The sequence below is a fragment of the Microtus oregoni genome, unplaced genomic scaffold (assembly GCF_018167655.1).
Source record: "Microtus oregoni isolate MIOR12 unplaced genomic scaffold, Mior012 000006F_ref0000085, whole genome shotgun sequence".
NCBI lineage: Eukaryota > Metazoa > Chordata > Mammalia > Rodentia > Cricetidae > Microtus > Microtus oregoni.
The window spans coordinates 55865991-55972824 of NW_024543065.1; the positions used below are offsets into that span (position 1 = coordinate 55865991).

General features: G+C 43.6%; 3 protein-coding genes, 1 long non-coding RNA gene and 1 pseudogene across 13 annotated transcripts; 3 read left to right on the forward strand and 2 right to left on the reverse strand.

Annotated features, from left to right (window-relative positions):
• Positions 1-666: 666 nt before the first annotated feature.
• On the forward strand, positions 667-17681 carry LOC121449302 (zinc finger protein 60-like). 3 transcript variants are annotated; one of them, XM_041653611.1, is made up of 6 exons: positions 667-735; positions 3597-3647; positions 4943-5069; positions 7641-7739; positions 13216-14802; positions 15226-17681. In XM_041653611.1, exons 2-6 carry the CDS (start codon positions 3615-3617, stop codon positions 15834-15836), a joined length of 2457 nt encoding a protein of 818 aa, XP_041509545.1. In that variant the 5' UTR covers positions 667-735; positions 3597-3614; the 3' UTR covers positions 15837-17681. The 3 variants fall into 3 exon arrangements, with proteins under 3 accessions (XP_041509545.1, XP_041509542.1, XP_041509544.1); XM_041653608.1 differs by having other exon boundaries at positions 13216-17681; XM_041653610.1 differs by lacking the exon at positions 3597-3647 and having other exon boundaries at positions 675-735; positions 13216-17681.
• A 5861-nt stretch (positions 17682-23542) lies between these two features.
• LOC121449955 lies at positions 23543-49596 on the reverse strand (annotated as a pseudogene).
• Positions 49597-49643: 47 nt separating this feature from the next.
• LOC121450224 (zinc finger protein 60-like) lies at positions 49644-67369 on the forward strand. Of its 5 annotated transcripts, none has more exons than XM_041655070.1 (6): positions 49783-50257; positions 51501-51601; positions 53632-53682; positions 55034-55160; positions 56960-57058; positions 64026-67369. In XM_041655070.1, the coding sequence occupies exons 3-6, from the start codon at positions 53650-53652 to the stop codon at positions 66104-66106; spliced, it is 2340 nt and encodes a 779-aa protein (XP_041511004.1). In that variant the 5' UTR covers positions 49783-50257; positions 51501-51601; positions 53632-53649; the 3' UTR covers positions 66107-67369. The 5 variants fall into 5 exon arrangements, with proteins under 5 accessions (XP_041511006.1, XP_041511004.1, XP_041511007.1 ...); XM_041655071.1 differs by lacking the exon at positions 51501-51601 and adding an exon at positions 53038-53282 and having other exon boundaries at positions 50232-50257; XM_041655072.1 differs by lacking the exons at positions 49783-50257; positions 51501-51601 and adding an exon at positions 49644-49705.
• A 23242-nt stretch (positions 67370-90611) lies between these two features.
• On the reverse strand, positions 90612-100347 carry Psmc4 (proteasome 26S subunit, ATPase 4). Its single transcript, XM_041653686.1, has 10 exons — positions 100207-100347; positions 99327-99425; positions 99016-99202; positions 97380-97636; positions 97197-97290; positions 91821-91988; positions 91662-91738; positions 91352-91520; positions 91121-91176; positions 90612-90830 (listed from the first exon to the last, which is right to left on the reverse strand). Exons 1-10 carry the CDS (start codon positions 100240-100242, stop codon positions 90717-90719), a joined length of 1257 nt encoding a protein of 418 aa, XP_041509620.1. The 5' UTR covers positions 100243-100347; the 3' UTR covers positions 90612-90716.
• Positions 100348-100499: 152 nt separating this feature from the next.
• Positions 100500-103441, forward strand: LOC121449987. Of its 4 annotated transcripts, none has more exons than XR_005974545.1 (4): positions 100500-100762; positions 101238-101367; positions 101670-101751; positions 103111-103441. It is a non-coding gene; the product is annotated as an uncharacterized LOC121449987 (long non-coding RNA). The 4 variants fall into 4 exon arrangements; XR_005974544.1 differs by lacking the exon at positions 103111-103441 and adding an exon at positions 102004-102913; XR_005974546.1 differs by lacking the exon at positions 103111-103441 and adding an exon at positions 102007-102913.
• Positions 103442-106834: the final 3393 nt, after the last annotated feature.

Sequence of the window (106834 nt, forward strand, 5' to 3'; positions counted from 1 at the left end):
CTTGTTATCAAGTCTCACCTGACACTCTATACTTAGGTTTAGATAATTTATAATACATTTATATGAACTGTTATTACTAGGATCGTCCGTTATCTTGACATTAGTTTCCTATCCCATTCTTAATAAAAAAAAAAAGATTTAAATATACGAAACAACAAAAGTGATTTTGAAATTTCAACTGAACCCTGGAAGCGTCCAAACAGAAATCTCTGATGTAGCCCTGCTCTTTCTCTTCACGTTTAAAGCCAACCAATTCTCTAGTTCAGTCTTTTGAGATTTATCATAGACCCTCCCATCGCACAGCGAGGTGGAATCCTTCTGCAGCAGTTCTCAGGCAAAGCGTACTCAAAGCAGTTATGGCTCGATCTGATTTTATTCCAGTTCTGCACTTTAATCTTACGCTCGCCTGTAGACTCCACACAGAGAAGACAAGTTACCGCGGAACCCGGAAGTACGTTTCGATCGCGCGAGGAAGCCTCCCCTTTAAGCGCGCACCCCGTGGGAACTCCCACAAACCACTGGGCTCAGCTCCCTGAAGGCCCGAGTTGCATACTGGGATTTCTCCTACCCGCGGAGCGCTAGGCTTCCTGGAGTTCTGGACTTCGGGACTCTATTTCCCAGGGGCTGCAGCGCTGGACTAAAATATCAACTTCCGGCGTTCTGCAGGCACTACCGTGGACGGTCAGAGCTCTCTGGTGGGAGTAAGAAATTGCTGGTTGGCGTAATCCTCCACGAGTAAGGCGGGAGCCACTGGGCTGGGTGCTTGCGGGGCGCGCGGGCGGGGTGGTGTCTGTGCATGTGTCTGCGTTTACGCGTGTGTGTGTGTGTCCGTGTCCGTGTGCGTGTGTGTACACTTTGAGCATTGTCTGCATCACTCTGCCAGTCGGATCTGCTCCTGCTTTCGCTCACGGCCACGGCGGCTGAAGCAGAGTACCAGGCTGCGGTGATGAGAGGTCAGGGACGGAGTCTGAAGGGGAGCTGCGTCCAGACTTGAGCGCGGGCGCGCATTTGAGCCCGGAGGCGCCTCCCGGGGTCTCCTAGGAGCGCAGCTACTTGTTGAGTCCGTAACTTTCTCAGCGCTCCAGCCGCCGTGAGTGTCGTGGGAGGTGAAGGACAGTGCTCTCTAGGATGTGTCACTAGGATGTGCAGTGTGGGATCTCGTGCTTGCTCAGGCTCCCCGCGTTGGCCGGAGTTCACAAGGAGGGCCTGGAGAAGAGTGCGGGCTTTATCGCTACACATCTGAGATTCAAGAGTGAGTTTGCGCTCTCTCCCTCTTTGAGAAGCGAGGTTTTAGTTTTAGAATACAGAGTTATCAATAAGTGAGGTAAGAATATGTAAATTGATGCCTCCACCATTGTGCCCCTTATGATGTCCCCTCCCTTTCTACTCAATAGTCACACGATCGTTTCAGAGACCCTTGACGTCTTCTCTACAATCACTCCCTTTCTCCAAGATGTTACAGGTGGGAACCTCGGAGGTTTGTGTTCGGGCTTTTAAACTGTGATTTACTATATCGATTTGCTCACACATCGGTTGGCCTTGTTTTCAAAGCAGGGGACGAATGAAGGTGGGAGGCAATTTCTGCTCCCTCCTGAGGATTTCAGGAATGGCCTGTTTGAGAGCTAGTAATTGTCAGGGTGGCTGTGTGGAAATGGGTAACACTGGCCAGGTACAGATGTGCAGTGCTGTGGTTGAACGTGGGGATGTGGCTCTGTGGTATCTGGGTTGGAGTCTGGGTACTGCCTTTCTCTGGGTCTCTGGGCTTGTCATGTGCCTCCGAATGACAGCTGTAAAGCCTGTTGGTGCAGTACCAGCCGCAGAGTAAGGACCTAACGTTGTTGCTTTGTGTGGTCATTTTTGGGTTCTTTCTCTTCGGTTTTATGTAGGACAAGAGGGTGTTAGAAATAATGTGATCCCTGGCTGTGTTTTTAAGAAAATGACTCGAGAAAAGGGAAAGGTAGGGTTTATGGTATGCATCTTAATGTCAGCACTTCAGAGACAGAAGCTGTGTTCATGGTCAGCTCAGTCCACTTAGCAGGTTCCAGATAGCTGGGCAAAACAGGGTGACCATCTCAAAACAACAAAATGAAAACGAATGAACTAAAGTAGAACAGATTTTCTTTAACATGGAGAAGAAATTTCTCGTATTGTGTACAGCGTGGTCATTTGGAGTCTTCGTGTCCTTGGGGATGACTAAATCTGCCTGTCATATTTTTGTAGTGAGCACACTCAACGTCTACTCTCTGAGTTTTTCAAAACCACTAATCATAGCCTCTGTGCTGCTTGAGGTATCTGGAACTTGTGTTGTGTCGCTGAAATGTGTGTATAGTCCTTGGTCAGCATCTTCCCGACTCCCTTACGGGTCTGCATCTCCCACTCTCAACCACGGTGTTGCACATCCAGTCTCAGCCGCTCACACCCCGTTACCCACCATCGTACCTGGTCCTGTGAGATAACGGTTTCAGGTTCTGCATGAGTGAGATGTTTGTCTTTTGGTGTAAGGATTATTTTATTTAAAATTATGTGTGGGCGGTTTTGAGTACAGAACCATAGGTAGATGATCTTCAGCACTGGAGTTACAGGCATCGGGAGCTGTCTGGGAACTGAACTCCTGACCTCTGGAAAAGCCATCCCAGCTCTCAGCCGCTGAGCCTTCTCTCCAGCCCCAGCATTTTCTTTCTGTCTTTAGCTCATTTCTCTCATTTTCCTCCATGCTCACCATATTGTAGTAGATGGTTGGATATCTTTCCACTATGCCTGTGAACCTCAATCTTGATTTGCTTTGTCTCCTCATCTCTTGGTGGGGTTGCGTATCACAGCTGTGTAAGCTCTGCTGGAATAAATGCGGGACTGTAAGTGTCACTTAAAGATACTGGTTTTATTTCCTTTGTATCTCTACTCAGAAGTGGGATTCATGGGTTAAATGACAGTTTTGTTTGTAATTGTTGAGAGTCTACAGTATTGCTATCTGCAGTGACTGTGTTAATCTACATTATCTCCACTAATGCCCCTTCCCATTTTCATATGATCTTTTCTTTCTGATAATGGACACTTTAAAAATATATCATATATTTTTATACTTATTAGTGTTTTGCCTAGGAGAACGTATCAAATCCCCTGCAATTGTAGTTAGAGATGGGAACTGAAGCTGCAGACGCTCCTGGCCCTCCAGCCTTGCTGTGCCTCACTCAGCCCTGAGTTTCCAAAGGACGTACAGTTTGGTGCTGTCAGCCTGTCAGCCCTGAAGGTGGGGTTCCAGTAGGAAGACCTGCTCACAGTAGGAGGAGGGACCCGTCTAGGGCTAGCTGGAGCTCAGGATGGAGGATGGGATCCCTTCTGCCGACATCTTCTGGAAGAACGTCAAGGCACACGGGCTTATGCTCCGCACGTCCACGTTGAGCCCTTGCGCAGTGGTTGTCGGGGTTAGGACAGAATCAGCTTTGTGTAGACTCCTGTCTGCTTCTGATTTGTGTGTGGGAGGCCATGAGCCGTGGGAGAGGAGTGTGAGTGGGGATGCTTGGGAAGGAAATCATGGTGTCATAGTCAGTGTGGACATTAAGTGACAGTCCAGTTAAAGGCTTTCTTTCTGTCCCCAGGGAAGATCCTGAAGAAGAATGGCCAGCTCTGGGTCTCAGGACGTGGTCTGTGTAAGTTGACATTCTCTCTCTACACAGGCGGCTTCCAGGTTAGATGACTCTTTGCTGTCTTTCTCTTGTGAAGCTTCCCAAGGACCCGAAATCCTCCAGCCCCGTCCGCCCCTTACAGTGAGGGTTGGAAGGTCAGAGCACTTCCTGTCTGGCCTGTTTCCGGCTGCTTCTGCAGTTTTCTCTGAGTGCATTCCTGCACACCTGCCCTCTCCTGCCTGTGGTCAGGGAGGACTGTGGTTGCAGAGGGGCCACAGTCCCACAGGGAATCAGGGTCCTTGGGGGTTTTAGACCGTTGAGGTGATGGTCTCCTTTGACTGTACTGGGGATCCTGATTGACATCTTTGGTGTTTTCAGGCTGATGACATAGGGTTTGAGAGTGAATGGCCTCGGTGCATGTGTGTGACGAGATGACCTGCTTGAGGTTCTTTAAGAGAGAGTTCAGGGATGAGAGGGAAGGTCATCCAGGCTGTGTTTGGGAGGGGACTGTAGTCTTCAGAGTTCAGGGAGACCTGAGACACATTTGCCATCTTGAAAGTTCTTGTTTTTGTTTTTACGAAAAACCCCTTAAACTAATATGCCAGTAATATGCACTCCTACATAGTTTATGAAATCTTACATAGTTTATAAAAATCATGCTGATGACCAAATGAAATCCTTATGCTATCTCCTGATGCCACAACAAACCCAGGGACTCACACTGGTTCTTAGGTCTTTTACACTGAGCCTGGTGACAGTTCTCTTTTGTGCTGTAACTGGAAGGCTGCGGATGGAATGGAAGCGCACCTCTATTGGATGTGTAGGGGGATGGAATGGAAGCGCACCTCTATTGGATGTGTAGGGGGGATGGAATGGAAGCACACCTCTATTGGATGTGTAGGGGGATGGAATGAAAGCACACCTCTATTGGATGTGTAGGGGGGATGGAATGGAAGCGCACCTCTATTGGATGTGTAGGGGGGATGGAATGGAAGCGCACCTCTATTGGATGTGTAGGGGGTATGGAATGGAAGTGCACCTCTATTTGATGTGTAGGGGGATGGAATGGAAGCACACCTCTATTGGATGTGTAGGGGGATGGAATGGAAGCGCACCTCTATTGGATGTGTAGGGGGTATGGAATGGAAGTGCACCTCTATTGGATGTGTAGGCCACACTCCTCCTTTCCTGGGGGAGCTCGTGCAGTCAGGTGCCTTGAGCATCTCCATGTGGCTCCTCCCACCTTTGAGTCCTTTCCCTTCTCTTTTTTCATCTTGAATGCTTCCCCAGTTTGACTCTACTTGTGTTTGTGGTTTCAGGGGTCAGTGACATTTAGGGATGTGGCTGTTGTCTTCTCTCAGGAAGAGTGGGCCTGCCTGGATGCTGCTCAGAGGATCTTATACAGGGACATGATGTTGGAGACCTACAGAAACCTCCTCACAGTGGGTAAGGTGTCCTCTAAACTGTTGGCTTTCCTCCCTCTGAATGAGAAGACAAGGCCATCTTTCCTGTGGTAGCTGAAGCTGGGCCTGGTGGCCCATGCCTGTCATTCCTTCACTCAGAAGGCTGAGGCAAAGATGATTGCTGTGAGTTCAAGGTCACCCTCAGATCCATAGTGAATTCCAGTATAGCCTAGTCTACAAGCCTAGTTTCAAATAAAATAAAACAAAGAAACAAACAAAATGAAATAAACAAGGAGATAAATCAATATATAGAATTAGTGGCTAGTGAGATAGCTTGTTGATTAAGGGAGCTGAATCCTCTTTCTGAGGACCCAGGTTCAATTTCCAGCTCCACAGTGTGGCTCACAGCCTTCTGTAACACCAGTTCCAGGGACCTGATGCCATCTGGCCTCCATGGTCATCGTGCATGCATGTGATGCTCAGACTCACATGCACATAAAAGAAATTGAAGTCAATATATTTTTAAAGAGGGAGCTGAGCTCCTCCTTCTTCCCAAAGGAATATTGTGAGATTTGTTGGGTTGAAAATAGGAGTTTCCTGAAGCACCTGCCTTTTATCCACACCTTGGAGATCCCCTCTGAGTGGTCTGGGTTCAATGAGAGACTCTGTCTCAAAAACCAAAGTGGGGAGCAATCAAAGAAGACACCTCACACTGCTCTCTGGCCTATACACAGACCCATGCATGCAAGCCTACCTACACTTGTGTACACACCCTCATAAAAACATACATACACCGTGCATGCATGCATGCAGAAATACAAGCGTCTTTATGATCTACTTACTAATGAATCAATGAAATCGATTCAGAACGGAAGTGTACACAGTCTGTTTCCTTCTCTGAACACTTCCTTTACCTGCTTTAGTTTTAGGATGTGGTGTTTGTCTTTTTCCTTGAGCAAATCTGTAAGAATAGGGTGTAAATGGGAAAGAAGGCAGCTTAGATAATTATGGTGACTATTTTTATGGCCGGGCCTGTGGCTCTAGTACAGCACTACCTAGCATACTCAGGACCATGGTTCCCTCCCCAGCATTAGTAAATCAATAAATAAAATGTAAAAAATATTTTGTGTTACTATGTGTCAGGCAACATTGAAATATTTTAATATAGTATTTAATCTTAGTTGTAACTCTATCCAATACATATCAACTCAATCTAAACAATTTTCATTCTCATTCTTTTTTTTTTTTTGAGGCCATGTCTCATGTAGCTCAGGGTGGTTTGGATTGGCTATGAAACTATGGTGTGGGAAGTCCTTTTGTATATGTGTTGCTTTTATTAGTTAGTGAATAAAGAAGCTGCTTTTGGCCAATGGCTTAACCGGAAAAAAAGTGTATGTATGTATGTGTATATATATATATATATATATATATATATATATATAGAGAGAGAGAGAGAGAGAGAGAGAGAGAGAGAGAGAGGGAGTGAGTGTGTGTAGGTGTTGTGAAGGAGACAATGTGTAGCTGTCAGAGGGGAAAGATGTGAGGTGCTAGGTGGAACCTTGCCGGTAGGCCACAAACCTCATGACAAAATATAAAATAAAGGAAATGGGTTAATTCTAGATGTAAGAGCTAGCTAGCAATATGCTTAAGGTGTTAGCCAAAGAGTATTGCAAATAATATAGTTTCTGTGTCATTATTTCGGGAGTCTGGGTGGTCAGGAAATGAACAAGCAGCTTCTGCTAACAAATTGGCGCCTAATGTGGGACCCTTGCCAGTAGGCCACAAACTTTGTGGTAAGAATATAAAATAATGGAAATGGGTTAATTCTAGATGTAAGAGCTAGCTAGCAATATGCTTAAGCTATTGGCCAAACAGTATTGCAAATAATATAGTTTCTGTGTGATTATTTCTGGAGTCTGGATGGCTGGGAAGTAAACAAGCCGCTTCCGCCAACAAAACTAAGGCTGGCTTTGAACGTCTCCTTTACCTTCTTCCATTCCTCCAGTCTTGTGGTTTCAAGTCTGAGCCACCATGCCCAGGTTTTAGATGGGAACATTGCACATAGAATCTTATGGGACTTGCCTAAACAGATGGCACTGTTAATGAGCTGCAGAGATGGGGTTTACCCTAGACGGTGTAGCCTAAGGGTTCATGTTCTCACCCACTATGTATACTTTCTTAAGTACAAGCTCCTGCCTGCATTCAAATGAGATTAAAATCCTTTTCTGAAACAGCTGGTTCCTCCCCCAGGTCTCCTTCTCTGAAGTCTTTCCTCAGCATTAGTTGGGCTCTTTATTCTGTTTTTCCCAGACAAGGGTCCTGCTCTGCAGCACTGACTGGCCTGCTCATTCCCCCAGCTGCTGGGCTCACAGGATGATCCACCATGTGAACCCGTATAGAACTTTATAATAAATACATCTGCATCTTTAAAAATCTATACTGGCAGCTCATTGTGCCACACACCCTTCATCTCAGCATTTAGGAGGCAGAGGCAGGCAGATGAATAAGTTCAAAGCCAGCCTTGTCTACATATTGAGTTCCAGGACATCGTGGGATAGAGACCAATTCTCAAAAAAAGAAAGTCTCCACATATGTCATTTTTCCTTTCTTTAAGTGGGAAGTTCCATTTCCAAACCCGATCTGATCACCTTATTGGAGCAGGAGAGAGAGCCCTGGATGGCTGGGAAGGAAGAAGCAGACAGGCCTAGCCCAGGTGAGTAAGAGGAAGGCAGGGCTGCAGCATTGCCATCTCGTCGTGTGGTCGGAGAGGTCCCCACGCCTGACCCGGGTTGACACACTCCCTTCAGAGTGCCAGGGCCTGTGGAAGAATGTGCCTGAGACCTGGGAAGGAAGTCAAGGTCATAGCAAAAGCTGCCACAGGGGCTGCTAGTTCATGAGTCTAAGTTGTTCTCCCCTCTTCCATCATACTGGAGCAGTTACCCTCTTTGTGTCATTTTAAATGTATTTTATTATTGGTTGTGTGTGTGCAGGTACCCAAAGGGGCCATAAGAGAGCGTCAGATCCCCTGGGGCTAGAGTTTCAGGTGGCTGCTGGTACTCAACCCAGGTCCTCTGGAATTACAATGTTCCTAACCTCTGATCCTTTGAGAAGACAGTTTGAATACCCTTGCAAACAGTAGCCCAGTGATACATAGTATATATTTTCAGTTGTCTATCTTCACAGTCCCTCTAAAGACAGTGTGATGGTGTAGCCTGTGCTTCTCACTGCTGGCAAGTCAACTCCAGGTACATGAGGGACCCTGACTCAGGGAGAGTACATGGCCAAGCGAATGAAACAACATACGAGCACACACACAGCCGCCCACCTTGCTCGGTATGGGGTGTTGCCTGTGTCCAGCTCCAGTGGGGTTCAGGTCCCAAAGAGGAGGTGTGGAGTCAGCGAGGGAAGGATACTGACCCGGTAAGGGTGGGTCAGGGTGGCTGCCTGTTTATTAAAAATAGGCAGCACCTGATATACTCTGTAAGTGCATTGTAGTTTAACCATAAGCAATATTGAAAGGAGACTTAACTCTGGGATAAACGCGGTCATCAATGTCACTATGGCGTTTTTCTTGAAGCAAAAACCAATAAATTTAGCAAGAATCTAAATGCCTCTTGTCCTCTAAGGTTCAGTAACCCCGCCAGGTGCCCCCCTACACTTTCTGCTGCACTGACTGAGCCTTTGTGGCCAGGAAGTGTCAGAAGTCCTGAGAGATAAACTCGTAAGAGTAGCTAGCATTCTTCAAGGGCATGGCATGGTGTTTGTACCACATAGTACAACAAGCCCGGGGCTGTTTCCAAATTGCCTTCCTTTGTGCCTTAGTCTTATGGTGTGGGCCTGTTCCCCTCATAAGCTCACTTTCCATTATACCATAACATTCTGATACCTACAGTGTATGTTCCTATATATGGCAGAGGGGGATCAAGCCAGTCTAACTTCTCAACAGAATCTATTCCCCGTAGTGTTGGGGACCAAGCCCTGGCTGTTGACAGGTTTCAGAGAGGACATAAGGAATAGGCAACAGGGAAGGAGTGAGGCAGGCCATGGTGGTGGCGAGAATCTTGCAGCCTGACTGACTAGCAATCACAGTTGCTTCTTGATTTATACAGAATTCAATAAGCAGGGAAAGGTTCATGTTGTTCCACAGCATAGATCATATCATTTCTGTTTCTGGACATGTATTAAACTTTTTTCTTGCACATCTGGGATCATAAGGGTAGTCATTTCTGATGAACCGTGATAGAACAGAGTTATTTCACAATCATTTTCTCTCAGGTTTAGTCATCCTTGATAAACAGAGTTACTTTTTATAAGCATTTTTACTCATCAACCCCATACCCCAATTTTTAAGAATCTAGAGGATACGACAGCCTTTTCTCAGGCTGGTAGCTCTGTGGCTTCAAGGATGTTAGACAGAAAGAAAATCTCCAAGCCAGCCCGGGCAGTTGGCCTATCCCGGGCAGTGTATTATTAACTCTTAATGGTCAGGGTGCCCAAGAAAGTTCCTCAGGCCAGAGCTGCTGCAGTTTTTATTCAGTTTCTGGCATAATACAATGTTTGCATTTTATATCTTTATAGAATTTGTTTATATATCTAATCTTCTTTTGTTCCTTGGTCACATGACATCACAGTGCCTCTGCATGAGCTAATTTTCTCAGAAAGGGGGGTCCTGACACCTCACTCTTTTATCATCTTTCTACCTTATTCTTTGCTCATCAATATAAGTCCCTGTGTCAGGCAGAGGAACTCCAGCTAACCTAACTTTGTTGCTGTAGATGCCACATACATAATCACCTGAGTGTATAGTGGGAAGAGACTTCTGATCTGCGGCCACCAGCCACCGAGTCTTGCTGACCTTCCTTTGTTCTGATCATCTTGTTGCTGGGCAAGTGTAGGTGCAGATGTTTTAAGAATGTTTCAGAGCCTCATAAAGAGAGTTCTGACTTCTTGTATGCATCACAACCTCCAAGGCCCAAGGAAGACCTTCAAGTAGATAAGGATATCTTCCTAAAATTGGGAGGGGTAGTATGTTCAGGAATTTCATGGGGAAGCTTAGAAGCAGTATTCTGGGGAAAGGCATAAATGATTCCTAAGAAAATTTCCATCAATCCACTGTCCCTAAGTTGTGCAGAATAAATCCTCCACAAGCATGCAACATGTGGAGATCAGAACCATTGTGTGGCTCCGCTTTGCTGGATCTCTGTCAGACAGCTGTGCTGGCTTCATGACTCTTCTATTCCCATCAGATATGGCGGCTCCACCGTGGAGCATCCCATATCTTCCCATTTACCCATAAGCCCCTCATTGTGGGCACTGTCCTGTACTTACTAACTGAGCTTTTGCCCTAAGGGGCCTCAGGCTCTGGGTTTCTCCAGATAGTTTCTCATCCTTGGGACTAGGTATGCCCAGTCAGTAAATCTTTCACTTCTCCATTTCTATTCCTGGTATAATTGGGGGGGCACAATGGGGATTCCTGTGTGGGGAGTAAGCAGAGTTATGCTGTTTAGTTACACGTTGCTGAGATTCTTCCAAATTATTATTATTGTTATTATTATTATTTTGGTTTTTTGAGAGACAAGGCTTTTCTGTATAGCTTTGGAGCCAATCCTGGAACTTGTTTTGTAGACTAAGGTGGCCTCGAACTCAGAGAGATCTGCCTGTGCCTGCCTCTGCCTCCCTCGGCAACGTGAGTGGTCACTTGTTTTATTGCTCTTAGCCATTCTGATGGGTGTAAGATATTTGCCATTTGTATCCACCTTCTTTTCTGAATGTGTTTAGCAGCTGTAGGAGTTCTCCTGTGGAATCTTCAGAGTCACTTGTATCATCTGCAAACAAGATATTTTGACCTTTCTGATTTGCATCCCATTTGCTGGGTTGGCTGGCAGAAAGAGTAGGGGCAGAGCCAGACCTCCGGACTCTCCCTGGGGCTAAACAGGCTGTTGAGTGTCCTGACTCAGCGCTCCCTCTGGGCACTGGGGAGAAACACACCCACTGAGTCAGGAGTCTGTCAAAGCAGGAACTCCTTTAATGGTATCAAGCAAGGACTTATATAGGGTTGTGATGGGGGTGGGGAAGCCTGGGATGGCCCAAGGCAGATCAAGAAACAAGGACCAATAATATTCTTCTATGCTAGAGGTGGCTGGGTGGTGGCGGGTCTAGGTCAGGTAGCCAGAGACAGGTCTCCAAACTCTAGCTAGGCTCAGGAAGTTACACTAGGCCTCATGCCATCTCAAGTTAGGCTCAGGAAATTGCACTGGGCCTCACACCTGGCCCTCATGATGCTCAACATCTTTGATCTCTTTCAGTTGTCTTACTGCTCCACGTAAAACATCAAGTACTTTATTGTCCAGGTGTGGAGAATGTAGACAACCTTGTCTTTTTTTGGATTTTAGTGTAATTGCTTTGAATTTCTCTATATTTAAGTTGGTGATGGTTATGGGCCTGCTGTACACTGTCTTTTTTTATGTTGAGTTATGTCCCTTGTTTTCCCCCTAATCCCTCCAGGGTTCTTATCATGAAATCGTGTTGAATGTTGTCAAAGGCCTTTTCTGTATCTAATGAGATGATCCTGTGGCCTTTGTCTTTCAGTCTGTTTATATGGTGGATTACATTTGTCAAACCCTCCCCGCATATCTGGATGAAGCCTAATTGTTCCTGATGGATGATCTTTTTTAGTGTTCTTGAATTCAGTTTGAAATTATTTTACTGAGAATTTTTGCATCTATGTTCATCTGGGAAATTGAGTTGTAATTTTCTTTGTGGATATTTATGTGGTTTGGGTATCAGGATGCCTAAGGTCTTGAAGGAAGAATTGGGTAATGTTCCTTCTGTTTCAATTTTGGACAATAATTTGAGGAGTATTGACCTTAACTCTTCTTTGAAAGTCTGGTAAATTTTTACACTAAAACCATCTAGCCCTATACAGTTTTTTGTTTGTTTGTTTGGGAGACTAATGTTACTGATTCTATTCTTATTCTGTTCTTATCTGATTTTCATTTAACTTTCATAAGTTGTATGTATCCTAAAAATTACCCATTTCTTTTAGATTTTTCCAAGTTGGCAGAGTTTAGGCTTTTATGTCCTAATGATTCTCTGGATTTCCTAGGTGTGGTTGTTATGGTTTTTTTATCTCTAATTTTGTTAATTTGGATCTTCTGTCTGACTTTTAGTTAATTTGGCTAAGGGTTTGTCAATCTTACTGATTTTCGCAAAGAACCAGCTTCTTGTTTCATTGTTTTGTTTTGTATTTCTTTCTTTTGTTCCTATTTTATTTATTTCAGCTGCAAGTTTAATTATTTCTTTCTGTTTACTCTTTGTGGGTGTAATTTCATGTTTTTGTTCTAGAGCTTTTAGTTGTGCTATTAAGTTGTTTGAGAGAGATCTCTCCCAGTTGTTCTATGTATGTAAACAGTGCTATGAATGTGCCTCATAGAACTGGCTTCATTGTGTTCCTTAAGTTTGGGTCTATTGGAGATCAAGGCAGGAATGAAGAGGAGACCACAGCAGGTGGTAGGGATAAGCTATGGGATGGATTAGAGGAGAGAAAAGATAGGTAAAGATCTGCAGGGAAAGACCTGTTTCCCTGCCTGGAGATCCTTAGTCTTCTTAAAATTTTTAATGAATTCTCTTCCCCACTTTCTTTCTGTTGGTATGCTTTGGTTTTATAGCTTGTTTTTATTTTTCACAGACAGATCTTACCATCTAGACAATGATGGCCTGAAACTCAAGCCGCTGTTACTACTGGATCCTTTTTGCTTGGGTTACAGTTGTACCACCACCAGCAGCACAGACTTTTACGTCCTTTATAAGAAGTCCCAGCCAGGCCAGTTTTCTTAAAGCATGGCACATATTATATATTTGTGTGGTATACTCTTTTTTTCATGATTTGTTTCAAAAACCTTTACCAAAAGGTGTTTATTTTAAGTAGTATGGAAAGAAGGACATAAGACTATTTCAGATTGTTATAATTTCATTAAACAGATACTTCTTCCCATTTACAATCTGTTCTGCTATAAAGAGTATTGTCTCATATAAGCCTTATTATTGCTGCTGTACTTGCTCCTTTTCAGTTTCTCTGAAACTTCAGAGTCTGACTTAGAGCCTGTCTGTTCATTTAAAATTTTATGTTACAGGAAAATGTGTTTTTGTTATAGAAAAATAATGTATTTTCACTTCTCCTTTTCTTTCAGATTTGGAGTCATGTAATGAAGCTGAAAATACATCTCCAGAAAATCATATTTATAATAGAAATTTATTCAAACAGAGTATACAACAATTAAGTAAAGCTTTTGACTTCAAGGCCTCCAGTTTCAGTAATGGCCCCAATTATAGTACATTCAAGGAACTACAGAGTTATCAAGGACATGTTGATCAAAAGATTAGTAACAAAGAAAATCTGCCTACTTACACCTGTCAGACTCTTGTTCCCAATATAGAAAAAGCCTATGAATGTAAAGAGTGTTGTGAATACCTTGATTGTAGTTCAACTCTTATTCAGCATCAGACTATTCACACTGGAGAGAAACCCTGTGAATGTAAGGAGTGTGGGAAAACCTTCAGACTCCACCAACAACTTACAAGACCTCAGAAGTCTCACAGTGGTGAGAGACCTTTTGAATGTGAGGAATGTGGAAAGGATTGTCAACTTCTCAGCCTGCTTAAGTACCATAAAACCATTCATACAGGTACAAAACCATTTGAATGTGAGGAATGTGGGAAGTCCTTCAAGCGTGTCTCCAGCCTTGTTGAACATAGAATTATTCATGCTGGTGTGAAGCCATATGAATGTAAAGAGTGTGGGAAAGCCTTTAACCGTCGCTCAAACCTCATGCAACATCAGAAAATTCACTCTGGTGAGAGACCCTTTCAGTGTAAGGAGTGTGGAAAAGCCTTCACTGTTTTGGCACAGCTCACTCGGCACCAGAACATTCATACTGGAGAGAAATCATTTGAATGTCAGCAGTGTGGCAAGATATTCAGAACTGGTTCATACCTTGTGCAACACCAGAGTATTCATACTGGTGAGAAACCCTTTGAGTGTAATGTCTGTGGGAAGGCTTTTAGGCTTCAGGTATACCTCTCTGAGCATCAGAAAACTCACACTGATGAGAAACCTTTCAATTGCAAGCTGTGTGGGTCAGCCTTCAGACGTAAGAACCAACTTAGTGAGCATCAGAGAACTCATACTAATGTGAGACCCTATCAGTGCAAGGAATGTGGCAAATTCTTTCGTCAACGTTCAAATTTGATTGACCATCAGAGTATTCACACTGGAAAGAAACCCTTCAAGTGTAAAGAATGCGGGAAGGTCTTTAGACTTAATATACTTCTCATTCGTCATCAGAGATCTCACAGTGGTGAGAGACCTTTTGAGTGTAAAGAATGTGGAAAGGCTTTTCATCTTCCCAGCCAGCTTAATAACCATAAAATTGTTCATACAAGCAAAAAACCCTTTGAATGCAATGCATGCGGGAAGTCCTTCAAACGTGTTTCCACCCTTGTTCAGCATAGAATTATTCATGCTGATGTGAAGCCATATGAATGTAATGAATGCGGGAAAGCCTTTAATCGTAGCTCAAACCTCACACAACATCGGAAAATTCACTCTGGTGAGAGACCCTTTCAGTGTAACGAGTGTGGAAAAGCCTTCACTGTTCTGGCACAGCTCACTCGGCACCAGAACCTTCATACTGGAGAGAAATCATTTGAATGTCAGCAGTGTGGCAAGATATTTAGTTGTGGCTCATTCCTTTTGCGTCACCAGAGTGTTCATACCGGTGAGAAACCCTTTGAGTGTAATGTCTGTGGGAAGGCTTTTAGGCTTCAGGTATACCTCTCTGAGCATCAGAAAACTCACACTGATGAGAAACCTTTCAAGTGCAAGCTGTGTGGGTCAGCCTTCAGACGTAAGAACCAGCTTAGTGAGCATCATAGAATCCATACTGATGAGAGACCCTATCAGTGCAAGGAGTGTGGGAAACACTTCCGTCGACGTTCAAATTTTACTGAGCATCAGAGTATTCACACTGGAAAGAAACCCTTTGAGTGTAAGGAATGTGGGAAAGTCTTTAGACTTAATATACATCTCATTCGACATCAAAGATTTCATAGTGGTGAGAGACCTTTTGAGTGTAAGGAGTGTGGAAAGGCTTTTCATCTTCCCAGCCAGCTTAATTACCACAAAAACATTCTTCATACAGGTCAAAAAATATTTGAATGTGAGGAATGTGGGAAGTCTTTCAAGCGAGTCTCCAGCCTTGTTGAACATAGAATTATTCATGCTGGTGTGAAGCCATATGAATGTAAAGAGTGTGGGAAAGCCTTTAATCGTCGTTCAAACCTCATGCAGCATCAGAAAATTCACTCTGGTGAGAAACCCTTTCAGTGTAAGGAGTGTGGAAAAGCCTTCACTGTTTTGGCACAGCTCACTCGGCACCGAAGTATTCATACTGGAGAGAAATCATTTGAATGTCAGCAGTGTGGGTCAGCCTTCAGACTTCAGTCCCAACTTCATCAACATCAGAGAATTCATACCAACATGAAACTCTTTCAGTGCAAGGAGTGTGGGAAGGACTTTATTCGTAGTACAGGCCTTAGAATTCACCAGAGAATCCACACTGGTGAGAAGCCCTTTCAGTGTAAGGAATGTGGGGAAGCCTTTCAGTATCGGTACCAATTTCTTGGACATTTTAGAATTCATACTAACAAGAATCCTTATGAATGTAAAGAATGTGAGAAGTACTTTACTTGTGGTAGAGACCTTGAAGTACATCAAAGAAGTCATACTAGTGAGAAATTTTACCAATGTTAGGAATGTGGGAAGGCCTTTCGTTGAAAATCAAGCTTGGTTTGGCATACTAAAATTCATATTGGTAAGAAACCTTATGTATGTAAGGAATGTGGAAAAGCCTTTAGTGATAATTCTAATGTAGAAGTATATCAGAGAATTCACACTGGTGAGAAACCATGTGAATCTAAGAAAGGTTGGGAGATGTTTAGATTTAGTTCAGCCTTCACTGCACAGTGGAGCAGTCATACAGGCATGAACACTGTCATTGTAAGAATGCAAAGACTTTCAATTCGAGCTGAGGCCTTGTTGTAACATAAGGGAATCCATGCTGGAGTGAAACCCTGCAAATACAAGGAATGTGAGAACATTTATAGAATTCGCTCAGCTCTGAAACGTCATCAGAGCCCTTATAGTTCTGCAACCCTATAAATGTGAAGGATGTGGGAAAGCCTTTATTGTAAATCATGAGCTTACACATCAGAAAATCCATCATTGTTAGGAGTCCTATGCATGTAAGGAGGGTGGACAAGACTTTGTATGGAAATTTTACTGAACGTCAGAGAATTCATTGGCAAGACTGTGGCTGGAAAGAATGTGGGAAGAACTTTAATCTACCCTAGGATTTGGTCAACATCAGAGTATTCCAAGAAACCCTTAGGGAATCAGAATGTGGGAAGTCTGTTGTTTAGAGATGAAACTCTATTGAGAATATCTTTGAATGTCAGAAATAAAGGATAACCATCATGTTCCTGAGTTACTCATCTCATTCTATAAACTTAATTTGTCAAACACTATTCACCCAGGTCAGTCAGCTTAGGGAGAGCAGTTATTCAAACTTGGTTTATCTGAGGCACCTTCCTTGTCACGATTAATGCTCTGTCTCCTGTCATATTAACATAAACATACTGAATGTTTGCTTTCTTATTGCAGAGTTTGTGAATGGCCAGCCCAGTACCAGTCAAAGTAGTGGGAACAGGGTTATAATAAGTAATATGATTTTTCAGAGTATTTGGTCAATGCCTGTGTTCTGTAAAATAGGTTTTACATTTTTCTCCCTTGGCATTACTGTAGCTGATATGACAGACCGTTTGTACTTTAGATGGTTTAGAAAACCTCATGCATTCATTTTCTATTAGATTTTAAACAACTTCATTCTGTATACATGTAATGCATAAAAAGGAATATGAAAGGATTTGAGTTGCAAATCCATTCCTTAAGAATTTGTGTGGAGATGTTAAAAACACAGCTATTGATAATAAGTACTTTCTAAAGGGCTTAAACACATAAGAATTTCAAAAGGTAAAAGCCCCATCATTTATGTCCTCCTCCCACACAGTAAGATAAACTTTACATTTGTGACAGGGCAAAAAAGTCCACAGGATCGTCCATCTCTTATTCTTACTGAGGCTTGTCATGTTTGGGTAGAATTTGATTGTCTTGATGGAGAATCTCATGAAAAATTACACAACTCTATTCAGAGAATCTGAGGTCAAATTACCCCTGATAATTTGCCTGGCTTAACTTAAAGGGCCCATATGTGCAAAACTTCCCCTCCAGCTACTGCTTATCTTGGCTACTTTTAAACTACCTGCTTGGGCAAAATCTCCCTCTGCATTGTTGAGCAATATTACAGGATGTGGGATTCAATCTAAATGCTTAGAGCTACACTTAGGTCCTGAATACCCGAATGTAATCTCAGCTGGCTAGAATAAATCCTTTTAGTTAATATAAACTGTCAGAGTGGTCTTCTCTGGTGGGCTCCCTCTAACACATTAACAAAAATAGCTAAATAGAAACCATTTATAAAAATACATGTGTGAGCCAGGCAGTGATAGTGCACATCTTTAATCCTAGCACTTGGCAGGTAGAGGCAGGTGGATCTCTATGAGGCTAACCTGGTCTACAGAATGAGTTCCAGGATGGCCAGGGCTACACAGAGGGACCCTGTCTCAACTGCCCCCCCCTTAAAAAAGTATGAATATTTTAATACTTATGGAAAAGTTGGAATATTCAACACCATTCTGGATCATCATCTAGATTTAAAATTGTTATCAATTTCTCATGTTGATGCTATTTTCCATATATATATATGTATGCATGTATATTCCATATATATATATATATAATGGTATACCCCAAATACATACATATATATATCATAATTATTCTTAAGGAAATGATCCAGAATTTTATGATGTTCATGATGGGAGCCGAGAATGCAGGCCATTTCCCACGTTTGTCTGATGGTTGGAGTAGCTGTGAGACTTAACTGGTGCATCTGGTACCTTCTGACACAGGAGATGGTTGCGTAGCACCTTTGATAGTAAAGAAAACCCGGTGCCATCCTGAAAGTAGTTTGGATATGCCAATGTCTGTCGTTCTGCTCCTTCTATTGTAATTATGAGGTCACCTGGGGAAGAGGTGTTTCAGCCTACATGACAAGATGGATATAAACAAGACGTGACATAAGTCTCCCAGCAAAACAGGATGCAAATGAAGCTTTTCAAAAAAAGCTGTTTGAAAAATAAACATAGGTGATTTCAGGATTTGAATGATCACTAGAAACTCCGTCTCAAAACTGTCATGTGAATTGTGTCTTTAATATTCCCACGCCTCTACACTCGTAAGAAATGACTTGTGTTGGGGCTGGACCCTGACACATGGCACCACAGTGTGGAACTGACAGGTGAACCCCAAAATGCACAGAAGTGACCAGACATATGGAGGAGAACGTGAGGAGCCTGCAAAAATTGCACCACAGGTGAATAATAAGCACTCAGAAATAAGTACTAGAATTTAAAAAGCAAAGAGAGTAAGAAAATAAAAATCGGGAGTAAAAATGTATATAGTTATAAATACGGAACAAGGTGATAGTATTCAGTTATCGGTACAGTTGCTTGGCTGAATCTTGATAGCTAGAGGAGCTAACGTGGAGCGGAAACAAAGCAGAGTTGTATAGTTTGTAAATAGCGTATTCCCATCCCGGAGCTGGCCATGTCCACAACTCTGTCTTCACTGTCTTTGGGCCACTCCAGGACTCAGGGAAGGCAACGTGAAGTCCCACCATCTCCTACAAGTGGCAGTGCTTTAAAAAAATCACCTAGGTAGGAGGCAAATAAAGTTTAGAGAACTAATTTTAGCTCCCGCAGCACTCAGAGCAGGTCAATGGAAATGCAGAGAGACTAATTTCACCCATGAGCCAAGGAGCATGTATATAGATAATTCTAGAGCTTTTACAGAGAAGAGGGTTCAGGAATTCTCCTAATTTTATGATTACAAGTTAAAATAAAAAGAAAAGGATAGTAAGCATCAGCACAGCTCCATCTGCCAGGGTGCTACAGGAAGTCTCACAGCTAGCGGTTTCCCGCCTACTGGGGTGTGGCCTCATACAACACGTGCTGATGCAGAGTCTGTGTCTGCCCTCTTTTCCAGCCTCTCTTCCGGTTGTGGATTTCAGTTTCTGATCTCCGTTCCAGCAGGGGATTCTGATTTGTAAGTTAACCCTAAATAAATAACCATCTATTTCTCAATTCTGAGCTAGTGTGGGATTTCTTTTAAGTGTCCTTTATTTGGCGCCCACGTGGATTCGGACTCCATGCCTACCAGGTGGACAGCCTAACGGCCTAGCTGTTCCCCGGCCCAGACAGTCTCCCAACCCTGTCCACTTGGCTTGCTTTTACCTAAGGAGTTTTGGGTAGAATCCCTGCCACAATGGAGTTTACTGCATGTGACAACTTGGAAATTTCCCAAGTGCGTGCACAACTGCTGCATTCCCTGGGACGGTTCCTTTCCGAGGTGACTTGTACAGCTTCCCGTTTCTGCTTCCTGCCTGTGAGTTCTGGGTTTCTTGCACCATATATGGAATTGCTTTTGATTTGTCAAGCCAAGCATATTTCTCAGTATTTAGCCAGTACCAAGGTGGAAACTAAAGCAGCCCAGGACCAATCCTGTCGCCACCGGTTGCATTGCTTCTAGTCGCAACTCTGCAACCATGACGTCTCTGGACAATAAAGATTGCAGTTTACCAGATCACATAACAGGTAATTAATAAATCAATATGGCAGACTTCATTAATATTACAACTTTTAGTAACTTTTTTATTTTTAAATATTTATTTATTATGTATACAATATTCTGTCTGTGTGTATGCCTGCAGGCCAAAAGAGGGCACCAGACCCCATTACAGATGGTTGTGAGCCACCATGTGGTTGCCGGGAATCGAACTCAGGACCTTTAGAAGAGTAGGCAATGCTCTTAACCTCTGAGCCATCTCTCCAGCCCCCTTTTAGTAACTTTTTTTGCTGATAATATGGGTCATATTATACGAGGCTTATATGGCTATGGTGATAATTCAATTTATTGGGTATTGGGTTTCAGTTTTCTTCTCCATATTCTATCATTAAGAAAGAATATAACACTTTTAGGAATGATACAATCTTTATAGACTAATAATGAACAGCTTGTTGACAGGATTAATACCATCATAAATCAAAAGTTGCCTGAAAAAATTAATACTATTAAAAAGGATAGCATTAATTTTATGGACAAAATTGAATCCATATCCAAGGGTACTAAGAAATTATCTGAGAGAATTCATACTATTGAATTTGATGATCAAAATTTGTTAAAAAGTTATGATAAGTGAGCAGAAAGACTGCCTCTCCAGGATGGCAATCTGCATGCTATTCAAGTAATGTCCAAGGATGAGATGTTATCTTTAAAGGAGAAGCTTTCGACCTTGGAATCACATGTGCAGAATGAGGACCAAAGGCTAGGTGCCTCAGTGAAATTACCAGAAATATATACAGGCCAGGAGATTCAGGCTTTACAAAAGACAATAATAAAAAGATTTGAATTAATTGAGTAAATTATTGTAGCTGATGAACAGGGAAAGAAGGCATCACCAGTAACTGTCAGACATTACTTACCCAAGGTTTTAGCTTCCTACCCTGTAATCTACTCTGACAAAACATCAAGTTCTAAAGGCCCAAAAGGATCCAAAGAAGGTAGATGGATACCTATAGGAATGAATGATCTAATAAGCAAGCTATTGTAACTTACGGTTTGCATTCTGCATTTGTTAAGGAGATGATAAAAACATGGACTTATAGCATCAAAGCAACACCACACGATTTCTTTTCGTTAGTTTCAGCAGTCCTGGATGATGGACCTCAATTAATGTTTAAAATTTATTTTGGAGAAGAAGCCAAAATTTCAAAACAATAGGGAAAAGCAAAATGCCTAGAGACTTCCCAAGATCAAATTTTTGGTGAAGGCCTTTATGCTGACCCACAGATTCAAGCTTTTTGCGATGAAAAAATCTTGTCCCTATGCCACAAAGCAGCCTTAAATGCTTGGGACAGGATTCACGAAAATGGAAAGAGAATTGAATCATATACCAGGGTTAAACAGGAGCATGAGGATTAAAAAGTTAGGTTGGAGGAACAGAGATAAGAAGGAATCACAGAAACACAGGATAGTAATGGGATGGCAACTCAGCGAATACTGAATGCTTAATTCCAAATTCTGACTTCAGAGTTCACCCCGTATTTAATTTTCCATACACTTTTATATCCCAATACAAAAGGGGGGAAGAAGGAAAAAGACTGCTTTAACATGATTCAAAGAACAACCAGAACAGTTACTTGTCCCAATACTTGAGACATCAAGCAACTATACCCTGAGTTAAGCATTCTGTTGTTTGGGCAGTGAACCCACCCTAGACCAAGAATCCTGAAGGCAGCTACTCCCTAGGTCAAACCAGCTATTTCAAAAGAAGGAGCAGAAGTCTGCTTGAATTCTCTGGCCTTTGATCAGGGTTTAGTGGATCTATCTCCATGGGTCATCTTAGTGTTCAAAACACCAGGTAACCACACCCTAGGTCAGGGTGGGCAGCCACACTTGCTGTCAACAACTTTGAGTGAGCAAAATAAACTCAAAATCTCTGACCTTCCGACAAGGTGAAACAGGCTCACATTTTTGGGCCTCCATATATAGGGGGAAATCCTTTTTTCTTGATTAATTATTTCTCCTTTTTTCTTTGAGAAATTTCCTTTTATTTCCTTTCCTTCCCTCTTCTCTATGGGGATGATTTTCTTACTTTCCCTTTTCTCTACTGGAAAGTTTTCTTTTTCCTTTTTTATTCTTTGTCTTAGGAGCTCTTGTATTTTTATCTTATTGTAAGAGTATGGTCTCAGAAAAGCTCTGATGGAAGGGCAAGAAGTCAACACTTAATGTTTCGTCAAACATGGTTAGAGAATTTTTAAGTCTTACCCTGCAACTGCCCTTGGATCAGTCCATTTAAAAGCAAATGTAAATTCACTCTCTACTACCTTATCTCTTCTATGATGATGATCAGTGTGGTTGGTCTTACATTGAGGTCTTTGATCCATCTAGATTTGAGGGTTTTTTTTTATCCTTTTAATACTTTAATTTTAGATTCCCTACTTTAATTATTTTGTATACATGATCATTTTTGCAAGTTGCTTCAATTTTTTTTGTAAAATGAGAAATTTAACATACCAATGATGCTCCCCAGACCCCGATACAATAATCCAGGTCCCATGGGCCGCACGCCACACTCACCCGCTCACTGGTTGGCTAGACGTCTATTGGGCACTTGTTCCGGACTAGGTGCGGTGCGAGGTGCTGAGTACAACTGCGGAAAGGTTTCTCGCGGAGCTCACAGTCTAGTGGTAAGTTACTGAGTAAACTGAGGCACAGAGAGGTAAATGACTTTCCCACTGAGGTAGAAGTGGTCAGGTGCTTGGGAAGGCGGGATGAGAGCTGGAGCGGGGGTAGGGTACAATGAACGCATGGGAGAGAAGCCCCTCTAACAGAGGAGTGAGGCTGCACACACAAACACTATAAAATCTGCTCACAGAAAGTGTGATAATGTTTTCCCTTTCATCAGGACCAGGTTCACACTGGAATGAACTGATCCATTGTCAGAGGGCATTCCTATATGTGCCCCCAACACCTCAAGGCATGTCACTATTCTCCTGGGACATAGTGACTCTCCGCAGGCAGCTTAAAATCGAGAAGTATCTGACTCCCATTGTAGTACTGGGAACTGTATTAAAATACTTTAAGTAAGTGAACCCAGATGTACAGTGTATCTGTGAAACTCCTACATATAAAACTTTAGAAAACACCCACCCCTATCCAGAGGGTTCTAACAAGTTATCAATACTGAAGTAGAGATCTGCCTGTCATTTTTCCCTATATACATTATTTTGGTTGTTCTAGGTTAGAGGTATCATCAGACATATTTCATAAACAATCTCAACATGATACAGATATGTACAAAGGCGCCACATTTGGCCCTGTGTGTGCACCTCACCAGTGCACGACACCTAAGGCCGAATGTGAGCCAGGGTAAGGCAATCTCAGATGCTGACAACGTCCATCAGGGAAGGGCAGAGTTCTCAACCTGTCAGTTGTCCATCCTTGTGACATTCTTTGTGATAAAATGATTTCAGGAGGCAGAGGTCCATCTCAGTGACAAAAGACAGTGAAGAGTTATCAAAACCTAATTTTGAACGTGAAAACTATCCTGGAACCTAAGCAGGAAGTTACTCAAGAACACTACTGGTCTTCAACGCTGCTGAGAATCTAGAATGAGAGAACCAGAGCACTCTGGGAAGACTTGCTGCTGAGGATCAAACCAGCAGGAGGTCCGTGCAGGAGGCCCAGACACCCCATCACTGTGCACTGCTATCGGTTGCTCACTTTGAGCGGCTTTCACTGAGGGGGCTTTCTTCTTTCTCTGGGCTTTCTGGATGTTTGCTTTTAGATGGAGAGGCCCCTGCTCTATTGGTTGTTTACCACTTGAGTGGTTCTGTTCTACTTATGTACCATGTTAGAGTCTTCTCTGGGAGCCAGAACATCCAGTCTGGTTTCCTCTGGAGCCTTCACTGCAATGACAGTCTGTTCATGGAGCGCTTGGATGCTGTGGCTATCCTGATAGGTTATATACGCGAGTCTTTTGTTTTCTTTGCCATCGGTTAATTCCAACAGCCACTGAGCACAGTCTTTAACCAACTCCTCCAAGGCGTCTTCCATGGCTGCCAGGTCCGAGAGCTCGGCCTGGAGCTTCTTCTGCTGGGGTACAGCCCCGAAGTTCTTCAGGTCAGATCCACCGAATGTGGTTCTTATACTTCTTGTCCACCAGCTCGATTCTATCCAGGATGTTGGTGATGTCAAACAGCACCCGCCGTTTTCGAACTCCCAGTTTTGTGGCAACCTTCTTTAAGTCAAGAATGCTGGGGGGAGGGAAGCAGGTTGCAGATTTAACAAGATCCACGAACTTGCAGGTTAAATACACCAGTGACACATCAAAACAGGGCCTCTTCACTTTCAGAGCCTTTCTCGTGGACACATAGGAGAATTATAATATTCTTATGAGAAACCTTTGAGCCACTAAGTAAGATTCTTAAAGGGAGCAGTGATCCAAATTCCAGTAGACAGCTTACAGAAGCTGCCAGACAGGTACTCAAGCAGGTAGAGTATCCTATATAGAAACAGCATATACATTATATTAATTAATTAATTATATTAAATAGCATCTCAACTTTGGTGAGCATATATATTACTTACAAAACTTACTCCTACAGCAGTTTTATGGAAAAATGGTCTGCTTTTTTTTTTTTACTGCACCTTCCCATTGTGCCAGTTAAGATATTAAATTCTTATTCTGAAGCAGAAGAGCAGGATAGAATCTAGGAGATGATTTAGCAGAGAACTGACTATGATCAATGTTTCTTATACTGAGCAATAGATTAATTGATAATTTTAAAGTAGCGATTCTTGGACAATTGCATTTGCTCAACTTAAAGGCAGAGTAATAATCTTTTCCCAGCTAATTGTTGCTGCAGTCTACACGATATTCATTTATTTTTACTAATGTTATACCAAAAGATCCCTTAAAGGATGTTATGCTAAATTCCACAGAAGGCTCTTCCAATGGGTGGGCTGCATATCTTATTGTTAATGGTAAAGGGTAATTGTGGGGCATGCCCATGGCTTCTTGAAAACAACTTAAAAGGATAAAAGTTGCAGACAGATCTGGCATGACGGCACCAAGGCAACCTTTGCTAGGCAAGGTGAAAAAGCCCCGACCCTCCATTAGTTGGGGCTCAAGGATGTGTTTGTGCATTCTTCACAGAAAGAAAATAAAGCTGGGTGAGATGACTGTATGTACAGAAAAGGAGTGGCAGTCACGATGACATCGTAGCTGATGACTCCCCCATGGAGGAGTCAGAGTGAGAGGCTGTGGTCCTGCCTTCCCTGCCCCCACGGAGAGGAGTGCCTGAACTGTGGGACGCTGGGCTGCCTCCAGACACTCAGAATCCACGGTGACCACAGCTTACTTGCTGAATTCTGTTTGCTTTGGGGCTGGACTAGAAACACAGACTGAACATTAACTGCTTTAATCTTTGGGACATAGGACTCATTTTGATTAAAATATTAGATGTAAGAAGTAAGACCTAAGCTTTCCCCTCAGGGAAAGAAAGACTCAGTAAGGAATGACTGAAGCCCTCTTCACATACAAGTGGGGCAGCCTGGGGGTTTAACTGCTGCTCAGAGGCTGGGACTGGTATTTAACAACAGCAATGTCATTGGACTTTCACCCATCAGAAAAAACCTCTCTTGTCTTTTGATTAGAATGGGTTTAAGAGAATTGTGATTGTCAAATTGTGGGTTTATTGCTAATTCCCATTCTAGGATTATGGTATTGAGCTGGTGATGTTTGTAACTGCTTATAAGATGTTGAGAAAAGTTTGATATGTCCTGTAAATGTTTGGATTTAATGCATTTTTTAAGAATTTTAAATGAAAAGAAAGGATGAAAGGGCTGGGATTATCCATTTACATGGTCATGGTCCCAAACACATACACTCCTGAGTTTGATTCTTCCAGAGAAACAAGTGTACACTCTTGGAACTACAATACACATTCTTCAGCCTCCCCATGGTAGTGGAAAGTGAATTTACATTTGCTTTTAAATGGACTGATTCAAGGGTGGTTGCAGGGTAACTTACCTGGACCAAGTTACCCCAAGACTTAAGAATTCTCTAACCATGTTTGATGAAACATTAAGTGTTGACTTCTTGCCCTTCCATCAGAGCTTTTCTGGGACCATACTCTTATAATATATAGAATGGCCTTCTCCTAGAATCTAAAACTAAAACAGATTAGAAATGGGCCACTGGGGGGCAATGCAAGAGCTACAGAACTTAGGCCTCGCAGCATCGGCTAAGAAAGCCTAACTCTGTATATCAGAGGATACCTGACGGAGGGAGGCAAAAGTAGCCCGTCTCAGAGTAGGATTGCTGCCATCCTTCAGATCCCACACTAAGACTAAGAGTCATGTTTGAGAGTTCCCAGATGAGCTAGGTACTTCTGGCGCAGGATTCCAGAGCTCGTGAAAATAGCAAGGCTTTTATCCACGTGGACTGAACCCAAACAAAAGGCGTTTGGGGCTTTAAATCCAGCTCTCAATCTGGCTCTAGCCCTAGCACTACTGGACATCTCAAAGCCTTTTCATCTGTTTGTCTATAGAACAAACTATCAAAGGGGTTTATCCCCAAAGGTGGGGCCATGGAAAAGCCAATGACAACCTGTCCAAATAATTGGCTCCTGTAGGCCCAGGATGAGCCACTGTCAGAGCTGTGGAAGGAACTGCTAGTCCAGAGAAGAGAGGCAAATGTGTTATCTGGGTCAGGATACACACAGCACATCAAGCTGTGGAGGCCCTCCTCTGAGGAACACCGGAATGCTGGGCTGTCTAATGCCTCCATAACCTAGTACCAGACCCTACCGCTGGATCCCCCGGTGTTCAGTGTGAGAAACCCACAGCCGTCATTGCTGAGACCTTCTCGCCTACTGAAGACTTGCAGGTGCTTATCTGTGACTATCTGAGATGACATCCCCCGGGAAGATTTCCACGCAATGCTCTACACGGATGGAAACAGCTTCATTACAGATGAAACCAGGTATGTGGGGCCTTCAGTAGTTACTTTAACTGAAATGATTGGGGACCAAGCCTTAGGGCCAGGGACCTCAGCCCAGAGAGCAGAACTGATTGATCTGACCCAGGCCCTCAGATGGGAAAAAGAAAAGTCCACCGACACATAGACAGTTGCTGTACCCTTACTACCATCCATACCCATGATATTACCTAACAGAAAGAGGGCTTCTCAGTGTTGGGAAGAAGGTAATTAAAACCAAAGAGAGAACCTTGACCCTCTTAGAGGCTATTTGGCTTTACCTGTGAGTTGCTATCCTCTACTGCCTAGGACATCAACCAAAAAAAAAAAAATCTGGTCTATAGGAAATAGAAAATCTGGGTACTCAGACTCTGCCATAGGAAGGGACCCTTGAGATATACTTACTATATCCTGACTAAACTACCCCTCTTCTTGGTCCCCCAAACATTGGGCCCTAACAAATATTTCCAACCCATACCAAAACCCTGACTGACTTAACCCTCTAAAGAAACTACCTCACTTAACAAACATGGAAGCCACTATCCTTCCTCCCACTGTCCAGGAAGCTGAGGGATCCCCATCCCTATTTTCTACTCTTGACAGGGTCTGCCACTTAAGATAATCATTCCCAGAAATCAGCCAGGATTGCTCTTATGCTTAGATCCTCCTACCCCATACTCATAGTTATAGGAACTAACCAGACTGTCAGCCCATTGACTGAAAAAACTCACTGTGACTGGACAGCCCGAATTAATGTTAGAGGACTTGCGAGGGGCTGGAACTTGTATAATATCCAAAAGCTTTAATGTAGGCACTTCCCCTTATTCTGATGCCTGCTGATCTCCCTTGTGGGTTAACTCCTCTGGACAACAACAATCTTACTGAGCTCTTGAGACGACTTGGTGGGCAAGTACTAGTAGTTTGACTAAATGTGCCTCTTCTGATGCTTTCCAAACTGAAAAGTTCCTTGTATGTATCTTATACTGCTCCATGTATAACTACAGAAGAAGATAAGATGCATTTTAATACGGGATCCTGGACCACAAAGAAGAAAAGAGTGGCAGTTTTCATCCCTCTCCTGGTAAGAGCTGGCACAGCTGGTTTAACAGTCATAGGCACATCAGCCCTTTTCATGGAAGATTAAAACTTTTAGAAACTAAACAGACAGGTTGGTCAGGACCTAGAGGTATTAAAATTTTCCATTTCTGAATTTAAAACAACAGGTTCCATGGCAGAAGTTGCCTTACAAAATCAGAGGTTTAAACTTACTTCTAATAAAAGAAGGGAGGCTGTGCCTGGCTTTAGGAGAAACATGCTGTTTATTTCTTTTTTTTTTTTTCTGGTTTTTCGAGACAGGGTTTCTCTGTGGCTTTGGAGCCTGTCCTGGAACTAGCTCTGTAGACCAGGCTGGTCTCGAACTCTCAGAGATCCGCCTGCCTCTGCCTCCCGAGTGCTGGGATTAAAGGCGTGTGCCACCATCGCCCGGCAAACATGCTGTTTCTATACAATCAAGAGTAATTAAAAGAAATCTTGCCATGTATTTAGTTTGAATCACTATTGCTGTGACAAAATAACGTGACCATAAAGCAAGCTTCGGAGGAGAGGGCTCATCTGACTTAAAGTTTCACATTGCTGCTCATCATCAAAGGAAGTCAGAACAGGAACTCAGAGCAGAAGCATGGAGGCGGGAGTTGATGCAGAGGCCCTGGAGGGTATTGTTTTCTGGTGTGCTCACATGGGCTGTGCAACCTGCTTTCTTGTAGAACCCAGGACCACCCACCCAGGGATTGAACTAACCACAGTGGGCTATACCCTCCCCCATCAATAACTAATTAAGAAAATGTCTTATGCCGGGCAGTGGTGGTGCATGCTTTTAATCCCAGCACTTGGGAGGCAGAGGCAGGTGGATCTCTGTGAGTTTGAGGCCAGCCTGGTCTACAAGAGCTAGTTCCAGGACAGGCTCCAAAGCTACAGAAAAACCCTGTCTCGAAAAACCAAAAAAAAAAAAAAAAAAAAAAAAGAAAGAAAGAAAGAAAATGTCTTACAGTCAGATCTTATGGAAGCAGAACACCATGATAAAAAAAGAACCAACCAAACAAGGAAATAATTCAGATTCTTGGTACCAGTTTTTGGCTCCTGGCTAACTTCTCTGCTACCAACACTGGCTGTATTTCTCATTCAGATTAGATTAACAGTGGGTTCTTCATATTAAAATGTGTGGCCAATTGTGTAAAACAAAGGATTAATTCAGTCACATAATGGTTCTTATAACCAACTCTACCCCCTCAGAGCAGGATGAGTCCACAGTTTGACTTACTCACTAAGACCAGGAACTTGACCCCAGACCTTAGCTGTTCCGAAGACCTGATCACAGATGACTCATAGTAGAAGTACCATTTTGGCAATAAAACTCAGCACATAGACGGTACAACCTGCTGAACAAAAATAAAGAATGTATCAAGGGCCATAGTTCTGGGAAAGTCTCCAAGTGCCATTTGTCCTCTGTAGTTATGGTTCTGGCTAACCGTTCTTGCTAACTGAAGTCTGTCAGCCTAGGGCCTGCCTGGTTTTGGTCCTTGAAACCTCACCCTGAGAAGGGCTCTGGGCTAAGATGGGATCTCAAACACCCAGTGTAGAAGGAGCTGCCGGCTGGCGTTCCTGCCACCCGGCTCCTGGCCACCTGGCTAGCTTATGCCCCAAAATAACAGCACACAAACTGTATTCATATAAACACTGCTTGGCCCATTTCTATTAATGTGTGTAGCACCACGAGGTGCGCTTACCAGGAAGATTCTAGCCTATGTCCATCCTGGGTAGGAGCTTCATCGCGTCTGCCCTGAAGAGGGGAGCGGCCTGGCATCTCTCTCACTTCCTCTTCCTCCCAGCATTCTGTTCTGTTTACTCCACCCACCTATGTTCTAACCTATCAGACAAAGCAGTTTCTTTATTAACCAATCACTTTCCTCCATCAACCCAGTATGGTGGGTTGAATAGGAACGGCTCCCATAGACTCATATGCTTAAATGCTTGGTCTGTATGGAGTGGCACTATTAGGAGGCATGGCCTTGTAGGGAGAAGTGTGTCAATGTGGGGGCAGACTTTGGGGTCTCCTATTCTCCAGCCATGCCCAATGTCGCTTTCAATCTCCTTCTGTTGCCTGTGGATCCAGATGTAGTCTCTTACCTCCTCCAGCACCATGTCTGCCTGCGCACCACCATATCCTGCCATGATGATAATGGACTGAACTTCTGAACTGTAAGCCAGCCCCAATGAAATACTTGCCTTTATAAGAGTTGCTGTGGTCATGGCATCTCTTCACAGCAACAGAAACCCTAAGATACCCAGTGCAATCACCAGCCAGCTAATAAAGATTGTCTATTCACTTGAACTTGCTTCTGCGTAGTCTTCCCTGGTGGACACCCTACAACATTTCCTGTGTTGCTAATGGTGCTTCTCCATTAGCACACATGATCTATCAAATCCTAGTTTTTCTGGATGTGTGACTGTCGTTTCTTTATTCCTTGTTGCCCCAGGTAGTCAATCCTACTGTGCGGGTTGTGGCAGTTAAAATGTTCAAACTCCTTGTCAGATGACAGGGTGATGGGCATCTTTCTTTTCCCATGCTCCCTTAATGATCTTTCTTTCCTGCCTCCATTTCATTTTGCTGTGAAGAACAGAGAAATCCATACTAAATAAACCAAACACAGTTGAGAGAGTGTCTACCTTCGTTTTATCTCCTTCATTGGATAATACAGATGTTCCTCAACTTACAAAGAGGTCACTTCCTGATAAATTCTTGATAAGATAAAAACACCATAAATCAGGGATGCATTTACTCCACCTAACCAACTGTCTTAGTCATTGTTCCATTGCTGTGAGGAGACCATGACCAAGGCAACTCCCACAGAAGAAAGCATTTAATTGGGGACTTGCTTACAGTGTCAGAGGGTGATTCCAGCATCGTCATGGTGGGGAGCATGGCGGCAAGCAGGCAGGTGCTGGAGCAGTAGCTGAGAGCTATATATCCTGACCTGTAAGCAGAGAGAGAGAGAGAGAGAGAGAGAGAGAGAGAGAGAGAGAGAGAGCGCCTAGGTCTGACATGAGGCTTTGAAATGTCAAAGTCCACTCCCAGTGCTACGCTGCCTTCAACAAGGCCATCTCCCCCAATCTTTCTCATCTTTTCAAGAGTTCTACTTTCTGGTGACCAACCATCAAATATATGAGCCTATGTGGGCCACAGTTATTCAAATACTACACCTTAAAAAACACCATCCCCAGCCATACAGTGCTAGAGTACTATTGTGATATTCTGTGTGATAGTGTGGCTTCCTAGTATTTAGTGCTCACTGCCTCTGCACAAACAAGAATTGCACACAACCCTAAGCTACATTTGTTATACTATGTTTCTGTGTGGGGTTACGTGAACATGAGTGCAGGTACATGCAGAGACCAGAAGAGGGCACCAAATTCCTTAGATCTGCAGTTCCTGGTAGTTGTAAGCGTCCCAATATGGATGCTGGTAAACATTTTATAAATTTTAAATGTCCTATAGTCCTATAAATTCCAATATTTTTAAATCCCTTCTTTTAAAAACATATAGTTTTTAAATTTAGATTTTCTGTAAAACTCCCAAATCTCCTTTTAAAGTAGTTTAAAATTGGCTGCATTTGGTGGTACAGGCCGTTAATCCCAGCACTTGGGAGTCAGAGGCAGGTGGATCTTGAGTTTGAGGTCAGCATGGTCTACAAAGCAAGTTCCAGGACAGCTAGAGTATAGGGCCATATATTATAAGGTCCATATTTCTACTTCATATGGCAGTCAGAATTTCAGGCCAGGTTGAACCTGTCACACAGGAGGTGGTCACCTAGCCTTTCACACTCATGCCATCCTAAACAAAGGGTCTGGATATGCTAATGTTGTTCTGCTCCTTCTTTGTAATTTGGAGGACATCTGGAAAAGATGCTAATTCGGCCTCTGTAACAGAACTGCCTTACAGAGCAGAAAGATAGGAAGAAATGACAGAGAGGGCATAGAAAGATGTGACCATAATAAAGTCATTCACCTGGTTACCCAGGAAACAGAATGCTAATGAATTTCCCCCTCAGTTTACGTTTTGGTATAAAAGCTGTTTGGAGAATAAATGTGGGAAATTTTCAGGATGTGAACTCAGGACTTCAGGAAGGATCCCTGAAAAGCTCCCTCCCGATAAAGCCATGTGAGTTGTGTCTTTATTCCCACGCCTCCCTGCTGGTCCTGAGAGATAATTTATGGTCCAGGCTGGCACTGGACCCCAACACTGGGGCTACACAGAGAAAACCCATTTTGATAAACCAAAGGAAAAAAATAAAAAGCTCAACCGTAAGCTTCTGCAATATCAAACATCAAGTTCCTTTTTTTTTTTTTAAGTACCACCTCTTTTTCTTCAAGAAGGAAGAAACAGGGCACAACTCTAAAAGGCCAGTCCAGACCCCAACAGTGTCAATACCTCAGTGCTCAATAGCTGGGATTTAGTCCTAATCCTCTGGGCTAGCCCAAGTAGCTCAGGTCATCTCTCCGGCACCACCCTTGATGGCAACCTGTCTTCTATGTCCCAGCCAGCTCGATTGCATTGTGACTGGGGTTTCTGGTGACTGCCACCCATTGTAACTGGACTCTCTTAGGCACTCTAGCCCTGCCACATTGTGCCAAATCTCAACTGTTCTCCATGACCCCTCATGCTTAAAAAACAACATCACCTGGGTGACTATTAAAATGTTCAGCTTCCAGCATGCATTTTGTATATGAACTCATGGGGGTACAGCTTTAATAGTTTATTAAGCAATAGTCAGGTGGTGGTGGCGCACGCCTTTAATCCCAGCCCTTGGAAGGCAAAGGCAGGCGGATCTCTGTGAGTTCGAGGCCAGCCTGGTCTACAAGAGCTAGTTCTAGGATAGCCTCCAAAACTACAGAGAAACCCTGTCTCAAAAAACAATGCCAAAAACAATAGTTTATTAAACAAGCATTGTTTTAAAATCCTTTCTTTCATAACCTTGTTTTTAAGACTTTGTTTTCAGGACAGTAATTTTCATACAAAAATCTTCCCTAATCACAAATGCCTGGGAAACCTGTTGTCACATCCTTGCTTGGTTTATACCATGTGGTCACCTGTAATCAAGATGGTGATGAAGTCATATGCTATTCACTCTCTCCGGCCTTAGCAAAGACACCTGCCAGCCATGTGGCTGCCTTTATCCTGATGGAGGACAGAAGTTAAGATGGCAGCAAGCCACATGTTGCTAGCATCCCAAGATGGTGTCCCATCACATGGTTCCTTTAAGATTATTTATGTATAGATTTTAACTATCAACCCTCTGTGTTAGGAGTTTTAAGCCAACTTTTCTTTCACTGATTACAGATTTTTAACCATACCCAAGATTTATATATATTTATAAATCTTGAGGTACAGAAAGTTTACTTACAAATCTTGAGTTTATATCTTAGCAAAAGTCTTAGGTAATAAATGAAACCAATAATCTTTTTGACTGTTTTACTTTGCTCTCTCTTCTCTGCCATAGTCAGGTAGATCACCTGACCCAGGACATGGAAGAAACTTAAATAAGGATACCTGAGTCTAGAGAAGGGAAAGCCATAACCCAACTCTAGAGCCAGATTTTCAATCAAGTAAAACAGCATAAAACAATTTTAATGTTATCTACACCCAAAAGACATTTGACTCTCTCCTAAGCTGAATCCAGTGACCAGAAAACTAGGAGATGAATTCTGAGGGCCAGCCATTAAAATAGTCATGACAAGTGGCACTAGCAGTGGTGGCTGGCAGCTGGCAGTGAGATAGCAAAAACAAAACAATAAATACGGAACACAGAAAGCTCATACACTCAGAGGAGACCAGTCAAGAACAAAATTCAGTGGTACCATGGTACCATCATTCATAGTCATACTCACCTGAGCCTGACTCATTCTAGTCTGGGCTCCCATGTTTGCAAAAAACCCTTACACACACACACACACACACACACACACACACACACACACACCACAGACAGACAAAACTTTTAAACAGCTTAACCAGGTGGGTGGGTGATGTCTCAATTCTTGCCCTGGAGAGGAGAGTATCTGGGGACCCATCGAGCCCCTTCCAACAGAACAGAACCAGACTGTGAGTCACCGGGTGGCCTCAGCTGCTGCTGCTGTCCCCGGCACTGCACTTTACTCCAATAGTCTGTAAGACCCACAGCAGCCTCCGAGCCTGGAACAGCTGGAGGACTGTGCCTTCTGAGTCACCCTCAGCCCCAGAGATCTGGAGTAAAGGTCCAGCTTTAGAATGTGGTAGAGAATCTCACTGGGAGCCTCCAGAAAAATCTTAAACCTAAAAATTGTGAGAAAATCCAAATCCACAATTGTCCAACTGAAGTAAGTTTTATTAAATACTGGCCAGGAAGATGGACATTGGCCAGATCCATACCTGGGATTCCCAGAGAAATGGCAAGGAGTTATATCATTCAGCCGCCTATAAAGGTCAAACCCAGAGACTATGTATTTTCCGACTTCCTTCAATCGGGGACAAATGGACGCATGTCCTGCCGTCCTTTCTGCCTACATATGTCTCCCCTATATGTGAGCAAGCACATTCTCTGCAGCTGGGGCAATCAGCCTTGTTTATTAAAGCGAAAGCATGTGATTTGTTATTTGAGCAACAACCCCCAGCATTCCAGAAAGTTATCTCTCCTCATGTAAGTGGGGCTTCCAGGCTAACTTTAACCCTTACAAGTGATTCCTCCTAACCATATACTTTGGACTCCTCTCCTCCCATGGATCTGTGCAGTGGAAAGAACCCAGGGCCTTGTTCATGCCAAGGCCCCAGCCCTCTCTGGGGTGCAGGAGATTCTAGGCAGAGACCCTACCACTGAGACACCTATATGTCTCCCTAAAGAACCCTAGATAGGTGTTTTATCACTGAACCACATCTCCATCTAAACAGGTGCTCTATCGATGAGTCCCACTGAAACCCCTCACTGGGGGATTCTAGGAAGAGGCTCTATCACTGACCCAGACCCAGTCCTCTCTAGAAGATTCTGGGCTACTGTTCCAAAGTTGAGCCCTGCCCCCAACCACAGTGTGACATTTCAACACATATGCACAGCACACCAGGAGTAAATCATGCTAATCGGCAGCCCTCCCCTCAGACAGAAGTTTCTTTCACTCTGTGGAGGCAGGGAGGAAGGGATGCAGAGCCCCTTCCCCGGCTTTGCCAGCAGTGCCACCCAACATTAGGACTTTTGCTGGGCGCAGGTGACAAGATAAATGGGATGTCAGGGAAATCCATACCTGCTTTCCTTCCTTCGCACCCCTTTTTCTTTTGAGACAGGGTCTCACTTTGTAGCCCTGGTTGGTCTTGAACTCGAGATCTGCCTAGGATTAAAGGCATACACCACACCACCACACCTGTCTCCCAGCTTTAGAAACAGTTATTCTTAAATTATGTGTATGTGCTGAGACAATGGGGATGTTCTATCGGGAACTCACCAAGGCCACCTGGCCTGGGTCTGAAAAAGCATGGGATAAATCCGGACTAGCTGAACATAGCGGACAATGAGGACTACTGAGAACTCAAGAACAATGGCAGTTGGTTTTTGATCCTACTGCACGTACTGGCTTTGTGGGAGCCTAGGCAGTTTGGATGCTCACCTTACTAGACCTGGATAGAGGTGGGCGGTCCTTGGACTTCCCACAGGTCAGGGAACCCTGATTGCTCTTCGAGCAGATGAGGGAGGGGGACTTGATCGGGGGAGGGGGAGGGAAATGGGAGGCGGTGGCGGAGAGGAGGCAGAAATTCTTAATAAATAAATAAATTAAAAAAAATTATGTGTATGTGTGTTGATTTGTGTGTGTCTGCATATGAGTGTGAATGTACAGATTCTAGAAGATAGCACTGTATCTCCTGGAGGCAAAGTGACAGGAATTCAATATAAGTGCTAGGAACTTCACTGGGGTCGTCTGTAAGAGCAGTGCCCACTCTTACATGCTGAACATCTTCCCATCCCAACTTTCTTCTCTCTCTCTCTCTCTCTCTCTCTCTCTCTCTCTCTCTCTCTCTCCTTTTAAGACAGGCCTCACTGTTGTTTTACTCTTGGATAAGTGTGGAGGCCCAAAAATGTGTGCCTATTCCACCTTGTCTGAAGGTCAGAGTTTCAGCTTGCTCAAAGTTGTTGACAACAGCTGTGGCCACACAGCTTGACTTAGGGTGTGGTTGTTTGATCTTTTTGACATTAAGATGGCCCATACAGGTAGATCCACTCCACCCTGACCAAAGGTCAGGAAATTCAAGCATACTTCTGCTCCTGTTGGACTCTAGTGTCCAAACACCGAGAAGGAGTCGCCCTCAGAGACCATCTCACACACCACAGCCGATGCAAAAGCATGAGGATTTCAAGGGAACACTAAGGTGGAGTGTCTTTGGAATAAGTGGTTTATTAGAAGGGTTACTAATGCCATAGATAGACCAGTGTGGCGGCAGAGGCTATAGGAGAGAGAGCTCTTCTTCTTCTTCTTCTTCTTCTTCTTCTTCTTCTTCTTCTTCTTCTTCTTCCTCCTCCTCCTCCTCCTCCTCCTCCTCCTCCTCCTCCTCTTCCTCTTCCTCCTCCTCCTCCTTCTCCTCTCCCTCCTTCCCTCCTCCTTCTTGGTTTTTTGACCCAGGTTTTCTATGTATAGCCTGGCTACCCTGAAACTTACTTTGTAGACCAGGCTTATATTGAACTTAGAGACTCACCTGCCTCTGTCTGTGGTTCTGTGATTAAAAGCATGTGCCATAAAAGAGCCTTATATAGAATCTGTTATGTGATTATTAGTGTTAACTTTAATAAAAAAAATTAATGAAAATGATCAAGCCAGGTGTTTTAGGGTTTCTATTGCTATTAAGAGACACCATGACTATAGCAACTCTTACAAAGGAAAACATTTAATTGGGTCTGGATTACAGTTTCAGAGGTTTAGTCCATTATCATCATGGCAGGAAGCATGGTGGTGTGTATATCTTGATCCACAGGCAGCAGATGAGACTTGTGCCCTACACTGGGCATAACTTGAGCACATGGGATCTCAAAGCCCACTTCCACAGTAGCACACTTCTTCCAATAAGGCTACCTACTCCAATAAGGTCACACTTCCTAACAGTGCACTCCCTAGGAGTCAAGCATTCAAGCACATGAGTCTATAGGAACCATACCTATTCCAACACTCACACTGAGCAAGTAAAAGTACAAGATGCACAGACTGAAGAGAAAAGTTCTGAGTGCCAGGAAGTAGAATGGAGCTAAATCCTATGTTTAAGGAGATAAACAAATCAAAGAAGAGCTGGTGTTAAATGTAATAAAGGAAGTGGTGACCTTAGGGCAAAATAAGCTTCCAACTTATAAAAAAGAGCTAAAGAAAAGCTTAGAACCTGGTGTTGTGGTGCACATCTTTAATCCCAATACTCAGGAGGCATGGGTTGGTGGATCTCTAAATTGAAGGCAAGCATGGCCTACAGATTGAGCTTCAGGATAACCAAGCTTAGGCAGTGAATGAAACCACTGAAAACACAAAGTTGGTGAAGATATAATTGGAAGAGGGGTCCATGTTCCAGCACCAGCAAGCAGCAGAACTTGGCAGTTTCAGCCATGTGGTTCTCCTAGAGTCAATGATAGAAGAAAGAAGTTATGGAATCTCCCTCCACACCTAAGGAAAGCCCCTGAAGACATCTTTGTGGCAGGAGTATCTCTTCATGGAGGCCAAGAGAGGCCATTGTGTGAAGCCGTGAAGGTGAAGCCTGGATTGCCTTGGAGAGCCCAAGATGTTGGAGATGCTAGAGCCATGGGATACCTACCAAGGACAGTTGCCAACAGGGAGTGGGACCAGCTCAAGATAAAGAAGTGTGTTGCCTTCAATAAAGCTGAAAGAGCTGGATATTTGAGGAGGCTTGACAGCAGACATGGATATGCAGTTTGGAGTTTGCCCATCCAGTTCTGAGTTCTGGTCTTGTTTCAGACCAGTAGTTCCTCACTATCTTCCCTTTCCTCCATTTTGGAACACACACACACACACACACACACACACACACACACATCCCATACCATTATATGTTGGTTGTGTGATCTGCTTTTTCATTTTTGTTTTACAGGGGATTACAGGAGGTAAGTCAGAAGAGACTTTGAACTTTGAAATTTTAAACAAGGTTGAGAGTGTTATAGACCTTGGGGCTTTTGAAGTTGGAATGCATGCATTTCTGCACTATGTTGTGGTTACAAGCCCTCAGGGGCCAGGGAAGTTTGAATATGAATGGGCCCCAAAAAACTCATATGGTGCTTTGCCCATAGGGAGTGATACTATTAGGAGGCATAGCCTTGTTGAAGTAGGCCTGGCCTTCTTGGAGGAAGTGTGTCACTGTGTAAGCAGGTTTGATGTTTTTTGAGCTCAAGTCTTATCAGTGCGACAGTTCTCCTTCTGCTGACTATGGATCAAGATGTAGAACTCTCAGCTCCTTCTCCAGCACCATGCCTGCCTGTATGTCACTATGTCCCGCCATAATAATGGAAACTGAAACTGTAATCCAGTTAAACAATTAAACACTTTCCTTTATAAGAGTTGCTGTGATCATGGTGTCTCTTCACAGCAATAGAAACCCTAAGACACTGTGTATGACTTTAAGCCTCTACCTCCTGAGCATTGGAGTCACAAACATGCTGAACACAGCTCAACTTACCTCTGTTTCAGGAAGCTGGGCCTGGGTTTATTGGACTCATCCCTCGGTGGAATGATGAGCCCTTGGATATAGCTGTGGCTTCCCTAACTTTGTCTCTCTCGGGACCTGTGGTCATTGTGTGATTTCTGCCCTCAGTGACAAGGTCTGCCAGAAAAGTCTCCTGACAACTTTTTCTCAGCATCCTAATTGTCCAAGTTAACTGAGTGTCCAGAGCCTGTCCTGGATGGTGCCAGAAGTGACTGAAGGAAAGTTGTCCTGTACTCCCTGCAGGGTTAGGGCACAGGACCCCGACCCTTCAAGTGGGAGGGACTTGGGGTTATATCTGTGCCTTTGCAACAACAGAATCTTGCAGAATCTCGTAGCAGAACAGAGAAGCTGCCATATTGAGAACCGGAAGGCATGCTCTCACGGTAAGAGGACTCCAGGATCAGCAGCGTCCTGGGGAATTTAAACTCCCCATCTCAGGAGCAACAAAACGTACAGTGGCTAAAATGGTTGTAATCTCAGCACTCGAAGGCAGAGGCAGGCGGATCTCTGTGAGTTCAAGGCCAGTGAGTTCCAGGACAGGCTCCAAAAACTACAGAGAAACCCTGTCTCGATAAAAAAACAAAAAAAGTAAAATGCTTGTCAAAAGAAAAAGCAGCAACTGCACACTTTTTAAAGATAAAAATACAAGAGCTCCTAAGACAAAGAATAAAAAAGGAAAAAGAAAACTTCCCAGTAGAGAAAAGGGAAAGTAAGAAAACCTTCCCCATAGAGAAGAGGGAAGGAAAGGAAATAAAAGGAAATTTCTCAAAGAAAAAAGGAAAAATAATTAATCAAGAAGGATTTTCCCCTATATATGGAGGCCCAAAAATACGAGCCTGTTTCACCTTGTCGGAAGGTCAGAGATTTTGAGTTTATTTTGCTCACTCAAAGTTGTTGACAGCAAGTGTGGCTGCCCACCCTGACCTAGGGTGTGGTTACCTGGTGTTTTGAACACTAAGATGACCCATGGAGATAGATCCACTAAACCCTGATCAAAGGCCAGAGAATTCAAGCAGACTTCTGCTCCTTCTTTTGAAATAGCTGGTTTGACCTAGGGAGTAGCTGCCTTCAGGATTCTTGGTCTAGGGTGGGTTCACTGCCCAAACAACAGAATGCTTAACTCAGGGTATAGTTGCTTGATGTCTCAAGTACTGGGACAAGTAACTGTTCTGGTTGTTCTTTATACTATGTTAAAGCAGTCTTTTCCCTTTTTCCCCATTTTGTATTGGGATATAAAAGTGTATGGAAAATTAAATACGGGGTGAACTCTGAAGTCAGAATTTGGAATTAAGCATTCAGTATTCGCTGAGTTGCCATCCCATTACTATCCTGTGTTTCTGTGATTCCTTCTTATCTCTGTTCCTCCAACCTAACTTTTTTAATCTTCAGGCTCCTACCCTGGAACATATGAACCCTTTGTGGCTAGGATCATGGCAAAAGTCACCCCAAAAAGGTGGTTCCCAATACTGGTAATAAAGGGGAAAATATTGATTCAAGGTCTAAAGATTAGAAGGCCCTGTAAAAACAAAAGATAAAGAAAAGAAAAAGAGCCTCTTCCCAGCAGACATAGAGGAAGAAAAAAAAAAGTCTCTTTCCAATATAAGAAATGGAGACTAGCCGGGTGGTGGTGGCACACACCTTTAATCCCAGCACTCGGGAGGCAGAGGCAAGCCGATCTCTGTGAGTTCGAGACCAGCCTGGTCTACAAGAGCTAGTTCCAGGACAGGCTCCAAAACCACAGAGAAACCCTGTCTCAAAAAACCAAAAAAAAAAAAAAAAAAAAAAAGAAAGAAGGAAATGGAGACTAGTTAAAAATCAGAGCTCTCTCTCTCTCTCCCTCTCCCTCTCCCTCCCTCCCTCCCTCCCTCCCTCCTTCTCCCTCCCTCCTCCTCCTCCTCCTCCTCCTCCTCCTCCTCCTTCTTCTTCTTCTTCTTCTTCTCTCTCTCTCTCTCTCTCTCTCTCTCTCTCTCTCCAAGCTGTGGCATCTGAATTACAAAGAAACAACAGGTGTGTGTCTCTGTTGCAGCCTGAGTGAGGCCCCCAAGCCCAGAACTTAGAATTTTGTTGTTTGCTTAACTTAGTTAAAAGTTTGTTGTTATTGTTTTTTCCCTCAGAGTGGGAATAACTCAATATTAAAGGTCCCTTCATGGGAAATGTTTTTATTTTTCCCTAATAATGGGAATAATTCACTATCAATTGTCCCCTCATGGGAGGAAAGAAGAATTTATAACAAACCCAGCTTCTGTTAAAAACAACTGGGGTCAGGGCATAAAATACAAAGTCAATTGCCGTCTAAATTTTCAAAGATATTAGTAATTCATTGTATAAAGGATGTTCTCTTGATTGTCTAATGCTTAAATGAATGTTTAATTTCCATAGTAAAAGAACAAAATTCATTATTTTAACTATATTATTGGGTATGATCTTGTCTGTTTATCATTACTGAAAATTTGGCTCTGCTCTTTAAATTGCTTTCTAAAAATTCATGGCTAAATCCTATAAAGATGTAACACCTAAAACACTGGGTTATTTGATAATATGGCTACTAAGTTAAAACCTCATAGAAGTGATCTTTCATTGATAATGAGGTTACTGTTGGACTCTAGTGTCCAAACACCGAGAAGGAGTCACCCTCAGAGACCATCTCACACACCACAGCTGATGTAAAAGCATGAGGATTTTATTAATTCTGTCATGACAGGGTCCCCCAGCATTCGGGAAGCCGAGGGACCTCAAATAGCTGGTACAGTCAACTTTTAAAGGGGCCACAGAAGCAAGGGAGGTTGTTCTTTGACTATTCTGATTGGCTTATTCGAAAGGGCTATTACCAATAATTGACTGGAGAGCTGTTGCCAGATCAGATGAGGTAAGAGGTCATTTTGACCCCATTTCCCAGGGGACCGAACCAAAACATACGCATATGGGTAACTGTTCAGGAACTGAGTATGTGCGAGTGTAGCTGTTAGGTCCTTGGTTCCCAGGGGAGGAGGGGAAGCACTATGGCACAGAGGCTGAGAGGATTCAGAATTGTCAAAAATGGCTTCAGGATTGTCTTAAAGTCTTACAGTTACAAACTTGTTTCTCCACTAATAAAATGCAGGTAAATTGTGTGATCCACACTGTTAATAAATGGCAAGTTGCATTAACAGGTTACATGGGATCTTTAAAAATGGATCCTCTTTTTAAGATTTTATAAAAATGTTCCATGAGTATTGCCTAAGGTTACCTCTTAAAATCCTATAGAGATTGTTTTGATACTTTTTATATGGCTTATGTGAAAAAGATTATGCAGATAAAAGCAGGAGGCAGAGGCAGGTGGATCTCTGTGAGTTCGAGGCCAGCCTGGTCTACAGAGTGAGTTCCAGGACAGACTCCAAAGCTACAGAGAAACCCTGTCTCGAAAAACCCAAAAACAAAATAAATAAAGGTAAAACAGTTCCAATTATAGGATAAAATGTTTTTAAAAATACTGGGAAAAATGTGTTTTGGCAAACTATTATTAATTATGAGAGGCCAAAGCTAAAATTACAAGTAAATGGCTTTGAGATTCAGGCCTACTAACAGCTAAAGCTGATGCATCTGTAATTTTTCAAAAACCCCCAAATCCCAATTGGCCTTTACAAGAGGTCTCCACTCAGCTTTTAGACATCATCTCAGGTAAAACAAAATGTGAACTGGACTAAATGTATAGGATATAAAGGACGGAAAGGGTGTTAAAGCCCGTGTGGGTAAACAGTGGCCCTTAACTAAGGAAAAATTGTAGGCACTTAGAAAACTAATAAAAGAACAGTTAGAAGCTAAGTACAGCGAGGAAACTACTAGTCCTTGGAATTCTCCTTATTTGTAATAAAAAAAGGATCTAAAAAATAGAAAATATTCACTGATCTAAGAGCTATTAATAAGAAATTCAGGGGCTGGAGAGATGGCTCAGCGGTTAAGAGCACTGACTGCTCTTCCAGAGGACCTGGGTTCGATTCCCAGCACCCACATGGCAGCTCACAACTGTCTGAAAATGCAGTTCCATGAGATCTGACACCTTCACACCAACAAACATAATAAAGTTAAGTAAATAAATAAAAAAAAGTTTAAAAAAAAGAAATTCAACCTATGGAATCTCTTCAGCCTGGAATCCCTTTACAAGAACAGGATGGAGAAAAATATACCTTTACAGGGCCTAATTATAATAATCCCAGTCTGTGAAGACATCAATGAAAGTACTTCCTTAAAAAATTGCTAAATAGCCCAGCTTTGTGTCAATATTTCAACCACTGGAAGTGGTAATGTAAACAATTTCCTCAGGCTCTTATCTACCATTAGAGGATGAGATTCTGTTGGCTGCTTCTGATACAGTTACCTTGGAAAGAATGTCTAATGTAGTACAGAAAAATTTACACTGTTGGGGATTACCAATCTCTCCTGAAAAAAAAAAACAGAAAGAGGAGATTCTCTTAACTGTTTGGGATTTAAAATAAATAAACAGAAATTCAGCTACAAAAGATACAGATTAAAAAAAAAAATCTGATTGTACCCTAAAGGAGATTCTTGTTAAATGGAAGAGGGATATCAGGACCCGAAGATAGAATACATACCGCTTTCCTAACTTGTAACCCTAATGGGGCAGGGACAGCAGCTGCTAAAGCCATGGGGTCTAGAAAACAACTGCTGAGTTAGGTCAGCCCTGTAAATCCAGGGAAAGTGTCAAGTTAGGGCTTCTGTTTCCACGAGAGATAAAAAATTGTGGATCCCATCAAAACTGATTAAAATTCAGCACAGCTGGGCAGTGGTGGCACACGCCTTTAATCCCAGCACTTGGGAGGCAGAGGCAGGTGGGTCAAGGTGGGTTCCAGGCCAGCTGAGTCTACAGAGCAATTTCCAGGACTGGCTCCATAGCTACTGAAAAATCTTGCCTGGGGGGGAAAAATCCAGCCCAGCAAGAGGAATTTCTCAGGAGCTTCAGCTACTGAGATGCCTCTGGGAAACCCTTTGAGCAGGACAGTGACTCCCACCACCTGGGGACAGCTTAAGAATTTAGGTGTGGGGGGGGGGGGGCAAATGACTCAAACTTGAGTTCTGTTCCTTGTTGTACCTGTTTGTGGTAATAACACAGGGCAAGGCTGGCAATTTGGATACCAGTGAGGTTGTCGAAGCCATGGCAAGACTCTCCTGTGATGACCCTGGTGCAGAAGCTCTCTGAGAGCAAAAAAAAAAAAAAAAAAAACAACAACAAAACAACCCACATGGAATGTTTGTGCTGGTTGCTGCAGTTATTTTGGGAATCATAGCATTGAGGGCTACAACAGCAACAGTTGGAGTGGAACTTTGGAAAGGTTTTGCACCCCAATAAACCTCTCCGCCAGCACAATAATCCGAATCAGAACAAATCAAACCAAATTAGAAAAAAAAAAAAAACCCATGTTTAATGGATACTAGTGCTCCCAGTGGCCTTCCAGGCCCTCAGAGAAGGAAGACCAGGAAATCACGTTTGTTCTCTGAGGGCAGTTTAAATACCCTGTGGCAGTGGTCTTGAGCATCTTCAGGGAGGGGGTCACCGTCTGGCAGGCTTTCTCAGAGATGGAGTCCGGACTGAGGCAACTCCCAGCGGAGGGGGCTTGGGATGGAACCTTCCACCCAAACATTCCAGACTCTTTGGGTATAGAGGTGCCAGGGGTTGGGCTGAAACCTTAATCCAAACAGGCTTCATAAAAATAGTCAAACCGCTGAATTCCTTAGAGACTGGCATAAACATTCAACAGAACTTTGGACTAAACAAAAAAATTGATAATGAGATAGTAAATAAATTAGCTGAGTTAAGGCAAGCTGTTATATTGTTAGGATATCAGTTAAAATTTTTGAAGGAGCAGATAAAATTAAAATGTGATTAAATTGTTTCTTCTTATTGTATTGCACCCTTGAGATTTAATGAAAGCAAGTATGATTGGAATAAGGTTAAGATACTTTTGATGAGTAACCCTAATTCTTCTCAATTGGTCTATGATTTTAAAAAAATATTATCGAGACTTTTACAAAAATGTTACCTGATGTGACAGGAATGGATATTATGAAAAATCTTGCAGATACCATAGCATCAGTCAATCCTAAGAGTCATTTTAATTGAACTCCTATTGAAGCACGTATTGCTCTTCTTCTATCAATAATAGCCTTATTTGTTTTAGAATGTGTTTTGGCCTACTTATGTAAGATTGTAAAACAGATGGATGAAAGAAAAAAGCTGTATATACTGTGAGGCTCCATAACCTTCAAAATAATTAAATTTTGTATAAGGGAATGGGAAATCTGTGGCATAATGTCTGGCCGGCCTGGTGCCAGAGAGATAGCAAGCAACCCCCGTCATCCATAAAGCCCCACTGGGCCATACCTGGCCTAGTTCTGGAGTCAGCACACAGCCCTAATCCACTGTTCGTGTTACAGATACCTTTTGTTGCCCTGTGTGAACCTTGTCTGAGAGTTTCCCATGGATACAAAGCCTAATCAAAACTTAGTTTAGAGGAAACCGGAAAACCATGGTACCTCATCGGGCATTGCATTTCCAGAAACTTCATTCAGGTTGTTTTAATTATATGGAAATCTGCTGGATAAGTGTAAATATAGCAAAAAGTAAAGATGCCAACAGGGAAAGTGCTTCAGTTCACTGACTGAGCCCCCGACAGATGCAGAGGTTAAGTTTATTCTCAAGTGTCTCTGATTCTTCATTTCACGGGCCAGTGTGAACCCACACACCCAGGCAGAGGGTCTAGTGTCTAGAAGAAAAGTTCTGGATGCCTACAGTTCAAACGACTCCTTCCTTTTAAAGTTTGAAGCGAGGCATGATGGCTTTTGCCTCTAATTCCAGAATATGAGAGACTGAGGCAGGAGAATGGCCTGGGTTACATGTAATGAGTTCCAGGCTAGCCTGGGAACTGAAAGCAAAATAAAGAAATAAAAACCCAAGGTGGAAGGGAGTGGAAGGACTTCTCAATACATGGCCATGACTGCCTTAGAGCAGGAGGGAAGAGTGTCTGAAGAGAGAGGTCATCTTTGTGTGAGGAGAGCTGACGATATTCACACACAGAGACAAGGCACTGAGAGCTGAGACGGGGGATCTGCTGGGCAGAACCACAGCAGGAACTCAAGTGATTGTGGATAGTGAAATATTTATGGCAGACACTAATCTACCTGGTTATGTATTTAGCTCCCCCAAGCTGCACACAGCAGCTGTAGAGAAAAGGGGAGGCGATTATCTAATTTTTCCATGAGGGACATGGGATGGCACTAAGCAAAGAACTGTGAGCACAGGAAAGCTGAACCAGACCAACCGAAATGACCCCGTGGAGAGAAAGGAAGATTGATGTGCACTGGCATGACAGGAAACTCAGAGTTCATAAATGACCCTGAATCCAGTGGAAGAACAAAACAGGAAGCTTTGCAGAAACAGCTGTGTCGTGATGGGGACTCCACCTGCAGACTGTGCTTCAGGAATCAGCTGTGGGGTGTCTGATGACAGATGTGGAGTAGAAATATATAAAGTATTAGTTTCCCCCAAAAATGTACAAGAAAATGAAGCTTTCCACAGAAGTGTCCCCAGGTAGTGGGCATCTTTGGCATAGGTGTGTTTACAAGAAAGAGCTCCCACAGGGCGTTGGTGGTGCACACCTGTAATCCCAGCACTTGGGAGTGGAGACAGGTGGATCTCTGTGAGTTCAAAGCCAGACTGGTAAATAGAGTAAGTTCCAGGGAAGCCAGAGCTACACAGAGAAAAAGGAAGAAAAAAGAAAAGAAAAGAGAGGGGAAGAGAAAGAGAGATAGAAAGGAAAAATGGAAGGAAGGAAGGAAGGAAAGAAGGAAGGAAGGAAGGAAGGAAGGGAGGAAAGACTCCTTTCAAGGCCCCCTGATTCCATTAAAGCTTAACTGTCTACATTGTGATTCTGACAGTGTTCACAGTTGGTATACTGTCCAAATTGACTATGTACTGTTGCTTTTCTGGTTTTGTTCTATCAATGATTGTGACTGAAAACACTTGAATATGATCATGGATGTGTCTGTCATTCCTTATTACTATAGCAGGCATATATAACCCACTTCATATTTTGAAGCTGTGCTATTAGGAGTGAAGAACCAAAGTTCCTCCATTTTGCCCTCCACCTCCATCTTGTGTCTTGTGTAAGCTATTTCCTGTAAAACATTCCAGTCCTCAGAAATGGCTAGGGGCAAATGTAACAGGATAGCCGTCTGAAAAGTACAGATAACCACAGAACGTCCCCACCTGAAGGTCAGCCGACAAGAAAACTTGACAAGCAGCAGGCAAGGTTCAAAAATAAAATTTGCGAAAAGCCCCTAGACACAAGCCAATTAGGACTGAACCTGTCACCCCAACCCTGCTAATGTCACTTTTCTGGTTTTTGCCTTTAAATAGTGCCCTCTAGAAAGGCAGGGTGCCTCCTCTCGCTGCTCTGCTGATGAGGTCCCTGCCTGCTTGAATACGTGCACACAATAAATCTTGCTTTTGCATTTTGGTGAGTCAGTCTCCTTGGTGGTCTTTTGGGGTCTCCACAGACTGGGCATAGCAAGGAGTATACTCTGAGTTTGTTTTAGTTTTTAGAGCTCTGAATGAAAAAAAAAGAGAAAGAAATATGATTTGTCCTAGGTATGATGGAAATGAAAGTTTATTGTAGCTATGAGGGAGAACATAGCTTGTGTCGGAGACAGGGACATCTAGAGAGACCAGAAAGGTCATAAAACAAAGCCGTGTCAGGAGAGGGGGAGAGGAAGGGAGAAGAAAGAGACGGAAAGCAGGTGTAGCAACCAGGGGGCCCAAAGGTATGAAAGCAAGCAACAAAATGGCTAGCTTATACAGGCAAGAGCAGACCAGCCCCTGGGCTGGAGAAGTTTAGGGTAGAGGGCAGGGTATGCCAGCCAGGAGGGTCCTGAAACAGGTAGGGACTTGACGGAGCCCAAAGATGTGGGTTTGTTCCACATTGACCAAAACTCAGAGAGTTCAGGTCTATTCTTCCTCTCAAGGTTATTGACAGATTTGTCCCTGGGTGTGGCTACTTAATGCTTTGGGTATTTGAGAAGATGATCATTTGGTTTGGAAAAAAAGTCTTTTGTCCTTCCCCTCCTCTTTGGATTGGAGTATATAAAGCTTAAGAAGTAAAACTTATGGACGGATTCAGTATTCACTGAGTTGCCCTCCTGGCTCTATTCCTTGTCTCGATTTTTTTTTCTCTCTTTTTTTTTCTGCCTAACAGTTCTAATCCAATGCCCCTACCTTGAAGGAACCTATGAGGCTGTACCCCTTGTTGGTTCCCGGCTGCTCAACCTCGAAATAATCACACAGAAACTGTATTAATTAAATCACCGCTTGGCCCATTAGCTCTAGCTTCTTATTGGCTAACTCTTACATATTAATTTAACCCATTTCTATTAATCTGTGTATTGCTACCTGGCTGTGGTTTATTGGCTAAAGTTCCAACGTCTGTCTCCGGTCGGGCTACATGGCTTCTCTCCTGGCTCCTCCTCCTTTCTCCCAGCATTCAGTCTAGTTTTCCCCTCCTACCTAACTTCTGCCCTGCCATAGGTCCAAAACAGTTTCTTTATTCATTAAAGGTAATCACAGCACACAGAGGGGACTCCCACATCAGATCCTGACAGGGACTGAAGGATGCAGGGAGAATCTGAAGTCCAGCATCCACTTTGATATGCTATGCTACACAGGCACCTCAGCCCCTTGTCCCACTTTGAAACCTAGAAGGTTTCACTACACAGTCCTAGGTGGACTTCATCTTACAGACATCTGCCTGGCTTTGCCTCCCCATTGCTGGGATAAAAGGCGTGCTTTACCACACCCAACCAAGTTAATTTTCCTGTGATGAATCACCCTCTTTATTATCACTGGCAATGTTCTTGTCCCCCATCTGCCTCGGCTTTAAAATCGACTTAAGTCTTCTTTTGACTATTGTGAGGATGGTCACTTTAATCTGCTAGATTACTTCCTTTTAACATGTTTTCTGTAGTTAACACATGGTTGGGTCTGCTTGTTAACAAATCTCACCTGACACTTCAGGTGTTTCTATCACTCACAATACATTTAATGCGGTTGATTATTATTAGTCTTACTAGGATCGTCTATTCTTTTGACATCTGTTTCCATCAAACCCTGGGGTGAAAATGAAGTTTTGTGTAAATATAAGCAACAACAAAAGTGATTTTGAACATTCAGTAGTGTCATGCTACAATGGAAGTGTGTTTTTCTTACAAACGCTAAACGCACTTTTTTGTTTCGAATACATTACATGGTAATCATTCAGGCTTCTACATTGGGTATATAACTAATGGGTCGTTCTGGCGATTCAACTCGAGGTGGTCCTCAGTCACATCTTTCTACCTAGAAAACAGGGTCACTGAACCTGGAATGGTCCAGCATCTAAGGGCTCTCTGAAATCTCTGATGTAACCTGCCCTGCCTCTTCACGTTTAAAACCAACCAATCCTGTAGTTCAGTGTTTTCAAATTTATCAGCTAGGTGGAATCCTTCTGCAGTGGGTCTCAGGCAAAGTGTACTCAAAACAGTTATGTACCGATCTGATCTTATTCCAATTGTGTACTTTATAAACTTGGGCTCAGCCGGGCAGTGGTGACTCACACAGTTAACCCCAGCAATCAGGAGGCAGAGGCAGGCAAATCTACGTGACTTCGATGCCAGCCTAGTCTACAAAGGAAGTTCCAGGACAGCCAGGGCTACACAGAGAAATCCTGTCTCGGAAAAAACAAACAAAAAAACCCAACAACAACAACAAAAACCCCTTAGGCTCGTCTGTACATTCCACAGGAGGGAAAATATATTACACTTAGAACTCGGAAGTACCATTGGAACACACCGAGGAGCCTATGCTTTAGGCTCACATCCCTTTGAAAATTTCCTCCAACCACTGGGAGCGGCTCCCAGATGGGTGGTCTAGGTTGTGCGCCGGGATTTCTCAGAAGCGCCTCCCCGGGGAACTGCACGCAAGGACTCCATTTCCCAGGAGCCATCGCGCCGGAAGTAACCGTCGGCTTCCGGTTTCCTGGCGCCGCTACCGGGGAAGGTCGGAGCCTATTCTAGTTGGAGGAAGAAGTTGGCGTAGGCGTTGTTCTCCACTGAGTAAGGCGGGAGCCAGCGGGCTGGGTGTGAGCGGTGGTGTGGGGTGGGTGGATGGTGATGTGTGCGAGTGTGTAGGGATGGCGGTGTGTGTACGTGTGTGCTGTGGTGCGTGCGTGTGTGCCTGTGTGTGCATTTACACACCTCGAGCTCTCCGATTGTCCATGTCACTGTGCCAGTCGGATCTGCTCCTGCTTTCTCTCACGGCCACGGCGGCTGAAGCAGAGGACCAGGCTGCGGTGATGAGAGGTCAGGGACGGAGTCTGAATGGGAGCTGCCCCTGAGGTCCAGACTTGAGCGCGGGCGCGCATTTGAGCCCGGAGGCGCCTCCCGGGGTCGCCTAGGAGCGCAGCTACTTGTTGAGTCCGTAACTTTCTCAGCGCTCCAGCCGCCGTGAGTGTCGTGGGAGGTGAAGGACAGTGCTCTCTAGGATGTGTCACTAGGATGTGCAGTGTGGGATCTCGTGCTTGCTCAGGCTCCCCGCGTTGGCCGGTGTTCACAAGGAGGGCCTGGAGAAGAGTGCGGGCTTTATCGCTACACATCTGAGATTCAAGAGTGAGTTTACGCTCTCTCCCTCTTTGAGAAACGAGGTTTTAGTTTTAGAATATAGAATTGTCAGTAAGTGAGGTAGGAATAGGTATATTGATGCCTCCACCATTGTGCCCCTTACATTGCCCCCTCCCTTTCCACTTAATAGTCACATGATCGTTTCAGAGACCCTTGACATCTCTCTACAATCACTCCCTTTCTCCAAGATGTTATAACCTCCGGAGGTTTGCGTTTGGGCTTCCAAACTCCGATTTGGTAAATAGGATACTATTTCGAGGAGAACACACATCAGGTGGTCTTTTATCCTTAAAGGCCTTGTTTTCAAAGCAGGGGAAGAATGGAGGTGATAGCTGATTTCTGTTCACTCCTGAGAGTTTCCGTAATGGGAAAGGGATAGCACTTAAAGTTTGCATCTTTGAGAGGTAATGCTTTTCAGGGTGTCCGTGTATGGAGACCGGTAACATTGGCCAGCTCCAGGTGCGCAGTGCTGTGCTTGAACGTGGGGATGTGGCTCTGTGGTATCTCGGTTGGGAGTTTGATTATGTCCCCTTCTGGTTCTCTAGGCATGAACTTTATAGAATGGCATTTGTAAAGCCTGTTAGTGCAGTGCCAGCCCTATGATAAGGGCCTGATGTATTTTGTTGTTGCTTTGCGTGGTCATTTTCAGTTCTTTCTCTTCAGTTTTTTTATAGTACAGAGGCATGCTATAAATAACGCAATTACTGGCTGTATTTTAAAGAAAGTTACTTAATTACAACAACAAAAGAGCTAGGCTTTACAGTGCCCGCTCTAATCTCACCGCTGGGAGGCAGAAATAGGAGGATTCCTGTGTGTTCATGTTCAGCTTAGTCTCTATAGCAAGGTCCAGGCTAGCTGGGTTCCACAGTTGAGACCCTGTCTCAAAAACAACAAGGAAATGAAAATGTGCTAATGTAGAGCAGAGATTTTTATTTTTTAGATGAAAGGGTGATTGTTTCCCATAATTTGTAGACTTCTTTTTCTTGTGAGGTGTGGCTGCCCTCACATGCCTTTGGCCAGAAGACACCTCTGGCATACCCGAGGGCCTTGGGTTACTGTGGATAACATGGATACACAGTAAAGGACTGGGGTCATGAGGGCATGAGATGCTTTCCTTTAGAGAGACAGAGAGAATAGATTAGGGACCTTGGTATGAGGAAATACTTTACCTGAAAAACAACTCTGTCTAAGGGTCAGTAAATATGCCTTTGTATGGCTTTTTGGGTCTTAGGTCATCAGAGACTGGACCTTCCTGATGACACACAAGCCTTAAAATTTCATCTCGGAGTGATCTTTCTTCGACTGGTCTATGCAACACAGAACACCCGACAGGTAGTTACTTTTGTTCAGAATTCTGCGGGTGGGGTTATGTGCACACGAGTGCTGGTGCCGCAGAGACCAGATGGTTAGGATCTACAGGAGCTGGAGTTACAGGCATCGGGAGCTGTCGGGAAACTGAACTCCTGACCTCTGGAAAAGCCATCCCAGCTCTCAGCCGCTGAGCCTTCTCTCCAGCCCCAGCATTTTCTTTTTGTCTTTAGCTCATTTCTCTCGTTTTCCTCCATGCTCACCATATTGTAGTAGATGGTTGGATATCTTTCCACTGCATCTGTGAACCTCAATCTCGATTTGCTTTGTCCACTCATCTCTTGGTGGGGTTGCAAATCATAGCTGTGTAAGCGCTGCTGGAATAAATGCGGACTGTAAGTGTCTCTTGGAGATACTGATTGTATTTCCCTTGTGTCTCTGCTGAGCAGTGGGATTGCTGGATCGTGCCCCAGTTCTAGTTGTAATTGTTTGAGAACTTGCCAAATTGTGTTCCACGATGACTATTGATGTGCATTCCCTCCAGTAATGTGCTTTCTCCTGCACTTTCTCCACATAATATTTCTTTCAGAAAATGGACACTTTTTAAATGTTTATCAATTACATACGTACATAATACATATATATATAATATATACACATATATTACAATTATAATTGTTTTGGCTGCATGTCTGTGTGTGCACCATGTATATGCCTGGTGCCTCAGGAAGCCAAAAGAGGGTGTTGAATCCCCTGAAACTGGAGTGAGAGATAGTTGTGAGCCACCATGTGGGTGCTGGGAACCAAAGCCCACCCTCTCCTAGAGCAAAGCATACTCTAGCCCTGGGCTGTCTTTCCAGCTGTCTGATCATGGGCACTCCTAATAGCCATGAGGAGGCCTCTCTTTGGGACTTTAACCGTATCTCACTGTGCTTATTTTTCATGTACCTCTTATCAGCCATACTGTTGTTCCATGTGAAGAAATGTGTGTTTCTGTGGTCGCCTGTTTCTGAGTGTGTGTCTGTGTCAGGGAATTGTCTGCATTCCTTTGCTGTGCAGTTTAGGTATTAACTGTGTCAGAGGTGTGCTTTGCAAATACTCTCTCCCGTTCTCTAGATTATACCCTACTCTCGATGGTTTCCTCTGCTGTCTGAAGGTTTTAGTTTGATGTAAATCCCATTTGTCGGTTTTCCTTCTGTCGCTTGTTTTAGAGTAACACCCCAAATGTCCAGTGTTGTGGATGATTTCCTGTATAGTTTTTCAAGTAGTGTCAGTTTCGGTTATTAAATTTTAATCTGTTTTGATAATTATATCAGCATGGTGAAGTTGAGAAACCCACTTCTAGAAGTAAAAGTCTTAGGACACCTGAGATAAATTTAAAATTATTTCTGCAAAATAGCCCATAATATGGAAAGAGTGAATCAAATCATACTCACCTATCATGACAGCATGTTTTTCAGCTAATTATCTTCGTCAGGATTCATGGTTATTGGTACAACATAAGCCATGACCATAGAGAGTGAAGGTTCTCAGGAAAGTGCTCCATGGTGTAGGATTCCATTTACTAAAAGTGGGTCCAGACTGCTGAACACTGCCTGAGGATTGCACTGCAGACCTCCTGGCCCTCCAGCCTTGCTGTGCCTCACTCAGCCCTGAGTTTCCAAAGGACGTACAGTTTGGTGCTGTCAGCCTGTCAGCCCTGAAGGTGGGGTTCCAGTAGGAAGACCTGCTCACAGTAGGAGGAGGGACCCGTCTAGGGCTAGCTGGAGCTCAGGATGGAGGATGGGATCCCTTCTGCCGACATCTTCTGGAAGAACGTCAAGGCACACGGGCTTATGCTCCGCACGTCCACGTTGAGCCCTTGCGCAGTGGTTGTCGGGGTTAGGACAGAATCGGCTTTGTGTAGACTCCTGTCTGCTTCTGATTTGTGTGTGGGAGGCCATGAGCCGTGGGGCAGGAGTGTGAGTGGGGATGCTTGGGAAGGAAATCACAGTGTCATAGTCAGTGTGGACATTAAGTGACAGTCCAGTGAAAGGCTTTCTTTCTGTCCCCAGGGAGGATCCTGAAGAAGAATGGCCAGCTCTGGGTCTCAGGACGTGGTCTGTGTAAGTTGACATTCTCTCTCTACACAGGCGGCTTCCAGGTTAGATGACTCTTTGCTGTCTTTCTCTTGTGAAGCTTCCCAAGGACCCGAAATCCTCCAGCCGCGTCCGCCCCTTACAGTGAGGGTTGGAAGGTCAGAGCACTTCCTGTCTGGCCTGTTTCCGGCTGCTTCTGCAGTTTTCTCTGAGTGCATTCCTGCACACCTGCCCTCTCCTGCCTGTGGTCAGGGAGGACTGTGGTTGCAGAGGGGCCACAGTCCCACAGGGAACCAGGGTCTTTGGGGTTTTAGACCGTTGAGGTGATGGTCTCCTTTGAGTGCACTGGGGATCCTGATTGACATCTTTGGTGTTTTCAGGCTGATGACACAGGGTTTGAGAGTGAATGGCCTCGGTGCATGTGTGTGACGAGATGACCTGCTTGAGGGACTTTAAGAGAGAGTTCAGGGATGAGAGGGAAGGTCATCCAGGCTGTGATTGGGACGGGACTGTAGTCTCTAGCATTCAGGAAGCCTGAGACATCTGCACTATCTTGGTAGAATGTAGTTTTTTGATTTTAAGGGAAAAACCCCTTAAACCTAATATGCCAGTAATATGGACTCTTATGTAGTTTATAAAAATCATGCTGATGACAAAATGAAATCAATATGCTATCTCCTGATGCCACAACAAACCCAGGGACTCACACTGGTTCTTAGGTCTTTTACACTGAGCCTGGTGACAGTTCTCTTTTGTGTTGTAACTGGAAGGTGCGGATGGAATGGAAGCGCACCTCTATTGGATGTGTGGGGGGATGGAATGGAAGCGCACCTCTATTGGATGTGTAGGGGGATGGAATGGAAGCGCACCTCTATTGGATGTGTGGGGGGATGGAATGGAAGCGCACCTCTATTGGATGTGTAGGGGGATGGAATGGAAGCGCACCTCTATTGGATGTGTAGGGGGGATGGAATGGAAGTGCACCTCTATTGGGTGTGTAGGGGGATGGAATGGAAGTGCACCTCTATTGGATGTGTAGGGGGATGGAATGGAAGCGCACCTCTATTGGATGTGTAGGGGGATGGAATGGAAGCGCACCTCTATTGGATGTGTAGGGGGATGGAATGGAAGCACACCTCTATTGGATGTGTAGGGGGATGGAATAGAAGCGCACCTCTATTGGATGTGTAGGGGGGATGGAATGGAAGCGCACCTCTATTGGATGTGTAGGCCACACTCCTCCTTTCCTGGGGGAGCTTGTGCAGTCAGGTGCCTTGAGCATCTCCATGTGGCTCCTCCCACCTTTGAGTCCTTTCCCTTCTCTTTTTTCATCTTGAATGCTTCCCCAGTTTGACTCTACTTGTGTTTGTGGTTTCAGGGGTCAGTGACATTTAGGGATGTGGCTGTTGTCTTCTCTCAGGAGGAGTGGGCCTGCCTGGATGCTGCTCAGAGGATCTTATACAGGGACATGATGTTGGAGACCTACAGAAACCTCCTCACAGTGGGTAAGGTGTCCTCTAAACTGTTGGCTTTCCTCCCTCTGAATGAGAAGACAGGGCCATCTTTCCTGTGCTAGCTGAAGCTGGGCCTGGTGGCCCATGCCTGTCATTCCTTCACTCAGAAGCCCGAGACAGGAAGATGGCTGTGAGTTCAGGTTCACCCTCAGATACATATTGAGTTTCAGGGTAGCCTTTTCTACAGGATGAGGCCAGGTTTCAAACCAAACAGAGCAAATAAGGAAATAAATCAATAAATGAAATTAAGGACTACAGAGATTTTTGTTTACGAGAACTGACTGCTCTTGCAGGGGACCCAGCCCAACAAGGTAGCTCTCAGCCCTCTGTAACTCCAGCTGCAGGGATTCTGAAGGCCTCTTCTGGCCTCCGTCTCCATCATGCATGCATATGGTGCTCAGCCATGCATGTGGGCAGACACATGGGCCTAAAATAAAATTAATTTTAATCAATAGAATTTTAAAGAAGAAGCTGAGTTCCTCCTTCTTAAAGGAGTAAAGTGGGATTTCCTTGGTTTAAAAACCCCTGCCTTCGGTCCACACCTTAGATATTCTCTCAATGAGCTCTGGGTTCACAGAGACCCTCTCTCTAAAAACAAAGTGGGGAGCAGTCAAAGTAAACCTGCTCTCTGGCCTGTGCACACACCCATGCTTGCATGCCTACACACTCTTGTACACACACCCTCTTAAGGGCATACATACACTGCACATGTGTGCATACAGAATCAAATACAAGAGCTGTTATAATTTACTTCCTAATGAGTCAGTAGAAACAATTCAGAGCAGAAGTGGACACATTCTATTTCCCTTAGTGAATACTTCCTTTTCCTGCTTTGTGGTGGAAGTTTCAAACTCTGAATTTTTCATTTTTGTCTATTAAATCTGTTACAATGAGGTGTTAATGTGAATGAAGCCATAATTAACGATAATGATAACAGTGTTCTTGCCTGGGGATGTTGCACTTGTCCAGCATGCTCAAGGTCCTAGTTCCGTCCCCAGCATTACTACGTAATAAATGGAAATGAAGAAAAATGATGTTTAATGTCAGTCACACAGCATTCAAGGTATTGACTATACTATTTCATCTTAGCATCACCCCTATCCAATAGATGGCACCAATTCAATCTAAGTTATTATTATTGCTATTGTTGTTGTTATTAACTGCTTTTTTGTAGCTCAGAGTGGCTTTGGACCTGTCATGAAGCCAACCGTGAGCTTCTCATCTGCCTGCTTCCACTCCTCAGGTGTTGTGATTACATGTGTGCCACCCTTTCCTGTTTTCAGATGGGAAAATTGTACATAGCTTCTTATGGGACTTGCCTAAACTAATGGCCCATTATTCCTGAGCTGCAGAGATGGGGTTTACACTGGACAGTGTAGCCTTAGTGTTCATGTTCTTACCCACTATGTATACTCTCTCCTTATGTGAAAAGACCCTGACTGCATTTAACCCCCCCCCCCCCTTTTTTTTTTCTGAAACAAGGGTCTTGCTAGGCAGCCCAGACTGGCCTGGCTCATTCCCCAGCTGCTTGGCTTACAGGCATGATCCACTATACTGAACTATAGAGACCTTTTTTAATAAATAAGTCTGTATTTTTAAAAATCTGCATAGGCAACTCATGGTGGCACCTGTCTTTAATCCCAGCACTTGGGTGGCAGAGGCAGGCAGATCAAGAAAGTTGCCGGACAGCCTGGTCTACAGATTGTGTTCCGGGACATCCTGGGGATAACAAGAGAGACTGAGTCAAAAAAAGAAAGTCTCCACATGTTTCATTTTTCCTTTCTTTTAAGTGGGAAGTTCCATTTCCAAACCCGATCTGATCACCTTATTGGAGCAGGAGAGAGAGCCCTGGATGGCTGTGACGGAAGAAGCAGACAGGCCCAGCCCAGGTGAGTAAGAGGAAGGCAGGGCTGCAGCATTGCCATCTCAGCGTGTGGTCGGAGAGGTCCCCACGCCTGACCCAGGGTTGACACACTTCCTTCAGAGCGCCAGGGCCTGTGGAAGAACGTGCCTGAGACCTGGGAAGGAAGTCAAGGTCATAGCTAAAGCTGCCACAGGGGCTGCTAGTTCATGAGTCACTAAGTTGTTTTCCCCTCTTCCGTCGTACTGAAGCAGTTACCCTCTTTCTATCATTTTAAATGTATTTTATTATTGGTTGTGTGTGTGCGGGTGTGTGCAGGTACCCAAAGGGGCCATAAGAGAGCGTCAGATCCCCTGGGGCTGGAGTTACATACAGGTGGCTGATATAACTGCTCTCAAACCCAGGTCCTCTGGAAGAGCAGTCAGTCTCTTAACTGCTGATCCAACTATGGACATGTGGAACACCAGTGAAAGCCGTAACATGGTGATGCATTGTAGCATGAAGAATAAAAACCCAGAGACAGAAGTTTGGGGTTCATCCTGAAAAGCAGAAAAGCAGAGCAGCCAAGCCACTAGAGAAGTCTTACTTCTGCCAAGGCTGGGCGACTCTAAACTAAGCAGACTAAGCCTCTCTCTTCTTGCATTTTATATTCTGTCTAGCGCTGGGATTAAAGGCGTGTGGCTCCCTAGTACTGGGATTAAAGGTGAGGCACCACCTGGATCTATTTCTGCATTGATCTTGTGTAGTCTAGGGTGGCCTGGAATTCATAGGGAACCATCTGCCTCCATCTCCCAAATCCTGGGATTAAAGGTGTGTGTCATCATTGCCTGACTCCTAGTGGCTGCACCTTTGCCTCTGGTCTTCAGGCAAGACTTATTTATCAGAATACAAATAATGTACCACTATAAGGCATAGCACATATTTTAATTGTATATCTTCATAGTGACTCTGATCAGGGTGTGATGGTGTAGCCTATGCTCTCAACTACAGCACTGGGGAAGTTGAAAAGGCAGATCCTTTGTCTTGCTAACACTCAACCTAGTTTACCTGTCAAGCTCCAGACCAATGAGAGACCCTGATTCAAAAAGAGTACTTGGACAAGCCAGGGAAACAACATGTGAGTGTGTACACAACACAGCCTTCTACATAGCTTGGCATGGGACTGTGGTGGCTCTTCCTGGTTGTCACTTGACCACATCTGGAACTAACTAAAACTCAAGCAGCTGGGTACACCTCTGAGAGACTTTTCTTAGTTAAGTCATTTGTAGTGGGTAGACCCATCTATTTCTGAGGTGGGACAATCCATCTTAAATCTTGCCCCATCATTTGGTGACATGCTGTAAAAAGGATGCGGAAGAAGGAATCTGTTGCCTTTTGTCTGCTTTCCCTCACTCTGATGGCAAGTCCATTCCTTCACTGGCACGGGGGCCTACTTCTTTTTTTTTTTTTTTTTGGTTGGCCTACTTCTTTAGAATCTAGCCTGTACCGAAAACCAGCTGAGACATCCAGCCTCATGGAGTAAACAAGCACTGGGTTCTTGGACTTTGTATTGCTAGACAGCCATTGTTGGACTAGCTGGATCACAGCCTGTAAGCCACTCTCATAAATCTCACATATATAAAATGAACAGTTCTGTTCATCTAGAGAACCCTGTCTAATATAAGGCGCACACACACACACACACACACACACACACACACACACGTAATACCAGGGTTTGGGAGGTGGAAGCAGGAAGATCAGAACTTCATGGTTATCCTCAGCTAGTACTGAGTTTGAAGCCAACCTAGGCTACTTTGAGACCATCTCAAAACATAGAGGAGCCAGAGAGATGGTGCAGTGATTAAGAGTACTTGCTACTCTTACAGAAGACCACGTTTTGTTTCCAATACCCAACATTCACATGGAGACTTGCAAATGCCTGTAACTCCAATTCCAAAGGATCTGATGTTCTTTTTTGACTTCATTGGGTACCAGGCATGCAAATTGTATACATACATACATACATACATACATACATGCCCGTATAATGAGAGCCTTTGGGGTCCAGCCGCGTGACCCTCTTAGGATTCAGAAGGGTGTAACAGCAAGTGAAGGGTCGTAGAATATCTGAGGGTAAAATAATTCTCTCACTGTGTGCTTTTCCGAATCTTCTCTTTATTCTGCCACTCTGCAAAGTTTTCAGTTAATAGACATCACACACAATCAGCAATTCTCTGGCAATAGCAAGGTTACAAGGCTTGACTTTCTTAGGTCATAAAACAGATAAGGGCTGATCGATGCTAATAACTGTCAGCTTCCTCTATGGCTCAGGGGAAGCGTGGCTTATAAAAAGCCCTGGCAACTCTAAGAGGGGAAAAGGTCAATTAAGAAGTGAGCTTTAAATTCTAAGAAGGAAAAAAGAGATGTCACAGATGCCGTGGCACAGATGTGGGTTCACATGGGTTCATTGAAAGAAAACTCAGAAACTTGATAATGAACTTAGTTTCTATTGCTGTGAAGAGACATTATGGCCACAGCAACTCATAAAGGAAAATATTTAAGTGAGTTGGTGGCTCACAGGTTCCGAGGTTCAGTCCATTATCATAATGGGACATCGCCGCTGGGCGAATGGCAGCATGCAGGCAGACATATGAACTTAGAGGTAAAGGAGAATTCTACATCTTGCAGGCAACAGGAAGTGAGCTGAGACACGGGGTGTGTCTTGAGCATAAATGAGACCTCACAGCCCACTCACACAGTGACATACTTCCTCCAACAAGGCCATACCCACTTCAACAAAGTCATACCTCCAAATAGTGCTACTCCCATTGGGTAACAACTACTTTGACACTACCACAAGTGGGTTATTGATTATTGTGAGTTGATTTAGTATCCACCTTTTTTGCTGAATATGTTTGTCAGCTGTAGGAGTTTCCTAGTGGAGTCTTGAGGGTCACTTATGTATACTGTTGTATCATCTGCAAATTGATATACTCTGACCTTGTCAGTTTGTAAGCCCATGTTCACCTTCAATTGTTTTATTGCTCTGGCTAAGACTTCAAGTACTCTATTAAATAACTATGGAGAGAGTAGACAACCTTGTCTTGTTCTGGACTTTGTGGAATTGCTTTGAATTTCTTTGTATTTAAGTTGATGCTGGCCATGGACTTGCTGTACACTGCTTTCATTGTGTTGAAATAACATCCTTTGTATCCCTAGTCTCTCCAGGATTCATTCATTCTCTCTCTCTTTCTTTCTCTCTCTCTTTATGATTTTTTGAAATGGGGTTTCTCTGTGTAACAGCTCTAGCTGTCCTGGAACTATCCCTGAGGACCCAGTGGGCCTTGAACTTAGAGATCTGCCTGTCTCTGCCTCCCAAGTGCTGGAATTAAAGGTGTGCACTACCACGTGGTCCTCCAGGACTCTTATCATCAAGCTGTGTTGAATGTTGTCAAAGGCCTTTTCCACAGATAATGAGATGATTGTGTGGCTTTTGTCTTTCAGTTTGTTTTTATGGTGGGATTGCACTTACCAATTTACGGATTTTGATTCATCTCTGCATCTCTGGGATAAAGTCTACATCATGGTGGATGATCTTGTTGATGTGTTCTTGATTCATTTTGCAAGTATTTTATTGAGAACTTTTGCTTCTGTATTCATCAAGGAAATTGGTCTGTAGGTTTCTTTGTTGTGTTTTTATGTGGTTTGGGTATTAGGGTGCCTGTAGCCTCAAGAAAAGAATTGGACAATGTTCCTTCTATGTCTGTTTTGAGGACTAAATTGAGTATTGGCCTGACCTCTTTGAAAGTCTGGTAGAACTGTACACTAAAACCTTAAGCCTTTTTGGGTTGGGGATCTTTTAATTACTGATTATGGAGATTATAGAGCCGGGTGGTGATGGCGCATGCCTTTAATCCCAGCATTTAGGATGCAGAGGCAGGCGAATTTCTGTGAGTTCGAGGCCAGCCTGGTCTACAAGAACTAGTTCCAGAACAGGCTCCAAAGCTACAGAGAAACCCTGTCTTGAAAAAAACCTAATAAATAAACAAACAAACAAACAAATAAATAGAGATTATAGGTCTGTGTAAATTGTTTACCTCATCTTGTTTTAACTTTGGTAACTGGTATGTATTGGGAAACTGACCCATTTCTTTTTTCATATTTGGTCAAGTAATGCTTTTATCTTATGTCCCACTGATTCTCTGAATTTCCTGTCGGTTGTTAGTTCTCCTGTTATCTCTAATATTGTTCATTGGATCTCCTTTCTCTGCCGTTTAGGTAATTAGAATAACGAGTTGCAGTCTTCCTATTTTCTCAGGAGCCAGCTCTGCTTCGTTGTGCATATTTTCTTATACTCACTGTTTCTATTTTACTGAGTTAATTATTTCTTAATTTTTTTCTCTTTTATTCTAGAGTTTTCTGCTGTGGTATTAAGTTAGAGTATGAGATCCTCTCCAATTTCTTTATGTTGGTACATAGCTGTATGACCTTTTAATATTCTTTCTTTGTCCTATACATTTAATGTCTTTTTATGTCCTAAGAGGACTTTCTTTTCTGGCTCAGATTATTTGGTGTTCATTATGCTTCTTGTGCCCTATTTAGGTATTACATTCTTTACATTAGGGAACTTTTCTTCTGTGATTTTGTTGGAAATATTTCCTGTGCCTTTGACCCGGCTCTCTTTTCCTCCTCTGTTCTTATTCCTAGATTTGTTCTTTTCATGGTGTCCCAGATTTCTTGGATAATTTGTGCAGGAATGTTTTTAGCTTTATCATTTTCTTTAACTTAGCTGTCCATTTCTTCTATCATGTCTTCAATGCCTGGCATTCACTCTCCCATCTCTTGTATTCTGTTCATGAGACTTGCTTCATAGGTTTCCTTTTTAGTCTCGAAACTTTTCCAGATTCCCTCAGCTTGGTTTTCTTTACCAATTCTGTTTCTACGTTTAGGTCTTGGACTGTTTGATTCATTTCCTTCCACTGTTTGTCTTTTCATAGATTTCTTTTTTTTTTTTTCTTAATTTTCAAGACAGGGTTTCTCCGTAGTTTTTGGTTCCTGTCCTGGAACTAGCTCTTGTAGACCAGGCTGGCCACAAACTCACAAAGATCTGCCTGCCTCTGACTCCTGAGTGCTGGGATTAAAGGCATGCGCCACCACCATCTGGCTTTCATAGATTTCTTTAAGGCATTTCTTCATTTCCTGTTTAACGACCTCTATCATATTCATAAATATCAAATTGATATTCATATACATAAATTCATTGTAATGGCTTTTACGGGGGATATGTTATCGTACTCAGCGCCTGCTGTAGTAGGGATGTTGAATCTAGTGCAGACAAACTGCTATGGCTGTTGTGTTTTTACGCTGGCATCTAGGCATCTGAGTTTGGGAAGAGTGTAACTCTAGGTGCTGATATCTGGTCTCATCTTTGTTGGGTGAGTGTTTTGTTTCTTGGCTTTTGTTGCCTTCTCTGGTTCTTAGGAGTGTATGGTAGCTGTATGTTGTTGGTAGGGAATTCTTGTGGGATCCTGATAGGTGTGGCCACTGGGGCTCCAGGTAAAATTTGTTTCTATGTCTTGGAAGCTGGCACTTAGAAATGGGGATGGAGGTTGTCAAAGCGTCCCACAGGAGGGAAGAAAGCAGACATTCCACTAGGATCTGCTGAGTCCCCTAGGAAAGAGGTCAGAGAGTAAGGAGATACCACAGGAAGTAGTTTCACTATCTAATTCAAGCTGTCTTGGAAGTCATGATGCTGTTACTTCTGGCTGCCTGTTAATGGAATTATTACCATTGTGCACCACCTCCACCATCACCTCCACCATCACCTCCACCACCACCACCACCTCCACCATCACCTACACCACCACTTCCACCTCCACCACCACCTCCACCACCTCCACCTCCACCACCTCCACCTCCACCACCTCCACCTCCACCTCCACCATCACCTCCACCACCACCTTCACCTCCACCACCACCTCCACCTCCACCATCACCTCCACCACCTCCACCTCCACCACCACCATCACCTCCACCACCACCTCCACCACCACCTCCACCACCACCACCTCCACCTCCACCTCCACCACCACCATCACCTCCACCACCTCCACCTCCACCTCCACCACCACCTCCACCACCTCCACCTCTACCTCCACCACCACCACCATCACCTCCACCACCATCACATCCACCTCCACCACCACCACCTCCACCACCACCACCACCACCACCACCTCCACCACCACCACCACCACCACCACCTCCACCACCACCACCACCACCACCACCTCCACTTCCACCACCACCTCCACCACCACCACCTCCACCTCCACCACCACCATCACCTCCACCACCTCCACCTCCACCACCACCTCCACCACCTCCACCTCCACCTCCACCACCACCACCTCTACCACCACCACCTCCACCACCACCACCTCCACCACCTCCACCTCCACCTCCACCACCACCTCCACCTCCACCTCCACCACCTCCACCACCACCTCCACCACCTCCACCTCTACCTCCACCACCTCCACCACCACCACCACTACCACCACCTCCACCACCTCCACCACCACCTCCTCCACCTCCACCATCACCTCCACCACCTCCTCCACCTCCACCACCACCACTGATCTTTACTCACTTTCTTTTTTAAATAATTCCAGGCCCTGACTAGTTTTCTTAATGCACGACAGATACTTGCTATTGTGTAGTATATTACTTTCATTGTTATTTATTTCAAAAACCTTCACCAAAGCATGTGTATCTCCTGTAGTATGCATAAAGGCATGTAAAATTATTTCAGTACAGTTTGTTTTAATCTCATTAAGCAGACATGCCTTCCTGTTTCCACCCTATTCTACTGTGACGAGTACTGTCTCACATAAACTTTTGTTACTGCTGCTCAGAAAATATTTTAGAGTTGGGCCATCGATAAAATGGACTTTTTTATGTGTTTGTGTCGTGGGAAACTAAAATATTCTTGCTTTTTCATTTTCTTTCAGATTTGGACTCAAATTCTGAAGCTCAAAAAATATCTCCAGACAATCATAGTATAAATCTACCCAAAGAGAGCATAAAGCATATAAGTAAAACTTTTGACCTCCAGGGCTCCAGTTTTAGTAATGGCCCCAACTGTAGTACATTCAAGGAACTACAGAGTCGTCAAAAGGGAAATGCTGACCAAACGATTAGTAACAGGGAAAAACTACCTCTTTACACCAGCCAGACTCTTCCTCACGACGCCGACAAAGTGTTTGAATGTCAAGAGTGTGGGGAGTGCTTTGGTAGCTCCAGTCTTGTTCAGCATCAGACCAGTCACGCTGGAGAGGAAGGTGCGAAGGCCTTGAAACCCCAACAGCTCACGAGACCTCAGAAGTCCCACAGTGCTGAGAGACATTTCAGATGCGAGGAATGTGGCGAGTCTTTCAAGCATCTCTCCATGCTTCTTCAACATACGCGCATTCATGCTGCTGTGAAAACCTTTGAATGCAAAGAGTGTGGGAAAGCCTTTAATCACCCCTCAAACCTCATGCAGCATCAGAAAAGTCACTCTGGCGAGAGACCGGGCCAGTGTAAGGAGTGTGAGAAGGCCCGCGCTGTTGTAGCACAGCTCACCACTCAGACCCAGAACAGCCACACTGGAGAGAAGTCATCTCAGTGTAAGCAGTGCGGCACGACGGTCAGTACTGGCTCATACCTTGTGACACACCAGAGTGTTCACACTGGTGAGAAATCCTCTGAGTGTAAAGTCTGTGAGAAGGCTTCTCGGCTTCAGTCGTACCTGTCTGAGCATCAGAAAACTCACACTGATGAGAAGCCTTTCAAGTGTAAGCTGTGTGGGTCAGCCTTCAGACGTAAGTACCACCTTACTGAGCATCAGGGTATCCATAGTGATGTGAAACCCTATCAGTGCAAGGAATGTGGGAAGTTCTTCCGCCGACGGTCAAATTTCACTGTGCATCAGAGTATTCACACTAACATGAAACCCTTCAAGTGTAAACTGTGTGGCTCAGCCTTCAGACTTCAGTCCCTGCTTACTCAACATCAGAGAATCCATACTGATGAGAAACCCTATCAGTGCAATGAATGTGGGAAACACTTCCGTCGACGTTCAAATTTCACTGAGCATCAGAGTATTCACACCGGAAAGAAACCCTTTGAGTGTAAGGAATGTGGGAAAGTCTTTAGGCTTAATACACATCTCATTCGCCACCAGAGATTTCATAGTGGTGAGAGATCTTTTGAATGTAAGGAGTGTGGAGAGGCCTTTCGGCTTCTCGCCCATCTTAAGAGCCATCAAATAATTCATTCAAGTGAAAAATTATATGAGTGCAAGGAATGTGGGAAGTCCTTCAAGCGTGTCTCCACCCTTGTTCAACATAGGATCACTCATATTGGTGTGAAGCCATTTCAGTGTAAAGAGTGTGGGAAAGCCTTTAATCGTCGCTCAAACCTCACGCAACATCAGAAGACTCACTCTGGTGAGAGACCCTTTCAGTGCAAGGATTGTGGGAAGTCCTTCTCTGTTCTGACACAGCTCACTCGGCACAAGAGCATTCATACTGGAAAGAAATCATTTAAATGTGAGCAGTGTGGGTCAGCCTTCAGACTTCATTACCAACTTACTCAGCATCAGAAAATTCATACCGACGTGAAACCTTATCAGTGCAAGGTATGCGGAAAGGGCTTTGTTCGCGGTACAGGCCTTAGAATTCATGAGAAAACCCACAGTGATGAGAAGCCCTTTAAATGTAAGGAATGTGGGAAGGCCTTCCGAATTCAGTCTGAACTTACTCAGCATCAGAGAACTCATACCGACATGAAACCCTATCAGTGCAAGGTATGTGGAAAAGGCTTTGTTCGCGGTAGAGGACTTCGAATTCATCAGAGAATCCACACTGGTGAGAAGCCCTTTAAATGTTCGGAATGTGGGGAAGCCTTTCGATATGACTACCAATTTCTCGGACATTTTAGAATGCATTCTGGCAAGAATCCTTACGAATGTAAAGAATGTGGGAAGTTCTTTACTCGTAGTGAATACCTTAAAACACATCAGAAAATCCACACTGGTGAAAAACCTTAGCAATGTTAAAAATGTGGAAAGGCCTTTAGTTGAAAATGAAACTTTGTTTGGCATGCTAATGTTCATATTAGTAAAAAACTTTATGGATGTAAAGAATGTGGAAAGGCCTTTAGTAATAAGTCTATGCTAATTGTTGATCAGAGAATTCATGCTGGTGAGACACCGTATGAATGGAAGAAATGTGGAGAAATGTTTAGATTGAGTTCAGCCGTCACTGCATGGTGAGGTACCTGTCATTGGAAAGAATGTGGAAAGGCTTCAGTTGGAGCTCAGACCTTCAACATAAAAGATTCCATGCTGATGTGAAACCCTATGAATTCAAAGAATGTGGGATTATTTATAGAATCAGCTCAGCTCTTAAAGCTCATCAGAGAATCCTTATTGGTCTGAAACATTATGAATTAAAGAGTGGGAAAGCCTTTATTGGAAATGGTGAGCTTATACAACATCATAAATCATAACATCAGAAAATGTATAATCTTCAGGAGTCTTATGCATGTAAGGAAGGTGGACAATCCTTTGTATGGAAATGTTACTGAACTCATAATTCCAAGACGATGACTGAAAAGAATGTGGAAAGAACTTTAATTTGTCCTGGAATTGGTCGATGTCAGAGTATTCATATATTCTTGATGTCGAGGATTTCTTTGCCAATGAGAACGTGGGAAGTCTGTGGTTCGTAGGGGATATTCTGTTGAGAATGTGTATAAATGTCAGAAGTAATAGGGTAGCCATCATGTTCTTGATTTAGTCTCCTCTTATTAATTGGATGAACATAATTTCTCCAACACTACTCACCAAGGACAGTGAGCATAGGGAAACAGTTACTGGAACTGGGTTTATCTGAGGCACCTTTTCACCATTAATGTTCCGTGACTCCTGTCATGTTAGACTGATCATTTACTGTGGATTATGTTTATTTGTTTTGTTTTTTTAGAGGCAGGGTTGCTCTGTGTAGCCCTGGCTGTCCTGGAACTTGCTCTGTAGACCATATTGGCCTTGAGCTCAGAGATGCGCCTGCCTCTGCCTCCCCAGTGCTGGGATTAAAGGCGTGCACCACCACTGCCACCTGACATTTACTTCTTGTTTATGTATAATTTGTTAATTGTGAACACTGTACCAGCCAAAGTTGTGGGGAAAGGGATTCTAATAAATAACAAAATTCTTTTTTTAAAAAATATTTATTTATTTATTATGTATGCAATATTTTGTCTGTGTCTATGCCTGCAGGCCAGAAGAGGGCACCAGACCTCATTACAGATGGTTGTGAGCCACCATGTGGTTGCCGGGAATTGAACTCAGGCCCTTTGGAAGAGCAGGCAGTGCTCTTAACCTCTGAGCCATCTCTCCAGCCCAATAACAAAATTCTTGAGAGAATATTCGGCTCATTCCAGTGTTCTGTTAAGTATCTTTTACATTGTTCCCCCTTTTATTGGCATTGTTGTAACTCATATGAAAGACAAAATTGTATTGCAGATAGTTTAGTAAAAACATCATGTATTCGTCCACTATTAAGTAACATCATTCTGGATAAAATCTGGTGGATGAAAAGGAATGTGAAAGGATTTTCATTGAGAATCCATTTAATATCTGTGTGGAGATGTTCTAAACACAGCTGTTAAGTAGTTTTAAAAGGCGTTAAACCCATAACTATTTTAAAGGGTAATACCCTGAAATTTATGCTCTTTGCCCAGATGTTAAGATAAACTATACATTTATAGCAGGACAAGAATTTGTCTTTGATGAAGAATATTGTGGGAAATTACCCAAATTATTCTCAAAACCTGAGGTCAAGATGCCCCTGCTAATTAATTTATCTTGACTTAAATTACCTGCATGTATAAATGCCCCCCTCCAGGTAAGGCCTTGTCAGTCCTCCAGGAAGATGATGCTTATCTTGGCTTCTGTTAATCTGCCTGCTTGGGCAGAAGCTCCCCAGTTCAGCTGCTGAGCGGGATAACAGGATGTGGGTTTTTCTCTAAATGCCTTGGGTCCAAAATACCTGAGTGAAGTCCCAGCTAACTGAAATAGACTTTGAGTTGACTATGAACTATGTCTGAAGGGATCCCCATAAAAAAAAAATAATAACAAAAAGCCAAATTGGATCCACTTATAATATCAACACAGTTTGGTATGCTCACCTAGATTCAAAATTGTTAATGATTTCCTATATCCATCCTGTAGATAGATAGATAGATAGATAGATAGATAGATAGATAGATAGATAAGTATACGTATTTGGGGCTATGCTGTTAATACATTTAGAGTTGGGTGAGGTAGTGCATGCCTGGAACCCAATAATTGGGAAACAGGCAGAAGGATCAAAAGTTGGAGGCAAACATAGCTACACAGTGACTTCAAGTCCAACTTTTGCTGTATAGGGACCCTTTATAAAATTGTAGGCATGATTTCATCCCTTACATCAGCAAAGGTGGAAGGTCATCCCTACTCCAGTCATAATTATACTTAAGGAAGTGATCCAGAATTCTATGACATTAAGAAATTTGTCATTGGCCTTCAAATTGCTGTTTTTACAAACTATATATTCTAAGGAGAATTCAATAGAGATAGAGATTTTTCCTTGCTCTGTCCTTCATTAAATTTCCAGTTTTGATTAGCCCACAGGCTTGTGAATGGTAGGAATGTGCTCAGTCACTAAACTACATTCCCAGCCTGGAGCCACTGTATCTTCCGTCCAAGGGAAGTTAGGTTCATATGAAGCATTTTGAGTAAGAGCACATTGCAGATGTCTATCATGTTGCAACATGTCCAGAAACATTAAGTATCAGATGACACATTATTGAAGATATTAAGCTTAGTCATTTGAGTAAATTGGGATGCCCCCAGAGTTCTAGGTCTAATTTGTTGTGGATAAGTAGTCTGTATGGAAAATATTTATAAATATGGATACTGTAATCCTGGCTAAAATATAAGTAGGAATTGAAATTGACCTCTGAATGAGTAATACAGTAACATTAACATATTCAAGTTGTGGGGCCTGATACTGTATCAAGTACAAAATTAGTATCGTTCAGAGTACACAGGAAGCCAAGGCTGTTGCCCAGAACCTGTTTTTTTGTTTTTTTTTTTTTTGGTTTTTCGACCAGGGTTTCTCCGTGGTTCTGGAGCCTGTCCTGGAACTAGCTCTTGTAGACCAGGCTGATCTCGAACTCAGAGATCTGCCTGCCTCTGCCTCCCAAGTGCTGGGATTAAAGGCATGCGCCACCACCGCCAGGCTAGAACCTTGTTTTTGTTAGCACTTCAGCCCCTAGTATATGTATTGTCCCTAGCACATTAGCAGTTGACAAAGTTGAAAAACATTCAAGTAAAGGAGCTATTTAAGAAACAATAAACCCAGCTGGGCAGTGGTAGCATATGCATTTAATCCCAGCACTCAGGAGGCAGAGTCAGGAGTTCGAGGCCAGCATGGTCTATAAGAACTAGTTCAAGGACAGGCTCCAAAGCTACAGAGAAACCCTGTCTTAAAAAACTAAAAAAAAGCTGGGAGGCAGAGGCAGGCGGATCTCTGTGAGTTCGAGGCCAGCCTGGTCTACAAGAGCTAGTTCCAGGACAGGAACCAAAAAAGCTAAACCCTGTCTCGAAAAATCAAAAAAAGAAGAAGAAGAAGAAGAAAATAAAAGAAACAATAAACCCTAAACCAATATATATATATATATATGTCAATTGTAGTAGATGGCAAATGCCTGCATATAAATGCGTTTTCTGGGTGCCTGATTCCTGAGTGGACCACAAGAGGGCATGAGATCCCCTTGGAACTGGAGTCAGGCTCCATGTGAGTCACCGTGTGATGGAGACTGAACATGCCTGTGCCCTCTCAAAGTGCTTTTAGGGGAGTGAGCAACTTCTCCAGCCCCATGATAATTTTAAAGTAACAAGGGAATAAAATTTTTTCAAGAGTATAAGTTTACACCAATTTTCCTACATTTATGTTTCTACAATCACTCGGATTTGTTATTTTGCTGGATTCTAAAGACTTGTGGTGTCTGGAAAATTTACCTCCTGTTTGTTAACACTTATCTAAATGATACTTTGGTGTGTCTGGTCCTTTGGGGAGAGGTCGCTCTGAGTCAAGGTCTTTGAATAAATTTGTCCAGCAGGAGATTTAGTAATGGTAACACTGAACATTTCGTTGTTGCCACCAAAGAGATAAACTGGAGGAGAGATGTCTGTTACCTTGCAGGATACTCTTGTCGTGCTGGTGTTTAGTAGACGCATGTATAGACCTGCACAAGGTTTGTGGTAGAGTGTGGTCATAGAGTGTGGTGTGGAGACAGATGGACGTGTGTGTTTCCACAATGCAAGTAGTTACTGAATAAGCAACAACCAGTGATGTAGATGGTTGGAAAACTCAAAACCTGTTGTGTTAGGAGTGGCGGGCTACTTTCCCGGCACTCGGCCGCCTGCACGGCTAGCTTTATACCCGAAATAATTACACGGAAACTGTATTCTTTTAAACACTGCCTGGCCCATTAGTTCCAGCCTCTTATTGGCTAGCTCTTACATATTAATCTAACCCATTTCTAATAATCTGTGTAGCCCACGAGGTGGCTTACCAGGGAAGATCTTAATCTGCGTCTGTCTGGAGTGGGAGAATCGTGGCGACTCTCTGATCCAGCTTCTTTCTCCCAGCATTCTGTTGTAGTAATATGGGCGATGGGGCTGCGTCCCCAGCACCCCGGCTGCCCGGCTAGCTTATGCCCGAAATAACAACACACAAACTATATTCATTTAATCACTGCTTGGCCCATTTCTATCTAGCCTCTTCTAGGTTAATTCTCACATATTAATTTATCCCATTTCTAATCATCTGTGTAGCGCCCCTAGGTGTGCTTACCGGGAAGATTCTAGCCTATGTCCATCCTGGGTTGGAGCTTCACCGTGTGCGTCTGCCCGGGAGCTGGGAGCATGGCGTCTCTCTGAGGCGTCTGCTCCCAAGAGGAGAGCTGTGGAGTCTGACTGAGCTCACTTCCTCTTCCTCCCAGTGTTCTTTTCTGTTTACTCCTCCCACCTATCTTCTAACCAATGAGGGCCAAGCAGTTCCTTTTTATTTAACCAATGACCTTCCTCCATCATTCTGTTCTGTTTTCTCCGCCTACCTAATTTTCTGTCCTCTTAAAGGGCCAAGGCAGTCTCTTTATTTAAGCAATGAAATCAACACAAAACAGCAGACTCCCACATGAAAAACCCACCATTCTCTGGAGAGTAGAGAAACCGCTCCAGAGAAGAAGGGATTACTGTGAGTCAATGCAGTCACGGTAGAATGGATTTCCCCTTCTGTCCAGCATTGATGAAGGAGGCAGTTTTCTCTAGGCCCCTTTTTAGAAGGAATACTAGAAGGCAACTGCTATAGAGATTGCCTCTTTTGTGGTCTCTCAGTGTCTGCATAACATCTGTCCAGGACCTTCTGGTTTTTAGAAACTCCATTGAGAAGTTGGGTGTTATTCTGATGGGTCTGCCTTTATATGTTATTTGGCCTTTTCCTTTAAAGCTCTTGATATCCTTTCTCTATTCTGTATGTTTAGTGGTTTGATTATTATGTAGTGAGAAGCCTCCTTTTTTATTTTATTTATTTTTCCATTCAAATATTTACACTTCCTTCTCTCCTCCCCATCCCCTCCCTCTCTCCCACACCTTATTCTCCCTCTCCCTCCCTGCTTGAGAGAGGGCAGGGAACCCTGCCCTGTGGGAAGTCCAAGGCCCTCCCCACTACATCCAGGCCTAGGGAGCTGTGCATCCATATAGACTAGCGTCCCAAAAAGCCAGAACATCCTGTAAAAACAAGTCCCAGTGCCTTTATCAATGGCTTCTCAGTCAGCCCCCATTGTCAGCCACAATCAATCCGGTTTGATTGCATGCTCATTCAGACCCGGTCCAGCAGGATTTGGTGAGCTCCCATTAGAACAGGCACACTGCCTCAGTTGGTGGACCAACCCCTCGCGGTTCAGACTTCCTTGCTCATCTTCTCCCTTCTTCTGCCTTTCAACTGGACCTTGGGAGCTCAGACCGTTGCTCTGATGAGAGAGTCTCTGCCTCTATCTCCATCCATCTCCAGACGAAGATTCTATGGTGATATTCGAGATAATCATCAGTGTGATAGTGGGGCAAGGACAGTTCAGGTATCCTCTCCTTATTTTATTTTTTTGGTTTTGGTTTTTCAAGACAGTTTCTCTGTATCTTTGGAGCCTGTCCTGGAACTAGCTCTTGTAGACCAGGCTGGTCTCAAACTCAGAGATCCACCTGCCTCTGCCTCCTGAGTGCTGGGAGTAAAGGCATGCGGACCACCACCTGGCCATAAAGATATTTTTTTTTTTTTTTTTTTTTTTTTTTTTTTTGGTTTTTCGAGACAGGGTTTCTCTGTGGTTTTGGAGCCTGTCCTGGAACTAGCTCTTGTAGACCAGGCTGGTCTCGAACTCACAGAGATCCGCCTGCCTCTGCCTCCCGAGTGCTGGGATTAAAGGCGTGCGCCACCACCGCCCGGCCCATAAAGATATTTTTAAGGTTGTTTTCTTCTGCTTCTTCTATGTTGGATGATCATGTCTTGCTGTTGTAGAACCTCTAGGTTCTGGTGGTGCCATACTGCCCTTAGTGTTGTTTAGTGTCTTCTTACACTGGCATCTAACCACCTCTTCCTCCAGTTGGTGCAGGTGGTGCCTATGTCTTTGGGGGCCATTCTTCATGCAATTGGTGCAGGCAGTATCTGTGCCTCTGGAGACCACTGAGGCCACAGTGAATGGCTGGTTTTGGGGGGTCAGAGTGGGGCTTGTAGCTTCCAGGGTCTGATGGAGTGGAATGGCCTGCCTGCAGAGTTGCTAGTGGAGCTGCGATGGGTGGTGGAGGGGCCTAGGGTCTAGAGACTGAGCTGTCCAGATGGTAGGATCAACATAGTAAAAATGGCACTCTTACCAAAAGCAATCTACAGATTCAATGCAATGCCCATAAAAATCCCAACACGATTCTTCACAGACCTTGAAACAACAATACGTAACTTCATATGGAAAAACAAGAAACACAAAATAGCTAAAACAATCCTGTACAGTAAAGGAAGTTCTAGAGGCATCACTATCCCTGACATCAAGCTCTACTATAGTGCTATGGTAATATAAACAGCTTGGTATTGGCATCAAAACATACATGTGGATCAATGGAATCAAATTGAAGACCTGGATATGAATCCACACATCTATGAATACCTTATTTTTGACAAAGAAGTCAAAACTGTACAATGGAAAAAAGAAAGCATCTTGAACAAATGGTGCTGTTATAAGTGGATGTCGACACATGGAAGACTACAAATAGATCCATATGTATTGACCTGAACAAAACTCAAGTTCAAGTGGATCAAAGGCCTCAACATAAATCTGATTATGCTGAACCTGATAGAAGAGAAAGTAGCAAGTAGCCTTGAACACATAGGCACAGGAAACCACTTCCTAAATATAACACCAGTAACACAGACACTGAGAGCAACAATTAATAATGGGACCTCCTGAAACTGAAAAGCTTATGAAAGGCAAAGGACATGGTAAATAAGACAAAACAACAGCCTATAGAATGGGAAAAGATCTTCACCAACCCCACATCTGACAGAGAGCTGATCTCCAAAATATATAAAGAACTCAAGAAATGAGACATCAAAATATCAAATAATGCAATTTAAAAATGGGGTACAGATCTAAACAGAGAATTATTAACAGAGGAATCTCAAATGGCTGAAAGACATGAAGAGAATTTCTCACCATCCTTAGTCATCAGTGAAATGCAAATTAAATGACATCTTAGACCTGTCAGAATGGCTAAGATCAACAACACTGAGGACAGCTTATGTAGGAGAGGATGTGGAGTTAGGGGAACACTCCTCCGCTCCTGGTGGGAGTGCAAACTTTTACAGTCACTCTGGAAATCAGTATAGAAAGTTTTCAAAAAATTGGGACTCAAATCTATCTCACGACCCAGTAATACCACTCTTGGATATATACCCAAAGGATTCTCACTCATACCATAAAGACACTTGCTCAACTATGTTCACATCAGCATTATTCATAATAGCCAGAACCTGGAAGCAACCCAGATGCCCCTCATCTGAAAAATGGATAAAGAAAATGTGGTATTACTCGGTGGAAAAAAAAAAAACAACATCTTGAAATTTTCAGGCAAATAAATGTTTTGATATTTTGTTTCTTTTTTTTTTTTTTGAGACAGGTTTTCTCTGCGGTTTTGGAGCCTGTCCTGGAACTAGCTCTGTAGACCAGGCTGGTCTCGAACTCACAGAGATCCGCCTGCCTCTGCCTCCCGAGTGCTGGGATTAAAGGCGTGCGCCACCACCGCCCAGCTGATATTTTGTTTCTGCTTTAACAAATGAAGCTTGCCTAATGATAACAATGTGGAACTAGTCACTAGTTAGTTGTAGAGGCCAAGCAAAGGTAGCACACACCTTTAATTTCAGCACTTGGGAGACAGATCTACAGGCAGGTAGATCTCTATGAGTTCAAGGTCACTCTGGGCTTTAATCAGTCTAAAAGAGAAACAGAGCTCATACCTTTGATCCCAGCACTTGGCATCCCGTGCTTTTAATCCTAGCACTAGGGAGGTGGAGACGGAAATAATATGGCAATATAATAAAGACAGAAATAATAGAGCAATATAAGGTGGGGGGGAGGAGACAGGATCTTGGAGTATGCAGCCTGAAGTTTTGTGGAGTCAGGATTTTACTCACTTTGCTCTGATGACTCATTAGAGGTAAAAGGTCTCTCTAGTAACTGGCTCCTTTACTTCTCTGATCTTTCAGCATTTACCCCAATATCTTACTCTTGTTATTAAGATCAATTAGAATTAATGCTATACCCACAAAACTCACATCAGCAAAACCCAAAGAAGGGAAACACACAAACACACACACACACACACACACACACACACACACAATCACCACCACCATCACCAACAAAAATTAACAGGAATTAACAATCACTGGTCATTAATATCTCTCAATCTTAATTCAATAAGACATAGGCTAAAAGAATGCATATAAAAATAGGATCCCATTCTTCTGCTGCATAGAAGAAACACACCTCAACATCAAAGATAGACATTATCTCAGAGTAAAATGTTAGAAAAAGATTTTCCCATAAATGAACCTAAGAAGCAAGCTGGTCTAGCTATCTTAATATCTAACAAAATAGACTTCAAACCAAAATTAATCAAAGGAGATGGAAAAGGACATTTCACACTCATCAAAGGAAAAATCCACCAAGATGATGTCCCAGTTCTGAACATCTATACCCCAAATGTGAAAGCATACACATTTGTAAAAGAAACATTGGTATTTATGTGGTAAAACAAAAAAACCCAGGATAGACAAAACAATCCTGTACAATAAAAGAACTTCTGGAGGCATCACAATCCCTGACTTCAAACTCTACTACAGAGCTACAGTACTGAAACCAGCCTGGTATTGGCATAAAAACAGACAGGAGGACCAATGGAACCAAATTGAAGATCCGGATATTAATTCACACACCTTCGAACACCTGATTTTTGACAAAGAAGTGAAAAATATCAAAGAAGTAAAAAAATATCAAATGGAAAAAAGAAAGCATATTTAACAAGTGGTGTTGGATATCAACATGTAAAAGAATGAAAATAGACCCATATGTATCACCATGCACAAAACTCAAGGCCAAATGGATCAAAGACCTCAACATAAAGCCAGCCACACTGAACCTTATAGAAGAGAAAGTGGAAAATATACTCGAACGCACTGGCACTGGAGACCACTTCCTAAATATAACCCCAGCAGCACAAATACTAAGAGAAACAATTAATAAATGGGACCTCCTGAAACTGAAAAGCTTCTGCAAAGCAAAGAACATGGTCAACAGGACAAAACAACAGCCTGCAGAATGGGAAAGATCTTCACTAAACCCACATCAGACAGAGGTCTGATCTCCAAAATATACAAAAAACTCAAGAAATTGGACACCAGAGCTAGAGCGATGGCTCAGAGGTTAAGAGGATTGCCTGCTCTTCCAAAGGTCCTGAGTTCAATTCCCAGCAACCACATGGTGGCTCACAACCATCTGTAATGAGGTTTGGTGCCCTCTTCTGGCCTTCAGGCATACACACAGACAAAATATTGTATACATAATAAATAAATAAATATAGAAAAAAGAAAAAAAAGAAATTGGACACCAAAAGATCACATAAACCAATAAAAAAAATGGAATACAGACCTAAACAGAGAACTCTCAGCAGAGGAGTCTAAAATGGCTGAAAGACACTTAAGGAAATGTTCAACATCCTTAGTCATCAGAGAAATGTAAATCAAAACAACTCTGAGATTCCATCTTACACCTGTAAGAATGGCCAAGATCAAAAACACTGATGACAACTTATGCTGGAGAGGTTGTGGGGAAAGGGGAACACTTCTGCATTGCTGGTGGGAATGCAAGCTGGTACAACTCCTTTGGATGTCAGTATGGCGATTTCTCAGAAAACTAGGAAACAATCTTCCTCAAGACCCAGTAATACCACTTTTGGGTATATATCCAAAGGATGTTCAATCATGCCACAAGGACATGTGCTCAACTATGTTCATAGCAGCATTGTTTGTCATAACCAGAACCTGGAAACAACCTAAATGTCCCTCCGTCAAAGAATGGATAAGAAAAATGTGGTACATTTACACAATGGAGTACTACACAGCAGAAAAAATAACGACAGCTTGAATTTTGCAGGAAAATGGATGGAGCTAGAAAACATTATTTTGAGTGAGGGAACTCAGACACAGAAAGACAATTATCACATGTACTCACTCGTGGGTGGTGTTTAAACATAAAGCAAAGAAAGCCAGCCTACAAACTACAATCCCAGAGAACTTAGACATCTTATCTATGTAAAAGAGACTTACATAGGTATAATCTACATGGGAAGTAGAAAGTATAAAAAGGCAAGATCTCCTGAGTAAATTGGGAGCATGGGGACCTTTAGGAAGGGTTAAAGGGGGGAGGTGAGAAGCAGGGAGGGGAGCAGAGAAAAATGTAGAGCTCAATAAATATCAATAAAAAATGTATAAAAAGAGAAAACGATCAGAAACCACAAATGCAAGCATGAACAGAAGAATATAAGAGATGAAAGAGTGAATCTCAAGCGCTGAAGATACTATAGAGGAAATAGACCCATTAGTTAAAGAAAACATTAAATCTAACAAGAGCTTAACCCAAAATATCCAGGAAATATGGGACACCATGAAAAGGCCAAATCTAAGAATAATAGGTAAAGAAGAAGGAGAAGAAGTTCAACTCAAAAGCACAAAAAATATATTTAACAAAATTATAGAAGGAAACTTTCTGAAACTAAGGAAAGATATGCCTATGAAGATACAAGAAGCTTATAGAATACCAAATAGACTGGATCCAAATAAAAAGTCCTCTCGCTACGTAATAATCAGAGCACTAAACATCCAGAGTAAAGAAAGAATATTAAGAGCTGCAAAGGAAAAAGGCCAAGTAACATATAAGGTAGACCTATCAGAATTACACCTGAGTTCTCATTGGAGACAATGAAAGCCCGAAGGTCATGCATTATGAAGACATTAAGAAACCATGGATTCCAGCCAAGACTTCTATACCCAGCAAAACTTTCAGTCACCATAGAAGAACAAAACAAGATATTCCATGAAAAATCTAGAATTTACCAATACCTAGCCACAAACCCAGCCCTACAAAATATACTAGAAGGAAAACTCCAACCCAAGGAAGTTGGCTACACCAACAAAAACACAGAAAATTGATGGTCTCATAGCAGCAAATCTCAAAGAAGAGAAAAACACACAAATTAACATCACCAACAATGTAAACTAAATTAACAAGAGATAGCAATCACTAGTCATTAATATCCCTTAATATAAAAGGACTCAACTCACCTACAAAAAGGCACAGGCTAACAGATTGAATATGAAAACAGAATCCATCCTTCTTCTGCATACAAGAAACACATCTCAACCTCAAAGACAGACATTGTCTCAGAATAAATGATTGGGAAAAAGTATACAAATCAAACGGACCTAATAAACAAGTGGGTGTAGCTATCCTAATATCTAACAAAATAGACTTCAAGCTAAAATCAGTCAAAAGAGACAAAGAAGGTCATTTCATATTAGTCACAGGAAAAATCCATCAAGAGGCATTGCAGATCAGAGGCATTTTTGTTTCATGAATCTCTTAGGCATAGTAATTAAAACTTAAAATGTAACTTTGACTATCACAGCAGAAGTTCACCGAGACACTGGGTGATATGCTGAGCATAGGAAATCTCAAAGGCTATTCCTCTAATAAGGCCACACCCACTCAAACAAAGCCACACTTCTTAATAATGCCACTCTCTATGAGTTCACGGGAGCCAATTACAGTCAAACTACCACTCTGTTCATTATCAAGGGAAGTCAGAACAGGAACTCAAACAGGGCAAGAACCTGGAGGCAAGAGCTGATGCAGAGGAGGGGTGCTGCTTACTGGCCTGCTACATATGGCTTGCTCAGCCTGCTTTCATCTAGAACCCAGGGTCACCATCCCAGGGATGGCACCACCCAACATAGGCTGTGTCCTTCTCTTTCAATAACTAATTAAGAAACTGCCTAATAGTCAGATCTCATGGAGGCATTTTCTCAAGAATCCTTCCTCTCAGATAACTCAAGTTTGTGTGTCAAGTTGTGGTAAGACCAGGCAGAACACCATGTTTTGTTTTGTTTTTTAAAAAAAGAGAGAGACATAATTCAAATAATTGGCACCAATCTCTTTTCTCTTGGTCCTCCTGGCTAACTTCTCTGCTTTTGTAGAACTTTAAGCTGAGGCCTCTCAGCAGTAGTGCCCCCTCCCCTGGGAACCAAGGACCTAACAACTACAGATACACGTTCTAAAATGTTGGGACTTCCTGAGTCCTTGTGAGTGTTCTCCAAATAGAGCTCCATTCCTAAAATTGGAACAAGATAACCCACAGATGTCCACAGATGTTTTGACTCAGTCCCTGAAAAGGGGGCAAAGTAACCCTCAAATGTTCCCTCTTACTTCATCTGATCTGGCAACCGCTCTACAATAATTTAAACCAATTATTTAAAGAAGCCAATCATAATAGTTGAAGATCAACCCCCAGACTCCCTTCGTTTCTGTTTTTGCTTTAAAAGTAGCCTGTACCAGCCATTCAGGATCTTTCTGGCTTCTCAAATGCTGAAAGGCCCTGTCATGACAGAATTAATAAAATCCTCATGTTTTTACATCAACTGTGGTGTGAGAGATGGTCTCTTGAGGCAACTCCCCCTGGTAGTTGGACTTCAGGGTACAACACTATCAATACTGGCTGGGTCTTTACTTCAATTACGGATTGGACTAACAGTGTGGTTCTATGTCTAAAGATTTGTGGGTTGCCAATTATGTAAAACAAAGGATTGATTAAATCAAATGAATAGTTATTCAAACCAAATACACCTCTTTAGAGCGGAATGAGCCCACAATTTGACTTAGTCATGAAGACCATGGGTGAATGTAACTTGACCCCAGACCTTAGTCGACCTTCAGAACTTGTCACTGATGACTCCATGATGGAAGTACCATTCAGTCCATAAAACTCAGCATGTAGACAGTACCACCTTATTGTTTGATCAGCAGGACCAGGTGGAACAGAAACCTCAGTCAACAGAATGGCACCCAAAGTAGGGTTGACCAAATCCACTTAAAAGCCTGAGAGAGCTTGGGGAGTTATTTTTGATAGAAAAGAATAGAGTTAAGCATGACTTCTTTTTTTTATTTTTATTTTTTATATTTATTTATTTATTTTGTATACAATATTCTGTCTGTGTGCATGTCTGCAGGCCAGAAGAGGGCACCAGACCTCTTTACAGATGGTTGTGAGCCACCAGGTGGTTGCCAGGAATTGAACTCAGGACCTTTGGAAGAGCAGGCAATGCTCTTAACCTCTGAGCCATCTCTCCAGCCCCGCATGACTTCTTGATAGCAGCACTTTCTCGGGTGGGCTCTGCTTGCTAGAGACAAGCACTCTCAGTTAAGAGAGTCTTCCTGACTCAGCTTTAACTGCAAAACCTTGCAGCTCTTTTAACAGGTCCTGCCACAAAACACTTAAATGGTGTTGATGAAAAGCTGACTACATATTTTTTGGTGGTGACAGGGACCTTGAAATGCCATAGAGTTGTGGGAATAAACATGATTCTGGCCAGTACCTCTGCCATGAGGCTAGACTCTCAGAAAAAAAAAAAAGCTAAGGAATTGGGAATGAGCTGGATCCAGCCATCAAAGCCATGGCTTTAATCCTAGCCATATTGCTTAGCAAATTAAAGACTCATGTGGTCAAAAAAAGAGAGATAAACAGTAAAGATAGGTTCAAAGATGAAGAAAACCTCTAAATGGTTTACTGTGTGTTTAAAAATATATGTAGGCCTGGGTTAAAAAAAAAGATAAAGTCTTTAAAAGAAAAAAGTAAAAGAGTAGTTGGGTGTGATGGCACACACCTTTAACCCCAATACTTAGGAGGCAGAGGCAGATGGATCTCTGTAAATTCAAGGACAACCTTGTCTGCCCTTGAGTTCTAGGACAGCCAAAGATACACAGAAAAACCCTGTCTCAAAAAGCCAAAAATTAAAGAAATAAAGGTTAAAATATGGGCACATAAAGATGAAAAACATAGAGAGTCTACTTACTGTGTGTTATTGTGCCTTTAAATTGTTTGATGGCTGAGGAAGGAGCGAAAGTTGCTAAAAGATATTTGATTAAAAATGCTGCTTGATTAATCCAACCTATATATTTGAAAATGCCTTGACTTCAAAATTTAAGTCAAAAGATATGTTACTTTGGAGAAGAGGTTTTTGCTTTAGTTTCCAGAGGAAATGAGAGGCTATGCATTCATTCTGGGCTAAGAAAAATCAGGTTTGATCAAGGAAGACCACTTGAGAAATCTCCACTAGGAGTGGATGGCCCAGATGTCTGAATTCTACACCCAGAACAGTTCAAAGACTGCTGGCTGAGATGATCAAGCCTCACAGGATACTCCAGTCATGACTTGATCATAATTCTAAATTTTGTTTAGGTTCCCATAAGATTATCAGCACCCGGCCAAGCGGTGGTGGCGCATGCCTTTAATCCCAGCACTCGGGAGGCAGAGGCAGGCAGATCTCTGTGAGTTCGAGACCAGCCTGGTCTACAAGAGCTAGTTCCAGGACAGGCTCTAAAACCACAGAGAAACCCTGTCTAGAAAAACAAACAAAACAAAACAAAACAAAACAAAACAAAAAAAAGATTATCAGCACCCCCAATCAGCAGGAAGTAGCCTAGAAAACTACACCCATATTCCCAAAAGATGAATTATGGATGTTTCCTTTGTTTAGAATGTTGGTTATAAGTTGCTATGGATAATGGTCAGTAGAAAAGCTAAACAAAGGAGATTCGATTCAGAGTTCTTGTTTTAAAAAGACGGGGGTACTGTGGGACAATGGTCTGTACCCTGTCACTTGTATTTTAAATAAATGCTGATTGGCCAGTAGCCAGGTGGAGCAACAAAAATTCTTGGAAGAGGAAAGTTTCAGTGTACAGTCATGACCCAGCCACAGAGGAAGCAGGATAACAAGATGTGACTGCCTCGCTGAAAAAGGTACCAAGCCATGTGGCTAACACAGACAAGAATTATGGGCTAATATAATTTATAAGAGGTAATAAGAAGCCTGAGATACTAGGCCAATTCGTTTATAATTAATGTAGACCTCTGTGTGTTTCTTTGAGACTGAATGACTGCAGGACCAGGTGGGACCAAAATCTTGGTAACAGGGTGTTGTCCGGGTGGTCTCAGTTTGTGGTCTTTAGTAGAATCAAGAACTGCCTCAGGATAAACTGCTGAGACTCAGGCCTCTGTTGAGTCATGACTGGGTCCTATATTATTAATTATGAAATCTTGGCCTTAACTTAGATTTTCCTCCAACTGGTTCTTATAATTTAATTAACCCATATTTTTAAATCTACATTTGCCTCATAGCTCAATTACCTCTAATCTATACCATATGTCTGACTTCTTTAGAGTCTCATTGTTGTCTCTCTACCTCTCTTCTCCACAGAGTCCTCTCTGTCCCCAGAAGTCCTGCCTATACCTCTTGCCTAGCTATTGGTCATTCAGTTTTTTATTATACCAATCACAGCAACACATCTTCACACAGTGTACAAATATTCTGCAACAACTCCCCCACTGTTTCTGTTTAGGAAAGGGCTGGTCTCCCATGAGTATCAACAAAACATGGCATATAAAGTTACAGTAAGACTAAGCACCTCCCATTGTAACAATGCTGGGCAAGGTAACCCAATATGAGGAATAGAGTCCCAAGAGCCAGGAAAAAAGAGTTGGAGACAGTCCCTGTTCCCATTGTTAGGAATTTCACAAGAGAACCTGTTGTGGAATATTATTTTAAGGTGTGTTGCATTTGTTTATGCTCTGGAACATTTGTTTTAATGATACAAAGATATGTTGCATTTTTTAATGTCGCATTTGTTTAACTCTGTGAAGCTGTGTTACTTTCCTTGTCTAAAACATCTGATTTGTCTAATAAATTGCTGAACGACCAATAGCAGGGCAGGAGAAAGGATAGGCAGAGCTGCTGTGGAATAATCCCTTTGTTTACTGTGAAGATTTGTTGCTGTAATTGATTTAATAAACAAGCTGACTGGCCAATAGCTGAACAGAGTAAGATTAGGCAGAGATCCAGACTAGAAGAATGCTGGGAAGAAGAAGGACAGTCAGAGAGTCTCTAACCAAACGCAGAGACGCAACATAAGAATGGTGAACTAAGAAAAGTTATGAAGCCACATGACAAAGCATGGCTAAGAAATATGAGCTGATCAAAGTGTAAGAGTTAGGCAGTAACAAGCCTGAGCTAGCAAATGATCATTTGCAATTAGTATTAAGGCTCTGAGTGGTTATTTGGGACCACGTTGCTGGGACAGAAAACTCTGTCTGCAAATGGCACCCAATGCACAGAGTCATGCACATAAAGCCTGAGAAAGCTTTAAAAATGCTCTAAATGCACAGAAACAGACAAGCATGGCTTCCTAGTCTCATGTCTTTCATACCAGCCACAGTACAGAGACTTGTCTCCTGGCCACTGCCAGCATGCCATGAGCTAAACCACATGGCAGTTCTCACATGGGTAGCAATACAGAGAGGTATCTCTCAGCCACTGCCTGCAGGCTTGAGTTGCCAATGCAAGCCCCACCAGCACACTGCATGGCAGGTTTCTGGTTTTACTCACACAGACAAAAAAAGTTACAGATATGCAATAAAGACAGATTCAGATGAAAAAAAAAACCCTCTAAACAGGTTATAGTTTGTTTTATTGCTGTATTTAATGTATATTTAAAAATATGCATAGACTTTAGGGAGAGAAGTAGAATCATAGATTTAAAAATATAGTTTAAAGATAATAAAGTCTTTTTAAAAAGAATAAAGCAATATAAAGGAAAAAAGAGCCGTAAAGATGAAAAATACACAGGGCATCTGGATACTCTATCTTATTATGTTATCTTTAAATTTTTTTGAGTGCTGAGAAAGGAGCAATAGCTGCTAAGAGACATTTGATTAAGTGCTGCTAGATTAAACCAACTTATACATGTCTTAAGAATATTTTGACTCCAAATTTTAAGTCAAAAGCTATGTTACTTTGGAAAAAAGGTTATGATTTTATTCCCACAGAAAATGAGAGGCTATGGATTCATTCAAGGATAAAGATGAACGTGTTTGATCAAGGAAGACCCCCCTGAAATCCTGACTATAGGCATAAATAAATAAGCCTAGAAGACCTACAAGACCTAAAATACAAGCTGTGTATTTTCCCTGCTCTAAAATAAAACAAAAATAATTCTTAACTCACTTGGGTAGAATGTACAATCTATCCTTGTACTAATGCAGATATGTATGTCACCTTTAAAATTTTATGTAGTTTTAGAGCAAGGGGACCAGACACCAATGAAAACAGATGGCGCAGATGATCCAGCATCCAAAACAGCTTCAAGGCTGCAGACTGAAATGATCTCACAAAATACTCCACCAAAGTCCTAACAATTATACTGCTTTTCTCAAGGTTTCCCCAAAGATGTCAGCACCTCCATACACCAGGAAGCAGTCTGGAAAGGAACAACACCCACATTCCCAAAAGATTGGTTATGGATATCTGTCATCATTTAGGAGGATTAGTTAAAAGTTGTTATTGATAATGGTCTGGGGGAAAAAAAGCTGAACAAAGGAGATTAGATTCAGAAATCTTGTTCTAAAAAGAAAAAAGGGGGCATAGAAATGATAGGATAAAGGGTAATTGTTGAATCTACTTTAAAACAAAAAAGCAACTGTTAGTATTAAATATTTAACATTAGTATGAATTTTTGTTTATTAATATAAAGTTAATTTTGTTATAATTTATATGTTTCTACTCTTGTTGGGGTATTATATTTATACAGCTCTTTTGGCAGAGACTGCTCATTCATTTCCAGCTGTCCAGACCTGAAGTAATTACGCAGAAACTATATTATTTAAAACACTGTTTGGCAAATAGCTTAAGTGTATTACCAGCTAGCTCTTCTATCTTAAATTAACCTATTTCCATTATTTTGTATTTTACCATGAGACTCGTGGTTTACCAGTAAAGTTCTGGGGCATGTCTGTCTCTTTTGGCAGCTACATGGCATCTCACTGACTCTGCCTTCTTTCTCCCAGCATTTATTTTAGTTTTCTAGCCTAACTCTATTCTGCCCTGTCATAGGCCCAAGCAGCTTCTTTATTCATTAACTGGTAAAAGCAACACATATATAGAAGGACTTTTCACATCATTTCCTCTTTTCTGTCTAAATAAAGAGGAAGGTTTTAATTTTAACATAGTAAAACTACACATGCAAAACATATATCAAACAAGAATTATAGTTACAATATTTATATCTACTTTATCTTTTATCATAACTAAGGAAAACTATAACTATCTGTTCTTCAACTCCATTAAAGACTCCAGAAGGTTATATTACCTAAGTTAACAGGAAGTTCATTGTAAGCAACTTCCAAAACCCTAGAACTGACAGAGACTTCTCACTGCCTAGTCACCCAAAGTTCTTCTGTAAAATTGGGGCACCCATCTTCAGCATACAGGCCCATAGTATCTGGCAGACTTTCCCACAAAACAAGAAATTTCAAAGACAATTCCACTTATATTGGCTGTTTATCAGTCACTTTCCTCTGCATCCTACAGAATGTCTCTGGCAGACTCTTAAATGAAGCAGGAACCCCAAAGGACCATCTCACCTTTAAGCAAGTTCCGCAGTCACTTCTCTGTGAGTCCTGCATGTCTAGTTCATACAGCATAATATCAATCAGTCCAGGAAAGAGCAGTTTTTTGCCCAAATTGCTAACAAACTCCATAAGGAACCCCTTCAATGCCCATCTTGCTCTTGAAGTAATTGGTATTGCCAGGAGCAGATGTGTTTCATTGTCATGAGAAGTCCTAAGTTCTTAAAACATTTTAAATGACATATTCTGTAGGTCTTTGAAAGGTTTGAAGATTATCTAACTGAAATATATCTTTATATATCTAGAAAACTTAACCAACATGACTACAAGCTTGACTATTATAAATGACTATCTATTAACCTGTATTTCTTATTATACATTACATTTTTAAATGATCTATACAAACATAGTACCTTAATCAAGAGAAGAAATATATATTACAAAATTGGCCTTAAATTTGTATTAATAAACCAAGATTCATACCAATGCAAAGTATTCATCTCTATAGCATATCCCCCTTTAAATGTAAGCAAATATTTATAAATAGTATTTGGGAATTTAGACATAGTTCTCTCCAAACTTCTTCCTATCTTTTGTTGGGTGAAGTATTTGGGGGGTTTTGCAGAGAGACCGACCTTTCAGGGATTTGGTCCATCAAACCACATTAGTCTGGAAGGAATCCATAGGTTCTCACCCTCTGGGGAAACAAAAGCAAACCCTCTTTTCCAAAGCAACAAATCCTTAGACCTAAATTTTGAAGTCAAGATACATTTAAAATATGTATGTTGGTTTAGATTAGCAGTCCCAAAAATCAAATGTCGCTCTTCAGTCAAAAAATTTAAAGAAAACACAATAATATGCACAATACATACTCTCTGTGTATATTCCATCTCTATGTGACTTGGTTTTTTTTTATTCCTTTAATCTATGATTGTCTATACACTGTCTCTTTACAGACTTTGTCTTATTTTTAAAAACCATTTACTTCTTTTTATAAATGTCTATATTCTTTTTCTTCTCTCTCCCAAGCCTATGTACATTTATCCAACACTGTGACCCATTTAGAGGTTTTTACATCTGAATCTGTCTTTATTGCATATCTGGAATTATTTTTTGAAAGGGAGTGCTTTTTTAATGCTAAGTAGGTGTGGCTAGCACCAACTTCACAGTCTTGCCTGTTGGCTCTGCCTAGTCCAATATGGCAGACACATGTTTGCTTCCTCTGAGAGCCATGTACATTGCCCCATTTTCAGGTACACAGCAGATCTATGTTGCCATTAAGCAAGTTGTAGCACTCTGCTCACAAATCTCATTTAAGTACTCTGTAGCCAGACCTCCTAAAAGAGTCAGAGATATTTGTGCCTGTGAACTAGGAAGCCACTGTTTTTAAAGATGCCATGAAGTTTTTACTGCACCTCTCTTAAAGGAACTGTAGTGCCCACGCTTGCTGCAAGCCCATCTTAAAAAAAAAAAATGCATCTCAAGTTTTTTTTTTTTTTTTGTGGGTCTAAAATTCCTTTCCAAGCTTTCTCAAGTTTTATGTGGATTTAGCTGGCACATGTTGGCACGTCAATCTTTTTGGAAGCTGCTCATTCATTTTGTGACCAGACATTCTTCAGGACCCAGAGGAGAGTGACTGACAAACTGCCAATATAGGCAGGACAGTCTTTCAAATTTCCCGCTTCACTGAAAAGTCTTTCTGGGTCTGGGTTACCTCACTCAAGATGTTTTTTCCTAGTTCCATCCATTTGCATGCAAATTTCAATAAGTCAGTGTTTTTTTTCTGGCTGAGTAATCTCTGGGTAAAGCCAACTTGATCATGGTGGATTTTTTTTTTTTGAAGTGTTCTTGGATTCGGTTTACCAGTATTTTATTATTTTTGCATCAATTTTCATGAGGGTCTGTAATTCTTTCTTAGTTGAGTTTTTGCGTGGTTTGGGTATCAGGGTAACTGTAGCCTCGAAAAAATTTGGCAACGTTCCTTCTGTTTCTATTTTGTGGAACAATTTGAGGAATATTAGTATTGGCTCTTTGACATTCTGGTAGATTTCTGTTTTGAAACTATCTGGCCCTGAGGGTTTTTTTTTTTTTTTGGAGACTTTTGATGGCTGCTTCTATTTCCTTAGGGGTTATGGGTCTATTTAAATTGTTCACTTGGTTTAGATTTAGTTTTGGCATGCGGTACCCATTCAGAAAATTGTCCATTTCTTTTACATTTTCCAATTTTGTGGAGTACTGGTTTTCAAAGTACAACCTAATGATTCTCTGGATTTCCTCAGTGTCTGTTGTTATGTCCCCATTTTCATTTCTGATTTTGTTAATTTGGATATTCTCTCTGCCTTCTGGTTAGTTTGGCTCAGGGTTTGTCTATCTTGTTGATTTTCTCAAAGAACCAACTCTTTGTTTCATTTATGCATTATATTGTTTTCTCTATTTCTATTATATTGATTTCAGCCCTCAATTTGATTATTTTCTGTCATCTACTCCTCCTGGGCAAGTCTGCTTCTTTTTGCTCTAGAGCTTTCAGATGTGCTGTTAAGTCACTACTGTGAGATTTCTCCATTTTCTTTATGTAGGCACTTAGTGCTATGAACTTTCTCCTCTTAGCACTGCTTTTATAGTGTCCCATAGGTTTGGGTATGTTGGGCATTTATTTTTGTTAAATTCTAGGAAGTCTTTATTTCTTCCTCGACCCAGGGGTGATTCAGTTGAGCATTGTCCAATTTCCATGAGTTTGTAGGCTTTCTGTGATTAATGTTGTTATTGAATTCTAACTTTAAGGTATGATGATCCAATAAGATAAGGGGTATCCCAATTTTTTTTTGTATCTGCTGAGATTTGCTTTGTGACTGAGTATGTGATCAATTTTAGAGAAGGTTCCATGAGGTGCTGAGGTATATCCTTTTATGTTTGTGTGAAGTGTTCTGTAGATGTCTATTAAGTCTATTTGAGTCATGACATCTGTTAATTCTCTTATTTCTCTGTTAAGTTTCTGTCTGGAAGATCTATCCATTGGTAAGAATGGCATCAGTGTGTGGGGCTTGATATGCAATTTAAGCTTTAGTAATGTTTATTTTACATATGTGGGTGATCTTCTGTGTGGGGCATAAATGTTCAGAATTGAGATTTCATCTTGATGGATTTTCCCTGTGAATATGAAGTTGTCCCTCTCCATCTCTTTTGATTTTTGTTTGAAATCTATTTTGTTAGATATTAAGATAGCTACACCTACTTATTTCTTAGGTCCTTTTGATTGTAAAAACTTTTCCCTTTACTCTTAAGGTAATGTCTGTCTTTGAGGTTGAAGTATTTCTTGTATGCAGCGGAAGAATGGATCTTATTTTTATATCCATTCTGTTAACCTGTGTCTTTTTATAGGTGAATTGAGTCATTGATATTAAGAGACATTAGTGACCAGTGATCATTTATTCCTGTCATTTTTCAGTGCTAGTTTGTATGTTTCTTTTTTGGGGGGTTTGCTGGTGTGAGATTATCTGTTGCTTGTCTTTATGGTTATGGGTGTAGCTAACTTCCTTGGGTTGGAGTTTTCCTTCTAGTACTTTCTGTAAGGTTAGATTTGTGGATAGGTATTGATTAAATGTGGTTTTGCCTCTGACTCATTTTAATAGGGTCTTTTCTGCTCATTCTGCCAGATGGGAAGATCACCCCCTTCCCTTCAACTATTTTTCCTTGTTTCCTTTTTAAATTTCATTTTTAACGTGTTTTGCCTCCATGTATGTTTGTACACTAAGTTCATACACAGTGACCAGAGGAGCTGTGAGCTATCATTTGAGTGCTGGCAAACTAACCTAGGTCCTCTGGAAGAGGAGCACCCAGCCACGTCTCCAGCCCCTTCCCTTATGTTCTTTACTGGAAGAGTCCATCAATTCTTCAAAATACGTACTCAATTTTGAAACAAAACCCAAATATTTACTATGTGTAGGGGATGGTGACTGCACTATGATCAGACTGCATTCCCTGACTGCGCTGTGTTTCAGTCTGGAGATGAGAAAGTGGTTCTCAACCTGGGGGTCATGACCTCTTTGGGGGCCAAATGACCTTTTCACAGGGATTGCCTAAGACCATCATAAAAAAGATATTTACTTCACAATTCATAACAACAGCAAAATTACAGTTATAAAGTAGCAACAAAAATAATTTTATGGTTGGGGATCACTACCTGAGGAACTGAATTAAGGGGCTGCAGCATTAGGAAGATTGAGAGCCATACAGTAGCTTCTCTAAGCACAACATAGGCAGGCCCTAGGCAGCATGGCAGAGGACTCAGCTTCCTGACTAGGGTGGAAGCAGGCTGGGTGTCTAGAAAGGAAGATGAGTCTAAATACTAGTAAGGGAAACTGGAATTTGGCCTGATTAGAATGATGGACAGTGTGAGCTAAGGGCAGAGGGGAGCGTGTCTTCAGAGTCCTGCAAGATGAGGCAGGCAAGCAGGGGGTAGACAAGAACCTTGAAAGCCACACTGAACTGTGGTTAGCAGCTAGGTGACAGAGGATTGCAGGACAGAGCAGCCAGCATCCATACAGATGACCAAGCAAGAAGCGCCACATCCAGAGCAGGCAGGCAAAGCTTAACCAGGAATGGAACCCCTGGAGACACCAGGACAAACGAAGCACAAAGCCTCTGGCATAAAGGAAGGTGGAAGGGCTTTTGCTAGATTATGTGACTCGGAGATTAAATCTCATTTGCCTAGGGAAGTGCACTTAGCTACAAGTCTAAGTACATTCACACATAGGGTAGCATGCCCAGCAGACTTGGTGTACCCAGGCATTGAAGAGCATCTTGGGAACCAGCCCCTACCAAAAAGACAAACATGTGCACTGGGCTTTAACTGTTTACTTGGCAACCAAATGCACTGTGCTTTGAGAGGCTGCAGAGGGAGAAGACTGAGGGGATCTGTGGTCCTGGCCCTTGTGCATGTAAGGAAGGCAGAAATCCCTGAAAATCCAAAAGATCTTCCCGGAGATTTGAGAGAGGGGCTTCAGCCTGTGGCCACGGCGTCCATCCCCCTGCCCAAATCTCTGAAATCATTCTGTCCACATTGTTTGCTCTTCTCAAGCTGCACCCCAGCCTACTTATTTGTCAAGGGGGGACCCAGTAGATTCTATTCAAGATCCATATTCCCCAAAGGAGTAACACCTAAGAAGAAATTAAATAGATCCAATCACATCCATTTATTGACTAAACCAATCATGGGTAAAGAGAAAACTAGCTTCTGGGACAGGTGCCTAGGGAGTAAGGGGGTATGTGGGGGGGGGGGTCACTTGTAAAATTCATGTTCCTGCTCATCTTTCTTGATCACAGTCTTGTAGGCTTTCTCGAAGTCCTTGGCCAGGACAATGTAGCGGTTCTCACGGACAGCCAACATTCCACTCTAGAAAGGAATAAAAATTGCACGCTTCCGTACCACTTTCTCCACCCCCAGGGAGGCCACAAGGGGAAGGACAGACGGTAGAGAATAACACCAGAGAAGGGAGACATGTTCAAGACCCCAGGAAGGCCACAAGGGGAAGGATAGACTGTAGAGAATAACACCAGAGAAGGGAGACATCTTCAAGACCCCAGGGAGGCCATAAGGGGAAGGACAGACTGTAGAGAATAACACCAGAGAAGGGAGACATCTTCAAGTACCCCTGCTCAGATCAGGAAGAGAATCTCACTCACCTCCTGACAGATTGAGTTGATGTCGGCTCCTGAAATCTTATCTGGCCGGGCCACATCTGCAGCAGCTGAGTTAAGGAACCCTTTCCTCACATGATGGGGTCAGTTCTGGAAATGGATGCTGTCCTGCTCTTGTGCCACCTCCCCCCGTACTCCCCTGAGGGGGGTGACTCTGATGAAGACCTAATCTTCACTTTCTGCCCCACCCCACCCACCCCCACTTCCAAAGGATACAGTCTTCCAGGTCTACCTCCTCAGAGAGGTTCATCTTACTGGTGATGGTGGAGAAAATCAACCTCTTCTGGCGACGGTCAGGGAGTGGGAATTCAATTTTGCGGTCCAAGCGTCCTGGCCGCAGTAGAGCTGGATCTAAGGTGTCTGCTCTGTTTGTGGCCATGATTACCTAGCACCGGGAGGGACCAGCTCAGACTTCTGCCATCCCTACATCCTCTTTTCCTATCTTAACATCTGGCCCCCATGAGCCAGCCCCCATCTTTCCCAAGTCCCTACATATGCCACCCCTTGCCAATCCTGAACCCTAAACCTTCACGTTGACGTTTTGGTCAAATCCATCCATTTGATTCAGCAGCTCCAGCAGGATCCTCTGAACCTCCCTGTCAGCTGAGAGTAAGAAACACGGTCAGTCCAGAAGACATCCTTTGACAAGCCTGCACAAGATCCAGGCCATGTGGGCACTACTCACCTCCTGTCTGGGCATCGAATCTCTTGGTAGCAATGGCATCGATCTCATCGATGAAGATGATGGCAGGTGCATTCTCCTTGGCCAGGCGGAACACATCCCGGACCATCCGGGGGCCCTCACCTAGGTACTTCTGTACAAACTCTGAGCCCACCACACGGATAAATGCAGCTGAGGGCAGAATGACAAGGCTCAGAATGGGGACCATCCTCCTTTAGGGTCCCTTGTGCTTTAACTGACCCTGGGAATTCCTGAAGATGTTTTTCTTGAATAGCTACCCCCTAATATCTGAGGAAGGCATAGGGTTGGGTCCCCACATCCAATCATTGCTCCTGCCTCACGGTGACAGATAAGCTCCAATCATAAATCTTATACATACATGTCATTTTGGGGACTTTTTAAAAGAATCAGAATATTAAGTATAAAACAAAAACTAAAAGCCCAAATTTCCAGCACGCATGCAAAACCAATTAACAAATCAGAACCATCCATACAAAGAGAAATTAGACTGCTGGGCCAAGAGTGCTAAGTTCGTGATCACTCTCTGAACCATACTTGTTTGTTTTGAGAAAGGCTTTTGATACACAGCCCGGCCTTGCCTGGAATTAGTAATTCTCCTGGTGCAAGCTCTGCAGTGTTGTGAATATTAGTCTAAGAAGCGTTACATTTGTTTAAGCTGTGGAACATTTGTTTAATGATGCAAAGATGTGTTGCATTCTTTTATGTTGCATTTGTTTAATCTGTAAAGTTGTATTACTGTGCCTGTCTAAAACACCTGACTGATCTGAATCCCACTGTGAGGCTGAAGAAAGAAATTGGTGGGACCGTCAGGCAGAGAGACTGAATAGGCGAAATCTAGGCTCAGGAGAAGAGAAAGGAGAGAAAAAAAGGAGGAGAGGATGCCAGGGCCAGCTACCCAGCCACACATCCAGCCATGGAGTAAGAAGGAAAGAAAGACATATAGAATAAAGAAAGGTAAAAAACCCAGAAGCAAAAATGTAGTTAAAAGAGAAATGGGCTAAGTTAAGTCAGAAAAGCTGGCTAGAAACAAGCCAAGCTAAGGCTGAGCATTCCCAAGTAAGAATAAATCTCCATGTTCATTTGGGAGCTGGGTGGAGGGCCTCAAGGAGTAAAGAGCAACCAGCTACACCACAGTGATGGGATTATACAAGTTTGCCCTGCTCTGAGCCACTGTTTCACATCCCTGGAGGAATCAAAGTCCATCTTTTTATTTAATCTACAGCTGGCAGCAAGGCTGAATCAGGTTTGTTTTGGGCCCTTCCTCTAAACTTGTTTCCTAGTAAGTGGATGGTTGTATCCTGTGTGGAACACTCTCCTGAGACTCTCCTTCCTGCTGCCACCAGAACAGGGAGATACAATCCATATACAAAGGCCAACTGGGAAGTGAGCAAGGCCTGACACTCTCTCAGGCCCAGACTTCACATCTGACTGAAGGTATGAAGAAGTACCCACTCTCCTGCATCACCTTGGGGTTCACCACGTACTCTAAGCTCAGGGTTGCTGACTTTGTCCTAGGCACATCCTCCTAGCTTTGTGCCCACAAGAAAACCCATCTCTGGAGTTATCTGGTATGACTCATTCACTCCAGTCCCCTGTCAATTTTAAGACTGCTCAGCCTCTGACTCCTCCTACCTACCCCGTCCTGCATCCCCACCCCCCAGCCCTCCTGTCAATCTTTAGAATGCTCAGCCTCTGACCCCTCCCACCTACCCTGGAACAATCTCCTGCTTAGTGGCTTAGTGGCTCACTCTTGGTGGTCAGTCACCATCGCAGCAAGTGAATTAAGTCTTGTATCAACCAGGATTTTCCTTCTCCACAGAAGATAAAGCCAGGATATTCCCCACTGCTCCACCCCGGAACCCTCTTACAGTGAAAAAGCCTTCACCAAATTCACTCAGAACAGAAGCCCTCAACTTCTGTCTGCTCTTGGCTAAGGTCGCCTGTCTGGATTGAAACTTGGGTAAAACAACAACACCAGTGGGCTGCAATGGCAACGTTCTGCCTTTTGTACCTTCTTTGTAACACTATAGGGACATGAAGTAACATGGAGGGAACTGGGGGAGGGGCACATTGGAACTTCCTAAAATCACTTTCTCCAAAAGCTTTATAATTTTATCATCACCATCTTAAATAGCCATCTTCTGGAACCGTTTATCTTGCTTACACATTCCCGTCTCACTGAGCTCCAGTATCAGTGGAGTATCAAGAGCCTGTGGTTTGGGGACAGAGGCCTTAGCATCAAATCCTAGCACTACAGAAGCCTGCTGGTGACCCTGAACAAGTTATAACTGTGTTCTTATGTGAGACATTTCTTTTTCAACAGGGCTCTGGCAGTCAGGGTTACAGGCAATGCCTGCTTCAGTGCCCAAAGCTACCCCTATTGCAGGACATAAGGGGTTCAGGGCCATCGCCACGCAAACAAATGCCCACCCAAGGGTCAGCTGTTACGCTGATCAGAGAAAAGGACAGATGGTACCACCACAAATCCTCATTAACGTGCCCTGGGAGGTTTGTGTGTTTTTTGTTTTTCAAGATAGGGTTTCTCTGTGTACCTTTGGAGCCTGAGCTGGAACTCACTCTGTAGATCAGGCTGGCCTCAAACTCAAGAAATTCTTCTGCCTCTGCTTCTGAGTGCTGGGATTAAAGGCGTGCCACCACTGCCTGGCCCTGGATCTCTAACACAGCTGAGGAACTACATTGCAGTCTACCTCAGAACTGTTTGCATTTCCAGAGTTTAAATCTTCACTGTCCTGAAGCACCTCTTCTATCTGCCTCTCTGCTGTCAGAAGACCTCACCTAAGCCCACCACAGAGAGCAGGGAGCTCAAGTGACTGCTCCTTGCTAGGACAGGACCTTCCCTCACCCTCTCCACCCTCCTGACCCTCCATCTATGCTGCACCCCAACCTCTCTAGGGTTCTTTTCCCACCCATGACCTTTCTTCAAGTTTATATCATGTTTCCAGCCAACTAGCTCCTGCCTAAGGCAATTATAATACAGTACAATTTTTCCCTCTTTTTTTTTGTTGTTTCTTTTCTCTGTGTAGCCCTCGATGTTTTGGATGTTCTGAAACTTACTCTGGAGACCATGCTGGCCTTGAACTCAAAGATCCACCTTCCTGCACCAGTCTTCTGAGTGCTGGGATTAAAGGCGTGCACCACCTCCACCTGCCTTAAATCTTCCCCACCTTAAACTAATTCCAACTTGCCCTTGAGGATGCAGATCCCAGGAATGGACTCTTGATTGTTGCCACTTCACAGGAACTAGAGCTACCGGCACGAGGCAAACACTCAGCAAATGGCCAGTGTGGTTCCAGTGCCAACTTCCGAAAGGTGTGCACAGCTTCCCAAGAAGAGCAGAGCATATTGCAGACATCTAGCGTGCACTGTGATTTTTATTTACTGCGGCTGTTAGCATTTTTACTTCACCTTTCAAAACCCTGGCTCACACCCACAGAAACGATTAAAGGGGACAAACACCGAGGAATCCAAATATCCACTCACAGCCCAAATCAAAGTGGCACAGTGCTCTGTTTTACGTCTCTGCTGAATGGTCCCTGTCATGAAATCTCAGGTGTGCCACAGTGAATCCACTGTTCCCCTACCCCAGTTCATTTCTCTATCCTCCAGGGTGGCTCAAGCCAGGGTGAGAACTGCTCCTGAATTACCTCTTGCCAACGACACCTAATTCAGTCTCAGTGTGGCCGCCCCTTCGCTATCCATCCCTAAGCACCCAGCAGAAGGATAATAATAGGGCTCCCTAACCAAGTCCTCTGACTGGATGTCGGATTTCTTTCGGACTAAAACTATTCTCAACTATTTATAATCAGGAACCTCACGATCGCTTCAGCCTCACCTCCTTTGCTGCCAAACACAGCCCCTCCTCAGGAAAAAACCAAAAGCATGAATTTGCTCTAGTGGCATGATGTCACTAAATGAGTTCCTTTCCACCTCTGGCCCTAAATTCTCTCTTCAGATCTCTGTGCCTGACACACTCCTCCCACACCCCACTTCCTCTGGGAACCTCTTCCCGAGAGTCCATGCAGGATAGACAGCACATCCAGGACACACTCGTGTGCACCCTGGGGACTGTCTTCTCTTTTAACCACTTGCTGCTTTGGCTTCAGCCTAGCAACCGCCTTTAGAACCACTGAGTCTGAACCCACCATAAGAAATACACTGTATGGGCTGGAGAGATGGCTCAGAGGTTAAGAGCACTGGCTGCTCTTCCAGAGGTCCTGAGTTCAATTCCCAGCAACCACATGGTGGCTCATAATCATAATGGGTGGAGCATAATGAGATATGGTCCCCTCTTCTGGCCTGCATGGATAATGCAGGCAGAACTCTATACATAATAAATAAATCTTTTTAAAAAAGAAGGAAAGAAAGACATTGTATCACTTCTCCAACTCTTTGGAATTGTCCTACGGAATCAGGGTAGAGTTTTGGTTATTTGCTTGGGTTTTTGTTTGTTTGTTTGTTTGTTTTGTTTTTGTGAAAAGTGTCTTGCTAGGTAGCCCAGGATAGTATCAAATTCTTATCTTACTGCCTCAGTCTCCTGAGTTAGGAGTAAAGACATTTGCTAACATGTCCTGATGTGGGAATGTCATATATCAATCTTTTGATTTCATTGGTTAAGTAATAAACAAACTGCTTGGGCTCATAGCTTAGAACATAGGTGGGTGGAGTAAACAGAACAGAATGCTGGAAGGAAGAGGAAGTGAGCAGAGACTAGACAGCTCTCCTCTCGGGAGCAGACGCCTCAGGAGAGACGCCATGCCCTGCTCCTGGGCAGACACACACGATGAAGCTCCGACCCAGGATGGACGTAGGCTAGAATCTTCCCGGTAAGCGCACCTAGCTGTGCTACATAGAATATTAGAAATGGGCTAGTCCAGGTGCGAGAGTTAGCCTAGAAAAGGCTAGATAGAAATGGGCCAAGCAGTGATTAAAAGAATACAGTGTCCGTGTAATTATTTCAGGGCATAAGCTAGCCAGGTGGCCGGGGTGCTAGGAATGCAGCCCCGCCACTCCTATTACTACAATGTCCAGACAGACTTTTTAAAATTTATTTGACCTTACTGAGTCAGGGCCTCACTATTTAGCATTGGCCAGCCAGGACTCTCTATACAGACCAGGCTGGCCTTGAACACACAGCAACCCACCTGCTTCTACTGCCTGGATGATGAGATTAAAGGCTTGTGGCACCACACCTGGCTCATCGGAGAAAACCGAGGCACCATTCACCTGCCTAGGACTAGACATCCCATAAGAACCCCACCACCTACCCCCAGAGCCTCTATTTACAGACATCACGCTATGTCATTCCCCACGGAACCAAGGTGAGGAGTCCAGGCTCACCTGTCGTGTGATGTGCCACAGCCTTTGCCAACATTGTCTTCCCACAGCCAGGTGGGCCGTACATGAGGACTCCCCGGGGAGGGTCGATGCCGATCTGAGAGAGGCAAAGGATGAGCCACGGGATCCTGTCAACAACATGGAAGCCCGCTAGGCCTCTCCCTGCCCTCACCTCCTCAGCCTCACCTGCTTGTAGAGCTCGAAGTGTGTGAGCGGGAGCTCCACGGCCTCCCGCACCTCCTGCTTCTGGATGTCCATGCCTCCAATATCCGCATACATCACATCTGGCTTCTGGTCTGAGGTGAGCATCATGATGCTGCTGTCGGCCTCAGGAGGCAGCACGTCCACCAGCGCATTGCTGTGTTTGTGCAAGGCCACGGAGGCATTGGGCTTGAGCAGCTCCCGGTCAATGGTACTTAGGATGCGCACATAATAGTTAGAACCTTTGGAAAGGGGACAGGAAGGAAAAAGAGAAGATGAAAAGGCCGAGACATGACATCGCTCCTTCCCCACTCCCCTCAGCCCACAGACGGCACTTCCTGAGTTTTCACACTTCGGTCCGGATCAGCCCTTCCTGGCCTCCAGTTTTGCCTCCTCCAATCTAGCCCCATGCTCACACTTCCTTGTCTACAGTACTGGTCTCCTTGAGTTCTAGCTCTGGTGTCCCACACGCTGTCTTCAGGATGTCCTTGGGTATCTTTCAATGTGTCCCAACACTATCCTGTATTTTTCTCTGAACTGTGCTGTTGCTCCTGGATCTGTGTCAAGGGTGCCCTTGTCCTTGAGTTCCCAGTCAGGACTTCCCACCCAACCTCCCAAATCTATTTACCCAGTCCCTCCTCTGCCCTCACCTATTCTACAACTAAACCCTGCCCTCATTCGGACCTACAGTCTACCTAAGTCTCTGCATGAATTCCTGGTTACCAGCCTCTGTCCCTCTTCCCCAGTCTACTCCCTATAGTTACACTAACAACGCACAACAAGACCTGACTATGAAGCTGGACCACTCTCACAACAACCTCACCTCCCCGTGCTGCCTCCCTACAAACCTACCCTCCAATCACAGCCCCTCAGGGAGCCCCCACTGTCTTAAGTCTCCCGTTCGAAGACACGGGCTTCATCCTGCACAACACTCTCTGTTTACTCCCTCACAGCCCGCCCGCTCAATCCCAAGTGGTCATACAGCTTTATCCAGATCCTTGCTAGGCACACGGCTCAGGCCAGAGCAGTAGTGGCCAGAAGCAGGCCAGGGTAATGGCAGGGCATGGATTTATGTTCATTAACAGCAGCCACTGAACGCTGAGTCCTCAACAGAGCCCAAAGTCTTCTGACCTGCTCCCACTGCTTTCAAGCTGCAGCTCCTAACCCAGCAGCGGTTGTGAAATTAACTCAGCGTGGCGTGACCTTAAGTTTGTTTAAATCAAACAGACGACAAAGAGGCACACTACACACAGGGTAGATAACCACAGTTGGACTTTGTGGGAGATGAGGTCTTTCTATGTAGTCCCAGAATACACTAGGTAGACCAGGCTGGCCTCAAACTCACAGAGATCCTCCTGCCCCTGCCTCCTCAGTGCTGAGATTAAAGGTGTACACCATCACCTGGCTAGTGAATATTTTACATACATGCACACATGAATTGAGGCAGAAAAAGACATTCCATAAATAAAATATGTATCTACTTTTGGATTAATCAATCCTCTGGCCATTACATCACCCTATCTTGCTATAATACGTGACAATTCCCAGTTCCTGGCCCATGGAAGAATCAGGTGTTGGACAGAAGAACCAGGGACGTTCTCCCACCTGCCCACCCACTCACCTGTGGTCGAGCCCACAATGGCTGTGTTCTGATCCACAGCCTCCAGAAACTGGCCAATGACCAATGGGATGCTCTGGATTCGCTTTACTTCCTCCTGGGCGTGTAGGAATTCTTTCTTCAGATTCTTCTGCTCGTCTTTGATGTACTCCTCCTGGACCTCCAGGAACTCCAGCTCCTGCTGCAGCTTCTGGAAGCACAGAGCAAAGGGCTGTCTGCAGGCCTTGCCAAGCAGCGTGGAGGAACGGGGGCAGTATGTGATGCGGGCCCTATGCAGTATGCAGGTTCCGGGTTAGGGTTAGGGTTGAACACACCTTGTAGCGGCTGTATAGGTCCTCCAGGTCCTCAGGCTCAGGCCCCAGAAAGGACAGGCCAGTCTGGGGCCGAGACACAGACAGTGCTGGGATGTCATCCTGTAAAAGAAAAGGAAAACCTGGCACTGGAAGCAGAGAATCATCTCATGAAATCAGCTGGAGCTGTCTTCCCATTCACCAACTCACTCTGCCTCTCGTACCCGACGTAATTCAATTTCTCGAAATAAACACGGGAACTGCTCGATCCCCAATGCATATTTCTCATATCAGGCCCCTTAAACTTTTTATTTCAACATCTCCTCCCATCGGCTATTATAATGCCCCTAGCTAGGATGCAGGTGTTACAACTCCATACCAGATCCCTGCATCCAGGTCCCCTCAAGAGGTTCTAAAAGCCACATGGTTTTTAAGGTCAGGTCGCATTCGGAGTCTCATTACTCAGTTTCCCCCCAAAAGCTTTCATGTCAGACTCCCAACTTGCATTAAGGCCAAAGGTCACTCAGCCAAGCCACAAATAATACTTAACGCCTCCCCGTCCAAGCTACTGGTCCAGGGACATACCTAGGCCACAGGGTCCCATTACATCATTCTCCACCAGGTCCAACCCCCAAACCGAAAAGCTACTGAGCACTGCTATCCAGGCCTACAAATCTGTCTTTTAAAGAAAGTCTTTAAGCTTAACGCCACTTTCCTCTCCCACTCTGCTTGTTGAGCTCCACCGCCCTCCTGACAACTCGGCTACCCAGCCAGGCCTCGGGACCACTCAAGGGTCTATACCGAGGCGTCTGAAAGCACCCAGCCCCGAGCCTGGTTCCTGGAAGGCGCTCAGCACCGCCACTCGGGCCTAGCTCGCGCACAGAAAGCCAGATTCTCACCGCACCTGAACCTTCTCCACCAAAATGCCTATCTCCTCCATAGTGACCAAGCCGGCCTCCGTGCAGCCCGGCTAGTCACGGCTTCCGCTGACGCCAGCGGAAGTACTTCGCATAGAGCATCTTGGGAAACGTAGTTTAAGGCATGATCGAGGCCTGGCAGGATGGGCGGAATAGCTGGAAGGGCGGGAAAGACCGGGTCCTAGGCTCCGCCCCCAAGGTGCGACCCTGGGCTTTGCGCTGCCCGCGGGCGCGCGAGACGGTCTGCGCGTGCGCAGCTGCGCTCACTCGGCGCCATCTCGCTCTGCGGCAGCTCGCGCGGCGTAGGGATTTTTCTCCTGTAGGTGGCGCGGCTGCGTCGCTCTTGAAGAAAGTCTCCGGAGTTTTGTTAGAGGGATTCTCAGGTTGAGTTAAGTTAAAACAGACGTGAGGTGTCGGAAAAGCACGAGTTCGGTTCTCCGGAAGAATTGTCTCTGGCCGCCACCTGCAGAGAGACGCAAAGGCCCCAGAACGCTGAGGAGCCAATCAGATCGCACCAAAGCTAGAGACGTGAGGCAGCTGCAGGTCCTGTCGAATCTTTTCTTCTCTTTCTTCGTCATTGGGGGCGCGGGGCGGAGAGATGGTTCAGCGCTTAAGAGAACTTGATGCTCTTCTAGAATATCCGAGTTCGGGTCCCAGCGCAGACGTGGGGCCGCTCGCTAACACATAGAACCGACTCCTCTGGCTTCTGCGGGCACCTGCACTCGAGTACACATCCCCACTTGCAGAATCACACATTAATACATAATTAAAAATAATAGAAAGTAGTCTTTCTGGAAAGGATTTTATTTTTAATTCCGTGTGTACGTGTATATCGGAGCGGGAGTTCGTGCACATGGATGCAGTACACGCGGGGGCCAGAAGAGGGCAGAGGAGTCTGGCACTGCCTTTATTAGTGCTATTTGCCTTCCTGGTGCTTGGTAGTGGAGCTTGGGATCTTTGATTCGCTGAGCAAGCCCAGCTAAAAGTCTTGATATGCGTTATGTTCTCTTTCACACAGAAGGAAAGAGGTGTCAAGCCTTGAAGTCGCTTGAGCAGCTGGCAGGAATGGCAAAGCGTGGCTGGAGCCTAGATCTGTCTGTGCTCATGGTCCCGGGGACATACACTGCCACTCTTCACAACGGCTACAGGTTTTGTTGAGTCAACTTTTTATTAGCGTATAAGTGGGTAGCAGTTACATAGGTCTGCCCAAATTGAACTCCCTGTACGTTCTGTATGGTATGGAGAATGACCTACGATAGCCGTGACCCTGGCCTTTCCTCCATCACCTGAGGAATTGAAAAGCAAGAAACCAGTTCAGCTCAAAGGGAAAGTGAAGTTTATTGGCTAGCAACGCAGATATCTGAGGGAGGTTGGGTTTTTATTTGGGTTTAAGATGTACCCCCTTCCCCCCCTCCCCCAAAGTGATTTTCACTCCTTCCTATTGGTTTAGTGGTGTTTATGTGTCCCTTCTGGAAGCAGGCCTCTGTCTTGGTCCACTGGTACAGATATAACTGACTTGTAGATCGGCTGAGGTAAGAGGGGCACCCCAGTGTTCTCTCCTTTTTGTGGTGTTACAGGTACAGAGAGACCCACACTATATGAGGGAAAGACATATATGTTTCAGGGAAATGGGTGCTGGGTGCAGACTCCACCAAGAAATGGAAATTCACCATTTTTTGGAGGCAAAAGAAAAATCAGCTATATATTTGTATATATCAAAATAAAAATAGGAAGTAGCAGACAGACAACAAAACATCATCAAATTGTGAGTTTTCAACATTCAGCAGAGATGACTAAAGGCGCTGCATAAAGGCAGCTGGAATCTCCCCCTGGAAAGTCCCGGGTGGATCAGAGCGTCCTCCAAGAAGAACAAATGCAAGCAGGATACAACAGATAATACTATCAGATTGGACACTCACAGTCATCCATCAGAAATGATTCGGGAAGCCCTGCTGAGGCAACCAAGCTCACTGGAGACACCTGGCTGGAAAAAAGTGTCCTCTCGGGTGAGGCTTCCAAGGAAAAGAACAAATGCAGGCGGCAGGCAGATAACAACAAAGCTGGTGGAAGGGGCCACTGCTGCTTGATCGAGAGTTCCAGCTGGGTAGAGGGCTCTCACCGTGGCCTTGAGTCGGCTCCTGCTTCCTGCTCCAGCCATTTTTATACCATCAGTACGCTTCCAGCAGCGCCTCTGATGGAAGTTGTGTACCTTCCAGTTGTTCACAAGGACACAAGGGTTTGTCACTGCTGTTATTTTACATTTCTTTATTCTGAGGGTGGGGTGCATATACTAAACTTGTAGGTCAGCTCTCACCTTCTACCACCTAAGTCCTGGATATCAGACTTTTATTTTTATTTATGTGTATGTGTGTGCACTGTGTGTGCACAGAAGCCCTTGGAGGTCAGAAGATCTGATGGAAACTCTGGAACTAGAGTTACAGGTAGTTGTGAGCCACTGGGTGGTACCAGGAATTGAACCCAGGTCCTCTGGAAGAGCAGAAAGTGCTCTTAATCACTGAGCCATCTCTCCAGTCCTCCTCTTGGACACAATGTTTTTAAGTACACTTCTTACTGATGTAGGATTCCCCTCTGTATTCTGTGAGTATCGTTGGTTAATAAAGGAACTGCTTTGGGCCTATAACAGCTATAGGGGAACAGATCTAGGTGGGGAAAACTAAACAGAATGCTGGGAGAAAGGAGGTGGAGTCAGAGAGAAGCCATGTAGCCCTGCTGGAGCCAGATAGAACCTTACCCAGTAAGCCACAACCACACGGTGATACACAGATTACTAGAATGGGTTAAATTAAGATATAAGTGTTAGCCAGTAAGAAGCTAGAGCTAATGGACCAAGCAGTGTTTTAAATAATATAGTTTCTGTGTGATTATTTCAGGGTTGAGCAGCCGGGAACCAACAAGTGGCAAACCAACAAGTGACTCTCTCCTCCTACATCTTGCTGTTTTCCTTTCACCTCGTTACAGAGTTAGAGGGATCAACTTCCCCTTGGACATGGCTTTGAGGAGGACAAATTGAGACAAACATGTTTGGGTCTGAAACAGAGGGCCAACTCCATTTGGCCACTTCTCAGTGAGCTCATGCATCATATGGCCGTTCACCAATACAATGCACATTGCACCATATAGTATTACCCAGATCATACAACCAAGCATTAGCAGCTCCCACGGCACCCCATACTCTCTTTCCCCCAGTAAAAGCGTTTACTCACCCTGACAAAGATGACATTGATTTGAATTTTCTTCAGACCTCCCCAGTATATTGTGTTTACCCTTTTATAAACTTATTATGTTGGTGAGATTCTGTTGTGTGTAAAAATAGTTCTTTTTACTTTTGAGTGGTTTCCAGTGGGGTATATCCAAGGACATTTCTTTCAGTAAACATACACATTTATTTGAGGAATATACCCAAGAGTGGAATTGGTGGCTGAAGGGCTGGCTCGGTCAGTAGAACACAAGCACGAAGACCTAAATTTGTTCCTTGGAACCCACACGGTCCCTGTGCTGAGGAGATGGAGAAGGAGAGTCCTGACAGCTCACTGGCCTGCCTGTGTAGCCTAATTAGTGCGCCCAGGCCAATTAGAGACTTAAAGGAGGCAGATGGCATTCCTGAGGATGACGCCCAAGGTTGCCCTTTAGCATCTACACACACCCATGCACGATGACATGTTCACATACACAACACGGAATTTTTAAATGAGCAGAATTGGAGGTCATAGGTGCACAGAACTGTTTGTAGCTTTGTTGTCATACCAGTAACCAGTTTTGCACACTTTCCTACTTAGATTGTCGTCACACTGAACACTGTACACTTACTTTTGGCCAGACAAATTCCAACCCATGATCTCCTGATCTTCATAAACATTTACAAATGAGGAAACTAGAGTGTGGTGAGAAATCCCTTCCACTGGTTCACAAAGAGAACCAGTGTGGCTGCCAGCCAGCCCCCGAATCAAGACGCGGAGACTTCATTATGAATGTTCAGCCTTCTGCCTGTCCCCCCAGCTCTTGTAACTTAATTTAACTCTACATCTACGTTTTGCCTTGGGGATTTTACCTTTCTTTCTTTGTGTGTGTCCTACTCTGTGTCTGTCTGTCTGGCAGCTGCCTGTCTGGCTAACCCCCAGGCATCTCCCTCTCTGTGTCCTTCATAATCTCTCTCCAGCATAGATTCCCCCTCCTGTTTATTCTCTCTGCCAGGCAGCCCTGTCTTTCCCTCTACTGCCTAGCTATTGGCCATTCCGCTTTTTATTACTAACCAGGTGCCTATGCCAGGCAAGGTAAAACAGCAACACCTCTTTATATAGTTGAACAAATGCAGCATAAACAAATGTAACACGTCTTCACGTAGTTAAAGTAATAGTACACAACACCAGTGGTTCCTGCCCAGTGCCAGCTCTATGCTCAGGGAACTCAGAGGTTAGTCATACCTGGCCCAGCCTCCCTGTTTATAGGGCAAACATTTTTTATTTTCCACAGAAGGAAAAGAACAAGAATAAAATGGATAACTTTTTAATTCCATCTTTCATCTTACGTCTAAAAGACATTCCATAACTTTCCTTATGACTTAAAATCTATGACCTAAAACAAAACCCATGATCTGCCATTTAATTCAAGTCACTCTAGTTTCCAACCATCTTGGCCAGGTCTGTGTGGCTCTTGGCCGGTACTGTTGTGGCATATCCACCAGAGAAGAATGCCAATAGGAAGTCTTCACACTGGGTGTTCAACACCCCAGTGTAGCTCCGCACCTTTCTCAGGGTGAGCTTTCAAGTGCAACACCATTTCCTGCTTGGCACACTTCAGTTAAAAGAACCATCAGCCAGAAGCAGAACTCAGAGGCCAAAAAAAGAAAGGTTATACATTTAGAGATTTCCCCAGAACTATGGTCTTAGATGGATTAGGTCTTAGTTTCAGTTTTGGCAGGTGGTGCTATCTGTGTGCTAGGTTTTACAGCCTGAATGGCACTTCCATCATGGAGTCAGTTGTGCTAAGGTTGGGGATCCTGTTACATACTTTACCTCATTTTCTTATCTTTCACAGCAACCTTAGAAAGTTGATGGCAGAAGTAAGCAGTAGTTGTGAAATTTGTTTTGGTTTTGTCTTTTGAGATCACTCCATGTGTCTGTTGACTGGCTTGGAGCTCACTCTGTAGACCAGGCTGGCCTCAAACTCAGAGATCCATCTGCCTCTGCTTTGTGAGTGCTGGGATTAAAGGCGTGCACCACCACACTGCTTACATTAAGGATTGCTTTATACATCCCATCAGATTTAATCCTCAGAGTGGTACTTGAAGTGAAAACTCTAGTTTTCCTATGCCCTCAGGTCCTGCGTAAGAAACCAGGTGCAGGAAGTGAAGTTACTTGCCAAGCACTCAGCAAGTAAATAACAGAGATAGCACTAGCGCCAGGTAGTTATATTGGTGTGTGGACGTCTTACACAGGTAAGACAGTCTTCCACAAGGTTTAGGAGATTCAGTGCTCTCGGGAGGTTTTCAAGCTAGACCACCTTTCCCTGTACTGTATTATTAGGATCCTTCATTCCACTCACCAGAGACGCCCTTGGGGGCTGTTTAACACATCGGGAAATGAGAATCAAGAAAACTCACTTAGCTTCATCTCTTCAGATTTCTCTCTGTTCTGCCACCATCTAAAACCCTGACCAGGAGCCGGGCGGTAGTGGTGCACAGAGACAGGCAGATCTCTGTGAGTTCAAGGCCAGCCTGGTCTACAAAGCAAGTTCCAGGACAAGCCCTAAAGCTCCAAAACAAAAACGGAAGGAAGGAAGGAAGGAAGGAAGGAAGGAAGGAAGAAACCTTGACCAGTCTCATGGTCTCATAGCTGGGACTTGGGGCTCTGGGAGAGGCTCAGTGGACAGGAGCAGGCAAGCAAGTAAATGAAGATTGGCAGGCTGATTGAGAAGGCAGTTCTCATCAACAGGAAGCACTCAGCACCCAGCTCCAGTTAAGGCTGTCTTAACATGCCAGAATGTTGGTTCATTGTTCCCAGGTCTGATGTTGCAAGAGAAGTCCAAAGCTGAGTGCTGGAAGTTTGGGGGTAGAGTGGTTGCCTACCTGTGTTGATACCCAGCACACCTTCAAAATGTTGGGGAACCCAGACTCCTAATTAAAATCTTTGAACTTTAAAATGTTGACATTTTAAACTGTGTAAAACTTAACAAACACTATGCAGGTTAAGAGAGAAGCATCTGTATGCTTCAGTCAGGTGTCATGAGTCCTGGTGTGTACTCATCTTGTCCCCAGTATTGCTCTAAAGGTCAAGGAAGGAAGGAAGGACTTCCCAGTGCTAGGAGAGAGATGGAAGAAGGGTTTGACCTCTCAGAAGAGAGCAAGAATAACAGCAAAAGGAAGAAATGTTAAACTTGAGGAAAACAACTGAGTATTTAAGGTTAAGTAAACTTAAACACTTTTTTCCATTTTATTTTTTCATTTCATGAGTGTGTGTTTTCCCTGTAGGTATGTCTGTACACTGTGTGCATACAGTGCCCAAGGAGGTCAGAAGATGGTGTCTGACCACCTGGGACTGGAGTTGGTTGTGAGCCACCATGTGGGTCCTGGGAGTTGAACCCTGTAGTAGCCAACTT

Excerpts from the sequence above, each read along its gene's own strand:
- LOC121449302 (XM_041653608.1), top strand. The coding sequence starts at position 3,615 with ATGGCCAGCTCTGGGTCTCAGGACGTGGTCTGT. Across the intron at positions 5,070-7,640 it reads CAGAAACCTCCTCACAGTGG|TGGGAAGTTCCATTTCCAAA; the intron begins GTAAGGTGTCCT and ends CCTTTCTTTAAG. Across the intron at positions 7,740-13,215 it reads AGCAGACAGGCCTAGCCCAG|ATTTGGAGTCATGTAATGAA; the intron begins GTGAGTAAGAGG and ends CTTTTCTTTCAG.
- LOC121450224 (XM_041655072.1), top strand. The coding sequence starts at position 53,650 with ATGGCCAGCTCTGGGTCTCAGGACGTGGTCTGT. Across the intron at positions 55,161-56,959 it reads CAGAAACCTCCTCACAGTGG|TGGGAAGTTCCATTTCCAAA; the intron begins GTAAGGTGTCCT and ends CTTTCTTTTAAG. Across the intron at positions 57,059-64,025 it reads AGCAGACAGGCCCAGCCCAG|ATTTGGACTCAAATTCTGAA; the intron begins GTGAGTAAGAGG and ends ATTTTCTTTCAG.
- Psmc4 (XM_041653686.1), bottom strand. The coding sequence starts at position 100,242 with ATGGAGGAGATAGGCATTTTGGTGGAGAAGGTTCAG. Across the intron at positions 99,426-100,206 it reads TTTTGGTGGAGAAGGTTCAG|GATGACATCCCAGCACTGTC; the intron begins GTGCGGTGAGAA and ends TTTCTTTTACAG. Across the intron at positions 91,739-91,820 it reads ATTCGATGCCCAGACAGGAG|CTGACAGGGAGGTTCAGAGG; the intron begins GTGAGTAGTGCC and ends TCTTACTCTCAG.